This window comes from Lepisosteus oculatus, unplaced genomic scaffold (genome assembly GCF_040954835.1).
Source record: "Lepisosteus oculatus isolate fLepOcu1 unplaced genomic scaffold, fLepOcu1.hap2 HAP2_SCAFFOLD_61, whole genome shotgun sequence".
In the NCBI taxonomy this organism is placed as follows: Eukaryota; Metazoa; Chordata; class Actinopteri; order Semionotiformes; family Lepisosteidae; genus Lepisosteus; species Lepisosteus oculatus.
Genome location: NW_027168160.1, coordinates 469,005 through 613,183, shown reverse-complemented (window position 1 = coordinate 613,183; position 144,179 = coordinate 469,005).

Sequence of the window (144,179 nt, the reverse complement as noted above, 5' to 3'; positions counted from 1 at the left end):
GACATCTCATAGAACAACTGAATCTCTACCAAGGGTGAATGTGTCCTTCCTCTTAATGTCTAAAAGAAAAGGTTAAAATTCATTGAAGCAAAATGCAACAACCCAAAATGTTGGGGAGGTCGTTTCCACAGTTATTTCATATGACAGTGCTTGGAGTGAAACTACATGACCATGGTGAAGAAGAAAAAACACTTTACCTTGTTCCTCCTGACTGATGTCCTTATGCGTGTTTTGCACAGTTGAGTGTTTTGTGTCTTGTCGTCTGTGTAGGCAACAGCCCTCTTCCCTGGGATAGAACTAGATGATATTTAGACACGTTAATTTGACTTCTCCATTGCTCACATTGATGTGGATATGATTATAATGCTCTGTTTTGTGGGCTTCCCAAGAAAACAATAAATCCCTTACTACTTGTTCGAAATGCAGTAGCACAGATCCTAACCAATACAAGAAAGAGAATATCATTCCTATTTTGAAAAAACTTCACTTTTCACCTGTATTATCTAGGATAAATTTGAAAGTTATTTTACTTGATTTTTAAGCTTTAAGCGACGTAGCACGTCTGTACCTTCCTGAATGTCTGTCTTCCTATGTTCCTATACGTGACCTGAGATCTGCACATACTGGCCTACTGCAAATACCACATGTGAAATGCAGAAAGAGTGGAGAGGCTGCTTTTTGTTTTTATGCTTCTAAATTATGAAACTCACTTCCACTTTTTATTAGGCAGTCAAGCTCGGTACATTGTTTTAAAAAACATTTGAAAATGTTGCTTTTAGTTAAAGTGGTTCTTTGTTCTTTCTATTTCTGTTTCTTTTTTTAGTTCTCTTTAATTGTTCTTATTTTATTACGACTTTCCTAATTTTTATTTATTTAGTTGACATGTATGTTGCTTTACTGTATTGCTGTATTTTCCTTGACAACTGAAAGTATATCTCTCAATTTTAATATTTTACTTTTACGCTTGGTTTTTAAAGCACCAAAGCACTATTTGTATGAAAGGTGCTCTATAAATAAAGTTTATTATTATTATTTTTAATATTATTATTATACTTTGTTACATTTTTGGTTAGGACAAAGATTCTAGTAGAGGTGACCTCTTTTACCCCGTTCCAAAAAATTGGAAAACTACCTTCAGAATACACTGACCATGACCATCTACTGTCTCCTTTAACTGTGTATTGTCATCATGCATATCTTGTGTATTATTTATTGTAGTTGGTTTTGTCATTCTGTAAAGAAGCCACCTTTCAAGGCACTATATAAAATAATGTTTGTTATTATTATTTACATTTTTCATCGTAAAATCTGGCGAAGAGTCTTAAGAGAATAACAAAGAACACGTTGCTCTTACCTTTCCATTCCAAGAAATGCCCTCAGCTCGGATTGCAGAGATTGACCTCTCTGTCTCAAATTCTGAGAAACATAGACTCGATTGAAAAATGACCATTTCCTAAGATTCACATAACATCACCAGTCAACATTTGCCACTTGACATCAATAGAAACCATAGAGTACATGACATTTCCAATCAGTTTTCTTTCAAGGTACAATACCAATCGCCTTGCCAGAAGAGTTATACTGCGGTAGATAAATATTACAAATGTCAGATACACGCAGAGTTGTTTGGATTACTATGAAAAGATTGGCAAATATATTTATGTTCATTATATTTCTTGGAGTGACCGAGCTAAAGAGAAAAAAATACTTACCTTTATCTCTGCAGACAGGATCGCAAGGGATTCCCTTATACTGGGTTCCTATATAACAAATAATACATTATTCAAAAAACATGATATTTCTCTGTCCATTGGCAGCATGATTGTTTATCATTACAGTTTTAGTTAGCTTTAATTTTGTAAACCCCAAGTAAACATAGTTTGTGCCTTTCTCTGAACTTTTTGGCTTTTCAATTCAGTTGTTTGTAAGCTTATTTTACAGTTGCTAGGTTGATGAAGTTCCTGAACTGTGCAGTATTTCTTTTGGGTTTGGTGCGAATCATATTCTAGTGGTTGGGGGAAAAAAGCACAGGTGCCATCCCACCATTTAACCCTGAAACTTACCTTAGCCGATTCTTCAACTAAACCAGACATGTTAACTAAGTGTTACAGTATGTTTCAAAGTGTGTATTTTAGCAAACACAACTGAAGTTCTTTTGTCTCCTTGGAGACACCTGGAACTGGTGTGATGCTGGTTCTATGACATCATTCGTTCTAAATGTAAATGCAGGTATTGGCACAACATAGTAAATTGGTGTAAAGTTATGGATCCATTTATGATTTTCACTCAGTTTGAAAGAGTTCCTGTCGTGTAGTTAAACTTTGTGTTACGTAGGGTTAACTGGGGTTCTGGCTACTAGTTAGGCTTGGTCATTCAGTCATCTGGTTCATGAAATAGGAAGCTAAGAGATCTGTGTTTTAGTTTTACTGTTTGTTTTTGTTCCATAGAATAAGAAATGTTTCATTAATATTAGTAATAGAGTAGCTGTTTCTCTAAACAGTGTGTGTCAGTTTGCACTGCAGGTGTGCCAGGTAGAGACCATTTAAGAACCCAAAAATATGCTGTCATTTACTGCCGTGGCTAATTTCTGTTAACCTTGTCTCTCACTCACTTTGATGAGCAAAATGTTCATACATAAAGCATACATTTCTGATTGGTCAGAAGAAGCTTCTTAACATATAAGGTATAAACAAAGTCAGAAAGTTAGGCACTTAGGTCAGCCTTAGGCAGTTAACCAAGACCATAATCCGATAAGAAGCTATTCCCTTTCATGTTGCTAAATCACATGTAGGATACATGAGTTACACCTCCACTTAAGAGACCTTAAAGAGACCTTGGCCAGCCAGGAGTGTAGAAAACCGTAAAACAGTTCTTGAGGACCTAATTGTTAACTCTTAACAGGCAAAGGTTCCTTCAGTCCTATGAGAAATATTTTAGAATTGAACTAAAGTGTGTTTCCGATACAGGAGCATATGTCTGTCAGGGCCTGTTGGAGAGGCCCTGGATGAGAACCCCTGGCTGCAGTTCCACATCCCCCTGAAAGTAAATAGAGCCATAAGCACGGAGCTAAGGACACTGCTCCAGGACATGCTGGCTGTCGATCCTGACCAGCGACCAGAAGCCATCCAGCTGAAGAAGCAAGTCAGGCAAGCCATGGCACGAGAGAAAACATCTTTGTAGTGACTGATAGCAAGATGTCCGTGACCAAGGGCAAATCGTCTGAGTAAAGTCTGATTTCATTTTTATGTCCCGAAAGGCCACTGCCTTTGTGCTGTAGATTTCTGATTTAGACGGGCATTTCTATGGACAACTTTGACTTTTCTGTGGGTCCAATGAAAATAAGTTTTTTAACTTATTCTTTGTTACAATTTTCGAAAGTTTAAAGACATTCACTGAGTTGACGATAAAGGAAAAGTTTCATCTTTCACCTCTTGGAAGGTAGGCCGGTCAGAGGTACAATATATGTCTTCATCCTCCATGTTTGTAACTACAGGTTTCACAGTGTTGAGCTAAGACACAAAAACACCTACAAATGGCAGTTCCAAATGTATCAAATGTATAAACCTGGGCTGAAAAAGTGTGTACAGTATATACTCTGTGTAGGTCTGATAAAAGTATTCGAGTCAAAGTGTCATATGGATACAAATTCTCATGATTTTGTATTGTGTGTTTTTTCTCTGTTCTGCTTTATTGAAAGAAATCAGATGCTCTTCCTGAAACTTACCTTAGCTGATTCTTCAGCTAAACCAGGCAGACTTCTGAAATTCTCAAATATTATCAAATCTTGTTGGTTCAGAGGTGGTGGAGCCCATTACCAACAGACTCACAGCTGAAATTGCTGTGAAAAGGGCTTCTACCAAATATTAACATGTGGGTGAAAATGTATACAATTGTAATATTTCCTTTTTTCCCTTTGAAAGTATAACATATGTGGTGTGAGAAAGAGGTCCTCATTTAATTGCATGAAACTCTGGCACTGGCGCAACAAACTGAACAAAGTTCAAGGGGGTATACGCTTTCTGTAGACACTTTATTTCCTCTTTTTCCATACTCTAAGAAATGATTTGGGAAACCTGTGGGACACTGGAGGTCATTATACATGAGCCTCTTTCTGCACCTTTTAAGCCATTGAAACCTAGTTGCCTTGTTACAAGGTCTAATATTACAGTAGGTGTGGTTTCCGTCTCCTAATTTCTGAGAATGATCAAATTGGGGAATAAGTTGTAGGGAATACCACTCTTGCACTTCTAAGAAAAGACTATCTCAAATGAAACTCGCTATAGAAAGACATCTTGTTGAAAAATTCTTTATTTTTTGTCATTTCTAAAGAAAAAACATTCATCAAGTCCTTCACAAATGTTTTGTTTGTGACTTTCTCTGTTGTTCCCTTTCACACTCAACTGAACTATGTGTTATGTCTTGTAAACGTAATCAAACATTTCACTTAGGTGTGTGGGTTAACACAAACCCATATTGTATGAAACATTCAGTTTTTCATTCAAGTTTTTTCTAACAATTGCATCCATGCTAGGACTACAGTAAACAACACTTTTTACTAAAGTAAATGAAATTGTTCATTAAACAAGACACATTGTTTTAAATGTATGCAATACGACGACACTAAAAACAACACTGAAACTTTTCATTGAAATACTGGACGAGATTGTGCATATTCAATGGATTTCTCCTGGTGCTTTTTTTCATCAGTCTTTTCATGTTCTTGTTCTCTACTCAGGTGTCTCCTGTTCCTTTGGTGATGTCTGCTGTACACACATGGTATCATACACTTGAGCAAAGTGTGATACCACCATTTGTTCTTCTCCTAAAATAAAGATGAACATTGACAAAAGTCAGAAGCACTCTTTTCTTTGACAGACGAACAAAACAATGCAAGAATAACCATACTCTCTGTTCCTTACTCATTTCTACCTACCTGTTTGACCACTTTGTCTGCTTCAGTCAGGACAGGGTGCTGGGGCTGACTCTGAGCAATCTGAGAAGAGCTCTCTGTGACCTTCTCCCCTACAGTGGCTACATTGTACTCTGTTTGAAATCCAGGTATCGCCTCCGGTAAGTTCCTCGGTCCTTTTTGGGACTTGAAAGGGCAGAATCATTTTGTGACTACATTTCCTTGTCATGCACTGATATGTTCTGGTTTGTGTTCGATTACTGCAGGCGTTCAAGTACTTTCTTTTTGTTCTAGATTGGCAGTGCTTGAGATGGTAGGAACTTGTCATATTCTCAACTCTGAATGCTCTGTAAACATACTATTTTAGCAATTCTTAGAAATCTGAAAGCAGTGTTACCTGTATCATTTTTTGTCTTGGTAGTAGTATTGCAGCTCCAACATCAGCACTTAAATAATGGTTTGTGATGTTACTTGTCCTTGGAGTTAGTATACTCCTGAGAAGTCAAGAGAAATCTTACGTAAGCATTAATTATGTTTCACTTTTGAAAGCAAAGTACGTGTCAAGTACTTTGAAGGCATTTGTTGATACTTTTAAGCACTTTCGTTGATTATTATTATCCTTCAATTAGTTATTACAAGTCCAACATTCTCTACATGATCTCACTCCATATTCAGATGTGGGAATACAATTGTTTTAAGGAAATGCCACTGAATAGATAGTAGCTGCACTCTACAAAGATGAATTTGCTAATTAATCAGTCAGGGACACAGCTTATACTTCAGTAGTCTTAGATCATGTAATGATGATTATTGTACTTTATAACTAGCAAAATCCCCATATCCTGTTCATTGCCCCTTTTTCAGTTATGTGGATTGACTTATCCCTGAAGTGGTTAATTCTCACCTTGACATCTCATAGAACAACTGAATCTCTACCAAGGGTGAATGTGTCCTTCCTCTTAATGTCTAAAAGAAAAGGTTAAAATTCATTGAAGCAAAATGCAACAACCCAAAATGTTGGGGAGGTCGTTTCCACAGTTATTTCATATGACAGTGCTTGGAGTGAAACTACATTACCATGGTGAAGAAGAAAAAACACTTTACCTTGTTCCTCCTGACTGATGTCCTTATGCGTGTTTTGCACAGTTGAGTGTTTTGTGTCTTGTCGTCTGTGTAGGCAACAGCCCTCTTCCCTGGGATAGAACTAGATGATATTTAGACACGTTAATTTGACTTCTCCATTGCTCACATTGATGTGGATATGATTATAATGCTCTGTTTTGTGGGCTTCCCAAGAAAACAATAAATCCCTTACTACTTGTTCGAAATGCAGTAGCACAGATCCTAACCAATACAAGAAAGAGAATATCATTCCTATTTTGAAAAAACTTCACTTTTCACCTGTATTATCTAGGATAAATTTGAAAGTTATTTTACTTGATTTTTAAGCTTTAAGCGACCTAGCACGTCTGTACCTTCCTGAATGTCTGTCTTCCTATGTTCCTATACGTGACCTGAGATCTGCACATACTGGCCTACTGCAAATACCACATGTGAAATGCAGAAAGAGTGGAGAGGCTGCTTTTTGTTTTTATGCTTCTAAATTATGAAACTCACTTCCACTTTTTATTAGGCAGTCAAGCTCGGTACATTGTTTTAAAAAACATTTGAAAATGTTGCTTTTAGTTAAAGTGGTTCTTTGTTCTTTCTATTTCTGTTTCTTTTTTTAATTCTCTTTAATTGTTCTTATTTTATTACGACTTTCCTAATTTTTATTTATTTAATTGACATGTATGTTGCTTTACTGGATTGCTGTATTTTCCTTTACAACTGAAAGTATATCTCTCAGTTTTAATATTTTATTTTTACGCTTGGTTTTTAAAGCACCAAAGCACTATTTGTATGAAAGGTGCTCTATAGATAAAGTTTATTATTATTATTTTTAATATTATTATTATACTTTGTTACATTTTTGGTTAGGACAAAGATTCTAGTAGAGGTGGCCTCTTTTACCCCGTTCCAAAAAATTGGAAAACTACCTTCAGAATACACTGACAATGACCATCTACTGTCTCCTTTAACTGTGTATTGTCATCATGCATATCTTGTGTGTTATTTATTGTAGTTGGTTTTGTCATTCTGTAAAGAAGCCACCTTTCAAGGCACTATATAAAATAATGTTTGTTATTATTATTTACATTTTTCATCGTTAAATCTGGCGAAGAGTCTTAAGAGAATATCAAAGAACAAGTTGCTCTTACCTTTCCATTCCAAGAAATGCCCTCAGCTCGGATTGCAGAGATTGACCTCTCTGTCTCAAATTCTGAGAAACATAGACTCGATTGAAAAATGACCATTTCCTAAGATTCACATAACATCACCAGTCAACATTTGCCACTTGACATCAATAGCAACCATAGAGTACATGACATGTCCAATCAGTTTTCTTTCAAGGTACAATACCAATCGCCTTGCCAGAAGAGTTATACTGCGGTAGATAAATATTACAAATGTCAGATACACGCAGAGTTGTTTGGATTACTATGAAAAGATTGGCAAATATATTTATGTTCATTATATTTCTTGGAGTGACAGAGCTAAAGAGAAAACAATACTTACCTTTATCTCTGCAGACAGGATCGCGAGGGATTCCCTTATACTGGGTTCCTATGTAACAAATAATACATTATTCAAAAAACATGATATTTCTCTGTCCATTGGCAGCATGATTGTTTATCATTACAGTTTTAGTTAGCTTTAATTTTGTAAACCCCAAGTAAACATAGTTTGTGCCTTTCTCTGAACTTTTTGGCATTTCAATTCAGTTGTTTGTAAGCTTATTTTACAGTTGCTAGGTTGATGAAGTTCCTGAACTGTGCAGTATTTCTTTTGGGTTTGGTGCGAATCATATTCTAGCGGTTGGGGGAAAAAAGCACAGGTGCCATCCCACCATTAACCCTGAAACTTACCTTAGCCGATTCTTCAACTAAACCAGACATGTTAACTAAGTGTTACAGTATGTTTCAAAGTGTGTATTTTAGCAAACACAACTGAAGTTCTGTTGTCTCCTTGGAGACACCTGGAACTGGTGTGATGCTGGTTCTATGACATCATTCGTTCTAAGTGTAAATGCAGGTATTGGCACAACATAGTAAATTGATGTAAAGTTATGGATCCATTTATGATTTTCACTCAGTTTGAAAGATTTCCTGTCGTGTGGTTAAACTTTGTGTTTGTGTTACGGAGGGTTAACTGGGGTTCTGGCTACTAGTTAGGCTTGGTCATTCAGTCATCTGGTTCATGAAATAGGAAGCTAAGAGATCTGTGTTTTAGTTTTACTGTTTGTTTTTGTTCCATAGAATCAGAAATGTTTAATTAATATTAGTAATAGAGTAGCTGTTTCTCTAAACAGTGTGTGTCAGTTTGCACTGCAGGTGTGCCAGGTAGAGACCATTTAAGAACCCAAAAATATGCTGTCATTTACTGCCGTGGCTAATTTCTGTTAACCTTGTCTCTCACTCACTTTGATGAGCAAAATGTTCATACATAAAGCATACATTTCTGATTGGTCAGAAGAAGCTTCTTAACATATAAGGTATAAAGAAAGTCAGAAAGTTAGGCACTTAGGTCAGCCTTAGGCAGTTAACCAAGACCATAATCCGATAAGAAGCTATTCCCTTTCATGTTGCTAAATCACATGTAGGATAAATGAGTTACACCTCCACTTAAGAGACCTTAAAGAGACCTTGGCCAGCCAGGAGTTGAGAAAACTGTAAAACAGTTCTTGAGGACCTAATTGTTAACTCTTAACAGGCAAAGGTTCCTTCAGTCCTATGAGAAATATTTTAGAATTGAACTAAAGTGTGTTTCCGTTACAGGAGCATATGTCTGTCAGGGCCTGTTGGAGAGGCCCTGGATGAGAACCCCTGGCTGCAGTTCCACATCCCCCTGAAAGTAAATAGAGCCATAAGCATGGAGCTAAGGACACTGCTCCAGGACATGCTGGCTGTCGATCCTGACCAGCGACCAGAAGCCATCCAGCAGAAGAAGCAAGTCAGGCAAGCCATGGCACGAGAGAAAACATCTTTGTAGTGACTGATAGCAAGATGTCCGTGACCAAGGGCAAATCGTCTGAGTAAAGTCTGATTTCATTTTTATGTCCCGAAAGGCCACTGCCTTTGTGCTGTAGATTTCTGATTTAGACGGGCATTTCTATGGACAACTTTGACTTTTCTGTGGGTCCAATGAAAATAAGTTTTTTAACTTATTCTTTGTTACAGTTTTCGAAAGTTTAAAGACATTCACTGAGTTGACGATAAAGGAAAAGTTTCATCTTTCACCTCTTGGAAGGTAGGCCGGTCAGAGGTACAATATATGTCTTCATGTCTCCATCCTCCATGTTTGTAACTACAGGTTTCACAGTGTTGAGCTAAGACACAAAAACACCTACAAATGGCAGTTCCAAATGTATCAAATGTATAAACCTGGGCTGAAAAAGTGTGTACAGTATATACTCTGTGTAGGTCTGATAAAAGTATTCGAGTCAAAGTGTCATATGGATACAAATTCTCATGATTTTGTATTGTGTGTTTTTTCTCTGTTCTGCTTTATTGAAAGAAATCAGATGCTCTTCCTGAAACTTACCTTAGCTGATTCTTCAGCTAAACCAGACAGACTTCTGAAATTCTCAAATATTATCAAATCTTGTTGGTTCAGAGGTGGTGGAGCCCATTACCAACAGACTCACAGCTGAAATTGCTGTGAAAAGGGCTTCTACCAAATATTAACATGTGGGTGAAAATGTATACAATTGTAATATTTCCTTTTTTCCCTTTGAAAGTATAACATATGTGGTGTGAGAAAGAGGTCCTCATTTAATTGCATGAAACTCTGGCACTTGCGCAACAAACTGAACAAAGTTCAAGGGGGTATACGCTTTCTGTAGACACTTTATTTCCTCTTTTTCCATACTCTAAGAAATGATTTGGGAAACCTGTGGGACACTGGAGGTCATTATACATGAGCCTCTTTCTGCACCTTTTAAGCCATTGAAACCTAGTTGCCTTGTTACAAGGTCTAATATTACAGTAGGTGTGGTTTCCGTCTCCTAATTTCTGAGAATGATCAAATTGGGGAATAAGTTGTAGGGAATACCACTCTTGCACTTCTAAGAAAAGACTATCTCAAATGAAACTCGCTATAGAAAGACATCTTGTTGAAAAATTCTTTATTTTTTGTCATTTCTAAAGAAAAAACATTCATCAAGTCCTTCACAAATGTTTTGTTTGTGACTTTCTCTGTTGTTCCCTTTCACACTCAACTGAACTATGTGTTATGTCTTGTAAACGTAATCAAACATTTCACTTAGGTGTGTGGGTTAACACAAACCCATATTGTATGAAACATTCAGTTTTTCATTCAAGTTTTTTCTAACAATTGCATCCATGCTAGGACTACAGTAAACAACACTTTTTACTAAAGTAAATGAAATTGTTCATTAAACAAGACACATTGTTTTAAATGTATGCAATACGACGACACTAAAAACAACACTGAAACTTTTCATTGAAATACTGGACGAGATTGTGCATATTCAATGGATTTCTCCTGGTGCTTTTTTTCATCAGTCTTTTCATGTTCTTGTTCTCTACTCAGGTGTCTCCTGTTCCTTTGGTGATGTCTGCTGTACACACATGGTATCATACACTTGAGCAAAGTGTGATACCACCGTTTGTTCTTCTCCTAAAATAAAGATGAACATTGACAAAAGTCAGAAGCACTCTTTTCTTTGACAGACGAACAAAACAATGCAAGAATAACCATACTCTCTGTTCCTTACTCATTTCTACCTACCTGTTTGACCACTTTGTCTGCTTCAGTCAGGACAGGGTGCTGGGGCTGACTCTGAGCAATCTGAGAAGAGCTCTCTGTGATCTTCTCCCCTACAGTGGCTACATTGTACTCTGTTTGAAATCCAGGTATCGCCTCCGGTAAGTTCCTCGGTCCTTTTTGGGACTTGAAAGGGCAGAATCATTTTGTGACTACATTTCCTTGTCATGCACTGATATGTTCTGGTTTGTGTTCGATTACTGCAGGCGTTCAAGTACTTTCTTTTTGTTCTAGATTGGCAGTGCTTGAGATGGTAGGAACTTGTCATATTCTCAACTCTGAATGCTCTGTAAACATACTATTTTAGCAATTCTTAGAAATCTGAAAGCAGTGTTACCTGTATCATTTTTTGTCTTGGTAGTAGTATTGCAGCTCCAACATCAGCACTTAAATAATGGTTTGTGATGTTACTTGTCCTTGGAGTTAGTATACTCCTGAGAAGTCAAGAGAAATCTTACGTAAGCATTAATTATGTTTCACTTTTGAAAGCAAAGTACGTGTCAAGTACTTTGAAGGCATTTGTTGATACTTTTAAGCACTTTCGTTGATTATTATTATCCTTCAATTAGTTATTACAAGTCCAACATTCTCTACATGATCTCACTCCATATTCCGAATGTGGGAATACAGTTGTTTTAAGGAAATGCCACTGAATAGATAGTAGCTGCACTCTACAAAGATGAATTTGCTAATTAATCAGTCAGGGACACAGCTTATACTTCAGTAGTCTTAGATCATGTAATGATGATTATTGTACTTTATAACTAGCAAAATCCCCATATCCTGTTCATTGCCCCTTTTTCAGTTATGTGGATTGACTTATCCCTGAAGTGGTTAATTCTCACCTTGACATCTCATAGAACAACTGAATCTCTACCAAGGGTGAATGTGTCCTTCCTCTTAATGTCTAAAAGAAAAGGTTAAAATTCATTGAAGCAAAATGCAACAACCCAAAATGTTGGGGAGGTCGTTTCCACAGTTATTTCATATGACAGTGCTTGGAGTGAAACTACATGACCATGGTGAAGAAGAAAAAACACTTTACCTTGTTCCTCCTGACTGATGTCCTTATGCGTGTTTTGCACAGTTGAGTGTTTTGTGTCTTGTCGTCTGTGTAGGCAACAGCCCTCTTCCCTGGGATAGAACTAGATGATATTTAGACACGTTAATTTGACTTCTCCATTGCTCACATTGATGTGGATATGATTATAATGCTCTGTTTTGTGGGCTTCCCAAGAAAACAATAAATCCCTTACTACTTGTTCGAAATGCAGTAGCACAGATCCTAACCAATACAAGAAAGAGAATATCATTCCTATTTTGAAAAAACTTCACTTTTCACCTGTATTATCTAGGATAAATTTGAAAGTTATTTTACTTGATTTTTAAGCTTTAAGCGACCTAGCACGTCTGTACCTTCCTGAATGTCTGTCTTCCTATGTTCCTATACGTGACCTGAGATCTGCACATACTGGCCTACTGCAAATACCACATGTGAAATGCAGAAAGAGTGGAGAGGCTGCTTTTTGTTTTTATGCTTCTAAATTATGAAACTCACTTCCACTTTTTATTAGGCAGTCAAGCTCGGTACATTGTTTTAAAAAACATTTGAAAATGTTGCTTTTAGTTAAAGTGGTTCTTTGTTCTTTCTATTTCTGTTTCTTTTTTTAGTTCTCTTTAATTGTTCTTATTTTATTACGACTTTCCTAATTTTTATTTATTTAGTTGACATGTATGTTGCTTTACTGTATTGCTGTATTTTCCTTGACAACTGAAAGTATATCTCTCAATTTTAATATTTTACTTTTACGCTTGGTTTTTAAAGCACCAAAGCACTATTTGTATGAAAGGTGCTCTATAAATAAAGTTTATTATTATTATTTTTAATATTATTATTATACTTTGTTACATTTTTGGTTAGGACAAAGATTCTAGTAGAGGTGACCTCTTTTACCCCGTTCCAAAAAATTGGAAAACTACCTTCAGAATACACTGACCATGACCATCTACTGTCTCCTTTAACTGTGTATTGTCATCATGCATATCTTGTGTATTATTTATTGTAGTTGGTTTTGTCATTCTGTAAAGAAGCCACCTTTCAAGGCACTATATAAAATAATGTTTGTTATTATTATTTACATTTTTCATCGTAAAATCTGGCGAAGAGTCTTAAGAGAATAACAAAGAACACGTTGCTCTTACCTTTCCATTCCAAGAAATGCCCTCAGCTCGGATTGCAGAGATTGACCTCTCTGTCTCAAATTCTGAGAAACATAGACTCGATTGAAAAACAACCATTTCCTAAGATTCACATAACATCACCAGTCAACATTTGCCACTTGACATCAATAGAAACCATAGAGTACATGACATTTCCAATCAGTTTTCTTTCAAGGTACAATACCAATCGCCTTGCCAGAAGAGTTATACTGCGGTAGATAAATATTACAAATGTCAGATACACGCAGAGTTGTTTGGATTACTATGAAAAGATTGGCAAATATATTTATGTTCATTATATTTCTTGGAGTGACAGAGCTAAAGAGAAAAAAATACTTACCTTTATCTCTGCAGACAGGATCGCAAGGGATTCCCTTATACTGGGTTCCTATATAACAAATAATACATTATTCAAAAAACATGATATTTCTCTGTCCATTGGCAGCATGATTGTTTATCATTACAGTTTTAGTTAGCTTTAATTTTGTAAACCCCAAGTAAACATAGTTTGTGCCTTTCTCTGAACTTTTTGGCATTTCAATTCAGTTGTTTGTAAGCTTATTTTACAGTTGCTAGGTTGATGAAGTTCCTGAACTGTGCAGTATTTCTTTTGGGTTTGGTGCGAATCATATTCTAGTGGTTGGGGGAAAAAAGCACAGTTGCCATCCCACCATTTAACCCTGAAACTTACCTTAGCCGATTCTTCAACTAAACCAGACATGTTAACTAAGTGTTACAGTATGTTTCAAAGTGTGTATTTTAGCAAACACAACTGAAGTTCTTTTGTCTCCTTGGAGACACCTGGAACTGGTGTGATGCTGGTTCTATGACATCATTTGTTCTAAATGTAAATGCAGGTATTGGCACAACATAGTAAATTGGTGTAAAGTTATGGATCCATTTATGATTTTCACTCAGTTTGAAAGAGTTCCTGTCGTGTAGTTAAACTTTGTGTTACGGAGGGTTAACTGGGGTTCTGGCTACTAGTTAGGCTTGGTCATTCAGTCATCTGGTTCATGAAATAGGAAGCTAAGAGATCTGTGTTTTAGTTTTACTGTTTGTTTTTGTTCCATAGAATAAGAAATGTTTCATTAATATTAGTAATAGAGTAGCTGTTTCTCTAAACAGTGTGTGTCAGTTTGCACTGCAGGTGTGCCAGGTAGAGACCATTTAAGAACCCAAAAATATGCTGTCATTTACTGCCGTGGCTAATTTCTGTTAACCTTGTCTCTCACTCACTTTGATGAGCAAAATGTTCATACATAAAGCATCCATTTCTGATTGGTCAGAAGAAGCTTCTTAACATATAAGGTATAAACAAAGTCAGAAAGTTAGGCACTTAGGTCAGCCTTAGGCAGTTAACCAAGACCATAATCCGATAAGAAGCTATTCCCTTTCATGTTGCTAAATCACATGTAGGATACATGAGTTACACCTCCACTTAAGAGACCTTAAAGAGACCTTGGCCAGCCAGGAGTGTAGAAAACCGTAAAACAGTTCTTGAGGACCTAATTGTTAACTCTTAACAGGCAAAGGTTCCTTCAGTCCTATGAGAAATATTTTAGAATTGAACTAAAGTGTGTTTCCGATACAGGAGCATATGTCTGTCAGGGCCTGTTGGAGAGGCCCTGCATGAGAACCCCTGGCTGCAGTTCCACATCCCCCTGAAAGTAAATAGAGCCATAAGCACGGAGCTAAGGACACTGCTCCAGGACATGCTGGCTGTCGATCCTGACCAGCGACCAGAAGCCATCCAGCTGAAGAAGCAAGTCAGGCAAGCCATGGCACGAGAGAAAACATCTTTGTAGTGACTGTTAGCAAGATGTCCGTGACCAAGGGCAAATCGTCTGAGTAAAGTCTGATTTCATTTTTATGTCCCGAAAGGCCACTGCCTTTGTGCTGTAGATTTCTGATTTAGACGGGCATTTCTATGGACAACTTTGACTTTTCTGTGGGTCCAATGAAAATACGTTTTTTAACTTATTCTTTGTTACAGTTTTCGAAAGTTTAAAGACATTCACTGAGTTGACGATAAAGGAAAAGTTTCATCTTTCACCTCTTGGAAGGTAGGCCGGTCAGAGGTACAATATATGTCTTCATGTCTTCATCCTCCATGTTTGTAACTACAGGTTTCACAGTGTTGAGCTAAGACACAAAAACACCTACAAATGGCAGTTCCAAATGTATCAAATGTATAAACCTGGGCTGAAAAAGTGTGTACAGTATATACTCTGTGTAGGTCTGATAAAAGTATTCGAGTCAAAGTGTCATATGGATACAAACTCTCATGATTTTGTATTGTGTGTTTTTTCTATGTTCTGCTTTATTGAAAGAAATCAGATGCTCTTCCTGAAACTTACCTTAGCTGATTCTTCAGCTAAACCAGACAGACTTCTGAAATTCTCAAATATTATCAAATCTTGTTGGTGCAGAGGTGGTGGAGCCCATTACCAACAGATTCACAGCTGAAATTGCTGTGAAAAGGGCTTCTACCAAATATTACCATGTGGGTGAAAATGTATACAATTGTAATATTTCCTTTATTCCCATTGAAAGTATAACATATGTGGTGTGAGAAAGAGGTCCTCATTTAATTGCATGAAACTCTGGCACTGGCGCAACAAACTGAACAAAGTTCAAGGGGGTATACGCTTTCTGTAGACACTTTATTTCCTCTTTTTCCATACTCTAAGAAATGATTTGGGAAACCTGTGGGACACTGGAGGTCATTATACATGAGCCTCTTTCTGCACCTTTTAAGCCATTGAAACCTAGTTGCCTTGTTACAAGGTCTAATATTACAGTAGGTGTGGTTTCCGTCTCCTAATTTCTGAGAATGATCAAATTGGGGAATAAGTTGTAGGGAATACCACTCTTGCACTTCTAAGAAAAGACTATCTCAAATGAAACTCGTTATAGAAAGACATCTTGTTGAAAAATTCTTTATTTTTTGTCATTTCTAAAGAAAAAACATTCATCAAGTCCTTCACAAATGTTTTGTTTGTGACTTTCTCTGTTGATCCCTTTCACACTCAACTGAACTATGTGTTATGTCTTGTAAACGTAATCAAACATTTCACTTAGGTGTGTGGGTTAACACAAACCCATATTGTATGAAACATTCAGTTTTTCATTCAAGTTTTTTCTAACAATTGCATCCATGCTAGGACTACAGTAAACAACACTTTTTACTAAAGTAAATGAAATTGTTCATTTAACAAGACACATTGTTTTAAATGTATGCAATACGACGACACTAAAAACAACACTGAAACTTTTCATTGAAATACTGGACGAGATTGTGCATATTCAATGGATTTCTCCTGGTGCTTTTTTTCATCAGTCTTTTCATATTCTTGTTCTCTACTCAGGTGTCTCCTGTTCCTTTGGTGATGTCTGCTGTATACACATGGTATCATACACTTGAGCAAAGTGTGATACCACCGTTTGTTCTTCTCCTAAAATAAAGATGAACATTGACAAAAGTCAGAAGCACTCTTTTCTTTGACAGATGAACAAAACAATGCAAGAATAACCATACTCTCTGTTCCTTACTCATTTCTACCTACCTGTTTGACCACTTTGTCTGCTTCAGTCAGGAAAGGGTGCTGGGGCTGACTCTGAGCAATCTGAGAAGAGCTCTCTGTGATCTTCTCCCCTACAGTGGCTACATTGTACTCTGTTTGAAATCCAGGTATCGCCTCCGGTAAGTTCCCCGGTCCTTTTTGGGACTTGAAAGGGTAGAATCATTTTGTGACTACATTTCCTTGTCATGCACTGATATGTTCTGGTTTGTGTTCGATTACTGCAGGCGTTCAAGTACTTTCTTTTTGTTCTAGATTGGCAGTGTTTGAGATGGTAGGAACTTGTCATATTCTCAACTCTGAATGCTCTGTAAACATACTATTTTAGCAATTCTTAGAAATCTGAAAGCAGTGTTACCTGTATCATTTTTTGTCTTGGTAGTAGTATTGCAGCTCCAACATCAGCACTTAAATAATGGTTTGTGATGTTACTTGTCCTTGGAGTTAGTATACTCCTGAGAAGTCAAGAGAAATCTTACGTAAGCATTAATTATGTTTCACTTTTGAAAGCAAAGTACGTGTCAAGTACTTTGAAGGCATTTGTTGATACTTTTAAGCACTTTCGTTGATTATTATTATCCTTCAATTAGTTATTACAAGTCCAACATTCTCTACATGATCTCACTCCATATTCAGAATGTGGGAATACAGTTGTTTTAAGGAAATGCCACTGAATAGATAGTAGCTGCACTCTACAAAGATGAATTTGCTAATTAATCAGTCAGGGACACAGCTTATACTTCAGTAGTCTTAGATCATGTAATGATGATTATTGTACTTTATAACTAGCAAAATCCCCATATCCTGTTCATTGCCCCCTTTTCAGTTATGTGGATTGACTTATCCCTGAAGTGGTTAATTCTCACCTTGACATCTCATAGAACAACTGAATCTCTACCAAGGGTGAATGTGTCCTTCCTCTTAATGTCTAAAAGAAAAGGTTAAAATTCATTGAAGCAAAATGCAACAACCCAAAATGTTGGGGAGGTCGTTTCCACAGTTATTTCATATGACAGTGCTTGGAGTGAAACTACATGACCATGGTGAAGAAGAAAAAACACTTTACCTTGTTCCTCCTGACTGATGTCCTTATGCGTGTTTTGCACAGTTGAGCGTTTTGTGTCTTGTCGTCTGTGTAGGCAACAGCCCTCTTCCCTGGGATAGAACTAGATGATATTTAGACACGTTAATTTGACTTCTCCATTGCTCACATTGATGTGGATATGATTATAATGCTCTGTTTTGTGGGCTTCCCAAGAAAACAATAAATCCCTTACTACTTGTTCGAAATGCAGTAGCACAGATCCTAACAAATACAAGAAAGAGAATATCATTCCTGTTTTGAAAAAACTTCACTGGTCACCTGTATTATCTAAGATAAATTTGAAAGTTCTTTTACTTGTTTTTAAAGCTTTAAGCGACCTAGCACGTCTGTACCTTAATGAATGTCTGTCTTCATATGTTCCTATACGTGACCTGAGATCTGCACATACTGGCCTATTGCAAATACCACATGTGAAATGCAGAAAGAGTGGAGAGGCTGCTTTTTGTTTTTATGCTTCTAAATTATGAAACTCACTTCAACTTTTTATTAGGCAGTCAAGCTCGGTACATTGTTTTAAAAAACATTTGAAAATGTTGCTTTTAGTTAAAATGGTTCTTTGTTCTTTCTATTTCTGTTTCTTTTTTTAATTCTCTTTAATTGTTCTTATTTTATTACGACTTTCCTAATTTTTATTTATTTAGTTGACATGTATGTTGCTTTACTGTATTGCTGTATTTTCCTTGACAACTGAAAGTATATCTCTCAATTTTAATATTTTACTTTTACGCTTGGTTTTTAAAGCACCAAAGCACTATTTGTATGAAAGGTGCTCTATAAATAAAGTTTATTATTATTATTTTTAATATTATTATTATACTTTGTTACATTTTTGGTTAGGACAAAGATTCTAGTAGAGGTGACCTCTTTTACCCCTTTCCAAAAAATTGGAAAACTACCTTCAGAATACACTGACCATGACCATCTACTGTCTCCTTTAACTGTGTATTGTCATCATGCATATCTTGTGTATTATTTATTGTAGTTGGTTTTGTCATTCTGTAAAGAAGCCACCTTTCAAGGCACTATATAAATAATGTTTGTTATTATTATTTACATTTTTCATCATAAAATCTGGCGAAGAGTCTTAAGAGAATAACAAAGAACACGTTGCTCTTACCTTTCCATTCCAAGAAATGCCCTCAGCTCGGATTGCAGAGATTGACCTCTCTGTCTCAAATTCTGAGAAACATAGACTCGATTGAAAAATGACCATTTCCTAAGATTCACATAACATCACCAGTCAACATTTGCCACTTGACATCAATAGAAACCATAGAGTACATGACATTTCCAATCAGTTTTCTTTCAAGGTACAATACCAATCGCCTTGCCAGAAGAGTTATACTGCGGTAGATAAATATTACAAATGTCAGATACACGCAGAGTTGTTTGGATTACTATGAAAAGATTGGCAAATATATTTATGTTCATTATATTTCTTGGAGTGACAGAGCTAAAGAGAAAAAAATACTTACCTTTATCTCTGCAGACAGGATCGCAAGGGATTCCCTTATACTGGGTTCCTATATAACAAATAATACATTATTCAAAAAACATGATATTTCTCTGTCCATTGGCAGCATGATTGTTTATCATTACAGTTTTAGTTAGCTTTAATTTTGTAAACCCCAAGTAAACATAGTTTGTGCCTTTCTCTGAACTTTTTGGCATTTCAATTCAGTTGTTTGTAAGCTTATTTTACAGTTGCTAGGTTGATGAAGTTCCTGAACTGTGCAGTATTTCTTTTGGGTTTGGTGCGAATCATATTCTAGTGGTTGGGGGAAAAAAGCACAGGTGCCATCCCACCATTTAACCCTGAAACTTACCTTAGCCGATTCTTCAACTAAACCAGACATGTTAACTAAGTGTTACAGTATGTTTCAAAGTGTGTATTTTAGCAAACACAACTGAAGTTCTTTTGTCTCCTTGGAGACACCTGGAACTGGTGTGATGCTGGTTCTATGACATCATTCGTTCTAAATGTAAATGCAGGTATTGGCACAACATAGTAAATTGGTGTAAAGTTATGGATCCATTTATGATTTTCACTCAGTTTGAAAGAGTTCCTGTCGTGTAGTTAAACTTTGTGTTACGGAGGGTTAACTGGGGTTCTGGCTACTAGTTAGGCTTGGTCATTCAGTCATCTGGTTCATGAAATAGGAAGCTAAGAGATCTGTGTTTTAGTTTTACTGTTTGTTTTTGTTCCATAGAATCAGAAATGTTTCATTAATATTAGTAATAGAGTAGCTGTTTCTCTAAACAGTGTGTGTCAGTTTGCACTGCAGGTGTGCCAGGTAGAGACCATTTAAGAACCCAAAAATATGCTGTCATTTACTGCCGTGGCTAATTTCTGTTAACCTTGTCTCTCACTCACTTTGATGAGCAAAATGTTCATACATAAAGCATACATTTCTGATTGGTCAGAAGAAGCTTCTTAACATATAAGGTATAAACAAAGTCAGAAAGTTAGGCACTTAGGTCAGCCTTAGGCAGTTAACCAAGACCATAATCCGATAAGAAGCTATTCCCTTTCATGTTGCTAAATCACATGTAGGATACATGAGTTACACCTCCACTTAAGAGACCTTAAAGAGACCTTGGCCAGCCAGGAGTGTAGAAAACCGTAAAACAGTTCTTGAGCACCTAATTGTTAACTCTTAACAGGCAAAGGTTCCTTCAGTCCTATGAGAAATATTTTAGAATTGAACTAAAGTGTGTTTCCGATACAGGAGCATATGTCTGTCAGGGCCTGTTGGAGAGGCCCTGCATGAGAACCCCTGGCTGCAGTTCCACATCCCCCTGAAAGTAAATAGAGCCATAAGCACGGAGCTAAGGACACTGCTCCAAGACATGCTGGCTGTCGATCCTGACCAGCGACCAGAAGCCATCCAGCTGAAGAATTAAGTCAGGCAAGCCATGGCACGAGAGAAAACATCTTTGTAGTGACTGTTAGCAAGATGTCCGTGACCAAGGGCAAATCGTCTGAGTAAAGTCTGATTTCATTTTTATGTCCCGAAAGGCCACTGCCTTTGTGCTGTAGATTTCTGATTTAGACGGGCATTTCTATGGACAACTTTGACTTTTCTGTGGGTCCAATGAAAATACGTTTTTTAACTTATTCTTTGTTACAGTTTTCGAAAGTTTAAAGACATTCACTGAGTTGACGATAAAGGAAAAGTTTCATCTTTCACCTCTTGGAAGGTAGGCCGGTCAGAGGTACAATATATGTCTTCATGTCTTCATCCTCCATGTTTGTAACTACAGGTTTCACAGTGTTGAGCTAAGACACAAAAACACCTACAAATGGCAGTTCCAAATGTATCAAATGTATAAACCTGGGCTGAAAAAGTGTGTACAGTATATACTCTGTGTAGGTCTGATAAAAGTATTCGAGTCAAAGTGTCATATGGATACAAACTCTCATGATTTTGTATTGTGTGTTTTTTCTATGTTCTGCTTTATTGAAAGAAATCAGATGCTCTTCCTGAAACTTACCTTAGCTGATTCTTCAGCTAAACCAGACAGACTTCTGAAATTCTCAAATATTATCAAATCTTGTTGGTGCAGAGGTGGTGGAGCCCATTACCAACAGATTCACAGCTGAAATTGCTGTGAAAAGGGCTTCTACCAAATATTACCATGTGGGTGAAAATGTATACAATTGTAATATTTCCTTTATTCCCATTGAAAGTATAACATATGTGGTGTGAGAAAGAGGTCCTCATTTAATTGCATGAAACTCTGGCACTGGCGCAACAAACTGAACAAAGTTCAAGGGGGTATACGCTTTCTGTAGACACTTTATTTCCTCTTTTTCCATACTCTAAGAAATGATTTGGGAAACCTGTGGGACACTGGAGGTCATTATACATGAGCCTCTTTCTGCACCTTTTAAGCCATTGAAACCTAGTTGCCTTGTTACAAGGTCTAATATTACAGTAGGTGTGGTTTCCGTCTCCTAATTTCTGAGAATGATCAAATTGGGGAATAAGTTGTAGGGAATACCACTCTTGCACTTCTAAGAAAAGACTATCTCAAATGAAACTCGTTATAGAAAGACATCTTGTTGAAAAATTCTTTATTTTTTGTCATTTCTAAAGAAAAAACATTCATCAAGTCCTTCACAAATGTTTTGTTTGTGACTTTCTCTGTTGATCCCTTTCACACTCAACTGAACTATGTGTTATGTCTTGTAAACGTAATCAAACATTTCACTTAGGTGTGTGGGTTAACACAAACCCATATTGTATGAAACATTCAGTTTTTCATTCAAGTTTTTTCTAACAATTGCATCCATGCTAGGACTACAGTAAACAACACTTTTTACTAAAGTAAATGAAATTGTTCATTTAACAAGACACATTGTTTTAAATGTATGCAATACGACGACACTAAAAACAACACTGAAACTTTTCATTGAAATACTGGACGAGATTGTGCATATTCAATGGATTTCTCCTGGTGCTTTTTTTCATCAGTCTTTTCATATTCTTGTTCTCTACTCAGGTGTCTCCTGTTCCTTTGGTGATGTCTGCTGTATACACATGGTATCATACACTTGAGCAAAGTGTGATACCACCGTTTGTTCTTCTCCTAAAATAAAGATGAACATTGACAAAAGTCAGAAGCACTCTTTTCTTTGACAGATGAACAAAACAATGCAAGAATAACCATACTCTCTGTTCCTTACTCATTTCTACCTACCTGTTTGACCACTTTGTCTGCTTCAGTCAGGAAAGGGTGCTGGGGCTGACTCTGAGCAATCTGAGAAGAGCTCTCTGTGATCTTCTCCCCTACAGTGGCTACATTGTACTCTGTTTGAAATCCAGGTATCGCCTCCGGTAAGTTCCCCGGTCCTTTTTGGGACTTGAAAGGGTAGAATCATTTTGTGACTACATTTCCTTGTCATGCACTGATATGTTCTGGTTTGTGTTCGATTACTGCAGGCGTTCAAGTACTTTCTTTTTGTTCTAGATTGGCAGTGTTTGAGATGGTAGGAACTTGTCATATTCTCAACTCTGAATGCTCTGTAAACATACTATTTTAGCAATTCTTAGAAATCTGAAAGCAGTGTTACCTGTATCATTTTTTGTCTTGGTAGTAGTATTGCAGCTCCAACATCAGCACTTAAATAATGGTTTGTGATGTTACTTGTCCTTGGAGTTAGTATACTCCTGAGAAGTCAAGAGAAATCTTACGTAAGCATTAATTATGTTTCACTTTTGAAAGCAAAGTACGTGTCAAGTACTTTGAAGGCATTTGTTGATACTTTTAAGCACTTTCGTTGATTATTATTATCCTTCAATTAGTTATTACAAGTCCAACATTCTCTACATGATCTCACTCCATATTCAGAATGTGGGAATACAGTTGTTTTAAGGAAATGCCACTGAATAGATAGTAGCTGCACTCTACAAAGATGAATTTGCTAATTAATCAGTCAGGGACACAGCTTATACTTCAGTAGTCTTAGATCATGTAATGATGATTATTGTACTTTATAACTAGCAAAATCCCCATATCCTGTTCATTGCCCCCTTTTCAGTTATGTGGATTGACTTATCCCTGAAGTGGTTAATTCTCACCTTGACATCTCATAGAACAACTGAATCTCTACCAAGGGTGAATGTGTCCTTCCTCTTAATGTCTAAAAGAAAAGGTTAAAATTCATTGAAGCAAAATGCAACAACCCAAAATGTTGGGGAGGTCGTTTCCACAGTTATTTCATATGACAGTGCTTGGAGTGAAACTACATGACCATGGTGAAGAAGAAAAAACACTTTACCTTGTTCCTCCTGACTGATGTCCTTATGCGTGTTTTGCACAGTTGAGCGTTTTGTGTCTTGTCGTCTGTGTAGGCAACAGCCCTCTTCCCTGGGATAGAACTAGATGATATTTAGACACGTTAATTTGACTTCTCCATTGCTCACATTGATGTGGATATGATTATAATGCTCTGTTTTGTGGGCTTCCCAAGAAAACAATAAATCCCTTACTACTTGTTCGAAATGCAGTAGCACAGATCCTAACAAATACAAGAAAGAGAATATCATTCCTGTTTTGAAAAAACTTCACTGGTCACCTGTATTATCTAAGATAAATTTGAAAGTTCTTTTACTTGTTTTTAAAGCTTTAAGCGACCTAGCACGTCTGTACCTTAATGAATGTCTGTCTTCATATGTTCCTATACGTGACCTGAGATCTGCACATACTGGCCTATTGCAAATACCACATGTGAAATGCAGAAAGAGTGGAGAGGCTGCTTTTTGTTTTTATGCTTCTAAATTATGAAACTCACTTCAACTTTTTATTAGGCAGTCAAGCTCGGTACATTGTTTTAAAAAACATTTGAAAATGTTGCTTTTAGTTAAAATGGTTCTTTGTTCTTTCTATTTCTGTTTCTTTTTTTAGTTCTCTTTAATTGTTCTTATTTTATTACGACTTTCCTAATTTTTATTTATTTAGTTGACATGTATGTTGCTTTACTGTATTGCTGTATTTTCCTTGACAACTGAAAGTATATCTCTCAATTTTAATATTTTACTTTTACGCTTGGTTTTTAAAGCACCAAAGCACTATTTGTATGAAAGGTGCTCTATAAATAAAGTTTATTATTATTATTTTTAATATTATTATTATACTTTGTTACATTTTTGGTTAGGACAAAGATTCTAGTAGAGGTGACCTCTTTTACCCCGTTCCAAAAAATTGGAAAACTACCTTCAGAATACACTGACCATGACCATCTACTGTCTCCTTTAACTGTGTATTGTCATCATGCATATCTTGTGTATTATTTATTGTAGTTGGTTTTGTCATTCTGTAAAGAAGCCACCTTTCAAGGCACTATATAAATAATGTTTGTTATTATTATTTACATTTTTCATCATAAAATCTGGCGAAGAGTCTTCAGAGAATAACAAAGAACACGTTGCTCTTACCTTTCCATTCCAAGAAATGCCCTCAGCTCGGATTGCAGAGATTGACCTCTCTGTCTCAAATTCTGAGAAACATAGACTCGATTGAAAAATGACCATTTCCTAAGATTCACATAACATCACCAGTCAACATTTGCCACTTGACATCAATAGAAACCATAGAGTACATGACATTTCCAATCAGTTTTCTTTCAAGGTACAATACCAATCGCCTTGCCAGAAGAGTTATACTGCGGTAGATAAATATTACAAATGTCAGATACACGCAGAGTTGTTTGGATTACTATGAAAAGATTGGCAAATATATTTATGTTCATTATATTTCTTGGAGTGACAGAGCTAAAGAGAAAAAAATACTTACCTTTATCTCTGCAGACAGGATCGCAAGGGATTCCCTTATACTGGGTTCCTATATAACAAATAATACATTATTCAAAAAACATGATATTTCTCTGTCCATTGGCAGCATGATTGTTTATCATTACAGTTTTAGTTAGCTTTAATTTTGTAAACCCCAAGTAAACATAGTTTGTGCCTTTCTCTGAACTTTTTGGCATTTCAATTCAGTTGTTTGTAAGCTTATTTTACAGTTGCTAGGTTGATGAAGTTCCTGAACTGTGCAGTATTTCTTTTGGGTTTGGTGCGAATCATATTCTAGTGGTTGGGGGAAAAAAGCACAGGTGCCATCCCACCATTTAACCCTGAAACTTACCTTAGCCGATTCTTCAACTAAACCAGACATGTTAACTAAGTGTTACAGTATGTTTCAAAGTGTGTATTTTAGCAAACACAACTGAAGTTCTTTTGTCTCCTTGGAGACACCTGGAACTGGTGTGATGCTGGTTCTATGACATCATTCGTTCTAAATGTAAATGCAGGTATTGGCACAACATAGTAAATTGGTGTAAAGTTATGGATCCATTTATGATTTTCACTCAGTTTGAAAGAGTTCCTGTCGTGTAGTTAAACTTTGTGTTACGGAGGGTTAACTGGGGTTCTGGCTACTAGTTAGGCTTGGTCATTCAGTCATCTGGTTCATGAAATAGGAAGCTAAGAGATCTGTGTTTTAGTTTTACTGTTTGTTTTTGTTCCATAGAATCAGAAATGTTTCATTAATATTAGTAATAGAGTAGCTGTTTCTCTAAACAGTGTGTGTCAGTTTGCACTGCAGGTGTGCCAGGTAGAGACCATTTAAGAACCCAAAAATATGCTGTCATTTACTGCCGTGGCTAATTTCTGTTAACCTTGTCTCTCACTCACTTTGATGAGCAAAATGTTCATACATAAAGCATACATTTCTGATTGGTCAGAAGAAGCTTCTTAACATATAAGGTATAAACAAAGTCAGAAAGTTAGGCACTTAGGTCAGCCTTAGGCAGTTAACCAAGACCATAATCCGATAAGAAGCTATTCCCTTTCATGTTGCTAAATCACATGTAGGATACATGAGTTACACCTCCACTTAAGAGACCTTAAAGAGACCTTGGCCAGCCAGGAGTGTAGAAAACCGTAAAACAGTTCTTGAGGACCTAATTGTTAACTCTTAACAGGCAAAGGTTCCTTCAGTCCTATGAGAAATATTTTAGAATTGAACTAAAGTGTGTTTCCGATACAGGAGCATATGTCTGTCAGGGCCTGTTGGAGAGGCCCTGCATGAGAACCCCTGGCTGCAGTTCCACATCCCCCTGAAAGTAAATAGAGCCATAAGCACGGAGCTAAGGACACTGCTCCAGGACATGCTGGCTGTCGATCCTGACCAGCGACCAGAAGCCATCCAGCTGTTCTTATTTCTTATTTTATTACGACTTTCCTAATTTTTATTTCTTTAATTGACATGTATGTTGCTTTACTGTATTGCTGTATTTTCCTTTACAACTGAAAGTATATCTCTCAATTTTAATATTGTATTTTTACGCTTGGTTTTTAAAGCACCAAAGCACTATTTGTATGAAAGGTGCTCTATAAATAAAGTTTATTATTATTCTTTTTAATATTATTATTATACTTTGTTACATTTTTGGTTAGGACAAAAATTCTAGTAGAGGTGGCCTCTTTTACCCCGTTCCAAAAAATTGGAAAACTACCTTCAGGATACACTGACAATGACCATCTACTATCTCCTCTAACTGTGTATTGTCATCATGCATATCTTGTGTATTATTTATTGTAGTTGGTTTTGTCATTCTGTAAAGAAGCCACCTTTCAAGGCACTATATCAAATAATGTTTGTTATTATTATTTACATTTTTCATCGTAAAATCTGGCGAAGAGTCTTAAGAGAATAACAAAGAACTCTTACCAAAGTTGCTCTTACCTTTCCATTCCAAGAAATGCCCTCAGCTCGGATTGCAGAGATTGACCTCTCTGTCTCAAATTCTGAGAAACATAGACTCGATTGAAAAATGACCATTTCCTAAGATTCACATAACATCACCATTCAACATTTGCCACTTGACATTGAAGAATGATGTGAAGACGGGGGTTTGAATTTAATCCTTTCTGTAGGGGGTTTAGACTTCTAAGTCACAAGCTGGGGTTTATGGCATGAAAGGGGATTAACTGATAAGAACTGCAGATGCAAGCTAGGAACCCCCCTGGGTGTAATCTTAAACTGACCATTTGTCCAGAACATCGTAAACTGGCCCCCTCTTTACCATCAGACCGAGTGACGTCAGAAACGGAGAAGAAAACACTATATAACCCAAAAGTTTGTAACAGTACGGCGAACAATACTTCGGTTTTGTTGTTTCTTGCGGGAAACAAGACTTCGGCTTTATTGTTCCTTGCATGCAATAAACTCATTTGTTTTACTTCATCTCGGGATCAAGAACCTTATCTCTTCTGTTACACCAGTCCCCTACAAGTCTGATGTGCCCTACCGCTGATCAATTTCCATATGAGAATAGCCAGAGTGGAAACCGTCAGCTGGTGCCCTGTGAACTGTGTGACAGGAAGTTTGCTGTAGAGAGGCTGGAGAAACACAGCAAGATCTGCAAGAAGCTTCAGAATTCAAAGAGGAAGGTTTTTGACTCTTTCAAGCACAGGGCCAAGGGAACAGAACTGGAGACATACATCCATAAGAAGAAGGTTAGACCGCCAATCGTGGTAAGGGCTATCCTTAAACTCTTTCCAAGCTTCCCTTGTTTTCTCCTAGAGTCAGGCTCAGCTTATAAATCAATGTAAACAATAAATAAGTGTTTTATGAAGTACTCTTCTGAAAAACTGCCGCAAAGGCACATTTGCCAGACAGAATAAATGGGTCTTAGTGACTTCTGAATTCTGTTCAACCTGGAACGTACAATTAGCAGGCAATAGAACAGGTCACATTGGCCTTGGAACTATCAAAAAGTAGTATTCACACATTCTCTGCATCAATTTTCCTTTAAAACAACTGAAAAAGCAAGGTAAAGTGTGATTGATTTTTTTAATTAAAGTTATTTGATTTAATTTATTTAATTTTCATAATATTTGAAATATGTTGGGATTAATGTGACTCAATATTATCTGCAGCTCTTACACTCCAGACACCTGATAAAGTGGAACGCAGTGTCTTTGCCTTACATGGCGCTCAGCTCTTCCTCAATCCCAGCAGAAGCAGCAGCCTCCGGGTCCTGCCTCATGCACAGCTTAAAATGCAACACCGAGTAATACAACAAACAACAGGGAAAACCATTCACGATCAGACACATCCGTTGATTGCTGGCTCTCAGTAAAGGGACATTGCTGTGGTCCACGCATGAATCTGTTTTCTAAGTGCCTTATCCAATACAGTGTTGAGGCCAGTTTTCCCAGAAGCCATCTAAAGGGGAACACACAATAACTTGTAAAACCTCCAATTTACATCACAAAATAGACTACATTTCAAGGTTAAAGAATTACCATGTTCTGCGATTCAGAACGAGGCAGCAAAACTTCCTGTAATCTGATATGGCCCTGTGACATTGTAAAGGAGCAGGCTTGTGAATACATCTCGTTTAATCCAATGGAAATATTGCTCTCAACTTTTTTACGTTTTTGCCAATAAATAATATTACATTGTTAACTCTGCATAAAGAACCTTGGAATGGAACGTTTTTTGCAGTGAAATGTTTGCTGCATAACCTATACCTTTTCTCTCCTACATCACATTGCATTAGTCATTACAGTGATTAGTGAGCAGGAAGGGCTGCATCACATCGCAATTTGTGTGGAACTTGAATGCGAATTTGTTACAACATGGCGTAACTTACAGTACTTTCACAAAATTCATGATTTTGTGCTCAATTTTGAGTTTGTAAAGTTTTTCTATAATGTCAATGATTTTATTTTGTGACTGAAATTAAATACTTTTGTGTCTGCAAAATTGGGACTGTAGTTTCACCTTAACCTACTAGTACTGTATGTCTTTGGACTGTGGGAAGAAACTGGAGCACCTGGAAGAAATCCACACAAATGAAGGGAGAACATACAATTCCATCCAGACTGCACCCCAGGAATTGAACCCAGGACCCCAGCTCTGTGAACCACAGTGCCACCTCATTGCTATAGTCACTATAATTAATGTCAAAACACATTTCCAAATGAGCAGCCTGGGATCCAAAAGGATCAAGACAAGGATCCAAACAAAGCACTATCCCAAAGCTTGGCTTTGTACAGTATATCATACAGGGCTTGATGCAGAAGGCAGATAAGTCCATGCAATAATTGCTAAGGGAAAGTGACTTTGTGTTTTTGGAGGGAAGTCACTCAACATGGAGCTGTGTTAGTGAAATGATTGTTCTGATGTACGGCTGATGTCCAAACACTGAAAACATGATTGTGTATGCAATCGCACTCCCGAGCTCCATTGGGTATGGTTAAAATAACTTTTAATAGTTCATCACATTCAAAGTGTGTGTACTTGATGAAAGTGTAACACGCATTTGGAGGAGTTATTCAGGATTTTCTTTCATTCAACTATTTCAAGACCCATTATTTTCAGATGTTGTAGTATACGTGAATAATGAAAGGCCTTCATATTACACAATGAAGGAATGACTTCGCAGGTGTGAAGAATAAAAGATTAATTCAGCTCACTTTGGGGAGTTTCACAATGGCCCTCCTTATAGAAATGTGGGTTTGATTAAAGGAGTGAAGAAAAAGCACTGAATAATATTTGCTTCTGTAAACGTAATCATCTCAAAATATGGTTGAAGAAATTGAAGAAGGTTAAACATAATCCAAAACGTATAAGGTCAATTTAAGTACAACCAGAATTCTAGTGTTTATGCAATGCATCTGTGGGTTGATATGAAATACGGCCGTACTTAAACTAAACGAGGTTATCGAGAGCATATTCCGAATACGGCTTTGGCCAGTTGTACCGTGAACTGCGAGGACCGTATCTTATCCTGAACGGGCTGTGCGAATACCGTCCTCTGCTGGCAGAAGGAATAGATTACAACGGCACTGTATTGGCGATTAGTCCTATTGCTAGAATATTGAAACAACAAGGAGTCCGCGGAGTCAAGCAATGCTGAATAAACAAGTACCTGAAATTCAATAGGATTTTGTGTATTGATTACAAATAGGTGTGGAATTCTCATGTACAGTGGTATTCATGGATTCCTTACACAAGCAGCCGTTGTTATGATACTTTCGTAATCTGAATATAAATCTGTTATCTACTTAAAACTGTAATTATTGAATAGATTAATGTCTTTGAAATGCTTCATTAACTGGGCAGTTTCCATGTTTGGAAATGTTTTTATTTTGATTGCTGATTGCTAGATACTGTATGTTTAATAGGCATGCTGTTAATATTTTCTACAAGAGCCAAATAAGACAGTTATGCTGTAGTAAGTTATACATAAGTTATATAACATAAGTTATACAGTTTTTTGTTCTGAGGTCAATTTGAATCTCATACTAAATTACTGGTGTCCTTTTATCTGAGAAACACTACCTGATTGATCACCTGATGCCTAGAAATTAGCATGCACAGTAGCCCAGCGTTTAGCATTGCTAGCTCACAGTGCTGAGGCCCTGGGTACACTTCTGGACCTGGGGTGCTATCTGTATGGAGCTTGTATGTTCTCCCCATGTTTGCATGAGTTTGCTTTGGGTGCTCCGGCTTCCTCCCACACTTCAAAGAACTACTGGTAGGTTAATTGGCTTCTGGGATAATTGGTGAGTGTCTGTGTCTTCCCTGCATTGGACTACCATCCAGTCCCAGGTATCTCCTGCTTATTACTTTCTGAGGCTCTGGCTCCCCCGTGCCCCGCGACCCCCTGACCCCCTGACCCTGAATTGGATGAAGCGGTTAGAAAATGGGTGGTTTCTGTTATGCTCTGGTCATGCTCTGCCATAGCAACAACTTGTAAAAAATGCAGATGCTAGGATTTAACTCAAAGAAGGAGCTCAGATCACTGTGTTGGCATCGCTGTACAGGTGTCCGGTTTGTTTTAGAACATGTGCTAAAATCTTATTTACTCACTTCTAGACTTTTTACCCCCCATATCAGTCTGCAGGTGCACAGTGGTCTGTGGACACCCTCCTTGCTCTGTCGTAAAACAGGAAATAAAAAGCAACTGGTTTTGACTTTAATGCACTGAGACTGTGGAACTCACAGAACTCTCTTGTCAGAAAGGCAGCTTCTAACAGCTTTTAAGTGAAGACTAAGAACACTTTTCTATTTTATTCAAATAGATTATATATATTTTGTTTAAATATATGTTATAAATGTTAAAATGACAGCTCGTATAAGCTTGTATTTTTACCTTTCGATCATTTTTATAATTGCTTTGAGTTGCTTTTACCACGATTAACAGTACAAAATATGAGGTGTTGAACTTGTCAAAAGTTTTAAAGCGCTTTATGACGTAAAGTGTGATGACAGTCCTTGGCGGTCTATGTAACAATTCTTCTTGAAGTAGGTCATCGGGCCAACAGTATATAAACATTACAGCTCAAGTGCTTTTGTATCTGAACGCTTTTAGGTAAGTAATTTAGCAGCTGCGGTATTAATAATGATTTTAATGGCAAATTCAATTGCAGGTAAAATAAAAATGGCGGATAACTTTCTTTCTAGCTTCGTGAAGCGGTCGCTCTATATTATACATATATACCATAATAAGAAACATAATATGTACAGTAGAATTTTTCACTTTAAGCTGGCATTATCCAGAACCGGGTCAGGGCCCGGACCCGGACCGTGCAGTGTGGTCCGTCGGCCTTCTAAAGATGTTTAGGAGATGGAGGCGCCCTTGGATTTGATTAGAAACTTGCATAATTTCTTAACTTGACCCCATTATCTTAAAAAAAAAACGGCCAGGCCAAGACCAAAGCATGAAGGCTGCGAGGATCGGGGGACTCTCATTTTTGGTCACAGCGTACAGTAGTAGATCAGTAACCTCTGTTTATCGTGATAACCTTTAATTATTTTCCAGTACTTTTTTAAATGATAAAACACATTGTCTCGCCAGTTTTGCTAAAGATACGGTTTTAGTGTTTACTCATAAATTTGTAAGCCGTAGGTTTAAATCTCGTGGTCTTATTTTCTGCATTTTCATCGTAAGGGAAGGCGCTCGTTTGCGATTTACGCGCTGAACATTGTAAGCAGAGGAGCCTTAAGGCACAGCCTCGCCTTGACACCATCGTTTGCATTGTCATTGTCATCCAGAAAAGCAGTCGTAAGAAAATGAATCTGTGGCGGCTCCGAACATTAAAAAAACTATATCTAGACTGCAAATACATCCCAATCTTACTATCAACACGTTTTAAGAGCCCTCTCCTTTCCACCGGTATACAAGCTAAGAGAGAAATATTGGAAATCCCATCTGAAGTAGCCCTCGTCTCACCTTCGGAGCTGTGAGCGATGGGGATCATAATTAAAAGGGGTACAGTTACTTTGAAAATGTGTATGTGATACTTAAATTTAAATAAAATAAAAAGATAAATTATATAACACAGACTGCTATCTATGTCCATGTGTTTAAGACGTATGAATCGGTTTTAAAACAGGCACACCCCTTTACTTCTCACAAATCCAACTGGAGTCTCAGTCCGTCGTCGCGATGAATTAGGAGCTCAGATGTAGGCTAAGTGATTGCAATTTACTTATTTAATCGAACCACTTCAAATCAAAAGGGAGCCATTTTGTAATGGTAGTTATCGTATTATACAGTATACGTAATTGTAGATATACAGTACATAAAGGGTATGAATAGGTGTGAGCTTTTACTGTATATTTAATATTTTATCTGACCCACTTGTAGAAACCGCCTACTCAGATTTAGTTAAGTGGTCTGCCACCATAAAGACAGAAAAATATAATGACACCCTGTTACATTAACTGTAAAATAAACGCCGTAACTGCGGCCATATGAAAATTTGGATACAAATTATACAAACATCCTAAGGAGCTCTATGACATATGAGCGTCGTAATAATGGTTGGTGACCTGACGTAACAGTGCTCCCTGAATTACATGATCTGTATATACCCAAATACAGATATATCACTCAACACGGAACTGTGTTAGTGAAATGATTGTTCTGATGTACGGCTGATGTCCAAACACTGAAAACATGATTGTGTATGCAATCGCACTCCCGAGCTCCATTGGGTATGGTTAAAATAACTTTTTATAGTTCATCACATTCAAAGTGTGTGTACTTGATGAAAGTGTAACACGCATTTGGAGGAGTTATTCAGGATTTTCTTTCATTCAACTATTTCAAGACCCATTATTTTCAGATGTTGTAGTATACGTGAATAATGAAAGGCCTTCATATTACACAATGAAGGAATGACTTCGCAGGTGTGAAGAATAAAAGATTAATTCAGCTCACTTTGGGGAGTTTCACAATGGCCCTCCTTATAGAAATGTGGGTTTGATTAAAGGAGTGAAGAAAAAGCACTGAATAATATTTGCTTCTGTAAACGTAATCATCTCAAAATATGGTTGAAGAAATTGAAGAAGGTTAAACATAATCCAAAACGTATAAGGTCAATTTAAGTACAACCAGAATTCTAGTGTTTATGCAATGCATCTGTGGGTTGATATGAAATACGGCCGTACTTAAACTAAACGAGGTTATCGAGAGCATATTCCGAATACGGCTTTGGCCAGTTGTACCGTGAACTGCGAGGACCGTATCTTATCCTGAACGGGCTGTGCGAATACCGTCCTCTGCTGGCAGAAGGAATAGATTACAACGGCACTGTATTGGCGATTAGTCCTATTGCTAGAATATTGAAACAACAAGGAGTCCGCGGAGTCAAGCAATGCTGAATAAACAAGTACCTGAAATTCAATAGGATTTTGTGTATTGATTACAAATAGGTGTGGAATTCTCATGTACAGTGGTATTCATGGATTCCTTACACAAGCAGCCGTTGTTATGATACTTTCGTAATCTGAATATAAATCTGTTATCTACTTAAAACTGTAATTATTGAATAGATTAATGTCTTTGAAATGCTTCATTAACTGGGCAGTTTCCATGTTTGGAAATGTTTTTATTTTGATTGCTGATTGCTAGATACTGTATGTTTAATAGGCATGCTGTTAATATTTTCTACAAGAGCCAAATAAGACAGTTATGCTGTAGTAAGTTATACATAAGTTATATAACATAAGTTATACAGTTTTTTGTTCTGAGGTCAATTTGAATCTCATACTAAATTACTGGTGTCCTTTTATGTGAGAAGGAGATGGAGGCGCCCTTGGATTTGATTAGAAACTTGCATAATTTCTTAACTTGACCCCATTATCTTAAAAAAAAAACGGCCAGGCCAAGACCAAAGCATGAAGGCTGCAAGGATCGGGGGACTCTCATTTTTGGTCACAGCGTACAGTAGTAGATCAGTAACCTCTGTTTATCGTGATAACCTTTAATTATTTTCTAGTACTTTTTTAAATGATAAAACACATTGTCTCGCCAGTTTTGCTAAAGATACGGTTTTAGTGTTTACGCATAAATTTGTAAGCCGTAGGTTTAAATCTCGTGGTCTTATTTTCTGCATTTTCATCGTAAGGGAAGGCGCTCGTTTGCGATTTACGCGCTGAACATTGTAAGCAGAGGAGCCTTAAGGCACAGCCTCGCCTTAACACCATCGTTTGCATTGTCATTGTCATCCAGAAAAGCAGTCGTAAGAAAATGAATCTGTGGCGGCTCCGAACATTAAAAAAACTATATCTAGACTGCAAATACATCCCAATCTTACTATCAACACGTTTTAAGAGCCCTCTCCTTTCCACCGGTATACAAGCTAAGAGAGAAATATTGGAAATCCCATCTGAAGTAGCCCTCGTCTCACCTTCGGAGCTGTGAGCGATGGGGATCATAATTAAAAGGGGTACAGTTACTTTGAAAATGTGTATGTGATACTTAAATTTAAATAAAATAAAAAGATAAATTATATAACACAGACAACTATCTATGTCCATGTGTTTAAGACGTATGAATCGGTTTTAAAACAGGCACACCCCTTTACTTCTCACAAATCCAACTGGAGTCTCAGTCCGTCGTCGCGATGAATTAGGAGCTCAGATGTAGGCTAAGTGATTGCAATTTACTTATTTAAAAGAACCACTTCAAATCAAAAGGGAGCCATTTTGTAATGGTAGTTATCGTATTATACAGTATACGTAATTGTAGATATACAGTACATAAAGGGTATGAATAGGTGTGAGCTTTTACTGTATATTTAATATTTTATCTGACCCATTTGTAGAAACCGCCTACTCAGATTTATTTAAGTGGTCTGCCACCATAAAGACAGAAAAATATAATGACACCCTGTTACATTAACTGTAAAATAAACGCCGTAACTGCGGCCATATGAAAATTTGGATACAAATTATACAAACATCCTAAGGAGCTCTATGACATATGAGCGTCGTAATAATGGTTGGTGACCTGACGTAACAGTGCTCCCTGAATTACATGATCTGTATATACCCAAATACAGATATATCACTCAACACGGAGCTGTGTTAGTGAAATGATTGTTCTGATGTACGGCTGATGTCCAAACACTGAAAACATGATTGTGTATGCAATCGCACTCCCGAGCTCCATTGGGTATGGTTAAAATAACTTTTTATAGTTCATCACATTCAAAGTGTGTGTACTTGATGAAAGTGTAACACGCATTTGGAGGAGTTATTCAGGATTTTCTTTCATTCAACTATTTCAAGACCCATTATTTTCAGATGTTGTAGTATACGTGAATAATGAAAGGCCTTCATATTACACAATGAGGGAATGACTTCGAAGGTGTGAAGAATAAAAGATTAATTCAGCTCACTTTGGGGAGTTTCACAATGGCCCTCCTTATAGAAATGTGGGTTTGATTAAAGGAGTGAAGAAAAAGCACTGAATAATATTTGCTTCTGTAAACGTAATCATCTCAAAATATGGTTGAAGAAATTGAAGAAGGTTAAACATAATCCAAAACGTATAAGGTCAATTTAAGTACAACCAGAATTCTAGTGTTTATGCAATGCATCTGTGGGTTGATATGAAATACGGCCGTACTTAAACTAAACGAGGTTATCGAGAGCATATTCCGAGTACGGCTGTGGCCAGTTGTACTGTGAACTGCGAGGACCGTATCTTATCCTGAACGGGCTGTGCGAATACCGTCCTCTGCTGGCAGAAGGAATAGATTACAACGGCACTGTATTGGCGATTAGTCCTATTGCTAGAATATTGAAACAACAAGGAGTCCGCGGAGTCAAGCAATGCTGAATAAACAAGTACCTGAAATTCAATAGGATTTTGTGTATTGATTACAAATAGGTGTGGAATTCTCATGTACAGTGGTATTCATGGATTCCTTACACAAGCAGCCGTTGTTATGATACTTTCGTAATCTGAATATAAATCTGTTATCTACTTAAAACTGTAATTATTGAATAGATTAATGTCTTTGAAATGCTTCATTAACTGGGCAGTTTCCATGTTTGGAAATGTTTTTATTTTGATTGCTGATTGCTAGATACTGTATGTTTAATAGGCATGCTGTTAATATTTTCTACAAGAGCCAAATAAGACAGTTATGCTGTAGTAAGTTATACATAAGTTATATAACATAAGTTATACAGTTTTTTGTTCTGAGGTCAATTTGAATCTCATACTAAATTACTGGTGTCCTTTTATCTGAGAAACACTACCTGATTGATCACCTGATGCCTAGAAATTAGCATGCACAGTAGCCCAGCGTTTAGCATTGCTAGCTCACAGTGCTGAGGCCCTGGGTACACTTCTGGACCTGGGGTGCTATCTGTATGGAGCTTGTATGTTCTCCCCATGTTTGCATGAGTTTGCTTTGGGTGCTCCGGCTTCCTCCCACAGTTCAAAGAACTACTGGTAGGTTAATTGGCTTCTGGGATAATTGGTGAGTGTCTGTGTCTTCCCTGCATTGGACTACCATCCAGTCCCAGGTATCTCCTGCTTATTACTTTCTGAGGCTCTGGCTCCCCCGTGCCCCGCGACCCCCTGACCCCCTTACCCTGAATTGGATGAAGCGGTTAGAAAATGGGTGGTTTCTGTTATGCTCTGGTCATGCTCTGCCATAGCAACAACTTGTAAAAAATGCAGATGCTAGGATTTAACTCAAAGAAGGAGCTCAGATCACTGTGTTGGCATCGCTGTACAGGTGTCCGGTTTGTTTTAGAACATGTGCTAAAATCTTATTTACTCACTTCTAGACTTTTTACCCCCCATATCAGCCTGCAGGTGCACAGTGGTCTGTGGACACCCTCCTTGCTCTGTCGTAAAACAGGAAATAAAAAGCAACTGGTTTTGACTTTAATGCACTGAGACTGTGGAACTCACAGAAATCTCTTGTCAGAAAGGCAGCTTCTAACAGCTTTTGGGTGAAGACTAAGAACACTTTTCTATTTTATTCAAATAGATTATATATATTTTGTTTAAATATATGTTATAAATGTTAAAATGACAGCTCGTATAAGCTTGTAATTTTACCTTTCGATCATTTTTATAATTGCTTTGAGTTGCTTTTACCACGATAAACAGTACAAAATATGAGGTGTTGAACTTGTCAAAAGTTTTAAAGCGCTTTATGACGTAAAGTGTGATGACAGTCCTTGGCGGTCTATGTAACAATTCTTCTTGAAGTAGGTCATCGGGCCAACAGTATATAAACATTACAGCTCAAGTGCTTTTGTATCTGAACGCTTTTAGGTAAGTAATTTAGCAGCTGCGGTATTAATAATGATTTTAATGGCAAATTCAATTGCAGGTAAAATAAAAATGGCGGATAACTTTCTTTCTAGCTTCGTGAAGCGGTCGCGCTATATTATACATATATACCATAATAAGAAACATAATATGTACAGTAGAATTTTTCACTTTAAGCTGGCATTATTCAGAACCGGGTCAGGGCCCGGACCCGGACCGTGCAGTGTGGTCCGTTGGCCTTCTAAAGATGTTTAGGAGATGGAGGTGCCCTTGGATTTGATTAGAAACTTGCATAATTTCTTAACTTGACCCCATTATCTTAAAAAAAAAACGGCCAGGCCAAGACCAAAGCATGAAGGCTGCGAGGATCGGGGGACTCTCATTTTTGGTCACAGCGTACAGTAGTAGATCAGTAACCTCTGTTTATCGTGATAACCTTTAATTATTTTCCAGTACTTTTTTAAATGATAAAACACATTGTCTCGCCAGTTTTGCTAAAGATACGGTTTTAGTGTTTACGCATAAATTTGTAAGCCGTAGGTTTAAATCTCGTGATCTTATTTTCTGCATTTTCATCGTAAGGGAAGGCGCTCGTTTGCGATTTACGCGCTGAACATTGTAAGCAGAGGAGCCTTAAGGCACAGCATCGTCTTGACACCATCGTTTGCATTGTCATTGTCATCCAGAAAAGCAGTCGTAAGAAAATGAATCTGTGGCGGCCCCGAACATTAAAAAAACTATATCTAGACTGCAAATACATCCCAATCTTACTATCAACACGTTTTAAGAGCCCTCTCCTTTCCACCGGTATACAAGCTAAGAGAGAAATATTGGAAATCCCATCTGAAGTAGCCCTCGTCTCACCTTCGGAGCTGTGAGCGATGGGGATCATAATTAAAAGGGGTACAGTTACTTTGAAAATGTGTATGTGATACTTAAATTTAAATAAAATAAAAAGATAAATTATATAACACAGACTGCTATCTATGTCCATGTGTTTAAGACGTATGAATCGGTTTTAAAACAGGCACACCCCTTTACTTCTCACAAATCCAACTGGAGTCTCAGTCCGTCGTCGCGATGAATTAGGAGCTCAGATGTAGGCTAAGTGATTGCAATTTACTTATTTAAAAGAACCACTTCAAATCAAAAGGGAGCCATTTTGTAATGGTAGTTATCGTATTATACAGTATACGTAATTGTAGATATACAGTACATAAAGGGTATGAATAGGTGTGAGCTTTTACTGTATATTTAATATTTTATCTGACCCACTTGTAGAAACCACCTACTCAGATTTAGTTAAGTGGTCTGCCACCATAAAGACAGAAAAATATAATGACACCCTGTTACATTAACTGTAAAATAAACGCCGTAACTGCGGCCATATGAAAATTTGGATACAAATTATACAAACATCCTAAGGAGCTCTATGACATATGAGCGTCGTAATAATGGTTGGTGACCTGACGTAACAGTGCTCCCTGAATTACATGATCTGTATATACCCAAATACAGATATATCACTCAACACGGAACTGTGTTAGTGAAATGATTGTTCTGATGTACGGCTGATGTCCAAACACTGAAAACATGATTGTGTATGCAATCGCACTCCCGAGCTCCATTGGGTATGGTTAAAATAACTTTTTATAGTTCATCACATTCAAAGTGTGTGTACTTGATGAAAGTGTAACACGCATTTGGAGGAGTTATTCAGGATTTTCTTTCATTCAACTATTTCAAGACCCATTATTTTCAGATGTTGTAGTATACGTGAATAATGAAAGGCCTTCATATTACACAATGAAGGAATGACTTCGCAGGTGTGAAGAATAAAAGATTAATTCAGCTCACTTTGGGGAGTTTCACAATGGCCCTCCTTATAGAAATGTGGGTTTGATTAAAGGAGTGAAGAAAAAGCACTGAATAATATTTGCTTCTGTAAACGTAATCATCTCAAAATATGGTTGAAGAAATTGAAGAAGGTTAAGCATAATCCAAAACGTATAAGGTCAATTTAAGTACAACCAGAATTCTAGTGTTTATGCAATGCATCTGTGGGTTGATATGAAATACGGCCGTACTTAAACTAAACGAGGTTATCGAGAGCATATTCCGAATACGGCTTTGGCCAGTTGTACCGTGAACTGCGAGGACCGTATCTTATCCTGAACGGGCTGTGCGAATACCGTCCTCTGCTGGCAGAAGGAATAGATTACAACGGCACTGTATTGGCGATTAGTCCTATTGCTAGAATATTGAAACAACAAGGAGTCCGCGGAGTCAAGCAATGCTGAATAAACAAGTACCTGAAATTCAATAGGATTTTGTGTATTGATTACAAATAGGTGTGGAATTCTCATGTACATCATCCAGGTGGATGCTGCACATTGGTGGTGGTGGAGGGGAGACCCCATTACCTGTAAAGCGCTTTGAGTGGAGTGTCCAGAAAAGCGCTATATAAGTGTAAGCAATTATTATTATAATTATTATTACAGTGGTATTCATGGATTCCTTACACAAGCAGCCGTTGTTATGATACTTTCGTAATCTGAATATAAATCTGTTATCTACTTAAAACTGTAATTATTGAATAGATTAATGTCTTTGAAATGCTTCATTAACTGGGCAGTTTCCATGTTTGGAAATGTTTTTATTTTGATTGCTGATTGCTAGATACTGTATGTTTAATAGGCATGCTGTTAATATTTTCTACAAGAGCCAAATAAGACAGTTATGCTGTAGTAAGTTATACATAAGTTATATAACATAAGTTATACAGTTTTTTGTTCTGAGGTCAATTTGAATCTCATACTAAATTACTGGTGTCCTTTTATCTGAGAAACACTACCTGATTGATCACCTGATGCCTAGAAATTAGCATGCACAGTAGCCCAGCGTTTAGCATTGCTAGCTCACAGTGCTGAGGCCCTGGGTACACTTCTGGACCTGGGGTGCTATCTGTATGGAGCTTGTATGTTCTCCCCATGTTTGCATGAGTTTGCTTTGGGTGCTCCGGCTTCCTCCCACACTTCAAAGAACTACTGGTAGGTTAATTGGCTTCTGGAATAATTGGTGAGTGTCTGTGTCTTCCCTGCATTGGACTACCATCCAGTCCCAGGTATCTCCTGCTTATTACTTTCTGAGGCTCTGGCTCCCCCGTGCCCCGCGACCCCCTGACCCCCTGACCCTGAATTGGATGAAGCGGTTAGAAAATGGGTGGTTTCTGTTATGCTCTGGTCATGCTCTGCCATAGCAACAACTTGTAAAAAATGCAGATGCTAGGATTTAACTCAAAGAAGGAGCTCAGATCACTGTGTTGGCATCGCTGTACAGGTGTCCGGTTTGTTTTAGAACATGTGCTAAAATCTTATTTACTCACTTCTAGACTTTTTACCCCCCATATCAGCCTGCAGGTGCACAGTGGTCTGTGGACACCCTCCTTGCTCTGTCGTAAAACAGGAAATAAAAAGCAACTGGTTTTGACTTTAATGCACTGAGACTGTGGAACTCACAGAACTCTCTTGTCAGAAAGGCAGCTTCTAACAGCTTTTAAGGGAAGACTAAGAACACTTTTCTATTTTATTAAAATAGATTATATATGTTTTGTTTAAATATATGTTATAAATGTTAAAACGACAGCTCGTATAAGCTTGTATTTTTACCTTTCGATCATTTTTATAATTGCTTTGAGTTGCTTTTACCACGATAAACAGTACAAAATATGAGGTGTTGAACTTGTCAAACGTTTTAAAGCGCTTTATGACGTAAAGTGTGATGACAGTCCTTGGCGGTCTATGTAACAATTCTTCTTGAAGTAGGTCATCGGGCCAACAGTATATAAACATTACAGCTCAAGTGCTTTTGTATCTGAACGCTTTTAGGTAAGTAATTTAGCAGCTGCGGTATTAATAATGATTTTAATGGCAAATTCAATTGCAGGTAAAATAAAAATGGCGGATAACTTTCTTTCTAGCTTCGTGAAGCGGTCGCGCTATATTATACATATATACCATAATAAGAAACATAATATGTACAGTAGAATTTTTCACTTTAAGCTGGCATTATCCAGAACCGGGTCAGGGCCCGGACCCGGACCGTGCAGTGTGGACCGTCGGCCTTCTAAAGATGTTTAGGAGATGGAGGCGCCCTTGGATTTGATTAGAAACTTGCATAATTTCTTAACTTGACCCCATTATCTTAAAAAAAAAAACGGCCAGGCCAAGACCAAAGCATGAAGGCTGCGAGGATCGGGGGACTCTCATTTTTGGTCACAGCGTACAGTAGTAGATCAGTAACCTCTGTTTATCGTGATAACCTTTAATTATTTTCCAGTACTTTTTTAAATGATAAAACACATTGTCTCGCCAGTTTTGCTAAAGATACGGTTTTAGTGTTTACGCATAAATTTGTAAGCCGTAGGTTTAAATCTCGTGGTCTTATTTTCTGCATTTTCATCGTAAGGGAAGGCGCTCGTTTGCGATTTACGCGCTGAACATTGTAAGCAGAGGAGCCTTAAGGCACAGCCTCGCCTTAACACCATCGTTTGCATTGTCATTGTCATCCAGAAAAGCAGTCGTAAGAAAATGAATCTGTGGCGGCTCCGAACATTAAAAAAACTATATCTAGACTGCAAATACATCCCAATCTTACTATCAACACGTTTTAAGAGCCCTCTCCTTTCCACCGGTATACAAGCTAAGAGAGAAATATTGGAAATCCCATCTGAAGTAGCCCTCGTCTCACCTTCGGAGCTGTGAGCGATGGGGATCATAATTAAAAGGGGTACAGTTACTTTGAAAATGTGTATGTGATACTTAAATTTAAATAAAATAAAAAGATAAATTATATAACACAGACTGCTATCTATGTCCATGTGTTTAAGACGTATGAATCGGTTTTAAAACAGGCACACCCCTTTACTTCTCACAAATCCAACTGGAGTCTCAGTCCGTCGTCGCGATGAATTAGGAGCTCAGATGTAGGCTAAGTGATTGCAATTTACTTATTTAAAAGAACCACTTCAAATCAAAAGGGAGCCATTTTGTAATGGTAGTTATCGTATTATACAGTATACGTAATTGTAGATATACAGTACATAAAGGGTATGAATAGGTGTGAGCTTTTACTGTATATTTAATATTTTATCTGACCCACTTGTAGAAACCGCCTACTCAGATTTATTTAAGTGGTCTGCCACCATAAAGACAGAAAAATATAATGACACCCTGTTACATTAACTGTAAAATAAACGCCGTAACTGCGGCCATATGAAAATTTGGATAAAGATTATACAAACATCCTAAGGAGCTCTATGACATATGAGCGTCGTAATAATGGTTGGTGACCTGACGTAACAGTGCTCCCTGAATTACGTGATCTGTATATACCCAAATACAGATATATCACATAGGGAGATGCAGTCAAACATTGCATTGCTATCGTCGTGGTGAACTATTTCTCCGCTGTTTAAAACTTGTTTGGTAAGTGTCATCAAATATGCTTGTCAATTTGTAGCGAAATCGATATACTGTATCATAATCCTTCAGCTATCTATAATGTAGTGAAACGGCTAATTAATATTGATAAATTCCCTTATTCACAGTGACTTTTGCTCAAACCCCTGTTGCATAATGGGTTAATTTTATATAAAAAAACATTTATATCATAGATATAATACAAGCTTTGAAATGAAATAGCACATTTCCAGGTTTCAGTTAAACATTTTTAAAAAAGCTCATGACTTTAAGCATTCTGAACATTGAGAATGTTATTTGGGAAACAAATGTTTATTATAATGTTTATGTTTAGGATCTGTCTCCTACTGAGTCAGCATGCAGCATTCAACACCATTAGGTTTAATATTAAAAAGTTGTGTATTTCCTGAATTGTTTTTTTTTATTCTTTTCTATTAGACCATACTAGACTGTGCAGGATATCATTTATTTGCCAAGATACCTGGGAAACAAAGCTCATATCTCATTTGCCAATGGAGCCCAGTCCTAAGCCTGGTGCTCTGTCCCCCTCCCCGAAGGACACAGACTCGAATCGACCCGCGCCCTTAAGGCAACAGGATCTGATTTCCACGTACTGCCCGCCTCCCAAGATACAGCTTCTGAAGGACACCTTCCAAGAGAAACTGATGCAGGAAAAGGAGAAAAAAATGATCGCCATGTACAATCGGCGGCAGGAGGCAGCTCTACAGAAGATGAGAAAATGTTTCCAATATGTCAAATACGCTGCGGAGAAGAAGATGGGGAACAGCTATCGCTTCCAAGCCCAACAGGGCCCCGAGAAGAACATTGTGGGGTATGATCGGTCTTACCCCCTGAAGCCTATGGGTAACAGGAAAGTCTCCGGCCCTGGTGAGGTTCGGGCTGTGGACCGCCCGGACGCACAGAGTGATTCCTTGTTTGCCCCCACCCCGCCTCAGGATGGTCATGAGAGGCCCTGCGAGAGGCCGGGCAGGAGGGGCTCAAGAGTACGCAAACCTAAGGACAGGACTGTCCTCCCCATGGTGGCGACCCCTCCAGGGCAATGCCCTTCTCATGCCAATGGGAAGGAGCACTTTCAGTTGCAAGAGGAGCTACGAAAAGTGGCCGAGGCAGAGGCCGCGCTGAAGGAGGAGCATCGCCGGAGGGAGGCCAGCCTGCAGGATGAGATGCGCCGGAAGGAGGCCATGATGAAGGACGAGATTCGCCAGAAGGAGGCCATGATGCAGGCGAAGCTCTTCAGAGCTCAGGAGGAGCTGAGGATGGTTCCGAGAGAGATGGAAGACTCCAGAGAGGTGGCCGGAAGGGAAAATAGAGGCGAGGCAGAGCGAGCTTTGCCCCAGAGGACCATGGGCCAACCACCGCTCTAAGGCCGTGCCTCTTCTGACCTGCAGAATGGAGAAGCAAAAAGCCTTCACTCCAAGGAAAGCCCTTCCTATCAGAGGAGACAACCTTGATTATGGTTCTCCAATGGAAGATGGCGGATGCGCAGAATCGCACTTTCCCTCTGCGCTTTCCCATCAGGAGAGACGTCAAGTGAGCCCTTGCAGCCGTGGGCTAGAAGACGTCCCCTGTGGAAGGAGAAAGTATCTCAAGAAAGCAAGGCTCCCTGAAAGCGACGTGTCAGCGGCACAGGCCGCGCAGGGCCACTTCAGAAATAACACCACATGTCTGGATGAACAAACTCTGTCAGTGGAAAACAGATATTTGTCCCCTACAAGTCTGATGTGCCCTACCGCTGAGCAATTTCCATATGAGAATAGCCAGAGTGGAAACCCTCAGCTGGTGCCCTGTGAACTGTGTCACGGGAAGTTTGCTGTAGAGAGGCTGGAGAAACACAGCAAGATCTGCAAGAAGCTTCAGAATTCAAAGAGGAAGGTTTTTGACTCTTTCAAGCACAGGGCCAAGGGAACAGAACTGGAGACATACATCCATAAGAAGAAGGTTAGACCGCCAATCGTGGTAAGGGCTATCCTTAAACTCTTTCCAAGCTTCCCTTGTTTTCTCCTAGAGTCAGACTCAGCTTATAAATCAATGTAGACAATAAATAAGTGTTTTATGAAGTACTCTTCTGAAAAACTGCCGCAAAGGCACATTTGCCAGACAGAATAAATGTGTCTTAGTGACTTCTGAATTCTGTTGTAAAAATCTACATATCAAGCAAATAGCACTCACAGGAAACAAAACCATAACTACGTAAATTGTACTCTCTACCCAATGACCTGAAAGGTGGCCCCAGAAAGCTACGTTATTACTGTATTGATATTTTCTTGCCTTGTGAATGGTTTGCGACCAGACTGTGTACGCAGTGCTGGTCTGGACTTTTTCTGGAAGCTGTTTATTGGTTTCATTTCCTGTTCCCAGCTGAGAAAGAACAACTGGAGGCAGAAGCACGAGGATTTCATTCGGAGCATCAAACAGGCCAGGGAGGTGCAGCAGGTGATCACGCAAGGAGGGAAAGTTGTGAACCTGCCCCAGCCCCCCGCGAATCCAAACCCCGACTACGTGCCCTGCCCTCACTGCGGCCGGCGCTTTGCCCCCAGGCCGGCACAGAGGCACATCCCCAAGTGTCAGCACATCAGGAGCCGCCCTCCTCCTCCTCCTCGCAGATGAAAACTGATGTGAAGAAGAGCAAAAGAGTCATGATCTTGGCTCACGTCTCACGTCCTGCTTTTTCTTTTTAGAAACACATTTAGCACAGTTCATCCGTATGATGATGAAAAAAAAATGTTACCTTATTTTAATTAAATGATTTTTTTTTGGTGGACTGGTGTTTGCGTAGCTGTGGTTATTTCAGTTTTTCTCTTATCATTCATACACCTTGACCTCCTAAAAATAATTTTTCAACCTGGAACGTACAATTAGCAGGCAATAGAACAGGTCACATTGGTCTTGGAACCATCAAAAAGCAGTATTCACACATTCTCGGCATCACTTTTCCTTAAAAACAACTGAAAAAGCAAGGTAAAGAGTGATTGATTTTTTTAATGAAAGTTATTTGATTTAATTTATTTAATTTTCATAATATTTGAAATATGTTGGGATTAATGTGACTCAATATTATCTGCAGCTCTTACACTCCAGGCACCTGATAAAGTGGAACGCAGTGTCTTTGCCTTACATGGCGCTCAGCTCTTCCTCAATCCCAGCAGAAGCACCAGCAGAAGCAGCAGCCTCCGGGTCCTGCCTCATGCACAGCTTAAAATGCAACACCAAGTAATACAACAAACAACAGGGAAAACCATTCACAATCAGACACATCCGTTGATTGCTGGCTCTCAGTAAAGGGACATTGCATCATTACATCACAAAATAGACTACATTTCAAGGTTAAAGAATTACCATGTTCTGCGATTCAGAACGAGGCAGCAAAACTTCCTATAATCTGTTGTGGCCCTGTGACATTGTAAAGGAGCAGGCTTGTGAATACATCTCGTTTAATCCAATGGAAATATTGCTCTCAACTTTTTTACGTTTTTGCCAATAAATAATACTACATTGTTAACTCTGCATAAAGAACCTTGGAATGGAACGTTTTTTGCAGTGAAATGTTTGCTGCATAACCTATACCCTTTCTCTCCTACATCACATTGCATTAGTCATTACAGTGATTAGTGAGCAGGAAGGGCTGCATCACATCACAATTTGTGTGGAACTTGAATGCGAATTTGTTACAACATGGCGTAACTTACAGTCCTTTCACAAAATTCATGATTTTGTGCTCAATTTTGAGTTTGTAAAGTTTTTCTATAATGTCAATGATTTTATTTTGTGACTGAAATTAAATACTTTTGTGTCTGCAAAATTGGGACTGTAGTTCAACCTTAACCTACTAGTACTGTATGTCTTTGGACTGTGGGAAGAAACTGGAGCACCTGGAAGAAATCCACACAAATGAAGGGAGAACATACAATTCCATCCAGACTGCACCCCAGGAATTGAACCCAGGACCCCAGATCTGTGAACCACAGTGCCAGCTCATTGCTATAGTCACTATAATTAATGTCAAAACTCATTTGCAAATGAGCAGCCTGGGATCCAAAAGGATCAAGACAAGGATCCAAACAAAGCACTATCCCAAAGCTTGGCTTTGTACCGTATATAATACAGGGCTTGATGCAGAAGGCAGATAATCAAAGTCCATGCAATAATTGCTAAGGGAAAGTGACTTTGTGTTCTTGGAGGGAAGTCACTCAACACGGAGCTGTGTTAGTGAAATGATTGTTCTGATGTACGGCTGATGTCCAAACACTGAAAACATGATTGTGTATGCAATCGCACTCCTGAGCTCCATTGGGTATGGTTAAAATAACTTTTTATAGTTCATCACATTCAAAGTGTGTGTACCTGATGAAAGTGTAACACGCATTTGGAGGAGTTATTCAGGATTTTCTTTCATTCAACTATTTCAAGACCCATTATTTTCAGATGTTGTAGTATACGTGAATAATGAAAGGCCTTCATATTACACAATGTAGGAATGACTTCGCAGGTGTGAAGAATAAAAGATTAATTCAGCTCACTTTGGGGAGTTTCACAATGGCCCTCCTTATAGAAATGTGGGTTTGATTAAAGGAGTGAAGAAAAAGCACTGAATAATATTTGCTTCTGTAAACGTAATCATCTCAAAATATGGTTGAAGAAATTGAAGAAGGTTAAACATAATCCAAAACGTATAAGGTCAATTTAAGTACAACCAGAATTCTAGTGTTTATGCAATTCATCTGTGGGTTGATATGAAATATGGCCGTACTTAAACTAAACGAGGTTATCGAGAGCATATTCCGAATACGGCTTTGGCCAGTTGTACTGTGAACTGCGAGGACCGTATCTTATCCTGAACTGGCTGTGCGAATACCGTCCTCTGCTGGCAGAAGGAATAGATTACAACGGCACTGTATTGGCGATTAGTCCTATTGCTAGAATATTGAAACAACAAGGAGTCCGCGGAGTCAAGCAATGCTGAATAAACAAGTACCTGAACTTCAATAGGATTTTGTGTATTGATTACAAATAGGTGTGGAATTCTCATGTACAGTGGTATTCATGGATTCCTTACACAAGCAGCAGTTGTTATGATGCTTTCGTAATCTGAATATAAATCTGTTATCTACTTAAAACTGTAATTATTGAATAGATTAATGTCTTTGAAATGCTTCATTAACTGGGCAGTTTCCATGTTTGGAAATGTTTTTATTTTGATTGCTGATTGCTAGATACTGTATGTTTAATAGGCATGCTGTTAATATTTTCTACAAGAGCCAAATAAGACAGTTATGCTGTAGTAAGTTCTATATAAGTTATATAACATAAGTTATATTTTGTTCTGAGGTCAATTTGAATCTCATACTAAATAACTGGTGTCCTTTTATCTGAGAAACACTACCTGATTGATCACCTGATGCCTAGAAATTAGCATGCACAGTACCCCAGCGTTTAGCATTGCTAGCTCACAGTGCTGAGGCCCTGGGTACACTTCTGGACCTGGGGTGCTATCTGTATGGAGCTTGTATGTTCTCCCCATGTTTGCATGAGTTTGCTTTGGGTGCTCCGGCTTCCTCCCACAGTTCAAAGAACTACTGGTAGGTTAATTGGCTTCTGGGATAATTGGTGAGTGTCTGTGTCTTCCCTGCATTGGACTACCATCCAGTCCCAGGTATCTCCTGCTTATTACTTTCTGAGGCTCTGGCTCCCCCGTGCCCCGCGACCCCCTGACCCCCTGACCCTGAATTGGATGAAGCGGTTAGAAAATGGGTGGTTTCTGTTATGCTCTGGTCATGCTCTGCCATAGCAACAACTTGTAAAAAATGCAGATGCTAGGATTTAACTCAAAGAAGGAGCTCAGATCACTGTGTTGGCATCACTGTACAGGTGTCCGGTGTGTTTTAGAACATATGTTAAAATCTTATTTACTAACTTCTAGACTTTTTACCCCCCATATCAGTCTGCAGGTGCACAGTGGTCTGTGGACACCCTCCTTGCTCTGTCGTAAAACAGGAAATAAAAAGCAACTGGTTTTGACTTTAATGCACTGAGACTGTGGAACTCGCAGAACTCTCTTGTCAGAAAGGCAGCTTCTAACAGCTTTTAAGTGAAGACTAAGAACACTTTTCTATTTTATTAAAATAGATTATATATGTTTTGTTTAAATATATGTTATAAATGTTAAAACGACAGCTCGTATAAGCTTGTATTTTTACCTTTCGATCATTTTTAGAATTGCTTTGAGTTGCTTTTACCATGATAAACAGTACAAAATATGAGGTGTTGAACTTGTCTAAAGTTTTAAAGCGCTTTATGACGTAAAGTGTGATGACAGTCCTTGGCGGTCTATGTAACAATTCTTCTTGAAGTAGGTCATCGGGCCAACAGTATACAAACATTACAGCTCAAGTGCTTTTGTATCTGAACGCTTTTAGGTAAGTTATTTAGCAGCTGCGGTATTAATTATGATTTTAATGGCAAATTCAATTGCAGGTAAAATAAAAATGGCGGATAACTTTCTTTCTAGCTTCGTGAAGCGGTCGCGCTATATTATACATATATACCATAATAAGAAACATAATATGTACAGTAGAATTTTTCACTTTAAGCTGGCATTATCCAGAACCGGGTCAGGGCCCGGACCCGGACCGTGCAGTGTGGTCCGTCGGCCTTCTAAAGATGTTTAGGAGATCGGGGCGCCCTTGGATTTGATTAGAAACTTGCATAATTTCTTAACTTGACCCCATTATCTTAAAAAAAACGGCCAGGCCAAGACCAAAGCATGAAGGCTGCGAGGATCGGGGGACTCTCATTTTTGGTCACAGCGTACAGTAGTAGATCAGTAACCTCTGTTTATCGTGATAACCTTTAATTATTTTCCAGTACTTTTTTAAATGATAAAACACATTGTCTCGCCAGTTTTGCTAAAGATACGGTTTTAGTGTTTACGCATAAATTTGTAAGCCGTAGGTTTAAATCTCGTGGTCTTATTTTCTGCATTTTCATCGTAAGGGAAGGCGCTCGTTTGCGATTTACGCGCTGAATATTGTAAGCAGAGGAGCCTTAAGGCACAGCCTCGCCTTAACACCATCGTTTGCATTGTCATTGTCATCCAGAAAAGCAGTCGTAAGAAAATGAATCTGTGGCGGCTCCGAACATTAAAAAAACTATATCTAGACTGCAAATACATCCCAATCTTACTATCAACACGTTTTAAGACCCCTCTCCTTTCCACCGGTATACAAGCTAAGAGAGAAATATTGGAAATCCCATCTGAAGTAGCCCTCGTCTCACCTTCGGAGCTGTGAGCGATGGGGATCATAATTAAAAGGGGTACAGTTACTTTGAAAATGTGTATGTGATACTTAAATTTAAATACAATAAAAAGATAAATTATATAACACAGACTGCTATCTATGTCCATGTGTTTAAGACGTATGAATCGGTTTTAAAACAGGCACACCCCTTCTCACAAATCCGACTGGAGTCTCAGTCCGTCGTCGCGATGAATTAGGAGCTCAGATGTAGGCTAAGTGATTGCAATTTACTTATTTAAAAGAACCACTTCAAATCAAAAGGGAGACATTTTGTAATGGTAGTTATCGTATTATAGTATACGATAACTGTATACGTAGTATACGTAATTGTAGATATACAGTACATAAAGGGTATGAATAGGTGTGAGCTTTTACTGTATATTTAATATTTTATCTGACCCACTTGTAGAAACCGCCTACTCAGATTTATTTAAGTGGTCTGCCACCATAAAGACAGAAAAATATAATGACACCCTGTTACATTAACTGTAAAATAAACGCCGTAACTGCGGCCATATGAAAATTTGGATAAAGATTATACAAACATCCTAAGGAGCTCTATGACATATGAGCGTCGTAATAATGGTTGGTGACCTGACGTAACAGTGCTCCCTGAATTACGTGATCTGTATATACCCAAATACAGATATATCACATAGGGAGATGCAGTCAAACATTGCATTGCTATCGTCGTGGTGAACTATTTCTCCGCTGTTTAAAACTTGTTTGGTAAGTGTCATCAAATATGCTTGTCAATTTGTAGCGAAATCGATATACTGTATCATAATCCTTCAGCTATCTATAATGTAGTGAAACGGCTAATTAATATTGATAAATTCCCTTATTCACAGTGACTTTTGCTCAAACCCCTGTTGCATAATGGGTTAATTTTATATAAAAAAACATTTATATCATAGATATAATACAAGCTTTGAAATGAAATAGCACATTTCCAGGTTTCAGTTAAACATTTTTAAAAAAGCTCATGACTTTAAGCATTCTGAACATTGAGAATGTTATTTGGGAAACAAATGTTTATTATAATGTTTATGTTTAGGATCTGTCTCCTACTGAGTCAGCATGCAGCATTCAACACCATTAGGTTTAATATTAAAAAGTTGTGTATTTCCTGAATTGTTTTTTTTTATTCTTTTCTATTAGACCATACTAGACTGTGCAGGATATCATTTATTTGCCAAGATACCTGGGAAACAAAGCTCATATCTCATTTGCCAATGGAGCCCAGTCCTAAGCCTGGTGCTCTGTCCCCCTCCCCGAAGGACACAGACTCGAATCGACCCGCGCCCTTAAGGCAACAGGATCTGATTTCCACGTACTGCCCGCCTCCCAAGATACAGCTTCTGAAGGACACCTTCCAAGAGAAACTGATGCAGGAAAAGGAGAAAAAAATGATCGCCATGTACAATCGGCGGCAGGAGGCAGCTCTACAGAAGATGAGAAAATGTTTCCAATATGTCAAATACGCTGCGGAGAAGAAGATGGGGAACAGCTATCGCTTCCAAGCCCAACAGGGCCCCGAGAAGAACATTGTGGGGTATGATCGGTCTTACCCCCTGAAGCCTATGGGTAACAGGAAAGTCTCCGGCCCTGGTGAGGTTCGGGCTGTGGACCGCCCGGACGCACAGAGTGATTCCTTGTTTGCCCCCACCCCGCCTCAGGATGGTCATGAGAGGCCCTGCGAGAGGCCGGGCAGGAGGGGCTCAAGAGTACGCAAACCTAAGGACAGGACTGTCCTCCCCATGGTGGCGACCCCTCCAGGGCAATGCCCTTCTCATGCCAATGGGAAGGAGCACTTTCAGTTGCAAGAGGAGCTACGAAAAGTGGCCGAGGCAGAGGCCGCGCTGAAGGAGGAGCATCGCCGGAGGGAGGCCAGCCTGCAGGATGAGATGCGCCGGAAGGAGGCCATGATGAAGGACGAGATTCGCCAGAAGGAGGCCATGATGCAGGCGAAGCTCTTCAGAGCTCAGGAGGAGCTGAGGATGGTTCCGAGAGAGATGGAAGACTCCAGAGAGGTGGCCGGAAGGGAAAATAGAGGCGAGGCAGAGCGAGCTTTGCCCCAGAGGACCATGGGCCAACCACCGCTCTAAGGCCGTGCCTCTTCTGACCTGCAGAATGGAGAAGCAAAAAGCCTTCACTCCAAGGAAAGCCCTTCCTATCAGAGGAGACAACCTTGATTATGGTTCTCCAATGGAAGATGGCGGATGCGCAGAATCGCACTTTCCCTCTGCGCTTTCCCATCAGGAGAGACGTCAAGTGAGCCCTTGCAGCCGTGGGCTAGAAGACGTCCCCTGTGGAAGGAGAAAGTATCTCAAGAAAGCAAGGCTCCCTGAAAGCGACGTGTCAGCGGCACAGGCCGCGCAGGGCCACTTCAGAAATAACACCACATGTCTGGATGAACAAACTCTGTCAGTGGAAAACAGATATTTGTCCCCTACAAGTCTGATGTGCCCTACCGCTGAGCAATTTCCATATGAGAATAGCCAGAGTGGAAACCCTCAGCTGGTGCCCTGTGAACTGTGTCACGGGAAGTTTGCTGTAGAGAGGCTGGAGAAACACAGCAAGATCTGCAAGAAGCTTCAGAATTCAAAGAGGAAGGTTTTTGACTCTTTCAAGCACAGGGCCAAGGGAACAGAACTGGAGACATACATCCATAAGAAGAAGGTTAGACCGCCAATCGTGGTAAGGGCTATCCTTAAACTCTTTCCAAGCTTCCCTTGTTTTCTCCTAGAGTCAGACTCAGCTTATAAATCAATGTAGACAATAAATAAGTGTTTTATGAAGTACTCTTCTGAAAAACTGCCGCAAAGGCACATTTGCCAGACAGAATAAATGTGTCTTAGTGACTTCTGAATTCTGTTGTAAAAATCTACATATCAAGCAAATAGCACTCACAGGAAACAAAACCATAACTACGTAAATTGTACTCTCTACCCAATGACCTGAAAGGTGGCCCCAGAAAGCTACGTTATTACTGTATTGATATTTTCTTGCCTTGTGAATGGTTTGCGACCAGACTGTGTACGCAGTGCTGGTCTGGACTTTTTCTGGAAGCTGTTTATTGGTTTCATTTCCTGTTCCCAGCTGAGAAAGAACAACTGGAGGCAGAAGCACGAGGATTTCATTCGGAGCATCAAACAGGCCAGGGAGGTGCAGCAGGTGATCACGCAAGGAGGGAAAGTTGTGAACCTGCCCCAGCCCCCCGCGAATCCAAACCCCGACTACGTGCCCTGCCCTCACTGCGGCCGGCGCTTTGCCCCCAGGCCGGCACAGAGGCACATCCCCAAGTGTCAGCACATCAGGAGCCGCCCTCCTCCTCCTCCTCGCAGATGAAAACTGATGTGAAGAAGAGCAAAAGAGTCATGATCTTGGCTCACGTCTCACGTCCTGCTTTTTCTTTTTAGAAACACATTTAGCACAGTTCATCCGTATGATGATGAAAAAAAAATGTTACCTTATTTTAATTAAATGATTTTTTTTTGGTGGACTGGTGTTTGCGTAGCTGTGGTTATTTCAGTTTTTCTCTTATCATTCATACACCTTGACCTCCTAAAAATAATTTTTCAACCTGGAACGTACAATTAGCAGGCAATAGAACAGGTCACATTGGTCTTGGAACCATCAAAAAGCAGTATTCACACATTCTCGGCATCACTTTTCCTTAAAAACAACTGAAAAAGCAAGGTAAAGAGTGATTGATTTTTTTAATGAAAGTTATTTGATTTAATTTATTTAATTTTCATAATATTTGAAATATGTTGGGATTAATGTGACTCAATATTATCTGCAGCTCTTACACTCCAGGCACCTGATAAAGTGGAACGCAGTGTCTTTGCCTTACATGGCGCTCAGCTCTTCCTCAATCCCAGCAGAAGCACCAGCAGAAGCAGCAGCCTCCGGGTCCTGCCTCATGCACAGCTTAAAATGCAACACCAAGTAATACAACAAACAACAGGGAAAACCATTCACAATCAGACACATCCGTTGATTGCTGGCTCTCAGTAAAGGGACATTGCATCATTACATCACAAAATAGACTACATTTCAAGGTTAAAGAATTACCATGTTCTGCGATTCAGAACGAGGCAGCAAAACTTCCTATAATCTGTTGTGGCCCTGTGACATTGTAAAGGAGCAGGCTTGTGAATACATCTCGTTTAATCCAATGGAAATATTGCTCTCAACTTTTTTACGTTTTTGCCAATAAATAATACTACATTGTTAACTCTGCATAAAGAACCTTGGAATGGAACGTTTTTTGCAGTGAAATGTTTGCTGCATAACCTATACCCTTTCTCTCCTACATCACATTGCATTAGTCATTACAGTGATTAGTGAGCAGGAAGGGCTGCATCACATCACAATTTGTGTGGAACTTGAATGCGAATTTGTTACAACATGGCGTAACTTACAGTCCTTTCACAAAATTCATGATTTTGTGCTCAATTTTGAGTTTGTAAAGTTTTTCTATAATGTCAATGATTTTATTTTGTGACTGAAATTAAATACTTTTGTGTCTGCAAAATTGGGACTGTAGTTCAACCTTAACCTACTAGTACTGTATGTCTTTGGACTGTGGGAAGAAACTGGAGCACCTGGAAGAAATCCACACAAATGAAGGGAGAACATACAATTCCATCCAGACTGCACCCCAGGAATTGAACCCAGGACCCCAGATCTGTGAACCACAGTGCCAGCTCATTGCTATAGTCACTATAATTAATGTCAAAACTCATTTGCAAATGAGCAGCCTGGGATCCAAAAGGATCAAGACAAGGATCCAAACAAAGCACTATCCCAAAGCTTGGCTTTGTACCGTATATAATACAGGGCTTGATGCAGAAGGCAGATAATCAAAGTCCATGCAATAATTGCTAAGGGAAAGTGACTTTGTGTTCTTGGAGGGAAGTCACTCAACACGGAGCTGTGTTAGTGAAATGATTGTTCTGATGTACGGCTGATGTCCAAACACTGAAAACATGATTGTGTATGCAATCGCACTCCTGAGCTCCATTGGGTATGGTTAAAATAACTTTTTATAGTTCATCACATTCAAAGTGTGTGTACCTGATGAAAGTGTAACACGCATTTGGAGGAGTTATTCAGGATTTTCTTTCATTCAACTATTTCAAGACCCATTATTTTCAGATGTTGTAGTATACGTGAATAATGAAAGGCCTTCATATTACACAATGTAGGAATGACTTCGCAGGTGTGAAGAATAAAAGATTAATTCAGCTCACTTTGGGGAGTTTCACAATGGCCCTCCTTATAGAAATGTGGGTTTGATTAAAGGAGTGAAGAAAAAGCACTGAATAATATTTGCTTCTGTAAACGTAATCATCTCAAAATATGGTTGAAGAAATTGAAGAAGGTTAAACATAATCCAAAACGTATAAGGTCAATTTAAGTACAACCAGAATTCTAGTGTTTATGCAATTCATCTGTGGGTTGATATGAAATATGGCCGTACTTAAACTAAACGAGGTTATCGAGAGCATATTCCGAATACGGCTTTGGCCAGTTGTACTGTGAACTGCGAGGACCGTATCTTATCCTGAACTGGCTGTGCGAATACCGTCCTCTGCTGGCAGAAGGAATAGATTACAACGGCACTGTATTGGCGATTAGTCCTATTGCTAGAATATTGAAACAACAAGGAGTCCGCGGAGTCAAGCAATGCTGAATAAACAAGTACCTGAACTTCAATAGGATTTTGTGTATTGATTACAAATAGGTGTGGAATTCTCATGTACAGTGGTATTCATGGATTCCTTACACAAGCAGCAGTTGTTATGATGCTTTCGTAATCTGAATATAAATCTGTTATCTACTTAAAACTGTAATTATTGAATAGATTAATGTCTTTGAAATGCTTCATTAACTGGGCAGTTTCCATGTTTGGAAATGTTTTTATTTTGATTGCTGATTGCTAGATACTGTATGTTTAATAGGCATGCTGTTAATATTTTCTACAAGAGCCAAATAAGACAGTTATGCTGTAGTAAGTTCTATATAAGTTATATAACATAAGTTATATTTTGTTCTGAGGTCAATTTGAATCTCATACTAAATAACTGGTGTCCTTTTATCTGAGAAACACTACCTGATTGATCACCTGATGCCTAGAAATTAGCATGCACAGTACCCCAGCGTTTAGCATTGCTAGCTCACAGTGCTGAGGCCCTGGGTACACTTCTGGACCTGGGGTGCTATCTGTATGGAGCTTGTATGTTCTCCCCATGTTTGCATGAGTTTGCTTTGGGTGCTCCGGCTTCCTCCCACAGTTCAAAGAACTACTGGTAGGTTAATTGGCTTCTGGGATAATTGGTGAGTGTCTGTGTCTTCCCTGCATTGGACTACCATCCAGTCCCAGGTATCTCCTGCTTATTACTTTCTGAGGCTCTGGCTCCCCCGTGCCCCGCGACCCCCTGACCCCCTGACCCTGAATTGGATGAAGCGGTTAGAAAATGGGTGGTTTCTGTTATGCTCTGGTCATGCTCTGCCATAGCAACAACTTGTAAAAAATGCAGATGCTAGGATTTAACTCAAAGAAGGAGCTCAGATCACTGTGTTGGCATCACTGTACAGGTGTCCGGTGTGTTTTAGAACATATGTTAAAATCTTATTTACTAACTTCTAGACTTTTTACCCCCCATATCAGTCTGCAGGTGCACAGTGGTCTGTGGACACCCTCCTTGCTCTGTCGTAAAACAGGAAATAAAAAGCAACTGGTTTTGACTTTAATGCACTGAGACTGTGGAACTCGCAGAACTCTCTTGTCAGAAAGGCAGCTTCTAACAGCTTTTAAGTGAAGACTAAGAACACTTTTCTATTTTATTAAAATAGATTATATATGTTTTGTTTAAATATATGTTATAAATGTTAAAACGACAGCTCGTATAAGCTTGTATTTTTACCTTTCGATCATTTTTAGAATTGCTTTGAGTTGCTTTTACCATGATAAACAGTACAAAATATGAGGTGTTGAACTTGTCTAAAGTTTTAAAGCGCTTTATGACGTAAAGTGTGATGACAGTCCTTGGCGGTCTATGTAACAATTCTTCTTGAAGTAGGTCATCGGGCCAACAGTATACAAACATTACAGCTCAAGTGCTTTTGTATCTGAACGCTTTTAGGTAAGTTATTTAGCAGCTGCGGTATTAATTATGATTTTAATGGCAAATTCAATTGCAGGTAAAATAAAAATGGCGGATAACTTTCTTTCTAGCTTCGTGAAGCGGTCGCGCTATATTATACATATATACCATAATAAGAAACATAATATGTACAGTAGAATTTTTCACTTTAAGCTGGCATTATCCAGAACCGGGTCAGGGCCCGGACCCGGACCGTGCAGTGTGGTCCGTCGGCCTTCTAAAGATGTTTAGGAGATCGGGGCGCCCTTGGATTTGATTAGAAACTTGCATAATTTCTTAACTTGACCCCATTATCTTAAAAAAAACGGCCAGGCCAAGACCAAAGCATGAAGGCTGCGAGGATCGGGGGACTCTCATTTTTGGTCACAGCGTACAGTAGTAGATCAGTAACCTCTGTTTATCGTGATAACCTTTAATTATTTTCCAGTACTTTTTTAAATGATAAAACACATTGTCTCGCCAGTTTTGCTAAAGATACGGTTTTAGTGTTTACGCATAAATTTGTAAGCCGTAGGTTTAAATCTCGTGGTCTTATTTTCTGCATTTTCATCGTAAGGGAAGGCGCTCGTTTGCGATTTACGCGCTGAATATTGTAAGCAGAGGAGCCTTAAGGCACAGCCTCGCCTTAACACCATCGTTTGCATTGTCATTGTCATCCAGAAAAGCAGTCGTAAGAAAATGAATCTGTGGCGGCTCCGAACATTAAAAAAACTATATCTAGACTGCAAATACATCCCAATCTTACTATCAACACGTTTTAAGACCCCTCTCCTTTCCACCGGTATACAAGCTAAGAGAGAAATATTGGAAATCCCATCTGAAGTAGCCCTCGTCTCACCTTCGGAGCTGTGAGCGATGGGGATCATAATTAAAAGGGGTACAGTTACTTTGAAAATGTGTATGTGATACTTAAATTTAAATACAATAAAAAGATAAATTATATAACACAGACTGCTATCTATGTCCATGTGTTTAAGACGTATGAATCGGTTTTAAAACAGGCACACCCCTTCTCACAAATCCGACTGGAGTCTCAGTCCGTCGTCGCGATGAATTAGGAGCTCAGATGTAGGCTAAGTGATTGCAATTTACTTATTTAAAAGAACCACTTCAAATCAAAAGGGAGACATTTTGTAATGGTAGTTATCGTATTATAGTATACGATAACTGTATACGTAGTATACGTAATTGTAGATATACAGTACATAAAGGGTATGAATAGGTGTGAGCTTTTACTGTATATTTAATATTTTATCTGACCCACTTGTAGAAACCGCCTACTCAGATTTATTTAAGTGGTCTGCCACCATAAAGACAGAAAAATATAATGACACCCTGTTACATTAACTGTAAAATAAACGCCGTAACTGCGGCCATATGAAAATTTGGATAAAGATTATACAAACATCCTAAGGAGCTCTATGACATATGAGCGTCGTAATAATGGTTGGTGACCTGACGTAACAGTGCTCCCTGAATTACGTGATCTGTATATACCCAAATACAGATATATCACATAGGGAGATGCAGTCAAACATTGCATTGCTATCGTCGTGGTGAACTATTTCTCCGCTGTTTAAAACTTGTTTGGTAAGTGTCATCAAATATGCTTGTCAATTTGTAGCGAAATCGATATACTGTATCATAATCCTTCAGCTATCTATAATGTAGTGAAACGGCTAATTAATATTGATCAATTCCCTTATTCACAGTGACTTTTGCTCAAACCCCTGTTGCATAATGGGTTAATTTTATATAAAAAAACATTTATATCATAGATATAATACAAGCTTTGAAATGAAATAGCACATTTCCAGGTTTCAGTTAAACATTTTTAAAAAAGCTCATGACTTTAAGCATTCTGAACATTGAGAATGTTATTTGGGAAACAAATGTTTATTATAATGTTTATGTTTAGGATCTGTCTCCTACTGAGTCAGCATGCAGCATTCAACACCATTAGGTTTAATATTAAAAAGTTGTGTATTTCCTGAATTTTTTTTTTTATTCTTTTCTATTAGACCATACTAGACTGTGCAGGATATCATTTATTTGCCATTTTTGCCTTTTCCAGATACCTGGGAAACAAAGCTCATATCTCATTTGCCAATGGAGCCCAGTCCTAAGCCTGGTGCTCTGTCCCCCTCCCCGAAGGACACAGACTCGAATCGACCCGCGCCCTTAAGGCAACAGGATCTGATCTCCACGTACTGCCCGCCTCCCAAGATACAGCTTCTGAAGGACACCTTCCAAGAGAAACTGATGCAGGAAAAGGAGAAAAAAATGATCGCCATGTACAATCGGCGGCAGGAGGCAGCTCTACAGAAGATGAGAAAATGTTTCCAATATGTCAAATACGCTGCGGAGAAGAAGATGGGGAACAGCTATCGCTTCCAAGCCCAACAGGGCCCCGAGAAGAACATTGTGGGGTATGATCGGTCTTACCCCCTGAAGCCTATGGGTAACAGGAAAGTCTCCGGCCCTGGTGAGGTTCGGGCTGTGGACCGCCCGGACGCACAGAGTGATTCCTTGTTTGCCCCCACCCCGCCTCAGGATGGTCATGAGAGGCCCTGCGAGAGGCCGGGCAGGAGGGGCTCAAGAGTACGCAAACCTAAGGACAGGACTGTCCTCCCCATGGTGGCGACCCCTCCAGGGCAATGCCCTTCTCATGCCAATGGGAAGGAGCACTTTCAGTTGCAAGAGGAGCTACGAAAAGTGGCCGAGGCAGAGGCCGCGCTGAAGGAGGAGCATCGCCGGAGGGAGGCCAGCCTGCAGGATGAGATGCGCCGGAAGGAGGCCATGATGAAGGACGAGATTCGCCAGAAGGAGGCCATGATGCAGGCGAAGCTCTTCAGAGCTCAGGAGGAGCTGAGGATGGTTCCGAGAGAGATGGAAGACTCCAGAGAGGTGGCCGGAAGGGAAAATAGAGGCGAGGCAGAGCGAGCTTTGCCCCAGAGGACCATGGGCCAACCACCGCTCTAAGGCCGTGCCTCTTCTGACCTGCAGAATGGAGAAGCAAAAAGCCTTCACTCCAAGGAAAGCCCTTCCTATCAGAGGAGACAACCTTGATTATGGTTCTCCAATGGAAGATGGCGGATGCGCAGAATCGCACTTTCCCTCTGCGCTTTCCCATCAGGAGAGACGTCAAGTGAGCCCTTGCAGCCGTGGGCTAGAAGACGTCCCCTGTGGAAGGAGAAAGTATCTCAAGAAAGCAAGGCTCCCTGAAAGCGACGTGTCAGCGGCACAGGCCGCACAGGGCCACTTCAGAAATAACACCACATGTCTGGATGAACAAACTCTGTCAGTGGAAAACAGATATTTGTCCCCTACAAGTCTGATGTGCCCTACCGCTGAGCAATTTCCATATGAGAATAGCCAGAGTGGAAACCCTCAGCTGGTGCCCTGTGAACTGTGTCACGGGAAGTTTGCTGTAGAGAGGCTGGAGAAACACAGCAAGATCTGCAAGAAGCTTCAGAATTCAAAGAGGAAGGTTTTTGACTCTTTCAAGCACAGGGCCAAGGGAACAGAACTGGAGACATACATCCATAAGAAGAAGGTTAAACCGCCAATCGTGGTAAGGGCTATCCTTAAACTCTTTCCAAGCTTCCCTTTTTTTCTCCTAGAGTCAGACTCAGCTTATAAATCAATATAAACAATAAATAAGTGTTTTATGAAGTACTCTTCTGAAAAACTGCCGCAAAGGCACATTTGCCAGACAGAATAAATGTGTCTTAGTGACTTCTGAATTCTGTTGTAAAAATCTACATATCAAGCAAATAGCACTCACAGGAAACAAAACCATAACTACGTAAATTGTACTCTCTACCCAATGACCTGAAAGGTGGCCCCAGAAAGCTACGTTATTACTGTATTGATATTTTCTTGCCTTGTGAATGGTTTGTGACCAGACTGTGTACGCAGTGCTAGTCTGGACTTTTTCTGGAAGCTGTTTTATTGGTTTCATTTCCTGTTCCCAGCTGAGAAAGAACAACTGGAGGCAGAAGCACGAGGATTTCATTCGGAGCATCAAACAGGCCAGGGAGGTGCAGCAGGTGATCACGCAAGGAGGGAAAGTTGTGAACCTGCCCCAGCCCCCCGCGAATCCAAACCCCGACTACGTGCCCTGCCCTCACTGCGGCCGGCGCTTTGCCCCCAGGCCGGCACAGAGGCACTTCCCCAAGTGTCAGCACATCAGGAGCCGCCCTCCTCCTCCTCCTCGCAGATGAAAACTGATGTGAAGAAGAGCAAAAGAGTCATGATCTTGGCTCACGACTCACGTCCTGCTTTTTCTTTTTAGAAACACATTTAGCACAGTTCATCCGTATGATGATGAAAAAAAAATGTTACCTTATTTTAATTAAATGATTTTTTTTTGGTGGACTGGTGTTTGCGTAGCTGTGGTTATTTCAGTTTTTCTCTTATCATTCATACACCTTGACCTCCTAAAAATAATTTTTCAACCTGGAACGTACAATTAGCAGGCAATAGAACAGGTCACATTGGTCTTGGAACCATCAAAAAGCAGTATTCACACATTCTCGGCATCAATTTTCCTTAAAAACAACTGAAAAAGCAAGGTAAAGAGTGATTGATTTTTTTAATGAAAGTTATTTGATTTAATTTATTTAATTTTCATAATATTTGAAATATGTTGGGATTAATGTGACTCAATATTATCTGCAGCTCTTACACTCCAGGCACCTGATAAAGTGGAACGCAGTGTCTTTGCCTTACATGGCGCTCAGCTCTTCCTCAATCCCAGCAGAAGCACCAGCAGAAGCAGCAGCCTCCGGGTCCTGCCTCATGCACAGCTTAAAATGCAACACCAAGTAATACAACAAACAACAGGGAAAACCATTCACGATCAGACACATCCGTTGATTGCTGGCTCTCAGTAAAGGGACATTGCATCATTACATCACAAAATAGACTACATTTCAAGGTTAAAGAATTACCATGTTCTGCGATTCAGAACGAGGCAGCAAAACTTCCTATAATCTGTTGTGGCCCTGTGACATTGTAAAGGAGCAGGCTTGTGAATACATCTCGTTTAATCCAATGGAAATATTGCTCTCAACTTTTTTACGTTTTTGCCAATAAATAATACTACATTGTTAACTCTGCATAAAGAACCTTGGAATGGAACGTTTTTTGCAGTGAAATGTTTGCTGCATAACCTATACCCTTTCTCTCCTACATCACATTGCATTAGTCATTACAGTGATTAGTGAGCAGGAAGGGCTGCATCACATCGCAATTTGTGTGGAACTTGAATGCGAATTTGTTACAACATGGCGTAACTTACAGTCCTTTCACAAAATTCATGATTTTGTGCTCAATTTTGAGTTTGTAAAGTTTTTCTATAATGTCAATGATTTTATTTTGTGACTGAAATTAAATAATTTTGTGTCTGCAAAATTGGGACTGTAGTTCCACCTTAACCTACTAGTACTGTATGTCTTTGGACTGTGGGAAGAAACTGGAGCACCTGGAAGAAATCCACACAAATGAAGGGAGAACATACAATTCCATCCAGACTGCACCCCAGGAATTGAACCCAGGACCCCAGCTCTGTGAACCACAGTGCCAGCTCATTGCTATAGTCACTATAATTAATGTCAAAACTCATTTGCAAATGAGCAGCCTGGGATCCAAAAGGATCAAGACAAGGATCCAAACAAAGCACTATCCCAAAGCTTGGCTTTGTACAGTATATAATACAGGGCTTGATGCAGAAGGCAGATAATCAAAGTCCATGCAATAATTGCTAAGGGAAAGTGACTTTGTGTTCTTGGAGGGAAGTCACTCAACATGGAGCTGTGTTAGTGAAATGATTGTTCTGATGTACGGCTGATGTCCAAACACTGAAAACATGATTGTGTATGCAATCGCACTCCTGAGCTCCATTGGGTATGGTTAAAATAACTTTTTATAGTTCATCACATTCAAAGTGTGTGTACTTGATGAAAGTGTAACACGCATTTGGAGGAGTTATTCAGGATTTTCTTTCATTCAACTATTTCAAGACCCATTATTTTCAGATGTTGTAGTATACGTGAATAATGAAAGGCCTTCATATTACACAATGTAGGAATGACTTCGCAGGTGTGAAGAATAAAAGATTAATTCAGCTCACTTTGGGGAGTTTCACAATGGCCCTCCTTATAGAAATGTGGGTTTGATTAAAGGAGTGAAGAAAAAGCACTGAATAATATTTGCTTCTGTAAACGTAATCATCTCAAAATATGGTTGAAGAAATTGAAGAAGGTTAAACATAATCCAAAACGTATAAGGTCAATTTAAGTACAACCAGAATTCTAGTGTTTATGCAATGCATCTGTGGGTTGATATGAAATATGGCCGTACTTAAACTAAACGAGGTTATCGAGAGCATATTCCGAATACGGCTTTGGCCAGTTGTACTGTGAACTGCGAGGACCGTATCTTATCCTGAACTGGCTGTGCGAATACCGTCCTCTGCTGGCAGAAGGAATAGATTACAACGGCACTGTATTGGCGATTAGTCCTATTGCTAGAATATTGAAACAACAAGGAGTCCGCGGAGTCAAGCAATGCTGAATAAACAAGTACCTGAAATTCAATAGGATTTTGTGTATTGATTACAAATAGGTGTGGAATTCTCATGTACAGTGGTATTCATGGATTCTTTACACAAGCAGCCGTTGTTATGATACTTTCGTAATCTGAATATAAATCTGTTATCTACTTAAAACTGTAATTATTGAATAGATTAATGTCTTTGAAATGCTTCATTAACTGGGCAGTTTCCATGGTTGGAAATGTTTTTATTTTGATTGCTGATTGCTAGATACTGTATGTTTAATAGGCATGCTGTTAATATTTTCTACAAGAGCCAAATAAGACAGTTATGCTGTAGTAAGTTCTATATAAGTTATATAACATAAGTTATATTTTGTTCTGAGGTCAATTTGAATCTCATACTAAATAACTGGTGTCCTTTTATCTGAGAAACACTACCTGATTGATCACCTGATGCCTAGAAATTAGCATGCACAGTACCCCAGCGTTTAGCATTGCTAGCTCACAGTGCTGAGGCCCTGGGTACACTTCTGGACCTGGGGTGCTATCTGTATGGAGCTTGTATGTTCTCCCCATGTTTGCATGAGTTTGCTTTGGGTGCTCCGGCTTCCTCCCACAGTTCAAAGAACTACTGGTAGGTTAATTGGCTTCTGGGATAATTGGTGAGTGTCTGTGTCTTCCCTGCATTGGACTACCATCCAGTCCCAGGTATCTCCTGCTTATTACTTTCTGAGGCTCTGGCTCCCCCGTGCCCCGCGACCCCCTGACCACCTGACCCTGAATTGGATGAAGCGGTTAGAAAATGGGTGGTTTCTGTTATGCTCTGGTCATGCTCTGCCATAGCAACAACTTGTAAAAAATGCAGATGCTAGGATTTAACTCAAAGAAGGAGCTCAGATCACTGTGTTGGCATCACTGTACAGGTGTCCGGTGTGTTTTAGAACATATGTTAAAATCTTATTTACTAACTTCTAGACTTTTTACCCCCCATATCAGTCTGCAGGTGCACAGTGGTCTGTGGACACCCTCCTTGCTCTGTCGTAAAACAGGAAATAAAAAGCAACTGGTTTTGACTTTAATGCACTGAGACTGTGGAACTCACAGAACTCTCTTGTCAGAAAGGCAGCTTCTAACAGCTTTTAAGTGAAGACTAAGAACACTTTTCTATTTTATTAAAATAGATTATATATGTTTTGTTTAAATATATGTTATAAATGTTAAAACGACAGCTCGTATAAGCTTGTATTTTTACCTTTCGATCATTTTTAGAATTGCTTTGAGTTGCTTTTACCATGATAAACAGTACAAAATATGAGGTGTTGAACTTGTCTAAAGTTTTAAAGCGCTTTATGACGTAAAGTGTGATGACAGTCCTTGGCGGTCTATGTAACAATTCTTCTTGAAGTAGGTCATCGGGCCAACAGTATACAAACATTACAGCTCAAGTGCTTTTGTATCTGAACGCTTTTAGGTAAGTTATTTAGCAGCTGCGGTATTAATAATGATTTTAATGGCAAATTCAATTGCAGGTAAAATAAAAATGGCGGATAACTTTCTTTCTAGCTTCGTGAAGCGGTCGCGCTATATTATACATATATACCATAATAAGAAACATAATATGTACAGTAGAATTTTTCACTTTAAGCTGGCATTATCCAGAACCGGGTCAGGGCCCGGACCCGGACCGTGCAGTGTGGTCCGTCGGCCTTCTAAAGATGTTTAGGAGATCGAGGCGCCCTTGGATTTGATTAGAAACTTGCATAATTTCTTAACTTGACCCCATTATCTTAAAAAAAACGGCCAGGCCAAGACCAAAGCATGAAGGCTGCGAGGATCGGGGGACTCTCATTTTTGGTCACAGCGTACAGTAGTAGATCAGTAACCTCTGTGATAACCTTTAATTATTTTCCAGTACTTTTTTAAATGATAAAACACATTGTCTCGCCAGTTTTGCTAAAGATACGGTTTTAGTGTTTAAAATAAATTAAATTTATTAGCCGTAAGTTTAAATCTCGTGGTCTTATTTTCTGCATTTTCATCGTAAGGGAAGGCGCTCGTTTGCGATTTACGTGCTGAATATTGTAAGCAGAGGAGCCTTAAGGCACAGCCTCGCCTTAACACCATCGTTTGCATTGTCATTGTCATCCAGAAAAGCAGTCGTAAGAAAATGAATCTGTGGCGGCTCCGAACATTAAAAAAACTATATCTAGACTGCAAATACATCCCAATCTTACTATCAACACGTTTTAAGACCCCTCTCCTTTCCACCGGTATACAAGCTAAGAGAGAAATATTGGAAATCCCATCTGAAGTAGCCCTCGTCTCACCTTCGGAGCTGTGAGCGATGGGGATCATAATTAAAAGGGGTACAGTTACTTTGAAAATGTGTATGTGATACTTAAATTTAAATAAAATAAAAAGATAAATTATATAACACAGACTGCTATCTATGTCCATGTGTTTAAGACGTATGAATCGGTTTTAAAACAGGCACACCCCTTCTCACAAATCCGACTGGAGTCTCAGTCCGTCGTCGCGATGAATTAGGAGCTCAGATGTAGGCTAAGTGATTGCAATTTACTTATTTAAAAGAACCACTTCAAATCAAAAGGGAGACATTTTGTAATGGTAGTTATCGTATTATAGTATACGATAACTGTATACGTAGTATACGTAATTGTAGATATACAGTGCCTTGCGAAAGTATTCTGCCCCCTTGAACTTTTCAACCTTTTGCCACATTTCAGGCTTCAAACATAAAGATATAATTTTTTTATTTTATGTGAAGAATCACCTACAAGTGGGACACAATTGTGAAGTGGAACGAAATCTATTGGATTTTTGAAACTTTTTTAACTAATAAAAAAAATGAAAAGTGGGGCGTGCAAAATTATTCGGCCCCCTTGCGTTAATACTTTGTAGAGCCACCTTTTGCTGCGATTACAGCTGCAAGTCGCTTGGGGTATGTCTCTATCAGTTTTGCACATCGAGAGACTGAAATTCTTGCCCATTCTTCCTTGCAAAACAGCTCGAGCTCAGTGAGTTTGGATGGAGAGCGTTTGTGAACAGCAGTTTTCAGCTCTTTCCACAGATTCTCGATTGGATTCAGGTCTGGACTTTGACTTGGCCATTCAAACACCTGGATACGTTTATTTGTGGACCATTCCTTTGTAGATTTTGCTGTATGTTTGGGATCATTCTCTTGTTGGAAGATAAATCTCCTTCCCAGTTTCAGGTCTTTTGCAGACTCCAACAGGTTTTCATCCAGAATGGTCCTGTATTTGGCTGCATCCATCTTCCCCTCAATTTTAACCATCTTCCCTGTCCCTGCTGAAGAAAAGCAGGCCCAAACCATGATGCTGCCACCACCATGTTTGACAGTGGGGATGGTGTGTTGAGGGTGATGAGCTGTGTTGCTTTTACGCCAAACATATCGTTTTGCATTGTGGCCAAAAAGTTCGATTTTGGTTTCATCTGACCAGAGCACCTTCTTCCACATGTTTGGGGTGTCTCCCAGGTGGCTTGTGGCAAACTTTAGACGAGACTTTTTATGGATATCTTTGAGAAATGGCTTTCTTCTTGCCACTCTTCCATAAAGGCCAGATTTGTGCAGTGTAAGACTGATTGTTGTCCTATGGACAGACTCTCCCACCTCAGCTGTAGTTCTCTGCAGTTCATCCAGAGTGATCATGGGCCTCTTGGCTGCATCTCTGATCAGTCTTCTCCTTGTCTGAGCTGAAAGTTTAGAGGGACGGCCAGGTCTTGGTAGATTTGCAGTGGTCTGATACTCCTTCCATTTCAAGATGATCGCTTGCACAGTGCTCCTTGGGATGTTTGAAGCTTGGGAAATCTTTTTGTATCCAAATCCGGCTTTAAACTTCTCCACAACAGTATTACGGACCTGTCTGGTGTGTTCCTTGGTCTTCATGATGCTCTCTGCGCTTTCAACAGAACCTTGAGACTATCACAGAGCAGGTGCATTTATACAGAGACTTGATTACACACAGGTGGATTCTATTTATCACCATCAGTCATTTAGGACAACATTGGATCATTCAGAGATCCTCGCTGAACTTCTGGAGTGAGTTTGCTGCACTGAAAGTAAAGGGGCCGAATAATTTTGCACGCCCCACTTTTCATTTTTTTATTAGTTTAAAAAGTTTCAAAAATCCAATAGATTTCGTTCCACTTCACAATTGTGCCCCACTTGTTGGTGATTCTTCACATAAAATAAAAAAAATTATATCTTTATGTTTGAAGCCTGAAATGTGGCAAAAGGTTGAAAAGTTCAAGGGGGCCGAATACTTTCGCAAGGCACTGTACAGTACATAAAGGGTATGAATAGGTGTGAGCTTTTACTGTATATTTAATATTTTATCTGACCCACTTGTAGAAACCGCCTACTCAGATTTATTTAAGTGGTCTGCCACCATAAAGACAGAAAAATATAATGACACCCTGTTACATTAACTGTAAAATAAACGCCGTAACTGCGGCCATATGAAAATTTGGATAAAGATTATACAAACATCCTAAGGAGCTCTATGACATATGAGCGTCGTAATAATGGTTGGTGACCTGACGTAACAGTGCTCCCTGAATTACGTGATCTGTATATACCCAAATACAGATATATCACATAGGGAGATGCAGTCAAACATTGCATTGCTATCGTCGTGGTGAACTATTTCTCCGCTGTTTAAAACTTGTTTGGTAAGTGTCATCAAATATGCTTGTCAATTTGTAGCGAAATCGATATACTGTATCATAATCCTTTAGCTATCTATAATGTAGTGAAACGGCTAATTAATATTGATAAATTCCCTTATTCACAGTGACTTTTGCTCAAACCCCTGTTGTATAATGGGTTAATTTTATATAAAAAAACATTTATATCATAGATATAATACAAGCTTTGAAATGAAATAGCACATTTCCAGGTTTCAGTTAAACATTTTTAAAAAAGCTCATGACTTTAAGCATTCTGAACATTGAGAATGTTATTTGGGAAACAAATGTTTATTATAATGTTTATGTTTAGGATCTGTCTCCTACTGAGTCAGCATGCAGCATTCAACACCATTAGGTTTAATATTAAAAAGTTGTGTATTTCCTGAATTGTTTTTTTTTATTCTTTTCTATTAGACCATACTAGACTGTGCAGGATATCATTTATTTGCCATTTTTGCCTTTTCCAGATACCTGGGAAACAAAGCTCATATCTCATTTGCCAATGGAGCCCAGTCCTAAGCCTGGTGCTCTGTCCCCCTCCCCGAAGGACACAGACTCGAATCGACCCGCGCCCTTAAGGCAACAGGATCTGATCTCCACGTACTGCCCGCCTCCCAAGATACAGCTTCTGAAGGACACCTTCCAAGAGAAACTGATGCAGGAAAAGGAGAAAAAAATGATCGCCATGTACAATCAGCGGCAGGAGGCAGCTCTACAGAAGATGAGAAAATGTTTCCAATATGTCAAATACGCTGCGGAGAAGAAGATGGGGAACAGCTATCGCTTCCAAGCCCAACAGGGCCCCGAGAAGAACATTGTGGGGTATGATCGGTCTTACCCCCTGAAGCCTATGGGTAACAGGAAAGTCTCCGGCCCTGGTGAGGTTCGGGCTGTGGACCGCCCGGACGCACAGAGTGATTCCTTGTTTGCCCCCACCCCGCCTCAGGATGGTCATGAGAGGCCCTGCGAGAGGCAGGGCAGGAGGGGCTCAAGAGTACGCAAACCTAAGGACAGGACTGTCCTCCCCATGGTGGGGACCCCTCCAGGGCAATGCCCTTCTCATGCCAATGGGAAGGAGCACTTTCAGTTGCAAGAGGAGCTACGAAAAGTGGCCGAGGCAGAGGCCGCGCTGAAGGAGGAGCATCGCCGGAGGGAGGCCAGCCTGCAGGATGAGATGCGCCGGAAGGAGGCCATGATGAAGGACGAGATTCGCCAGAAGGAGGCCATGATGCAGGCGAAGCTCTTCAGAGCTCAGGAGGAGCTGAGGATGGTTCCGAGAGAGATGGAAGACTCCAGAGAGGTGGCCGGAAGGGAAAATAGAGGCGAGGCAGAGCGAGCTTTGCCCCAGAGGACCATGGGCCAACCACCGCTCTAAGGCCGTGCCTCTTCTGACCTGCAGAATGGAGAAGCAAAAAGCTTTCACTCCAAGGAAAGCCCTTCCTATCAGAGGAGACAACCTTGATTATGGTTCTCCAATGGAAGATGGCGGATGCGCAGAATCGCACTTTCCCTCTGCGCTTTCCCATCAGGAGAGACGTCAAGTGAGCCCTTGCAGCCGTGGGCTAGAAGACGTCCCCTGTGGAAGGAGAAAGTATCTCAAGAAAGCAAGGCTCCCTGAAAGCGACGTGTCAGCGGCACAGGCCGCGCAGGGCCACTTCAGAAATAACACCACATGTCTGGATGAACAAACTCTGTCAGTGGAAAACAGATATTTGTCCCCTACAAGTCTGATGTGCCCTACCGCTGAGCAATTTCCATATGAGAATAGCCAGAGTGGAAACCCTCAGCCGGTGCCCTGTGAACTGTGTCACGGGAAGTTTGCTGTAGAGAGGCTGGAGAAACACAGCAAGATCTGCAAGAAGCTTCAGAATTCAAAGAGGAAGGTTTTTGACTCTTTCAAGCACAGGGCCAAGGGAACAGAACTGGAGACATACATCCATAAGAAGAAGGTTAAACCGCCAATCGTGTTAAGGGCTATCCTTAAACTCTTTCCAAGCTTCCCTTTTTTTCTCCTAGAGTCAGACTCAGCTTATAAATCAATGTAAACAATAAATAAGTGTTTTATGAAGTACTCTTCTGAAAAACTGCCGCAAAGGCACATTTGCCAGACAGAATAAATGTGTCTTAGTGACTTCTGAATTCTGTTGTAAAAATCTACATATCAAGCAAATAGCACTCACAGGAAACAAAACCATAACTACGTAAATTGTACTCTCTACCCAATGACCTGAAAGGTAGCCCCAGAAAGCTACGTTATTACTGTATTGATATTTTCTTGCCTTGTGAATGGTTTGCGACCAGACTGTGTACGCAGTGCTAGTCTGGACTTTTTCTGGAAGCTGTTTTATTGGTTTCATTTCCTGTTCCCAGCTGAGAAAGAACAACTGGAGGCAGAAGCACGAGGATTTCATTCGGAGCATCAAACAGGCCAGGGAGGTGCAGCAGGTGATCACGCAAGGAGGGAAAGTTGTGAACCTGCCCCAGCCCCCCGCGAATCCAAACCCCGACTACGTGCCCTGCCCTCACTGCGGCCGGCGCTTTGCCCCCAGGCCGGCACAGAGGCACTTCCCCAAGTGTCAGCACATCAGGAGCCGCCCTCCTCCTCCTCCTCGCAGATGAAAACTGATGTGAAGAAGAGCAAAAGAGTCATGATCTTGGCTCACGACTCACGTCCTGCTTTTTCTTTTTAGAAACACATTTAGCACAGTTCATCCGTATGATGATGAAAAAAAAATGTTACCTTATTTTAATTAAATGATTTTTTTTTGGTGGACTGGTGTTTGCGTAGCTGTGGTTATTTCAGTTTTTCTCTTATCATTCATACACCTTGACCTCCTAAAAATAATTTTTCAACCTGGAACGTACAATTAGCAGGCAATAGAACAGGTCACATTGGTCTTGGAACCATCAAAAAGCAGTATTCACACATTCTCGGCATCAATTTTCCTTAAAAACAACTGAAAAAGCAAGGTAAAGAGTGATTGATTTTTTTAATGAAAGTTATTTGATTTAATTTATTTAATTTTCATAATATTTGAAATATGTTGGGATTAATGTGAGTCAATATTATCTGCAGCTCTTACACTCCAGGCACCTGATAAAGTGGAACGCAGTGTCTTTGCCTTACATGGCGCTCAGCTCTTCCTCAATCCCAGCAGAAGCACCAGCAGAAGCAGCAGCCTCCGGGTCCTGCCTCATGCACAGCTTAAAATGCAACACCAAGTAATACAACAAACAACAGGGAAAACCATTCACGATCAGACACATCCGTTGATTGCTGGCTCTCAGTAAAGGGAGATTGCATCATTACATCACAAAATAGACTACATTTCAAGGTTAAAGAATTAGCATGTTCTGCGATTCAGAACGAGGCAGCAAAACTTCCTATAATCTGTTGTGGCCCTATGACATTGTAAAGGAGCAGGCTTGTGAATACATCTCGTTTAATCCAATGGAAATATAACTCTCAACTTTTTTACGTTTTTGCCAATAAATAATACTACATTGTTAACTCTGCATAAAGAACCTTGGAATGGAACGTTTTTTGCAGTGAAATGTTTGCTGCATAACCTATACCCTTTCTCTCCTACATCACATTGCATTAGTCATTACAGTGATTAGTGAGCAGGAAGGGCTGCATCACATCGCAATTTGTGTGGAACTTGAATGCGAATTTGTTACAACATGGCGTAACTTACAGTCCTTTCACAAAATTCATGATTTTGTGCTCAATTTTGAGTTTGTAAAGTTTTTCTATAATGTCAATGATTTTATTTTGTGACTGAAATTAAATAATTTTGTGTCTGCAAAATTGGGACTGTAGTTCCACCTTAACCTACTAGTACTGTATGTCTTTGGACTGTGGGAAGAAACTGGAGCACCTGGAAGAAATCCACACAAATGAAGGGAGAACATACAATTCCATCCAGACTGCACCCCAGGAATTGAACCCAGGACCCCAGCTCTGTGAACCACAGTGCCAGCTCATTGCTATAGTCACTATAATTAATGTCAAAACTCATTTGCAAATGAGCAGCCTGGGATCCAAAAGGATCAAGACAAGGATCCAAACAAAGCACTATCCCAAAGCTTGGCTTTGTACCGTATATAATACAGGGCTTGATGCAGAAGGCAGATAATCAAAGTCCATGCAATAATTGCTAAGGGAAAGTGACTTTGTGTTCTTGGAGGGAAGTCACTCAACACGGAGCTGTGTTAGTGAAATGATTGTTCTGATGTACGGCTGATGTCCAAACACTGAAAACATGATTGTGTATGCAATCGCACTCCTGAGCTCCATTGGGTATGGTTAAAATAACTTTTTATAGTTCATCACATTCAAAGTGTGTGTACTTGATGAAAGTGTAACACGCATTTGGAGGAGTTATTCAGGATTTTCTTTCATTCAACTATTTCAAGACCCATTATTTTCAGATGTTGTAGTATACGTGAATAATGAAAGGCCTTCATATTACACAATGTAGGAATGACTTCGCAGGTGTGAAGAATAAAAGATTAATTCAGCTCACTTTGGGGAGTTTCACAATGGCCCTCCTTATAGAAATGTGGGTTTGATTAAAGGAGTGAAGAAAAAGCACTGAATAATATTTGCTTCTGTAAACGTAATCATCTCAAAATATGGTTGAAGAAATTGAAGAAGGTTAAACATAATCCAAAACGTATAAGGTCAATTTAAGTACAACCAGAATTCTAGTGTTTATGCAATGCATCTGTGGGTTGATATGAAATATGGCCGTACTTAAACTAAACGAGGTTATCGAGAGCATATTCCGAATACGGCTTTGGCCAGTTGTACTGTGAACTGCGAGGACCGTATCTTATCCTGAACTGGCTGTGCGAATACCGTCCTCTGCTGGCAGAAGGAATAGATTACAACGGCACTGTATTGGCGATTAGTCCTATTGCTAGAATATTGAAACAACAAGGAGTCCGCGGAGTCAAGCAATGCTGAAAAAACAAGTACCTGAAATTCAATAGGATTTTGTGTATTGATTACAAATAGGTGTGGAATTCTCATGGATTCATGGATTCCTTACACAAGCAGCAGTTGTTATGATGCTTTCGTAATCTGAATATAAATCTGTTATCTACTTAAAACTGTAATTATTGAATAGATTAATGTCTTTGAAATGCTTCATTAACTGGGCAGTTTCCATGTTTGGAAATGTTTTTATTTTGATTGCTGATTGCTAGATACTGTATGTTTAATAGGCATGCTGTTAATATTTTCTACAAGAGCCAAATAAGACAGTTATGCTGTAGTAAGTTCTATATAAGTTATATAACATAAGTTATATTTTGTTCTGAGGTCAATTTGAATCTCATACTAAATAACTGGTGTCCTTTTATCTGAGAAACACTACCTGATTGATCACCTGATGCCTAGAAATTAGCATGCACAGTAGCCCAGCGTTTAGCATTGCTAGCTCACAGTGCTGAGGCCCTGGGTACACTTCTGGACCTGGGGTGCTATCTGTATGGAGCTTGTATGTTCTCCCCATGTTTGCATGAGTTTGCTTTGGGTGCTCCGGCTTCCTCCCACAGTTCAAAGAACTACTGGTAGGTTAATTGGCTTCTGGGATAATTGGTGAGTGTCTGTGTCTTCCCTGCATTGGACTACCATCCAGTCCCAGGTATCTCCTGCTTATTACTTTCTGAGGCTCTGGCTCCCCCGTGCCCCGCGACCCCCTGACCCCCTGACCCTGAATTGGATGAAGCGGTTAGAAAATGGGTGGTTTCTGTTATGCTCTGGTCATGCTCTGCCATAGCAACAACTTGTAAAAAATGCAGATGCTAGGATTTAACTCAAAGAAGGAGCTCAGATCACTGTGTTGGCATCACTGTACAGGTGTCCGGTTTGTTTTAGAACATGTGCTAAAATCTTATTTACTAACTTCTAGACTTTTTACCCCCCATATCAGCCTGCAGGTGCACAGTGGTCTGTGGACACCCTCCTTGCTCTGTCGTAAAACAGGAAATAAAAAGCAACTGGTTTTGACTTTAATGCACTGAGACTGTGGAACTCACAGAACTCTCTTGTCAGAAAGGCAGCTTCTAACAGCTTTTAAGTGAAGACTAAGAACACTTTTCTATTTTATTAAAATAGATTATATATGTTTTGTTTAAATATATGTTATAAATGTTAAAACGACAGCTCGTATAAGCTTGTATTTTTACCTTTCGATCATTTTTATAATTGCTTTGAGTTGCTTTTACCATGATAAACAGTACAAAATATGAGGTGTTGAACTTGTCTAAAGTTTTAAAGCGCTTTATGACGTAAAGTGTGATGACAGTCCTTGGCGGTCTATGTAACAATTCTTCTTGAAGTAGGTCATCGGGCCAACAGTATACAAACATTACAGCTCAAGTGCTTTTGTATCTGAACGCTTTTAGGTAAGTTATTTAGCAGCTGCGGTATTAATAATGATTTTAATGGCAAATTCAATTGCAGGTCAAATAAAAATGGCGGATAACTTTCTTTCTAGCTTCGTGAAGCGGTCGCGCTATATTATACATATATACCATAATAAGAAACATAATATGTACAGTAGAATTTTTCACTTTAAGCTGGCATTATCCAGAACCGGGTCAGGGCCCGGACCCGGACCGTGCAGTGTGGTCCGCCGGCCTTCTAAAGATGTTTAGGAGATCGAGGCGCCCTTGGATTTGATTAGAAACTTGCATAATTTCTTAACTTGACCCCATTATCTTAAAAAAAACGGCCAGGCCAAGACCAAAGCATGAAGGCTGCGAGGATCGGGGGACTCTCATTTTTGGTCACAGCGTACAGTAGTAGATCAGTAACCTCTGTTTATCGTGATAACCTTTAATTATTTTCCAGTACTTTTTTAAATGATAAAACACATTGTCTCGCCAGTTTTGCTAAAGATACGGTTTTAGTGTTTACGCATAAATTTGTAAGCCGTAGGTTTAAATCTCGTGGTCTTATTTTCTGCATTTTCATCGTAAGGGAAGGCGCTCGTTTGCGATTTACGCGCTGAATATTGTAAGCAGAGGAGCCTTAAGGCACAGCCTCGCCTTAACACCATCGTTTGCATTGTCATTGTCATCCAGAAAAGCAGTCGTAAGAAAATGAATCTGTGGCGGCTCCGAACATTAAAAAAACTATATCTAGACTGCAAATACATCCCAATCTTACTATCAACACGTTTTAAGAGCCCTCTCCTTTCCACCGGTATACAAGCTAAGAGAGAAATATTGGAAATCCCATCTGAAGTAGCCCTCGTCTCACCTTCGGAGCTGTGAGCGATGGGGATCATAATTAAAAGGGGTACAGTTACTTTGAAAATGTGTATGTGATACTTAAATTTAAATAAAATAAAAAGATAAATTATATAACACAGACTGCTATCTATGTCCATGTGTTTAAGACGTATGAATCGGTTTTAAAACAGGCACACCCCTTCTCACAAATCCGACTGGAGTCTCAGTCCGTCGTCGCGATGAATTAGGAGCTCAGATGTAGGCTAAGTGATTGCAATTTACTTATTTAAAAGAACCACTTCAAATCAAAAGGGAGACATTTTGTAATGGTAGTTATCGTATTATAGTATACGATAACTGTATACGTAGTATACGTAATTGTAGATATACAGTACATAAAGGGTATGAATAGGTGTGAGCTTTTACTGTATATTTAATATTTTATCTGACCCACTTGTAGAAACCGCCTACTCAGATTTATTTAAGTGGTCTGCCACCATAAAGACAGAAAAATATAATGACACCCTGTTACATTAACTGTAAAATAAACGCCGTAACTGCGGCCATATGAAAATTTGGATAAAGATTATACAAACATCCTAAGGAGCTCTATGACATATGAGCGTCGTAATAATGGTTGGTGACCTGACGTAACAGTGCTCCCTGAATTACGTGATCTGTATATACCCAAATACAGATATATCACATAGGGAGATGCAGTCAAACATTGCATTGCTATCATCGTGGTGAACTATTTCTCCGCTGTTTAAAACTTGTTTGGTAAGTGTCATCAAATATGCTTGTCAATTTGTAGCGAAATCGATATACTGTATCATAATCCTTCAGCTATCTATAATGTAGTGAAATGGCTAATTAATATTGATAAATTCCCTTATTCACAGTGACTTTTGCTCAAACCCCTGTTGCATAATGGGTTAATTTTATATAAAAAAACATTTATATCATAGATATAATACAAGCTTTGAAATGAAATAGCACATTTCCAGGTTTCAGTTAAACATTTTTAAAAAAGCTCATGACTTTAAGCATTCTGAACATTGAGAATGTTATTTGGGAAACAAATGTTTATTATAATGTTTATGTTTAGGATCTGTCTCCTACTGAGTCAGCATGCAGCATTCAACACCATTAGGTTTAATATTAAAAAGTTGTGTATTTCCTGAATTGTTTTTTTTTATTCTTTTCTATTAGACCATACTAGACTGTGCAGGATATCATTTATTTGCCATTTTTGCCTTTTCCAGATACCTGGGAAACAAAGCTCATATCTCATTTGCCAATGGAGCCCAGTCCTAAGCCTGGTGCTCTGTCCCCCTCCCCGAAGGACACAGACTCGAATCGACCCGCGCCCTTAAGGCAACAGGATCTGATCTCCACGTACTGCCCGCCTCCCAAGATACAGCTTCTGAAGGACACCTTCCAAGAGAAACTGATGCAGGAAAAGGAGAAAAAAATGATCGCCATGTACAATCGGCGGCAGGAGGCAGCTCTACAGAAGATGAGAAAATGTTTCCAATATGTCAAATACGCTGCGGAGAAGAAGATGGGGAACAGCTATCGCTTCCAAGCCCAACAGGGCCCCGAGAAGAACATTGTGGGGTATGATCGGTCTTACCCCCTGAAGCCTATGGGTAACAGGAAAGTCTCCGGCCCTGGTGAGGTTCGGGCTGTGGACCGCCCGGACGCACAGAGTGATTCCTTGTTTGCCCCCACCCCGCCTCAGGATGGTCATGAGAGGCCCTGCGAGAGGCCGGGCAGGAGGGGCTCAAGAGTACGCAAACCTAAGGACAGGACTGTCCTCCCCATGGTGGCGACCCCTCCAGGGCAATGCCCTTCTCATGCCAATGGGAAGGAGCACTTTCAGTTGCAAGAGGAGCTACGAAAAGTGGCCGAGGCAGAGGCCGCGCTGAAGGAGGAGCATCGCCGGAGGGAGGCCAGCCTGCAGGATGAGATGCGCCGGAAGGAGGCCATGATGAAGGACGAGATTCGCCAGAAGGAGGCCATGATGCAGGCGAAGCTCTTCAGAGCTCAGGAGGAGCTGAGGATGGTTCCGAGAGAGATGGAAGACTCCAGAGAGGTGGCCGGAAGGGAAAATAGAGGCGAGGCAGAGCGAGCTTTGCCCCAGAGGACCATGGGCCAACCACCGCTCTAAGGCCGTGCCTCTTCTCACCTGCAGAATGGAGAAGCAAAAAGCCTTCACTCCAAGGAAAGCCCTTCCTATCAGAGGAGACAACCTTGATTATGGTTCTCCAATGGAAGATGGCGGATGCGCAGAATCGCACTTTCCCTCTGCGCTTTCCCATCAGGAGAGACGTCAAGTGAGCCCTTGCAGCCGTGGGCTAGAAGACGTCCCCTGTGGAAGGAGAAAGTATCTCAAGAAAGCAAGGCTCCCTGAAAGCGACGTGTCAGCGGCACAGGCCGCGCAGGGCCACTTCAGAAATAACACCACATGTCTGGATGAACAAACTCTGTCAGTGGAAAACAGATATTTGTCCCCTACAAGTCTGATGTGCCCTACCGCTGAGCAATTTCCATATGAGAATAGCCAGAGTGGAAACCCTCAGCTGGTGCCCTGTGAACTGTGTCACGGGAAGTTTGCTGTAGAGAGGCTGGAGAAACACAGCAAGATCTGCAAGAAGCTTCAGAATTCAAAGAGGAAGGTTTTTGACTCTTTCAAGCACAGGGCCAAGGGAACAGAACTGGAGACATACATCCATAAGAAGAAGGTTAAACCGCCAATCGTGGTAAGGGCTATCCTTAAACTCTTTCCAAGCTTCCCTTTTTTTCTCCTAGAGTCAGACTCAGCTTATAAATCAATGTAAACAATAAATAAGTGTTTTATGAAGTACTCTTCTGAAAAACTGCCGCAAAGGCACATTTGCCAGACAGAATAAATGTGTCTTAGTGACTTCTGAATTCTGTTGTAAAAATCTACATATCAAGCAAATAGCACTCACAGGAAACAAAACCATAACTACGTAAATTGTACTCTCTACCCAATGACCTGAAAGGTAGCCCCAGAAAGCTACGTTATTACTGTATTGATATTTTCTTGCCTTGTGAATGGTTTGCGACCAGACTGTGTACGCAGTGCTAGTCTGGACTTTTTCTGGAAGCTGTTTTATTGGTTTCATTTCCTGTTCCCAGCTGAGAAAGAACAACTGGAGGCAGAAGCACGAGGATTTCATTCGGAGCATCAAACAGGCCAGGGAGGTGCAGCAGGTGATCACGCAAGGAGGGAAAGTTGTGAACCTGCCCCAGCCCCCCGCGAATCCAAACCCCGACTACGTGCCCTGCCCTCACTGCGGCCGGCGCTTTGCCCCCAGGCCGGCACAGAGGCACTTCCCCAAGTGTCAGCACATCAGGAGCCGCCCTCCTCCTCCTCCTCGCAGATGAAAACTGATGTGAAGAAGAGCAAAAGAGTCATGATCTTGGCTCACGACTCACGTCCTGCTTTTTCTTTTTAGAAACACATTTAGCACAGTTCATCCGTATGATGATGAAAAAAAAATGTTACCTTATTTTAATTAAATGATTTTTTTTTGGTGGACTGGTGTTTGCGTAGCTGTGGTTATTTCAGTTTTTCTCTTATCATTCATACACCTTGACCTCCTAAAAATAATTTTTCAACCTGGAACGTACAATTAGCAGGCAATAGAACAGGTCACATTGGTCTTGGAACCATCAAAAAGCAGTATTCACACATTCTCGGCATCAATTTTCCTTAAAAACAACTGAAAAAGCAAGGTAAAGAGTGATTGATTTTTTTAATGAAAGTTATTTGATTTAATTTATTTAATTTTCATAATATTTGAAATATGTTGGGATTAATGTGAGTCAATATTATCTGCAGCTCTTACACTCCAGGCACCTGATAAAGTGGAACGCAGTGTCTTTGCCTTACATGGCGCTCAGCTCTTCCTCAATCCCAGCAGAAGCACCAGCAGAAGCAGCAGCCTCCGGGTCCTGCCTCATGCACAGCTTAAAATGCAACACCAAGTAATACAACAAACAACAGGGAAAACCATTCACGATCAGACACATCCGTTGATTGCTGGCTCTCAGTAAAGGGAGATTGCATCATTACATCACAAAATAGACTACATTTCAAGGTTAAAGAATTAGCATGTTCTGCGATTCAGAACGAGGCAGCAAAACTTCCTATAATCTGTTGTGGCCCTATGACATTGTAAAGGAGCAGGCTTGTGAATACATCTCGTTTAATCCAATGGAAATATAACTCTCAACTTTTTTACGTTTTTGCCAATAAATAATACTACATTGTTAACTCTGCATAAAGAACCTTGGAATGGAACGTTTTTTGCAGTGAAATGTTTGCTGCATAACCTATACCCTTTCTCTCCTACATCACATTGCATTAGTCATTACAGTGATTAGTGAGCAGGAAGGGCTGCATCACATCGCAATTTGTGTGGAACTTGAATGCGAATTTGTTACAACATGGCGTAACTTACAGTCCTTTCACAAAATTCATGATTTTGTGCTCAATTTTGAGTTTGTAAAGTTTTTCTATAATGTCAATGATTTTATTTTGTGACTGAAATTAAATAATTTTGTGTCTGCAAAATTGGGACTGTAGTTCCACCTTAACCTACTAGTACTGTATGTCTTTGGACTGTGGGAAGAAACTGGAGCACCTGGAAGAAATCCACACAAATGAAGGGAGAACATACAATTCCATCCAGACTGCACCCCAGGAATTGAACCCAGGACCCCAGCTCTGTGAACCACAGTGCCAGCTCATTGCTATAGTCACTATAATTAATGTCAAAACTCATTTGCAAATGAGCAGCCTGGGATCCAAAAGGATCAAGACAAGGATCCAAACAAAGCACTATCCCAAAGCTTGGCTTTGTACCGTATATAATACAGGGCTTGATGCAGAAGGCAGATAATCAAAGTCCATGCAATAATTGCTAAGGGAAAGTGACTTTGTGTTCTTAGAGGGAAGTCACTCAACACGGAGCTGTGTTAGTGAAATGATTGTTCTGATGTACGGCTGATGTCCAAACACTGAAAACATGATTGTGTATGCAATCGCACTCCTGAGCTCCATTGGGTATGGTTAAAATAACTTTTTATAGTTCATCACATTCAAAGTGTGTGTACTTGATGAAAGTGTAACACGCATTTGGAGGAGTTATTCAGGATTTTCTTTCATTCAACTATTTCAAGACCCATTATTTTCAGATGTTGTAGTATACGTGAATAATGAAAGGCCTTCATATTACACAATGAAGGAATGACTTCACAGGTGTGAAGAATAAAAGATTAATTCAGCTCACTTTGGGGAGTTTCACAATGGCCCTCCTTATAGAAATGTGGGTTTGATTAAAGGAGTGAAGAAAAAGCACTGAATAATATTTGCTTCTGTAAACGTAATCATCTCAAAATATGGTTGAAGAAATTGAAGAAGGTTAAACATAATCCAAAACGTATAAGGTCAATTTAAGTACAACAAGAAATTCTAGTGTTTATGCAATGCATCTGTGGGTTGATATGAAATATGGCCGTACTTAAACTAAACGAGGTTATCAAGAACATATTCCGAATACGGCTTTGGCCAGTTGTACTGTGAACTGCGAGGACCGTATCTTATCCTGAACTGACTGTGCGAATACCGTCCTCTGCTGGCAGAAGGAATAGATTACAACGGCACTGTATTGGCGATTAGTCCTATTGCTAGAATATTGAAACAACAAGGAGTCCGCGGAGTCAAGCAATGCTGAATAAACAAGTACCTGAAATTCAATAGGATTTTGTGTATTGATTACAAATAGGTGTGGAATTCTCATGTACAGTGGTATTCATGGATTCCTTACACAAGCAGCAGTTGTTATGATGCTTTCGTAATCTGAATATAAATCTGTTATCTACTTAAAACTGTAATTATTGAATAGATTAATGTCTTTGAAATGCTTCATTAACTGGGCAGTTTCCATGTTTGGAAATGTTTTTATTTTGATTGCTGATTGCTAGATACTGTATGTTTAATAGGCATGCTGTTAATATTTTCTACAAGAGCCAAATAAGACAGTTATGCTGTAGTAAGTTCTATATAAGTTATATAACATAAGTTATATTTTGTTCTGAGGTCAATTTGAATCTCATACTAAATAACTGGTGTCCTTTTATCTGAGAAACACTACCTGATTGATCACCTGATGCCTAGAAATTAGCATGCACAGTAGCCCAGCGTTTAGCATTGCTAGCTCACAGTGCTGAGGCCCTGGGTACACTTCTGGACCTGGGGTGCTATCTGTATGGAGCTTGTATGTTCTCCCCATGTTTGCATGAGTTTGCTTTGGGTGCTCCGGCTTCCTCCCACAGTTCAAAGAACTACTGGTAGGTTAATTGGCTTCTGGGATAATTGGTGAGTGTCTGTGTCTTCCCTGCATTGGACTACCATCCAGTCCCAGGTATCTCCTGCTTATTACTTTCTGAGGCTCTGGCTCCCCCGTGCCCCCCGACCCCCTGACCCCCTGACCCTGAATTGGATGAAGCGGTTAGAAAATGGGTGCGTTCTGTTATGCTCTGGTCATGCTCTGCCATAGCAACAACTTGTAAAAAATGCAGATGCTAGGATTTAACTCAAAGAAGGAGCTCAGAGCACTGTGTTGGCATCACTGTACAGGTGTCCGGTGTGTTTTAGAACATGTGCTAAAATCTTATTTACTAACTTCTAGACTTTTTACCCCCCATATCAGTCTGCAGGTGCACAGTGGTCTGTGGACACCCTCCTTGCTCTGTCGTAAAAGAGGAAATAAAAAGCAACTGGTTTTGACTTTAATGCACTGAGACTGTGGAACTCACAGAACTCTCTTGTCAGAAAGGCAGCTTCTAACAGCTTTTAAGTGAAGACTAAGAACACTTTTCTATTTTATTAAAATAGATTATATATGTTTTGTTTAAATATATGTTATAAATGTTAAAACGACAGCTCGTATAAGCTTGTATTTTTACCTTTCGATCATTTTTATAATTGCTTTGAGTTGCTTTTACCATGATAAACAGTACAAAATATGAGGTGTTGAACTTGTCAAAAGTTTTAAAGCGCTTTATGACGTAAAGTGTGATGACAGTCCTTGGCGGTCTATGTAACAATTCTTCTTGAAGTAGGTCATCGGGCCAACAGTATACAACCATTACAGCTCAAGTGCTTTTGTATCTGAACGCTTTTAGGTAAGTTATTTAGCAGCTGCGGTATTAATAATGATTTTAATGGCAAATTCAATTGCAGGTAAAATAAAAATGGCGGATAACTTTCTTTCTAGCTTCGTGAAGCGGTCGCGCTATATTATACATATATACCATAATAAGAAACATAATATGTACAGTAGAATTTTTCACTTTAAGCTGGCATTATCCAGAACCGGGTCAGGGCCCGGACCCGGGCCGTGCAGTGTGGTCCGTCGGCCTTCTAAAGATGTTTAGGAGATCGAGGCGCCCTTGGATTTGATTAGAAACTTGCATAATTTCTTAACTTGACCCCATTATCTTAAAAAAAACGGCCAGGCCAAGACCAAAGCATGAAGGCTGCGAGGATCGGGGGACTCTCATTTTTGGTCACAGCGTACAGTAGTAGATCAGTAACCTCTGTTTATCGTGATAACCTTTAATTATTTTCCAGTACTTTTTTAAATGATAAAACACATTGTCTCGCCAGTTTTGCTAAAGATACGGTTTTAGTGTTTACGCATAAATTTGTAAGCCGTAGGTTTAAATCTCGTGGTCTTATTTTCTGCATTTTCATCGTAAGGGAAGGCGCTCGTTTGCGATTTACGCGCTGAATATTGTAAGCAGAGGAGCCTTAAGGCACAGCCTCGCCTTAACACCATCGTTTGCATTGTCATTGTCATCCAGAAAAGCAGTCGTAAGAAAATGAATCTGTGGCGGCTCCGAACATTAAAAAAACTATATCTAGACTGCAAATACATCCCAATCTTACTATCAACACGTTTTAAGACCCCTCTCCTTTCCACCGGTATACAAGCTAAGAGAGAAATATTGGAAATCCCATCTGAAGTAGCCCTCGTCTCACCTTCGGAGCTGTGAGCGATGGGGATCATAATTAAAAGGGGTACAGTTACTTTGAAAATGTGTATGTGATACTTAAATTTAAATAAAATAAAAAGATAAATTATATAACACAGACTGCTATCTATGTCCATGTGTTTAAGACGTATGAATCGGTTTTAAAACAGGCACACCCCTTCTCACAAATCCGACTGGAGTCTCAGTCCGTCGTCGCGATGAATTAGGAGCTCAGATGTAGGCTAAGTGATTGCAATTTACTTATTTAAAGAACCACTTCAAATCAAAAGGGAGACATTTTGTAATGGTAGTTATCGTATTATAGTATACGATAACTGTATACGTAGTATACGTAATTGTAGATATACAGTACATAAAGGGTATGAATAGGTGTGAGCTTTTACTGTATATTTAATATTTTATCTGACCCACTTGTAGAAACCGCCTACTCAGATTTATTTAAGTGGTCTGCCACCATAAAGACAGAAAAATATAATGACACCCTGTTACATTAACTGTAAAATAAACGCCGTAACTGCGGCCATATGAAAATTTGGATAAAGATTATACAAACATCCTAAGGAGCTCTATGACATATGAGCGTCGTAATAATGGTTGGTGACCTGACGTAACAGTGCTCCCTGAATTACGTGATCTGTATATACCCAAATACAGATATATCACATAGGGAGATGCAGTCAAACATTGCATTGCTATCGTCGTGGTGAACTATTTCTCCGCTGTTTAAAACTTGTTTGGTAAGTGTCATCAAATATGCTTGTCAATTTGTAGCGAAATCGATATACTGTATCATAATCCTTCAGCTATCTATAATGTAGTGAAACGGCTAATTAATATTGATAAATTCCCTTATTCACAGTGACTTTTGCTCAAACCCCTGTTGCATAATGGGTTAATTTTATATAAAAAAAACATTTATATCATAGATATAATACAAGCTTTGAAATGAAATAGCACATTTCCAGGTTTCAGTTAAACATTTTTAAAAAAGCTCATGACTTTAAGCATTCTGAACATTGAGAATGTTATTTGGGAAACAAATGTTTATTATAATGTTTATGTTTAGGATCTGTCTCCTACTGAGTCAGCATGCAGCATTCAACACCATTAGGTTTAATATTAAAAAGTTGTGTATTTCCTGAATTGTTTTTTTTTATTCTTTTCTATTAGACCATACTAGACTGTGCAGGATATCATTTATTTGCCATTTTTGCCTTTTCCAGATACCTGGGAAACAAAGCTCATATCTCATTTGCCAATGGAGCCCAGTCCTAAGCCTGGTGCTCTGTCCCCCTCCCCGAAGGACACAGACTCGAATCGACCCGTGCCCTTAAGGCAACAGGATCTGATCTCCACGTACTGCCCGCCTCCCAAGATACAGCTTCTGAAGGACACCTTCCAAGAGAAACTGATGCAGGAAAAGGAGAAAAAAATGATCGCCATGTACAATCGGCGGCAGGAGGCAGCTCTACAGAAGATGAGAAAATGTTTCCAATATGTCAAATACGCTGCGGAGAAGAAGATGGGGAACAGCTATCGCTTCCAAGCCCAACAGGGCCCCGAGAAGAACATTGTGGGGTATGATCGGTCTTACCCCCTGAAGCCTATGGGTAACAGGAAAGTCTCCGGCCCTGGTGAGGTTCGGGCTGTGGACCGCCCGGACGCACAGAGTGATTCCTTGTTTGCCCCCACCCCGCCTCAGGATGGTCATGAGAGGCCCTGCGAGAGGCCGGGCAGGAGGGGCTCAAGAGTACGCAAACCTAAGGACAGGACTGTCCTCCCCATGGTGGCGACCCCTCCAGGGCAATGCCCTTCTCATGCCAATGGGAAGGAGCACTTTCAGTTGCAAGAGGAGCTACGAAAAGTGGCCGAGGCAGAGGCCGCGCTGAAGGAGGAGCATCGCCGGAGGGAGGCCAGCCTGCAGGATGAGATGCGCCGGAAGGAGGCCATGATGAAGGACAAGATTCGCCAGAAGGAGGCCATGATGCAGGCGAAGCTCTTCAGAGCTCAGGAGGAGCTGAGGATGGTTCCGAGAGAGATGGAAGACTCCAGAGAGGTGGCCGGAAGGGAAAATAGAGGTGAGGCAGAGCGAGCTTTGCCCCAGAGGACCATGGGCCAACCACCGCTCTAAGGCCGTGCCTCTTCTGACCTGCAGAATGGAGAAGCAAAAAGCCTTCACTCCAAGGAAAGCCCTTCCTATCAGAGGAGACAACCTTGATTATGGTTCTCCAATGGAAGATGGCGGATGCGCAGAATCGCACTTTCCCTCTGCGCTTTCCCATCAGGAGAGACGTCAAGTGAGCCCTTGCAGCCGTGGGCTAGAAGACGTCCCCTGTGGAAGGAGAAAGTATCTCAAGAAAGCAAGGCTCCCTGAAAGCGACGTGTCAGCGGCACAGGCCGCGCAGGGCCACTTCAGAAATAACACCACATGTCTGGATGAACAAACTCTGTCAGTGGAAAACAGATATTTGTCCCCTGCAAGTCTGATGTGCCCTACCGCTGAGCAATTTCCATATGAGAATAGCCAGAGTGGAAACCCTCAGCTGGTGCCCTGTGAACTGTGTCACGGGAAGTTTGCTGTAGAGAGGCTGGAGAAACACAGCAAGATCTGCAAGAAGCTTCAGAATTCAAAGAGGAAGGTTTTTGACTCTTTCAAGCACAGGGCCAAGGGAACAGAACTGGAGACATACATCCATAAGAAGAAGGTTAAACCGCCAATCGTGGTAAGGGCTATCCTTAAACTCTTTCCAAGCTTCCCTTTTTTTCTCCTAGAGTCAGACTCAGCTTATAAATCAATGTAAACAATAAATAAGTGTTTTATGAAGTACTCTTCTGAAAAACTGCCGCAAAGGCACATTTGCCAGACAGAATAAATGTGTCTTAGTGACTTCTGAATTCTGTTGTAAAAATCTACATATCAAGCAAATAGCACTCACAGGAAACAAAACCATAACTACGTAAATTGTACTCTCTACCCAATGACCTGAAAGGTAGCCCCAGAAAGCTACGTTATTACTGTATTGATATTTTCTTGCCTTGTGAATGGTTTGCGACCAGACTGTGTACGCAGTGCTAGTCTGGACTTTTTCTGGAAGCTGTTTTATTGGTTTCATTTCCTGTTCCCAGCTGAGAAAGAACAACTGGAGGCAGAAGCACGAGGATTTCATTCGGAGCATCAAACAGGCCAGGGAGGTGCAGCAGGTGATCACGCAAGGAGGGAAAGTTGTGAACCTGCCCCAGCCCCCCGCGAATCCAAACCCCGACTACGTGCCCTGCCCTCACTGCGGCCGGCGCTTTGCCCCCAGGCCGGCACAGAGGCACTTCCCCAAGTGTCAGCACATCAGGAGCCTCCCTCCTCCTCCTCCTCGCAGATGAAAACTGATGTGAAGAAGAGCAAAAGAGTCATGATCTTGGCTCACGACTCACGTCCTGCTTTTTCTTTTTAGAAACACATTTAGCACAGTTCATCCGTATGATGATGAAAAAAAAATGTTACCTTATTTTAATTAAATGATTTTTTTTTGGTGGACTGGTGTTTGCGTAGCTGTGGTTATTTCAGTTTTTCTCTTATCATTCATACACCTTGACCTCCTAAAAATAATTTTTCAACCTGGAACGTACAATTAGCAGGCAATAGAACAGGTCACATTGGTCTTGGAACCATCAAAAAGCAGTATTCACACATTCTCGGCATCAATTTTCCTTAAAAACAACTGAAAAAGCAAGGTAAAGAGTGATTGATTTTTTTAATGAAAGTTATTTGATTTAATTTATTTAATTTTCATAATATTTGAAATATGTTGGGATTAATGTGACTCAATATTATCTGCAGCTCTTACACTCCAGGCACCTGATAAAGTGGAACGCAGTGTCTTTACCTTACATGGCGCTCAGCTCTTCCTCAATCCCAGCAGAAGCACCAGCAGAAGCAGCAGCCTCCGGGTCCTGCCTCATGCACAGCTTAAAATGCAACACCAAGTAATACAACAAACAACAGGGAAAACCATTCACGATCAGACACATTCGTTGATTTCTGGCTCTAAGTAAAGGGACATTGCATCATTACATCACAAAATAGACTACATTTCAAGGTTAAAGAATTACCATGTTCTGCGATTCAGAACGAGGCAGCAAAACTTCCTATAATCTGTTGTGGCCCTATGACATTGTAAAGGAGCAGGCTTGTGAATACATCTCGTTTAATCCAATGGAAATATAACTCTCAACTTTTTTAAGTTTTTGCCAATAAATAATACTACATTGTTAACTCTGCATAAAGAACCTTGGAATGGAACGTTTTTTGCAGTGAAATGTTTGCTGCATAACCTATACCCTTTCTCTCCTACATCACATTGCATTAGTCATTACAGTGATTAGTGAGCAGGAAGGGCTGCATCACATCGCAATTTGTGTGGAACTTGAATGCGAATTTGTTACAACATGGCGTAACTTACAGTCCTTTCACAAAATTCATGATTTTGTGCTCAATTTTGAGTTTGTAAAGTTTTTCTATAATGTCAATGATTTTATTTTGTGACTGAAATTAAATAATTTTGTGTCTGCAAAATTGGGACTGTAGTTCCACCTTAACCTACTAGTACTGTATGTCTTTGGACTGTGGGAAGAAACTGGAGCACCTGGAAGAAATCCACACAAATGAAGGGAGAACATACAATTCCATCCAGACTGCACCCCAGGAATTGAACCCAGGACCCCATTTCTGTGAACCACAGTGCCAGCTCATTGCTATAGTCACTATAATTAATGTCAAAACTCATTTGCAAATGAGCAGCCTGGGATCCAAAAGGATCAAGACAAGGATCCAAACAAAGCACTATCCCAAAGCTTGGCTTTGTACCGTATATAATACAGGGCTTGATGCAGAAGGCAGATAATCAAAGTCCATGTAATAATTGCTAAGGGAAAGTGACTTTGTGTTCTTGGAGGGAAGTCACTCAACACGGAGCTGTGTTAGTGAAATGATTGTTCTGATGTACGGCTGATGTCCAAACACTGAAAACATGATTGTGTATGCAATCGCACTCCTGAGCTCCATTGGGTATGGTTAAAATAACTTTTTATAGTTCATCACATTCAAAGTGTGTGTACTTGATGAAAGTGTAACACGCATTTGGAGGAGTTATTCAGGATTTTCTTTCATTCAACTATTTCAAGAGCCATTATTTTCAGATGTTGTAGTATACGTGAATAATGAAAGGCCTTCATATTACACAATGTAGGAATGACTTCACAGGTGTGAAGAATAAAAGATTAATTCAGCTCACTTTGGGGAGTTTCACAATGGCCCTCCTTATAGAAATGTGGGTTTGATTAAAGGAGTGAAGAAAAAGCACTGAATAATATTTGCTTCTGTAAACGTAATCATCTCAAAATATGGTTGAAGAAATTGAAGAAGGTTAAACATAATCCAAAACGTATAAGGTCAATTTAAGTACAACCAGAATTCTAGTGTTTATGCAATGCATCTGTGGGTTGATATGAAATATGGCCGTACTTAAACTAAACGAGGTTATCGAGAGCATATTCCGAATACGGCTTTGGCCAGTTGTACTGTGAACTGCGAGGACCGTATCTTATCCTGAACTGGCTGTGCGAATACCGTCCTCTGCTGGCAGAAGGAATAGATTACAACGGCACTGTATTGGCGATTAGTCCTATTGCTAGAATATTGAAACAACAAGGAGTCCGCGGAGTCAAGCAATGCTGAATAAACAAGTACCTGAAATTCAATAGGATTTTGTGTATTGATTACAAATAGGTGTGGAATTCTCATGTACAGTGGTATTCATGGATTCCTTACACAAGCAGCAGTTGTTATGATGCTTTCGTAATCTGAATATAAATCTGTTATCTACTTAAAACTGTAATTATTGAATAGATTAATGTCTTTGAAATGCTTCATTAACTGGGCAGTTTCCATGTTTGGAAATGTTTTTATTTTGATTGCTGATTGCTAGATACTGTATGTTTAATAGGCATGCTGTTAATATTTTCTACAAGAGCCAAATAAGACAGTTATGCTGTAGTAAGTTCTATATAAGTTATATAACATAAGTTATATTTTGTTCTGAGGTCAATTTGAATCTCATACTAAATAACTGGTGTCCTTTTATCTGAGAAACACTACCTGATTGATCACCTGATGCCTAGAAATTAGCATGCACAGTAGCCCAGCGTTTAGCATTGCTAGCTCACAGTGCTGAGGCCCTGGGTACACTTCTGGACCTGGGGTGCTATCTGTATGGAGCTTGTATGTTCTCCCCATGTTTGCATGAGTTTGCTTTGGGTGCTCCGGCTTCCTCCCACAGTTCAAAGAACTACTGGTAGGTTAATTGGCTACTGGGATAATTGGTGAGTGTCTGTGTCTTCCCTGCATTGGACTACCATCCAGTCCCAGGTATCTCCTGCTTATTACTTTCTGAGGCTCTGGCTCCCCCGTGACCCCCCGACCCCCTGACCACCTGACCCTGAATTGGATGAAGCGGTTAGAAAATGGGTGGTTTCTGTTATGCTCTGGTCATGCTCTGCCATAGCAACAACTTGTAAAAAATGCAGATGCTAGGATTTAACTCAAAGAAGGAGCTCAGATCACTGTGTTGGCATCACTGTACAGGTGTCCGGTGTGTTTTAGAACATATGTTAAAATCTTATTTACTAACTTCTAGACTTTTTACCCCCCATATCAGTCTGCAGGTGCACAGTGGTCTGTGGACACCCTCCTTGCTCTGTCGTAAAACAGGAAATAAAAAGCAACTGGTTTTGACTTTAATGCACTGAGACTGTGGAACTCACAGAACTCTCTTGTCAGAAAGGCAGCTTCTAACAGCTTTTAAGTGAAGACTAAGAACACTTTTCTATTTTATTAAAATAGATTATATATGTTTTGTTTAAATATATGTTATAAATGTTAAAACGACAGCTCGTATAAGCTTGTATTTTTACCTTTCGATCATTTTTATAATTGCTTTGAGTTGCTTTTACCATGATAAACAGTACAAAATATGAGGTGTTGAACTTGTCTAAAGTTTTAAAGCGCTTTATGACGTAAAGTGTGATGACAGTCCTTGGCGGTCTATGTAACAATTCTTCTTGAAGTAGGTCATCGGGCCAACAGTATACAAACATTACAGCTCAAGTGCTTTTGTATCTGAACGCTTTTAGGTAAGTTATTTAGCAGCTGCGGTATTAATAATGATTTTAATGGCAAATTCAATTGCAGGTAAAATAAAAATGGCGGATAACTTTCTTTCTAGCTTCGTGAAGCGGTCGCGCTATATTATACATATATACCATAATAAGAAACATAATATGTACAGTAGAATTTTTCACTTTAAGCTGGCATTATCCAGAACCGGGTCAGGGCCCGGACCCGGACCGTGCAGTGTGGTCCGCCGGCCTTCTAAAGATGTTTAGGAGATCGAGGCGCCCTTGGATTTGATTAGAAACTTGCATAATTTCTTAACTTGACCCCATTATCTTAAAAAAAACGGCCAGGCCAAGACCAAAGCATGAAGGCTGCGAGGATCGGGGGACTCTCATTTTTGGTCACAGCGTACAGTAGTAGATCAGTAACCTCTGTTTATCGTGATAACCTTTAATTATTTTCCAGTACTTTTTTAAATGATAAAACACATTGTCTCGCCAGTTTTGCTAAAGATACGGTTTTAGTGTTTACGCATAAATTTGTAAGCCGTAGGTTTAAATCTCGTGGTCTTATTTTCTGCATTTTCATCGTAAGGGAAGGCGCTCGTTTGCGATTTACGCGCTGAATATTGTAAGCAGAGGAGCCTTAAGGCACAGTCTCGCCTTAACACCATCGTTTGCATTGTCATTGTCATCCAGAAAAGCAGTCGTAAGAAAATGAATCTGTGGCGGCTCCGAACATTAAAAAAACTATATCTAGACTGCAAATACATCCCAATCTTACTATCAACACGTTTTAAGACCCCTCTCCTTTCCACCGGTATACAAGCTAAGAGAGAAATATTGGAAATCCCATCTGAAGTAGCCCTCGTCTCACCTTCGGAGCTGTGAGCGATGGGGATCATAATTAAAAGGGGTACAGTTACTTTGAAAATGTGTATGTGATACTTAAATTTAAATAAAATAAAAAGATAAATTATATAACACAGACTGCTATCTATGTCCATGTGTTTAAGACGTATGAAACGGTTTTAAAACAGGCACACCCCTTCTCACAAATCCGACTGGAGTCTCAGTCCGTCGTCGCGATGAATTAGGAGCTCAGATGTAGGCTAAGTGATTGCAATTTACTTATTTAAAAGAACCACTTCAAATCAAAAGGGAGACATTTTGTAATGGTAGTTATCGTATTATAGTATACGATAACTGTATACGTAGTATACGTAATTGTAGATATACAGTACATAAAGGGTATGAATAGGTGTGAGCTTTTACTGTATATTTAATATTTTATCTGACCCACTTGTAGAAACCGCCTACTCAGATTTATTTAAGTGGTCTGCCACCATAAAGACAGAAAAATATAATGACACCCTGTTACATTAACTGTAAAATAAACGCCGTAACTGCGGCCATATGAAAATTTGGATAAAGATTATACAAACATCCTAAGGAGCTCTATGACATATGAGCGTCGTAATAATGGTTGGTGACCTGACGTAACAGTGCTCCCTGAATTACGTGATCTGTATATACCCAAATACAGATATATCACATAGGGAGATGCAGTCAAACATTGCATTGCTATCGTCGTGGTGAACTATTTCTCCGCTGTTTAAAACTTGTTTGGTAAGTGTCATCAAATATGCTTGTCAATTTGTAGCGAAATCGATATACTGTATCATAATCCTTCAGCTATCTATAATGTAGTGAAACGGCTAATTAATATTGATAAATTCCCTTATTCACAGTGACTTTTGCTCAAACCCCTGTTGCATAATGGGTTAATTTTATATAAAAAAACATTTATATCATAGATATAATACAAGCTTTGAAATGAAATAGCACATTTCCAGGTTTCAGTTAAACATTTTTAAAAAAGCTCATGACTTTAAGCATTCTGAACATTGAGAATGTTATTTGGGAAACAAATGTTTATTATAATGTTTATGTTTAGGATCTGTCTCCTACTGAGTCAGCATGCAGCATTCAACACCATTAGGTTTAATATTAAAAAGTTGTGTATTTCCTGAATTGTTTTTTTTTATTCTTTTCTATTAGACCATACTAGACTGTGCAGGATATCATTTATTTGCCATTTTTGCCTTTTCCAGATACCTGGGAAACAAAGCTCATATCTCATTTGCCAATGGAGCCCAGTCCTAAGCCTGGTGCTCTGTCCCCCTCCCCGAAGGACACAGACTCGAATCGACCCGCGCCCTTAAGGCAACAGGATCTGATCTCCACGTACTGCCCGCCTCCCAAGATACAGCTTCTGAAGGACACCTTCCAAGAGAAACTGATGCAGGAAAAGGAGAAAAAAATGATCGCCATGTACAATCGGCGGCAGGAGGCAGCTCTACAGAAGATGAGAAAATGTTTCCAATATGTCAAATACGCTGCGGAGAAGAAGATGGGGAACAGCTATCGCTTCCAAGCCCAACAGGGCCCCGAGAAGAACATTGTGGGGTATGATCGGTCTTACCCCCTGAAGCCTATGGGTAACAGGAAAGTCTCCGGCCCTGGTGAGGTTCGGGCTGTGGACCGCCCGGACGCACAGAGTGATTCCTTGTTTGCCCCCACCCCGCCTCAGGATGGTCATGAGAGGCCCTGCGAGAGGCCGGGCAGGAGGGGCTCAAGAGTACGCAAACCTAAGGACAGGACTGTCCTCCCCATGGTGGCGACCCCTCCAGGGCAATGCCCTTCTCATGCCAATGGGAAGGAGCACTTTCAGTTGCAAGAGGAGCTACGAAAAGTGGCCGAGGCAGAGGCCGCGCTGAAGGAGGAGCATCGCCGGAGGGAGGCCAGCCTGCAGGATGAGATGCGCCGGAAGGAGGCCATGATGAAGGACGAGATTCGCCAGAAGGAGGCCATGATGCAGGCGAAGCTCTTCAGAGCTCAGGAGGAGCTGAGGATGGTTCCGAGAGAGATGGAAGACTCCAGAGAGGTGGCCGGAAGGGAAAATAGAGGTGAGGCAGAGCGAGCTTTGCCCCAGAGGACCATGGGCCAACCACCGCTCTAAGGCCGTGCCTCTTCTGACCTGCAGAATGGAGAAGCAAAAAGCCTTCACTCCAAGGAAAGCCCTTCCTATCAGAGGAGACAACCTTGATTATGGTTCTCCAATGGAAGATGGCGGATGCGCAGAATCGCACTTTCCCTCTGCGCTTTCCCATCAGGAGAGACGTCAAGTGAGCCCTTGCAGCCGTGGGCTAGAAGACGTCCCCTGTGGAAGGAGAAAGTATCTCAAGAAAGCAAGGCTCCCTGAAAGCGACGTGTCAGCGGCACAGGCCGCGCAGGGCCACTTCAGAAATAACACCACATGTCTGGATGAACAAACTCTGTCAGTGGAAAACAGATATTTGTCCCCTGCAAGTCTGATGTGCCCTACCGCTGAGCAATTTCCATATGAGAATAGCCAGAGTGGAAACCCTCAGCTGGTGCCCTGTGATCTGTGTCACGGGAAGTTTGCTGTAGAGAGGCTGGAGAAACACAGCAAGATCTGCAAGAAGCTTCAGAATTCAAAGAGGAAGGTTTTTGACTCTTTCAAGCACAGGGCCAAGGGAACAGAACTGGAGACATACATCCATAAGAAGAAGGTTAAACCGCCAATCGTGGTAAGGGCTATCCTTAAACTCTTTCCAAGCTTCCCTTTTTTTCTCCTAGAGTCAGACTCAGCTTATAAATCAATGTAAACAATAAATAAGTGTTTTATGAAGTACTCTTCTGAAAAACTGCCGCAAAGGCACATTTGCCAGACAGAATAAATGTGTCTTAGTGACTTCTGAATTCTGTTGTAAAAATCTACATATCAAGCAAATAGCACTCACAGGAAACAAAACCATAACTACGTAAATTGTACTCTCTACCCAATGACCTGAAAGGTAGCCCCAGAAAGCTACGTTATTACTGTATTGATATTTTCTTGCCTTGTGAATGGTTTGCGACCAGACTGTGTACGCAGTGCTAGTCTGGACTTTTTCTGGAAGCTGTTTTATTGGTTTCATTTCCTGTTCCCAGCTGAGAAAGAACAACTGGAGGCAGAAGCACGAGGATTTCATTCGGAGCATCAAACAGGCCAGGGAGGTGCAGCAGGTGATCACGCAAGGAGGGAAAGTTGTGAACCTGCCCCAGCCCCCCGCGAATCCAAACCCCGACTACGTGCCCTGCCCTCACTGCGGCCGGCGCTTTGCCCCCAGGCCGGCACAGAGGCACTTCCCCAAGTGTCAGCACATCAGGAGCCGCCCTCCTCCTCCTCCTCGCAGATGAAAACTGATGTGAAGAAGAGCAAAAGAGTCATGATCTTGGCTCACGACTCACGTCCTGCTTTTTCTTTTTAGAAACACATTTAGCACAGTTCATCCGTATGATGATGAAAAAAAAATGTTACCTTATTTTAATTAAATGATTTTTTTTTGGTGGACTGGTGTTTGCGTAGCTGTGGTTATTTCAGTTTTTCTCTTATCATTCATACACCTTGACCTCCTAAAAATAATTTTTCAACCTGGAACGTACAATTAGCAGGCAATAGAACAGGTCACATTGGTCTTGGAACCATCAAAAAGCAGTATTCACACATTCTCGGCATCAATTTTCCTTAAAAACAACTGAAAAAGCAAGGTAAAGAGTGATTGATTTTTTTAATGAAAGTTATTTGATTTAATTTATTTAATTTTCATAATATTTGAAATATGTTGGGATTAATGTGACTCAATATTATCTGCAGCTCTTACACTCCAGGCACCTGATAAAGTGGAACGCAGTGTCTTTACCTTACATGGCGCTCAGCTCTTCCTCAATCCCAGCAGAAGCACCAGCAGAAGCAGCAGCCTCCGGGTCCTGCCTCATGCACAGCTTAAAATGCAACACCAAGTAATACAACAAACAACAGGGAAAACCATTCACGATCAGACACATTCGTTGATTTCTGGCTCTAAGTAAAGGGACATTGCATCATTACATCACAAAATAGACTACATTTCAAGGTTAAAGAATTACCATGTTCTGCGATTCAGAACGAGGCAGCAAAACTTCCTATAATCTGTTGTGGCCCTATGACATTGTAAAGGAGCAGGCTTGTGAATACATCTCGTTTAATCCAATGGAAATATAACTCTCAACTTTTTTAAGTTTTTGCCAATAAATAATACTACATTGTTAACTCTGCATAAAGAACCTTGGAATGGAACGTTTTTTGCAGTGAAATGTTTGCTGCATAACCTATACCCTTTCTCTCTTACATCACATTGCATTAGTCATTACAGTGATTAGTGAGCAGGAAGGGCTGCATCACATCGCAATTTGTGTGGAACTTGAATGCGAATTTGTTACAACATGGCGTAACTTACAGTCCTTTCACAAAATTCATGATTTTGTGCTCAATTTTGAGTTTGTAAAGTTTTTCTATAATGTCAATGATTTTATTTTGTGACTGAAATTAAATAATTTTGTGTCTGCAAAATTGGGACTGTAGTTCCACCTTAACCTACTAGTACTGTATGTCTTTGGACTGTGGGAAGAAACTGGAGCACCTGGAAGAAATCCACACAAATGAAGGGAGAACATACAATTCCATCCAGACTGCACCCCAGGAATTGAACCCAGGACCCCATTTCTGTGAACCACAGTGCCAGCTCATTGCTATAGTCACTATAATTAATGTCAAAACTCATTTGCAAATGAGCAGCCTGGGATCCAAAAGGATCAAGACAAGGATCCAAACAAAGCACTATCCCAAAGCTTGGCTTTGTACCGTATATAATACAGGGCTTGATGCAGAAGGCAGATAATCAAAGTCCATGTAATAATTGCTAAGGGAAAGTGACTTTGTGTTCTTGGAGGGAAGTCACTCAACACGGAGCTGTGTTAGTGAAATGATTGTTCTGATGTACGGCTGATGTCCAAACACTGAAAACATGATTGTGTATGCAATCGCACTCCTGAGCTCCATTGGGTATGGTTAAAATAACTTTTTATAGTTCATCACATTCAAAGTGTGTGTACTTGATGAAAGTGTAACACGCATTTGGAGGAGTTATTCAGGATTTTCTTTCATTCAACTATTTCAAGAGCCATTATTTTCAGATGTTGTAGTATACGTGAATAATGAAAGGCCTTCATATTACACAATGTAGGAATGACTTCACAGGTGTGAAGAATAAAAGATTAATTCAGCTCACTTTGGGGAGTTTCACAATGGCCCTCCTTATAGAAATGTGGGTTTGATTAAAGGAGTGAAGAAAAAGCACTGAATAATATTTGCTTCTGTAAACGTAATCATCTCAAAATATGGTTGAAGAAATTGAAGAAGGTTAAACATAATCCAAAACGTATAAGGTCAATTTAAGTACAACCAGAATTCTAGTGTTTATGCAATGCATCTGTGGGTTGATATGAAATATGGCCGTACTTAAACTAAACGAGGTTATCGAGAGCATATTCCGAATACGGCTTTGGCCAGTTGTACTGTGAACTGCGAGGACCGTATCTTATCCTGAACTGGCTGTGCGAATACCGTCCTCTGCTGGCAGAAGGAATAGATTACAACGGCACTGTATTGGCGATTAGTCCTATTGCTAGAATATTGAAACAACAAGGAGTCCGCGGAGTCAAGCAATGCTGAATAAACAAGTACCTGAAATTCAATAGGATTTTGTGTATTGATTACAAATAGGTGTGGAATTCTCATGTACAGTGGTATTCATGGATTCCTTACACAAGCAGCAGTTGTTATGATGCTTTCGTAATCTGAATATAAATCTGTTATCTACTTAAAACTGTAATTATTGAATAGATTAATGTCTTTGAAATGCTTCATTAACTGGGCAGTTTCCATGTTTGGAAATGTTTTTATTTTGATTGCTGATTGCTAGATACTGTATGTTTAATAGGCATGCTGTTAATATTTTCTACAAGAGCCAAATAAGACAGTTATGCTGTAGTAAGTTCTATATAAGTTATATAACATAAGTTATATTTTGTTCTGAGGTCAATTTGAATCTCATACTAAATAACTGGTGTCCTTTTATCTGAGAAACACTACCTGATTGATCACCTGATGCCTAGAAATTAGCATGCACAGTAGCCCAGCGTTTAGCATTGCTAGCTCACAGTGCTGAGGCCCTGGGTACACTTCTGGACCTGGGGTGCTATCTGTATGGAGCTTGTATGTTCTCCCCATGTTTGCATGAGTTTGCTTTGGGTGCTCCGGCTTCCTCCCACAGTTCAAAGAACTACTGGTAGGTTAATTGGCTACTGGGATAATTGGTGAGTGTCTGTGTCTTCCCTGCATTGGACTACCATCCAGTCCCAGGTATCTCCTGCTTATTACTTTCTGAGGCTCTGGCTCCCCCGTGACCCCCCGACCCCCTGACCACCTGACCCTGAATTGGATGAAGCGGTTAGAAAATGGGTGGTTTCTGTTATGCTCTGGTCATGCTCTGCCATAGCAACAACTTGTAAAAAATGCAGATGCTAGGATTTAACTCAAAGAAGGAGCTCAGATCACTGTGTTGGCATCACTGTACAGGTGTCCGGTGTGTTTTAGAACATATGTTAAAATCTTATTTACTAACTTCTAGACTTTTTACCCCCCATATCAGTCTGCAGGTGCACAGTGGTCTGTGGACACCCTCCTTGCTCTGTCGTAAAACAGGAAATAAAAAGCAACTGGTTTTGACTTTAATGCACTGAGACTGTGGAACTCACAGAACTCTCTTGTCAGAAAGGCAGCTTCTAACAGCTTTTAAGTGAAGACTAAGAACACTTTTCTATTTTATTAAAATAGATTATATATGTTTTGTTTAAATATATGTTATAAATGTTAAAACGACAGCTCGTATAAGCTTGTATTTTTACCTTTCGATCATTTTTATAATTGCTTTGAGTTGCTTTTACCATGATAAACAGTACAAAATATGAGGTGTTGAACTTGTCTAAAGTTTTAAAGCGCTTTATGACGTAAAGTGTGATGACAGTCCTTGGCGGTCTATGTAACAATTCTTCTTGAAGTAGGTCATCGGGCCAACAGTATACAAACATTACAGCTCAAGTGCTTTTGTATCTGAACGCTTTTAGGTAAGTTATTTAGCAGCTGCGGTATTAATAATGATTTTAATGGCAAATTCAATTGCAGGTAAAATAAAAATGGCGGATAACTTTCTTTCTAGCTTCGTGAAGCGGTCGCGCTATATTATACATATATACCATAATAAGAAACATAATATGTACAGTAGAATTTTTCACTTTAAGCTGGCATTATCCAGAACCGGGTCAGGGCCCGGACCCGGACCGTGCAGTGTGGTCCGCCGGCCTTCTAAAGATGTTTAGGAGATCGAGGCGCCCTTGGATTTTATTAGAAACTTGCATAATTTCTTAACTTGACCCCATTATCTTAAAAAAAACGGCCAGGCCAAGACCAAAGCATGAAGGCTGCGAGGATCGGGGGACTCTCATTTTTGGTCACAGCGTACAGTAGTAGATCAGTAACCTCTGTTTATCGTGATAACCTTTAATTATTTTCCAGTACTTTTTTAAATGATAAAACACATTGTCTCGCCAGTTTTGCTAAAGATACGGTTTTAGTGTTTACGCATAAATTTGTAAGCCGTAGGTTTAAATCTCGTGGTCTTATTTTCTGCATTTTCATCGTAAGGGAAGGCGCTCGTTTGCGATTTACGCGCTGAATATTGTAAGCAGAGGAGCCTTAAGGCACAGTCTCGCCTTAACACCATCGTTTGCATTGTCATTGTCATCCAGAAAAGCAGTCGTAAGAAAATGAATCTGTGGCGGCTCCGAACATTAAAAAAACTATATCTAGACTGCAAATACATCCCAATCTTACTATCAACACGTTTTAAGACCCCTCTCCTTTCCACCGGTATACAAGCTAAGAGAGAAATATTGGAAATCCCATCTGAAGTAGCCCTCGTCTCACCTTCGGAGCTGTGAGCGATGGGGATCATAATTAAAAGGGGTACAGTTACTTTGAAAATGTGTATGTGATACTTAAATTTAAATAAAATAAAAAGATAAATTATATAACACAGACTGCTATCTATGTCCATGTGTTTAAGACGTATGAATCGGTTTTAAAACAGGCACACCCCTTTACTTCTCACAAATCCAACTGGAGTCTCAGTCCGTCGTCGCGATGAATTAGGAGCTCAGATGTAGGCTAAGTGATTGCAATTTACTTATTTAAAAGAACCACTTCAAATCAAAAGGGAGACATTTTGTAATGGTAGTTATCGTATTATAGTATACGATAACTGTATACGTAGTATACGTAATTGTAGATATACAGTACATAAAGGGTATTAATAGGTGTGAGCTTTTACTGTATATTTAATATTTTATCTGACCCACTTGTAGAAACCGCCTACTCAGATTTATTTAAGTGGCCTGCCACCATAAAGACAGAAAAATATAATGACACCCTGTTACATTAACTGTAAAATAAACGCCGTAACTGCGGCCATATGAAAATTTGGATAAAGATTATACAAACATCCTAAGGAGCTCTATGACATATGAGCGTCGTAATAATGGTTGGTGACCTGACGTAACAGTGCTCCCTGAATTACGTGATCTGTATATACCCAAATACAGATATATCACATAGGGAGATGCAGTCAAACATTGCATTGCTATCGTCGTGGTGAACTATTTCTCCGCTGTTTAAAACTTGTTTGGTAAGTGTCATCAAATATGCTTGTCAATTTGTAGCGAAATCGATATACTGTATCATAATCCTTCAGCTATCTATAATGTAGTAAAACGGCTAATTAATATTAATAAATTCCCTTATTCACAGTGACTTTTGCTCAAACCCCTGTTGCATAATGGGTTAATTTTATATAAAAAAACATTTATATCATAGATATAATACAAGCTTTGAAATGAAATAGCACATTTCCAGGTTTCAGTTAAACATTTTTAAAAAAGCTCATGACTTTAAGCATTCTGAACATTGAGAATGTTATTTGGGAAACAAATGTTTATTATAATGTTTATGTTTAGGATCTGTCTCCTACTGAGTCAGCATGCAGCATTCAACACCATTAGGTTTAATATTAAAAAGTTGTGTATTTCCTGAATTGTTTTTTTTTATTCTTTTCTATTAGACCATACTAGACTGTGCAGGATATCATTTATTTGCCATTTTTACCTTTTCCAGATACCTGGGAAACAAAGCTCATATCTCATTTGCCAATGGAGCCCAGTCCTAAGCCTGGTGCTCTGTCCCCCTCCCCGAAGGACACAGACTCGAATCAACCCGCGCCCTTAAGGCAACAGGATCTGATTTCCACGTACTGCCCGCCTCCCAAGATACAGCTTCTGAAGGACACCTTCCAAGAGAAACTGATGCAGGAAAAGGAGAAAAAAATGATCGCCATGTACAATCGGCGGCAGGAGGCAGCTCTACAGAAGATGAGAAAATGTTTCCAATATGTCAAATACGCTGCGGAGAAGAAGACGGGGAACAGCTATCGCTTCCAAGCCCAACAGGGCCCCGAGAAGAACATTGTGGGGTATGATCGGTCTTACCCCCTGAAGCCTATGGGTAACAGGAAAGTCTCCGGCCCTGGTGAGGTTCGGGCTGTGGACCGCCCGGAAGCACAGAGTGATTCCTTGTTTGCCCCCACCCCGCCTCAGGATGGTCATGAGAGGCCCTGCGAGAGGCCGGGCAGGAGGGGCTCAAGAGTACGCAAACCTAAGGACAGGACTGTCCTCCCCATGGTGGCGACCCCTCCAGGGCAATGCCCTTCTCATGCCAATGGGAAGGAGCACTTTCAGTTGCAAGAGGAGCTACGAAAAGTGGCCGAGGCAGAGGCCGCGCTGAAGGAGGAGCATCGCCGGAGAGAGGCCAGCCTGCAGGATGAGATGCGCCGGAAGGAGGCCATGATGAAGGACGAGATTCGCCAGAAGGAGGCCATGATGCAGGCGAAGCTCTTCAGAGCTCAGGAGGAGCTGAGGATGGTTCCGAGAGAGATGGAAGACTCCAGAGAGGTGGCCGGAAGGGAAAATAGAGGACTCCTGACCCTAAGGAAGACACTCCAGGCGAGGCAGAGCGAGCTTTGCCCCAGAGGACCATGGGCCAACCACCGCTCTAAGGCCGTGCCTCTTCTGACCTGCAGAATGGAGAAGCAAAAAGCCTTCACTCCAAGGAAAGCCCTTCCTATCAGAGGAGACAACCTTGATTATGGTTCTCCAATGGAAGATGGCGGATGCGCAGAATCGCACTTTCCCTCTTCGCTTTCCCATCAGGAGAGACGTCAAGTGAGCCCTTGCAGCCGTGGGCTAGAAGACGTCCCCTGTGGAAGGAGAAAGTATCTCAAGAACGCAAGGCTCCCTGAAAGCGACGTGTCAGCGGCACAGGCCGCGCAGGCCCACTTCAGAAATAACACCACATGTCTGGATGAACAAACTCTGTAAGTGGAAAACAGATATTTGTCCCCTACAAGTCTGATCTGCCCTACCGCTGAGCAATTTCCATATGAGAATAGCCAGAGTGGAAACCCTCAGCTGGTGCCCTGTGAACTGTGTCACAGGAAGTTTGCTGTAGAGAGGCTGGAGAAACACAGCAAGATCTGCAAGAAGGTTCAGAATTCAAAGAGGAAGGTTTTTGACTCTTTCAAGCACAGGGCCAAGGGAACAGAACTGGAGACATACATCCATAAGAAGAAGGTTAAACCGCCAATCGTGGTAAGGGCTATCCTTAAACTCTTTCCAAGCTTCCCTTTTTTTCTCCTAGAGTCAGACTCAGCTTATAAATCAATGTAGACAATAAATAAGTGTTTTATGAAGTACTCTTCTGAAAAACTGCCGCAAAGGCACATTTGCCAGACAGAATAAATGTGTCTTAGTGACTTCTGAATTCTGTTGTAAAAATCTACATATCAAGCAAATAGCACTCACAGGAAACAAAACCATAACTACGTAAATTGTACTCTCTACCCAATGACCTGAAAGGTAGCCCCAGAAAGCTAAGTTATTACTGTATTGATATTTTCTTGCCTTGTGAATGGTTTGCGACCAGACTGTGTACGCAGTGCTAGTCTGGACTTTTTCTGGAAGCTGTTTTATTGGTTTCATTTCCTGTTCCCAGCTGAGAAAGAACAACTGGAGGCAGAAGCACGAGGATTTCATTCGGAGCATCAAACAGGCCAGGGAGGTGCAGCAGGTGATCACGCAAGGAGGGAAAGTTGTGAACCTGCCCCAGCCCCCCGCGAATCCAAACCCCGACTACGTGCCCTGCCCTCACTGCGGCCGGCGCTTTGCCCCCAGGCCGGCACAGAGGCACATCCCCAAGTGTCAGCACATCAGGAGCCGCCCTCCTCCTCCTCCTCGCAGATGAAAACTGATGTGAAGAAGAGCAAAAGAGTCATGATCTTGGCTCACGACTCACGTCCTGCTTTTTCTTTTTAGAAACACATTTAGCACAGTTCATCCGTATGATGATGAAAAAAAAATGTTACCTTATTTTAATTAAATGATTTTTTTTTTGGTGGACTGGTGTTTGCGTAGCTGTGGTTATTTCAGTTTTTCTCTTATCATTCATACACCTTGACCTCCTAAAAATAATTTTTCAACCTGGAACGTACAATTGGCAGGCAATAGAACAGGTCACATTGGTCTTGGAACCATCAAAAAGTAGTATTCACACATTCTCGGCATCAATTTTCCTTAAAAACAACTGAAAAGGCAAGGTAAAGAGTGATTGATTTTTTTAATGAAAGTTATTTGATTTAATTTATTTAATTTTCATAATATTTGAAATATGTTGGGATTAATGTGACTCAATATTATCTGCAGCTCTTACACTCCAGGCACCTGATAAAGTGGAACGCAGTGTCTTTGCCTTACATGGCGCTCAGCTCTTCCTCAATCCCAGCAGAAGCACCAGCAGAAGCAGCAGCCTCCGGGTCCTGCCTCATGCACAGCTTAAAATGCAACACCAAGTAATACAACAAACAACAGGGAAAACCATTCACGATCAGACACATCCGTTGATTGCTGGCTCTCAGTAAAGGGACATTGCATCATTACATCACAAAATAGACTACATTTCAAGGTTAAAGAATTACCATGTTCTGCGATTCAGAACGAGGCAGCAAAACTTCCTATAATCTGTTGTGGCCCTGTGACATTGTAAAGGAGCAGGTTTGTGAATACATCTCGTTTAATCCAATGGAAATATTGCTCTCAACTTTTTTACGTTTTTGCCAATAAATAATATTACATTGTTAACTCTGCATAAAGAACCTTGGAATGGAACGTTTTTTGCAGTGAAATGTTTGCTGCATAACCTATACCTTTTCTCTCCTACATCACATTGCATTAGTCATTACAGTGATTAGTGAGCAGGAAGGGCTGCATCACATCGCAATTTGTGTGGAACTTGAATGCGAATTTGTTACAACATGGCGTAACTTACAGTCCTTTCACAAAATTCATGATTTTGTGCTCAATTTTGAGTTTGTAAAGTTTTTCTATAATGTCAATGATTTTATTTTGTGACTGAAATTAAATACTTTTGTGTCTGCAAAATTGGGACTGTAGTTCCACCTTAACCTACTAGTACTGTATGTCTTTGGACTGTGGGAAGAAACTGGAGCACCTGGAAGAAATCCACACAAATGAAGGGAGAACATACAATTCCATCCAGACTGCACCCCAGGAATTGAACCCAGGACCCCAGCTCTGTGAACCACAGTGCCACCTCATTGCTATAGTCACTTTAATTAATGTCAAAACTCATTTGCAAATGAGCAGCCTGGGATCCAAAAGGATCAAGACAAGGATCCAAACAAAGCACTATCCCAAAGCTTGGCTTTGTACAGTATATCATACAGGGCTTGATGCAGAAGGCAGATAATCAAAGTCCATGCAATAATTGCTAAGGGAAAGTGACTTTGTGTTTTTGGAGGGAAGTCACTCAACATGGAGCTGTGTTAGTGAAATGATTGTTCTGATGTACGGCTGATGTCCAAACACTGAAAACATGATTGTGTATGCAATCGCACTCCCGAGCTCCATTGGGTATGGTTAAAATAACTTTTTATAGTTCATCACATTCAAAGTGTGTGTACCTGATGAAAGTGTAACACGCATTTGGAGGAGTTATTCAGGATTTTCTTTCATTCAACTATTTCAAGACCGATTATTTTCAGATGTTGTAGTATACGTGAATAATGAAAGACCTTCATATTACACAATGAAGGAATGACTTCGCAGGTGTGAAGAATAAAAGATTAATTCAGCTCACTTTGGGGAGTTTCACAATGGCCCTCCTTAAAGAAATGTGGGTTTGATTAAAGGAGTGAAGAAAAAGCACTGAATAATATTTGCTTCTGTAAACGTAATCATCTCAAAATATGGTTAAAGAAATTGAAGAAGGTTAAACATAATCCAAAACGTATAAGGTCAATTTAAGTACAACCAGAATTCTAGTGTTTATGCAATGCATCTGTGGGTTGATATGAAATACGGCCGTTCTTAAACTAAACGAGGTTATCGAGAGCATATTCCGAGTACGGCTGTGGCCAGTTGTACTGTGAACTGCGAGGACCGTATCTTATCCTGAACTGGCTGTGCGAATACCGTCCTCTGCTGGCAGAAGGAATAGATTACAACGGCACTGTATTGGCGATTAGTCCTATTGCTAGAATATTGAAACAACAAGGAGTCCGCGGAGTCAAGCAATGCTGAATGAACAAGTACCTGAAATTCAATAGGATTTTGTGTATTGATTACAAATAGGTGTGAAATTCTCATGTACAGTGGTATTCATGGATTCCTTACACAAGCAGCCGTTGTTATGATGCTTTCGTAATCTGAATATAAATCTGTTATCTACTTGAAACTGTAATTATTGAATAGATTAATGTCTTTGAAATGCTTCATTAACTGGGCAGTTTCCATGTTTGGAAATGTTTTTATTTTGATTGCTGATTGCTAGATACTGTATGTTTAATAGGCATGCTGTTAATATTTTCTACAAGAGCCAAATAAGACAGTTATGCTGTAGTAAGTTCTATATAAGTTATATAACATAAGTTATATTTTGTTCTGAGGTCAATTTGAATCTCATACTAAATAACTGGTGTCCTTTTATCTGAGAAACACTACCTGATTGATCACCTGATGCCTAGAAATTAGCATGCACAGTAGCCCAGCGTTTAGCATTGCTAGCTCACAGTGCTGAGGCCCTGGGTACACTTCTGGACCTGGGGTGCTATCTGTATGGAGCTTGTATGTTCTCCCCATGTTTGCATGAGTTTGCTTTGGGTGCTCCGGCTTCCTCCCACAGTTCAAAGAACGACTGGTAGGTTAATTGGCTTCTGGGATAATTGGTGAGTGTCTGTGTCTTCCCTGCATTGGACTACCATCCAGTCCCAGGTATCTCCTGCTTATTACTTTCTGAGGCTCTGGCTCCCCCGTGCCCCGCGACCCCCTGACCCCCTGACCCTGAATTGGATGAAGCGGTTAGAAAATGGGTGGTTTCTGTTATGCTCTGGTCATGCTCTGCCATAGCAACAACTTGTAAAAAATGCAGATGCTAGGATTTAACTCAAAGAAGGAGCTCAGATCACTGTGTTGGCATCACTGTACAGGTGTCCGGTGTGTTTTAGAACATATGTTAAAATCTTATTTACTAACTTCTAGACTTTTTACCCCCCATATCAGTCTGCAGGTGCACAGTGGTCTGTGGACACCCTCCTTGCTCTGTCGTAAAACAGGAAATAAAAAGCAACTGGTTTTGACTTTAATGCACTGAGACTGTGGAACTCACAGAACTCTCTTGTCAGAAAGGCAGCTTCTAACAGCTTTTAAGTGAAGACTAAGAACACTTTTCTATTTTATTAAAATAGATTATATATGTTTTGTTTAAATATATGTTATAAATGTTAAAACGACAGCTCGTATAAGCTTGTATTTTTACCTTTCGATCATTTTTAGAATTGCTTTGAGTTGCTTTTACCATGATAAACAGTACAAAATATGAGGTGTTGAACTTGTCTAAAGTTTTAAAGCGCTTTATGACGTAAAGTGTGATGAAAGTCCTTGGCGGTCTATGTAACAATTCTTCTTGAAGTAGGTCATCGGGCCAACAGTATACAAACATTACAGCTCAAGTGCTTTTGTATCTGAACGCTTTTAGGTAAGTTATTTAGCAGCTGCGGTATTAATAATGATTTTAATGGCAAATTCAATTGCAGGTAAAATAAAAATGGCGGATAACTTTCTTTCTAGCTTCGTGAAGCGGTCGCGCTATATTATACATATATACCATAATAAGAAACATAATATGTACAGTAGAATTTTTCACTTTAAGCTGGCATTATCCAGAACCGGGTCAGGGCCCGGACCCGGACCGTGCAGTGTGGTCCGTCGGCCTTCTAAAGATGTTTAGGAGATCGGGGCGCCCTTGGATTTGATTAGAAACTTGCATAATTTCTTAACTTGACCCCATTATCTTAAAAAAAAAACGGCCAGGCCAAGACCAAAGCATGAAGGCTGCGAGGATCGGGGGACTCTCATTTTTGGTCACAGCGTACAGTAGTAGATCAGTAACCTCTGTTTATCGTGATAACCTTTAATTATTTTCCAGTACTTTTTTAAATGATAAAACACATTGTCTCGCCAGTTTTGCTAAAGATACGGTTTTAGTGTTTACGCATAAATTTGTAAGCCGTAGGTTTAAATCTCGTGGTCTTATTTTCTGCATTTTCATCGTAAGGGAAGGCGCTCGTTTGCGATTTACGCGCTGAATATTGTAAGCAGAGGAGCCTTAAGGCACAGCCTCGCCTTAACACCATCGTTTGCATTGTCATTGTCATCCAGAAAAGCAGTCGTAAGAAAATGAATCTGTGGCGGCTCCGAACATTAAAAAAACTATATCTAGACTGCAAATACATCCCAATCTTACTATCAACACGTTTTAAGAGCCCTCTCCTTTCCACCGGTATACAAGCTAAGAGAGAAATATTGGAAATCCCATCTGAAGTAGCCCTCGTCTCACCTTCGGAGCTGTGAGCGATGGGGATCATAATTAAAAGGGGTACAGTTACTTTGAAAATGTGTATGTGATACTTAAATTTAAATACAATAAAAAGATAAATTATATAACACAGACTGCTATCTATGTCCATGTGTTTAAGACGTATGAATCGGTTTTAAAACAGGCACACCCCTTCTCACAAATCCGACTGGAGTCTCAGTCCGTCGTCGCGATGAATTAGGAGCTCAGATGTAGGCTAAGTGATTGCAATTTACTTATTTAAAAGAACCACTTCAAATCAAAAGGGAGACATTTTGTAATGGTAGTTATCGTATTATAGTATACGATAACTGTATACGTAGTATACGTAATTGTAGATATACAGTACATAAAGGGTATGAATAGGTGTGAGCTTTTACTGTATATTTAATATTTTATCTGACCCACTTGTAGAAACCGCCTACTCAGATTTATTTAAGTGGTCTGCCACCATAAAGACAGAAAAATATAATGACACCCTGTTACATTAACTGTAAAATAAACGCCGTAACTGCGGCCATATGAAAATTTGGATAAAGATTATACAAACATCCTAAGGAGCTCTATGACATATGAGCGTCGTAATAATGGTTGGTGACCTGACGTAACAGTGCTCCCTGAATTACGTGATCTGTATATACCCAAATACAGATATATCACATAGGGAGATGCAGTCAAACATTGCATTGCTATCGTCGTGGTGAACTATTTCTCCGCTGTTTAAAACTTGTTTGGTAAGTGTCATCAAATATGCTTGTCAATTTGTAGCGAAATCGATATACTGTATCATAATCCTTCAGCTATCTATAATGTAGTGAAACGGCTAATTAATATTGATCAATTCCCTTATTCACAGTGACTTTTGCTCAAACCCCTGTTGCATAATGGGTTAATTTTATATAAAAAAACATTTATATCATAGATATAATACAAGCTTTGAAATGAAATAGCACATTTCCAGGTTTCAGTTAAACATTTTTAAAAAAGCTCATGACTTTAAGCATTCTGAACATTGAGAATGTTATTTGGGAAACAAATGTTTATTATAATGTTTGTGTTTAGGATCTGTCTCCTACTGAGTCAGCATGCAGCATTCAACACCATTAGGTTTAATATTCAAAAGTTGTGTATTTCCTGAATTGTTTTTTTTTATTCTTTTCTATTAGACCATACTAGACTGTGCAGGATATCATTTATTTGCCAAGATACCTGGGAAACAAAGCTCATATCTCATTTGCCAATGGAGCCCAGTCCTAAGCCTGGTGCTCTGTCCCCCTCCCCGAAGGACACAGACTCGAATCGACCCGCGCCCTTAAGGCAACAGGATCTGATTTCCACGTACTGCCCGCCTCCCAAGATACAGCTTCTGAAGGACACCTTCCAAGAGAAACTGATGCAGGAAAAGGAGAAAAAAATGATCGCCATGTACAATCGGCGGCAGGAGGCAGCTCTACAGAAGATGAGAAAATGTTTCCAATATGTCAAATACGCTGCGGAGAAGAAGATGGGGAACAGCTATCGCTTCCAAGCCCAACAGGGCCCCGAGAAGAACATTGTGGGGTATGATCGGTCTTACCCCCTGAAGCCTATGGGTAACAGGAAAGTCTCCGGCCCTGGTGAGGTTCGGGCTGTGGACCGCCCGGACGCACAGAGTGATTCCTTGTTTGCCCCCACCCCGCCTCAGGATGGTCATGAGAGGCCCTGCGAGAGGCCGGGCAGGAGGGGCTCAAGAGTACGCAAACCTAAGGACAGGACTGTCCTCCCCATGGTGGCGACCCCTCCAGGGCAATGCCCTTCTCATGCCAATGGGAAGGAGCACTTTCAGTTGCAAGAGGAGCTACGAAAAGTGGCCGAGGCAGAGGCCGCGCTGAAGGAGGAGCATCGCCGGAGGGAGGCCAGCCTGCAGGATGAGATGCGCCGGAAGGAGGCCATGATGAAGGACGAGATTCGCCAGAAGGAGGCCATGATGCAGGCGAAGCTCTTCAGAGCTCAGGAGGAGCTGAGGATGGTTCCGAGAGAGATGGAAGACTCCAGAGAGGTGGCCGGAAGGGAAAATAGAGGCGAGGCAGAGCGAGCTTTGCCCCAGAGGACCATGGGCCAACCACCGCTCTAAGGCCGTGCCTCTTCTGACCTGCAGAATGGAGAAGCAAAAAGCCTTCACTCCAAGGAAAGCCCTTCCTATCAGAGGAGACAACCTTGATTATGGTTCTCCAATGGAAGATGGCGGATGCGCAGAATCGCACTTTCCCTCTGCGCTTTCCCATCAGGAGAGACGTCAAGTGAGCCCTTGCAGCCGTGGGCTAGAAGACGTCCCCTGTGGAAGGAGAAAGTATCTCAAGAAAGCAAGGCTCCCTGAAAGCGACGTGTCAGCGGCACAGGCCGCGCAGGGCCACTTCAGAAATAACACCACATGTCTGGATGAACAAACTCTGTCAGTGGAAAACAGATATTTGTCCCCTACAAGTCTGATGTGCCCTACCGCTGAGCAATTTCCATATGAGAATAGCCAGAGTGGAAACCCTCAGCTGGTGCCCTGTGAACTGTGTCACGGGAAGTTTGCTGTAGAGAGGCTGGAGAAACACAGCAAGATCTGCAAGAAGCTTCAGAATTCAAAGAGGAAGGTTTTTGACTCTTTCAAGCACAGGGCCAAGGGAACAGAACTGGAGACATACATCCATAAGAAGAAGGTTAAACCGCCAATCGTGGTAAGGGCTATCCTTAAACTCTTTCCAAGCTTCCCTTTTTTTCTCCTAGAGTCAGACTCAGCTTATAAATCAATGTAAACAATAAATAAGTGTTTTATGAAGTACTCTTCTGAAAAACTGCCGCAAAGGCACATTTGCCAGACAGAATAAATGTGTCTTAGTGACTTCTGAATTCTGTTGTAAAAATCTACATATCAAGCAAATAGCACTCACAGGAAACAAAACCATAACTACGTAAATTGTACTCTCTACCCAATGACCTGAAAGGTGGCCCCAGAAAGCTACGTTATTACTGTATTGATATTTTCTTGCCTTGTGAATGGTTTGCGACCAGACTGTGTACGCAGTGCTAGTCTGGACTTTTTCTGGAAGCTGTTTTATTGGTTTCATTTCCTGTTCCCAGCTGAGAAAGAACAACTGGAGGCAGAAGCACGAGGATTTCATTCGGAGCATCAAACAGGCCAGGGAGGTGCAGCAGGTGATCACGCAAGGAGGGAAAGTTGTGAACCTGCCCCAGCCCCCCGCGAATCCAAACCCCGACTACGTGCCCTGCCCTCACTGCGGCCGGCGCTTTGCCCCCAGGCCGGCACAGAGGCACTTCCCCAAGTGTCAGCACATCAGGAGCCGCCCTCCTCCTCCTCCTCGCAGATGAAAACTGATGTGAAGAAGAGCAAAAGAGTCATGATCTTGGCTCACGACTCACGTCCTGCTTTTTCTTTTTAGAAACACATTTAGCACAGTTCATCCGTATGATGATGAAAAAAAAATGTTACCTTATTTTAATTAAATGATTTTTTTTTGGTGGACTGGTGTTTGCGTAGCTGTGGTTATATCAGTTTTTCTCTTATCATTCATACACCTTGACCTCCTAAAAATAATTTTTCAACCTGGAACGTACAATTAGCAGGCAATAGAACAGGTCACATTGGTCTTGGAACCATCAAAAAGCAGTATTCACACATTCTCGGCATCAATTTTCCTTATAAACAACTGAAAAAGCAAGGTAAAGAGTGATTGATTTTTTTAATGAAAGTTATTTGATTTAATTTATTTAATTTTCATAATATTTGAAATATGTTGGGATTAATGTGACTCAATATTATCTGCAGCTCTTACACTCCAGGCACCTGATAAAGTGGAACGCAGTGTCTTTGCCTTACATGGCGCTCAGCTCTTCCTCAATCCCAGCAGAAGCACCAGCAGAAGCAGCAGCCTCCGGGTCCTGCCTCATGCACAGCTTAAAATGCAACACCAAGTAATACAACAAACAACAGGGAAAACCATTCACGATCAGACACATCCGTTGATTGCTGGCTCTCAGTAAAGGGACATTGCATCATTACATCACAAAATAGACTACATTTCAAGGTTAAAGAATTACCATGTTCTGCGATTCAGAACGAGGCAGCAAAACTTCCTATAATCTGTTGTGGCCCTGTGACATTGTAAAGGAGCAGGCTTGTGAATACATCTCGTTTAATCCAATGGAAATATTGCTCTCAACTTTTTTACGTTTTTGCCAATAAATAATACTACATTGTTAACTCTGCATAAAGAACCTTGGAATGGAACGTTTTTTGCAGTGAAATGTTTGCTGCATAACCTATACCCTTTCTCTCCTACATCACATTGCATTAGTCATTAAAGTGATTAGTGAGCAGGAAGGGCTGCATCACATCGCAATTTGTGTGGAACTTGAATGCGAATTTGTTACAACATGGCGTAACTTACAGTCCTTTCACAAAATTCAGGATTTTGTGCTCAATTTTGAGTTTGTAAAGTTTTTCTATAATGTCAATGATTTTATTTTGTGACTGAAATTGAATAATTTTGTGTCTGCAAAATTGGGACTGTAGTTCCACCTTAACCTACTAGTACTGTATGTCTTTGGACTGTGGGAAGAAACTGGAGCACCTGGAAGAAATCCACACAAATGAAGGGAGAACATACAATTCCATCCAGACTGCACCCCAGGAATTGAACCCAGGACCCCAGCTCTGTGAACCACAGTGCCAGCTCATTGCTATAGTCACTATAATTAATGTCAAAACTCATTTGCAAATGAGCAGCCTGGGATCCAAAAGGATCAAGACAAGGATCCAAACAAAGCACTATCCCCAAGCTTGGCTTTGTACCGTATATAATACAGGGCTTGATGCAGAAGGCAGATAATCAAAGTCCATGCAATAATTGCTAAGGGAAAGTGACTTTGTGTTCTTGGAGGGAAGTCACTCAACATGGAGCTGTGTTAGTGAAATGATTGTTCTGATGTACGGCTGATGTCCAAACACTGAAAACATGATTGTGTATGCAATCGCACTCCTGAGCTCCATTGGGTATGGTTAAAATAACTTTTTATAGTTCATCACATTCAAAGTGTGTGTACTTGATGAAAGTGTAACACGCATTTGGAGGAGTTATTCAGGATTTTCTTTCATTCAACTATTTCAAGACCCATTATTTTCAGATGTTGCAGTATACGTGAATAATGAAAGGCCTTCATATTACACAATGTAGGAATGACTTCGCAGGTGTGAAGAATAAAAGATTAATTCAGCTCACTTTGGGGAGTTTCACAATGGCCCTCCTTATAGAAATGTGGGTTTGATTAAAGGAGTGAAGAAAAAGCACTGAATAATATTTGCTTCTGTAAACGTAATCATCTCAAAATATGGTTGAAGAAATTGAAGAAGGTTAAACATAATCCAAAACGTATAAGGTCAATTTAAGTACAACCAGAATTCTAGTGTTTATGCAATGCATCTGTGGGTTGATATGAAATATGGCCGTACTTAAACTAAACGAGGTTATCGAGAGCATATTCCGAATACGGCTTTGGCCAGTTGTACTGTGAACTGCGAGGAGCGTATCTTATCCTGAACTGGCTGTGCGAATACCGTCCTCTGCTGGCAGAAGGAATAGATTACAACGGCACTGTATTGGCGATTAGTCCTATTGCTAGAATATTGAAACAACAAGGAGTCCGCGGAGTCAAGCAATGCTGAATAAACAAGTACCTGAAATTCAATAGGATTTTGTGTATTGATTACAAATAGGTGTGGAATTCTCATGTACAGTGGTATTCATGGATTCCTTACACAAGCAGCAGTTGTTATGATGCTTTCGTAATCTGAATATAAATCTGTTATCTACTTAAAACTGTAATTATTGAATAGATTAATGTCTTTGAAATGCTTCATTAACTGGGCAGTTTCCATGTTTGGAAATGTTTTTATTTTGATTGCTGATTGCTAGATACTGTATGTTTAATAGGCATGCTGTTAATATTTTCTACAAGAGCCAAATAAGACAGTTATGCTGTAGTAAGTTCTATATAAGTTATATAACATAAGTTATATTTTGTTCTGAGGTCAATTTGAATCTCATACTAAATAACTGGTGTCCTTTTATCTGAGAAACACTACCTGATTGATCACCTGATGCCTAGAAATTAGCATGCACAGTAGCCCAGCGTTTAGCATTGCTAGCTCACAGTGCTGAGGCCCTGGGTACACTTCTGGACCTGGGGTGCTATCTGTATGGAGCTTGTATGTTCTCCCCATGTTTGCATGAGTTTGCTTTGGGTGCTCCGGCTTCCTCCCACACTTCAAAGAACTACTGGTAGGTTAATTGGCTTCTGGGATAATTGGTGAGTGTCTGTGTCTTCCCTGCATTGGACTACCATCCAGTCCCAGGTATCTCCTGCTTATTACTTTCTGAGGCTCTGGCTCCCCCGTGCCCCGCGACCCCCTGACCCCCTGACCCTGAATTGGATGAAGCGGTTAGAAAATGGGTGGTTTCTGTTATGCTCTGGTCATGCTCTGCCATAGCAACAACTTGTAAAAAATGCAGATGCTAGGATTTAACTCAAAGAAGGAGCTCAGATCACTGTGTTGGCATCACTGTACAGGTGTCCGGTTTGTTTTAGAACATGTGCTAAAATCTTATTTACTAACTTCTAGACTTTTTACCCCCCATATCAGCCTGCAGGTGCACAGTGGTCTGTGGACACCCTCCTTGCTCTGTCGTAAAAGAGGAAATAAAAAGCAACTGGTTTTGACTTTAATGCACTGAGACTGTGGAACTCACAGAACTCTCTTGTCAGAAAGGCAGCTTCTAACAGCTTTTAAGTGAAGACTAAGAACACTTTTCTATTTTATTAAAATAGATTATATATGTTTTGTTTAAATATATGTTATAAATGTTAAAACGACAGCTCGTATAAGCTTGTATTTTTACCTTTCGATCATTTTTAGAATTGCTTTGAGTTGCTTTTACCATGATAAACAGTACAAAATATGAGGTGTTGAACTTGTCTAAAGTTTTAAAGCGCTTTATGACGTAAAGTGTGATGACAGTCCTTGGCGGTCTATGTAACAATTCTTCTTGAAGTAGGTCATCGGGCCAACAGTATACAAACATTACAGCTCAAGTGCTTTTGTATCTGAACGCTTTTAGGTAAGTTATTTAGCAGCTGCGGTATTAATAATGATTTTAATGGCAAATTCAATTGCAGGTAAAATAAAAATGGCGGATAACTTTCTTTCTAGCTTCGTGAAGCGGTCGCGCTATATTATACATATATACCATAATAAGAAACATAATATGTACAGTAGAATTTTTCACTTTAAGCTGGCATTATCCAGAACCGGGTCAGGGAACGGACCCGGACCGTGCAGTGTGGTCCGTCGGCCTTCTAAAGATGTTTAGGAGATCGAGGCGCCCTTGGATTTGATTAGAAACTTGCATAATTTCTTAACTTGACCCCATTATCTTAAAAAAAACGGCCAGGCCAAGACCAAAGCATGAAGGCTGCGAGGATCGGGGGACTCTCATTTTTGGTCACAGCGTACAGTAGTAGATCAGTAACCTCTGTTTATCGTGATAACCTTTAATTATTTTCCAGTACTTTTTTAAATGATAAAACACATTGTCTCGCCAGTTTTGCTAAAGATACGGTTTTAGTGTTTACGCATAAATTTGTAAGCCGTAGGTTTAAATCTCGTGGTCTTATTTTCTGCATTTTCATCGTAAGGGAAGGCGCTCGTTTGCGATTTACGCGCTGAACATTGTAAGCAGAGGAGCCTTAAGGCACAGCCTCGCCTTAACACCATCGTTTGCATTGTCATTGTCATCCAGAAAAGCAGTCGTAAGAAAATGAATCTGTGGCGGCTCCGAACATTAAAAAAACTATATCTAGACTGCAAATACATCCCAATCTTACTATCAACACGTTTTAAGACCCCTCTCCTTTCCACCGGTATACAAGCTAAGAGAGAAATATTGGAAATCCCATCTGAAGTAGCCCTCGTCTCACCTTCGGAGCTGTGAGCGATGGGGATCATAATTAAAAGGGGTACAGTTACTTTGAAAATGTGTATGTGATACTTAAATTTAAATAAAATAAAAAGATAAATTATATAACACAGACTGCTATCTATGTCCATGTGTTTAAGACGTATGAATCGGTTTTAAAACAGGCACACCCCTTCTCACAAATCCGACTGGAGTCTCAGTCCGTCGTCGCGATGAATTAGGAGCTCAGATGTAGGCTAAGTGATTGCAATTTACTTATTTAAAAGAACCACTTCAAATCAAAAGGGAGACATTTTGTAATGGTAGTTATCGTATTATAGTATACGATAACTGTATACGTAGTATACGTAATTGTAGATATACAGTACATAAAGGGTATGAATAGGTGTGAGCTTTTACTGTATATTTAATATTTTATCTGACCCACTTGTAGAAACCGCCTACTCAGATTTATTTAAGTGGTCTGCCACCATAAAGACAGAAAAATATAATGACACCCTGTTACATTAACTGTAAAATAAACGCCGTAACTGCGGCCATATGAAAATTTGGATAAAGATTATACAAACATCCTAAGGAGCTCTATGACATATGAGCGTCGTAATAATGGTTGGTGACCTGACGTAACAGTGCTCCCTGAATTACGTGATCTGTATATACCCAAATACAGATATATCACATAGGGAGATGCAGTCAAACATTGCATTGCTATCGTCGTGGTGAACTATTTCTCCGCTGTTTAAAACTTGTTTGGTAAGTGTCATCAAATATGCTTGTCAATTTGTAGCGAAATCGATATACTGTATCATAATCCTTCAGCTATCTATAATGTAGTGAAACGGCTAATTAATATTGATAAATTCCCTTATTCACAGTGACTTTTGCTCAAACCCCTGTTGCATAATGGGTTAATTTTATATAAAAAAACATTTATATCATAGATATAATACAAGCTTTGAAATGAAATAGCACATTTCCAGGTTTCAGTTAAACATTTTTAAAAAAGCTCATGACTTTAAGCATTCTGAACACTGAGAATGTTATTTGGGAAACAAATGTTTATTATAATGTTTATGTTTAGGATCTGTCTCCTAATGAGTCAGCATGCAGCATTCAACACCATTAGGTTTAATATTAAAAAGTTGTGTATTTCCTGAATTGTTTTTTTTTTATTCTTTTCTATTAGACCATACTAGACTGTGCAGGATATCATTTATTTGCCATTTTTGCCTTTTCCAGATACCTGGGAAACAAAGCTCATATCTCATTTGCCAATGGAGCCCAGTCCTAAGCCTGGTGCTCTGTCCCCCTCCCCGAAGGACACAGACTCGAATCGACCCGCGCCCTTAAGGCAACAGGATCTGATTTCCACGTACTGCCCGCCTCCCAAGATACAGCTTCTGAAGGACACCTTCCAAGAGAAACTGATGCAGGAAAAGGAGAAAAAAATGATCGCCATGTACAATCGGCGGCAGGAGGCAGCTCTACAGAAGATGAGAAAATGTTTCCAATATGTCAAATACGCTGCGGAGAAGAAGACGGGGAACAGCTATCGCTTCCAAGCCCAACAGGGCCCCGAGAAGAACATTGTGGGGTATGATCGGTCTTACCCCCTGAAGCCTATGGGTAACAGGAAAGTCTCCGGCCCTGGTGAGGTTCGGGCTGTGGACCGCCCGGACGCACAGAGTGATTCCTTGTTTGCCCCCACCCCGCCTCAGGATGGTCATGAGAGGCCCTGCGAGAGGCCGGGCAGGAGGGGCTCAAGAGTACGCAAACCTAAGGACAGGACTGTCCTCCCCATGGTGGCGACCCCTCCAGGGCAATGCCCTTCTCATGCCAATGGGAAGGAGCACTTTCAGTTGCAAGAGGAGCTACGAAAAGTGGCCGAGGCAGAGGCCGCGCTGAAGGAGGAGCATCGCCGGAGGGAGGCCAGCCTGCAGGATGAGATGCGCCGGAAGGAGGCCATGATGAAGGACGAGATTCGCCAGAAGGAGGCCATGATGCAGGCGAAGCTCTTCAGAGCTCAGGAGGAGCTGAGGATGGTTCCGAGAGAGATGGAAGACTCCAGAGAGGTGGCCGGAAGGGAAAATAGAGGCGAGGCAGAGCGAGCTTTGCCCCAGAGGACCATGGGCCAACCACCGCTCTAAGGCCGTGCCTCTTCTGACCTGCAGAATGGAGAAGCAAAAAGCCTTCACTCCAAGGAAAGCCCTTCCTATCAGAGGAGACAACCTTGATTATGGTTCTCCAATGGAAGATGGCGGATGCGCAGAATCGCACTTTCCCTCTGCGCTTTCCCATCAGGAGAGACGTCAAGTGAGCCCTTGCAGCCGTGGGCTAGAAGACGTCCCCTGTGGAAGGAGAAAGTATCTCAAGAAAGCAAGGCTCCCTGAAAGCGACGTGTCAGTGGCACAGGCCGCGCAGGGCCACTTCAGAAATAACACCACATGTCTGGATGAACAAACTCTGTCAGTGGAAAACAGATATTTGTCCCCTACAAGTCTGATCTGCCCTACCGCTGAGCAATTTCCATATGAGAATAGCCAGAGTGGAAACCCTCAGCTGGTGCCCTGTGAACTGTGTCACGGGAAGTTTGCTGTAGAGAGGCTGGAGAAACGCAGCAAGATCTGCAAGAAGCTTCAGAATTCAAAGAGGAAGGTTTTTGACTCTTTCAAGCACAGGGCCAAGGGAACAGAACTGGAGACATACATCCATAAGAAGAAGGTTAAACCGCCAATCGTGGTAAGGGCTATCCTTAAACTCTTTCCAAGCTTCCCTTTTTTTCTCCTAGAGTCAGACTCAGCTTATAAATCAATGTAGACAATAAATAAGTGTTTTATGAAGTACTCTTCTGAAAAACTGCCGCAAAGGCACATTTGCCAGACAGAATAAATGTGTCTTAGTGACTTCTGAATTCTGTTGTAAAAATCTACATATCAAGCAAATAGCACTCACAGGAAACAAAACCATAACTACGTAAATTGTACTCTCTACCCAATAAACTGAAAGGTGGCCCCAGAAAGCTACGTTATTACTGTATTGATATTTTCTTGCCTTGTGAATGGTTTGCGACCAGACTGTGTACGCAGTGCTAGTCTGGACTTTTTCTGGAAGCTGTTTTATTGGTTTCATTTCCTGTTCCCAGCTGAGAAAGAACAACTGGAGGCAGAAGCACGAGGATTTCATTCGGAGCATCAAACAGGCCAGGGAGGTGCAGCAGGTGATCACGCAAGGAGGGAAAGTTGTGAACCTGCCCCAGCCCCCCGCGAATCCAAACCCCGACTACGTGCCCTGCCCTCACTGCGGCCGGCGCTTTGCCCCCAGGCCGGCACAGAGGCACATCCCCAAGTGTCAGCACATCAGGAGCCGCCCTCCTCCTCCTCCTCGCAGATGAAAACTGATGTGAAGAAGAGCAAAAGAGTCATGATCTTGGCTCACGACTCACGTCCTGCTTTTTCTTTTTAGAAACACATTTAGCACAGTTCATCCGTATGATGATGAAAAAAAAATGTTACCTTATTTTAATTAAATGATTTTTTTTTGGTGGACTGGTGTTTGCGTAGCTGTGGTTATTTCAGTTTTTCTCTTATCATTCATACACCTTGACCTCCTAAAAATAATTTTTCAACCTGGAACGTACAATTAGCAGGCAATAGAACAGGTCACATTGGTCTTGGAACCATCAAAAAGCAGTATTCACACATTCTCGGCATCAATTTTCCTTAAAAACAACTGAAAAAGCAAGGTAAAGAGTGATTGATTTTTTTAATGAAAGTTATTTGATTTAATTTATTTAATTTTCATAATATTTGAAATATGTTGGGATTAATGTGACTCAATATTATCTGCAGCTCTTACACTCCAGGCACCTGATAAAGTGGAACGCAGTGTCTTTGCCTTACATGGCGCTCAGCTCTTCCTCAATCCCAGCAGAAGCACCAGCAGAAGCAGCAGCCTCCGGGTCCTGCCTCATGCACAGCTTAAAATGCAACACCAAGTAATACAACAAACAACAGGGAAAACCATTCACGATCAGACACATCCGTTGATTGCTGGCTCTCAGTAAAGGGACATTGCATCATTACATCACAAAATAGACTACATTTCAAGGTTAAAGAATTACCATGTTCTGCGATTCAGAACGAGGCAGCAAAACTTCCTATAATCTGTTGTGGCCCTGTGACATTGTAAAGGAGCAGGCTTGTGAATACATCTCGTTTAATCCAATGGAAATATAACTCTCAACTTTTTTACGTTTTTGCCAATAAATAATACTACATTGTTAACTCTGCATAAAGAACCTTGGAATGGAACGTTTTTTGCAGTGAAATGTTTGCTGCATAACCTATACCCTTTCTCTCCTACATCACATTGCATTAGTCATTACAGTGATTAGTGAGCAGGAAGGGCTGCATCACATCGCAATTTGTGTGGAACTTGAATGCGAATTTGTTACAACATGGCGTAACTTACAGTCCTTTCACAAAATTCATGATTTTGTGCTCAATTTTGAGTTTGTAAAGTTTTTCTATACTGTCAATGATTTTATTTTGTGACTGAAATTAAATAATTTTGTGTCTGCAAAATTGGGACTGTAGTTCCACCTTAACCTACTAGTACTGTATGTCTTTGGACTGTGGGAAGAAACTGGAGCACCTGGAAGAAATCCACACAAATGAAGGGAGAACATACAATTCCATCCAGACTGCACCCCAGGAATTGAACCCAGGACCCCAGATCTGTGAACCACAGTGCCAGCTCATTGCTATAGTCACTATAATTAATGTCAAAACTCATTTGCAAATGAGCAGCCTGGGATCCAAAAGGATCAAGACAAGGATCCAAACAAAGCACTATCCCAAAGCTTGGCTTTGTACCGTATATAATACAGGGCTTGATGCAGAAGGCAGATAATCAAAGTCCATGCAATAATTGCTAAGGGAAAGTGACTTTGTGTTCTTGGAGGGAAGTCACTCAACTGTGTTAGTGAAATGATTGTTCTGATGTACGGCTGATGTCCAAACACTGAAAACATGATTGTGTATGCAATCGCACTCCCGAGCTCCATTGGGTATGGTTAAAATAACTTTTTATAGTTCATCACATTCAAAGTGTGTGTACCTGATGAAAGTGTAACACGCATTTGGAGGAGTTATTCAGGATTTTCTTTCATTCAACTATTTCAAGACCCATTATTTTCAGATGTTGTAGTATACGTGAATAATGAAAGGCCTTCATATTACACAATGAAGGAATGACTTCGCAGGTGTGAAGAATAAAAGATTAATTCAGCTCACTTTGGGGAGTTTCACAATGGCCCTCCTTAAAGAAATGTGGGTTTGATTAAAGGAGTGAAGAAAAAGCACTGAATAATATTTGCTTCTGTAAACATAATCATCTCAAAATATGGTTAAAGAAATTGAAGAAGGTTAAACATAATCCAAAACGTATAAGGTCAATTTAAATACAACCAGAATTCTAGTGTTTATGCAATGCATCTGTGGGTTGATATGAAATACGGCCGTTCTTAAACTAAACGAGGTTATCGAGAGCATATTCCGAGTACGGCTGTGGCCAGTTGTACTGTGAACTGCGAGGACCGTATCTTATCCTGAACTGACTGTGCGAATACCGTCCTCTGCTGGCAGAAGGAATAGATTACAACGGCACTGTATTGGCGATTAGTCCTATTGCTAGAATATTGAAACAACAAGGAGTCCGCGGAGTCAAGCAATGCTGAATAAACAAGTACCTGAAATTCAATAGGATTTTGTGTATTGATTACAAATAGGTGTGAATTTCTCATGTACAGTGGTATTCATGAATTCCTTACACAAGCAGCCGTTGTTATGATACTTTCGTAATCTGAATATAAATCTGTTATCTACTTGAAACTGTAATTATTGAATAGATTAATGTCTTTGAAATGCTTCATTAACTGGGCAGTTTCCATGTTTGGAAATGTTTTTATTTTGATTGCTGATTGCTAGATACTGTATGTTTAATAGGCATGCTGTTAATATTTTCTACAAATAAGACAGTTATGCTGTAGTAAATTCTATATAAGTTATATAACAATTTGAATCTCATACTAAATTACTGGTGTCCTTTTATCTGAGAAACACTACCTGATTGATCACCTGATGCCTAGAAATTAGCATGCACAGTAGCCCAGCGTTTAGCATTGCTAGCTCACAGTGCTGAGGCCCTGGGTACACTTCTGGACCTGGGGTGCTATCTGTATGGAGCTTGTATGTTCTCCCCATGTTTGCATGAGTTTGCTTTGGGTGCTCCGGCTTCCTCCCACAGTTCAAAGAACTACTGGTAGGTTAATTGGCTTCTGGGATAATTGGTGAGTGTCTGTGTCTTCCCTGCATTGGACTACCATCCAGTCCCAGGTATCTCCTGCTTATTACTTTCTGAGGCTCTGGCTCCCCCGTGCCCCGCGACCCCCTGACCCCCTGACCCTGAATTGGATGAAGCGGTTAGAAAATGGGTGGTTTCTGTTATGCTCTGGTCATGCTCTGCCATAGCAACAACTTGTAAAAAATGCAGATGCTAGGATTTAACTCAAAGAAGGAGCTCAGATCACTGTGTTGGCATCACTGTACAGGTGTCCGGTTTGTTTTAGAACATGTGCTAAAATCTTATTTACTAACTTCTAGACTTTTTACCCCCCATATCAGTCTGCAGGTGCACAGTGGTCTGTGGACACCCTCCTTGCTCTGTCGTAAAAGAGGAAATAAAAAGCAACTGGTTTTGACTTTAATGCACTGAGACTGTGGAACTCACAGAACTCTCTTGTCAGAAAGGCAGCTTCTAACAGCTTTTAAGTGAAGACTAAGAACACTTTTCTATTTTATTAAAATAGATTATATATGTTTTGTTTAAATATATGTTATAAATGTTAAAACGACAGCTCGTATAAGCTTGTATTTTTACCTTTCGATCATTTTTAGAATTGCTTTGAGTTGCTTTTACCATGATAAACAGTACAAAATATGAGGTGTTGAACTTGTCAAAAGTTTTAAAGCGCTTTATGACGTAAAGTGTGATGACAGTCCTTGGCGGTCTATGTAACAATTCTTCTTGAAGTAGGTCATCGGGCCAACAGTATACAAACATTACAGCTCAAGTGCTTTTGTATCTGAACGCTTTTAGGTAAGTTATTTAGCAGCTGCGGTATTAATAATGATTTTAATGGCAAATTCAATTGCAGGCAAAATAAAAATGGCGGATAACTTTCTTTCTAGCTTCGTGAAGCGGTCGCGCTATATTAAACATATATACCATAATAAGAAACATAATATGTACAGTAGAATTTTTCACTTTAAGCTGGCATTATCCAGAACCGGGTCAGGGCCCGGACCCGGACCGTGCAGTGTGGTCCGTCGGCCTTCTAAAGATGTTTAGGAGATCGAGGCGCCCTTGGATTTGATTAGAAACTTGCATAATTTCTTAACTTGACCCCATTATCTTAAAAAAAACGGCCAGGCCAAGACCAAAGCATGAAGGCTGCGAGGGTCGGGGGACTCTCATTTTTGGTCACAGCGTACAGTAGTAGATCAGTAACCTCTGTTTATCGTGATAACCTTTAATTATTTTCCAGTACTTTTTTAAATGATAAAACACATTGTCTCGCCAGTTTTGCTAAAGATACGGTTTTAGTGTTTACGCATAAATTTGTAAGCCGTAGGTTTAAATCTCGTGGTCTTATTTTCTGCATTTTCATCGTAAGGGAAGGCGCTCGTTTGCGATTTACGCGCTGAATATTGTAAGCAGAGGAGCCTTAAGGCACAGCCTCGCCTTAACACCATCGTTTGCATTGTCATTGTCATCCAGAAAAGCAGTCGTAAGAAAATGAATCTGTGGCGGCTCCGAACATTAAAAAAACTATATCTAGACTGCAAATACATCCCAATCTTACTATCAACACGTTTTAAGACCCCTCTCCTTTCCACCGGTATACAAGCTAAGAGAGAAATATTGGAAATCCCATCTGAAGTAGCCCTCGTCTCACCTTCGGAGCTGTGAGCGATGGGGATCATAATTAAAAGGGGTACAGTTACTTTGAAAATGTGTATGTGATACTTAAATTTAAATAAAATAAAAAGATAAATTATATAACACAGACTGCTATCTATGTCCATGTGTTTAAGACGTATGAATCGGTTTTAAAACAGGCACACCCCTTTACTTCTCACAAATCCGACTGGAGTCTCAGTCCGTCGTCGCGATGAATTAGGAGCTCAGATGTAGGCTAAGTGATTGCAATTTACTTATTTAAAAGAACCACTTCAAATCAAAAGGGAGACATTTTGTAATGGTAGTTATCGTATTATACAGTATACGTAATTGTAGATATACAGTACATAAAGGGTATGAATAGGTGTGAGCTTTTACTGTATATTTAATATTTTATCTGACCCATTTGTAGAAACCGCCTACTCAGATTTAGTTAAGTGGTCTGCCACCATAAAGACAGAAAAATATAATGACATCCTGTTACATTAACTGTAAAATAAACGCCGTAACTGCGGCCATATGAAAATTTGGATAAAGATTATACAAACATCCTAAGGAGCTCTATGACATATGAGCGTCGTAATAATTGTTGGTGACCTGACGTAACAGTGCTCCCTGAATTACGTGATCTGTATTTACCCAAATACAGATATATCACATAGGGAGATGCAGTCAAACATTGCATTGCTATCGTCGTGGTGAACTATTTCTCCGCTGTTTGAGACTTGTTTGGTAAGTGTCATCAAATATTCTTGTGAATTTGTAGCGAAATCGATATACTGTATCATAATCCTTCAGCTATCTATAATGTAGTGAAACGGCTAATTAATATTGATAAATTCCCTTATTCACAGTGACTTTTGCTCAAACCCCTGTTGCATAATGGGTTAATTTTATATAAAAACATTTATATCATAGATATAATACAAGCTTTGAAATGAAATAGTACATTTCCAGGTTTCAGTTAAACATTTTTAAAAAAGCTCATGACTTTAAGCATTCTGAACATTGAGAATGTTATTTGGGAAACAAATGTTTATTATAATGTTTATGTTTAGGATCTGTCTCCTACTGAGTCAGCATGCAGCATTCAACACCATTAGGTTTAATATGAAAAAGTTGTGTATTTCCTGAATTGTTTTTTTATTCTTTTCTATGAGACCATACTAGACTGTGCAGGATATCATTTATTTGCCATTTTTGCCTTTTCCAGATACCTGGGAAACAAAGCTCATATCTCATTTGCCAATGGAGCCCAGTCCTAAGCCTGGTGCTCTATCCCCCTCCCCGAAGGACACAGACTCGAATCGACCCGCGCCCTTAAGGCGACAGGATCTGATCTCCACGTACTGCCCGCCTCCCAAGATACAGCTTCTGAAGGACACCTTCCAAGAGAAACTGATGCAGGAAAAGGAGAAAAAAATGATCGCCATATACAATCGACGGCAGGAGGCGGCTCTACAGAAGATGAGAAAATCTTTCCAATATGTCAAATACGCTGCGGAGAAGAAGATGGGGAACAGCTATCGCTTCCAAACCCAACAGGGCCCCGAGAAGAACATTGTGGGGTATGATCGGTCTTACCCCCTGAAGCCTATGGGTAACAGGAAAGTCTCCGGCCCTGGTGAGGTTCGGGCTGTGGACCGCCCGGAAGCACAGAGTGATTCCTTGTTTGCCCCCACCCCGCCTCAGGATGGTCATGAGAGGCCCTGCGAGAGGCCGGGCAGGAGGGGCTCAAGAGTACGCAAACCTAAGGACAGGACTGTCCTCCCCATGGTGGCGACCCCTCCAGGGCAATGCCCTTCTCATGCCAATGGGAAGGAGCACTTTCAGTTGCAAGAGGAGCTACGAAAAGTGGCCGAGGCAGAGGCCGCGCTGAAGGAGGAGCATCGCCGGAGGGAGGCCAGTCTGCAGGATGTGATGCGCCGGAAGCAGGCCATGATGAAGGACGAGATTCGCCAGAAGGAAGCCATGATTCAGGCGAAGCTCTTTAGAGCTCAGGAGGAGCTGAGGATGGTTCAGAGAGAGATGGAAGACTCCAGAGAGGTGGCCGGAAGGGAAAATAGAGGACTCCTGACCCGAAGGAAGACACTCCAGGCGAGGCAGAGCGAGCTTCGCCCCAGAGGACCGTGGGCCAACCACTGCTCTAAGGCCGTGCCTCTTCTGACCTGCAGAATGGAGAAGCAAAAAGCCTTCACTCCAAAGAAAGCCCTTCCTTTCAAAGGAGACAACCTTGATTATGGTTCTCCAATGGAAGACGGCGGATGCGCAGAATCGCACTTTCCCTCTGCGCTTTCCCATCAGGAGAGACGTCAAGTGAGCCCTTGCAGCCGTGGGCTAGAAGATGTCCCCTGTGGAAGGAGAAAGTACCTCAAGAAAGCAAGGCTCCCTGAAAGTGACGTGTCAGCGGCACAGGCCGCGCAGGCCCACTTCAGAAATAACACCGCATGTCTGGATGAACAAACTCTGTCAGTGGAAAACAGATATTTGTCCCCTACAAGTCTGATGTGCCCTATCGCTGAGCAATTTCCATATGAGAATAGCCAGAGTGGAAACCCTCAGCTGGTGCCCTGTGAACTGTGTCACAGGAAGTTTGCTGTAGAGAGGTTGGAGAAACACAGCAAGATCTGCAAGAAGCTTCAGAATTCAAAGAGGAAGGTTTTTGACTCTTTCAAGCACAGGGCCAAGGGAACAGAACTGGAGACATACATCCATAAGAAGAAGGTTAGACCGCCAATCGTGGTAAGGGCTATCCTTAAACTCTTTCCAAGCTTCCCTTGTTTTCTCCTAGAGTCAGACTCAGCTTATAAATCAATGTAAACAATAAATAAGTGTTTTATGAAGTACTCTTCTGAAAAACTGCCGCAAAGGCACATTTGCCAGACAGAATTAATGGGTCTTAGTGACTTCTGAATTCTGTTGTAAAAATCTACATGAGATATCAAGCAAATAGCACTCACGGGAAACAAAACCATAACTAAATTGTACTCTCTACCCAATGACATGAAAGGTAGGCCCAGAAAGCTAAGTTATTACTGTATTGATATTTTCTTGCCTTGTGAATGGTTTGCGACCAGACTGTGTACGCAGTGCTAGTCTGGACTTTTTCTGGAAGCTGTTTCATTGGTTTCATTTCCATGTTCCCAGCTGAGAAAGAACAACTGGAGGCAGAAGCACGAGGATTTCATTCAGAGCATCAAATAGGCCAGGGAGGTGCAGCAGGTGATCACGCAAGGAGGGAAGGTTGTGAACCTGCCCCAGCCCCCCGCGAATCCAAACCCCGACTACGTGCCCTGCCCTCACTGCGGCCGGCGCTTTGCCCCCAGGCCGGCACAGAGGCACATCCCCAAGTGTCAGCACATCAGGAGCCGCCCTCCTCCTCCTCCTCACAGATGAAAACTGATGTGAAGAAGAGTAAAAGAGTCATGATCTTGGCTCACGACTCATGTCCTGCTTTTTCTTTTTAGAAATATATTTAGCACAGTTCATCCGTATGATGATAAAAAAAATGTTACCTTGTTTTAATAAAATGATTTTTTTTTGGTGGACTGGTGTTTGCGTAACTGTGGTTATTTCAGTTTTTTTCCCTTGCGAAAATGTGTGTCGACCGTGAAAATAAATTTCAAGCTGTTCTTATCATTCATACACCTTGACCTCCTAAAAATAATTGTTCAACCTAGAACGTACAATTAGCAGGCAATAGAACAGGTCACATTGGCCTTGGAACCATCAAAAAGTAGTATTCACACATTCTCTGCATCAATTTTCCTTTAAAACAACTGAAAAAGCAAGGTAAAGTGTGATTGATTTTTTTAAATTAAAGTTATTTGATTTAATTTATTTAATTTTCATAATATTTTAAATATGTTGGAATTAATGTGACTCAATATTATCTGCAGCTCTTACACTCCAGGCACCAGATAAAGTGGAACGCAGTGTCTTTGCCTTACATGGCGCTCAGCTCTTCCTCAATCCCAGCAGAAGCAGCAGCCTCCGGGTCCTGCCTCATGCACAGCTTAAAATGCAACACCGAGTAATACAACAAACAACAGGGAAAACCATTCACGATCAGACACATCCGTTGATTGCTGGCTCTCAGTAAAGGGACATTGCTGTGGTCCACGCATGAATCTGTTTTCTAAGTGCCTTATCCAATACAGTGTTGAGGCCAGTTTTCCCAGAAGCCATCTAAAGGAGAACACACAATAACTTGTACAACCTCCAATTTACATCACAAAATAGACTACATTTCAAGGTTAAAGAATTATCATGTTCTGCGATTCAGAACGAGGGAGCAAAACTTCCTGTGATCTGATGTGGCCCTGTGACATTGTAAAGGAGCAGGCTTGTGAATACATCTCGTTTAATCCAATGGAAATATTGCTCTCAACTTTTTTACGTTTTTGCCAAAAAATAATATTACATTGTTAACTCTGCATAAAGAACCTTGGAATGGAACGTTTTTTGCAGTGAAATGTTTGCTGCATAACCTATACCCTTTCTCTCCTACATCACATTGCATTAGTCATTACAGTGATTAGTGAGCAGGAAGGGCTGCATCACATCGCAATTTGTGTGGAACTTGAATGCGAATTTGTTACAACATGGCGTAACTTACAGTACTTTCACAAAATTCATGATTTTGTGCTCAATTTTGAGTTTGTAAAGTTTTTCTATAATGTCAATGATTTTATTTTGTGACTGAAATTAAATACTTTTGTGTCTGCAAAATTGGGACTGTAGTTCCACCTTAACCTACTAGTACTGTATGTCTTTGGACTGTGGGAAGAAACTGGAGCACCTGGAAGAAATCCATACAAATGAAGGGAGAACATACAATTCCATCCAGACTGCACCCCAGGAATTGAACCCAGGACCCCAGCTCTGTGAACCACAGTGCCACCTCATTGCTATAGTCACTTTAATTAATGTCAAAACTCATTTGCAAATGAGCAGCCTGGGATCCAAAAGGATCAAGACAAGGATCCAAACAAAGCACTATCCCAAAGCTTGGCTTTGTACAGTATATCATACAGGGCTTGATGCAGAAGGCAGATAATCTAAGTCCATGCAATAATTGCTAAGGGAAAGTGACTTTGTGTTTTTGGAGGGAAGTCACTCAACATGGAGCTGTGTTAGTGAAATGATTGTTCTTATGTACGGCTGATGTCCAAACACTGAAAACATGATTGTGTATGCAATCGCACTCCCGAGCTCCATTGGGTATGGTTAAAATAACTTTTTATAGTTCATCACATTCAAAGTGTGTGTACCTGATGAAAGTGTAACACGCATTTGGAGGAGTTATTCAGGATTTTCTTTCATTCAACTATTTCAAGACCCATTATTTTCAGATGTTGTAGTATACGTGAATAATGAAAGGCCTTCATATTACACAATGAAGGAATGACTTCGCAGGTGTGAAGAATAAAAGATTAATTCAGCTCACTTTGGCGAGTTTCACAATGGCCCTCCTTAAAGAAATGTGGGTTTGATTAAAGGAGTGAAGAAAAAGCACTGAATAATATTTGCTTCTGTAAACGTAATCATCTCAAAATATGGTTAAAGAAATTGAAGAAGGTTAAACATAATCCAAAACGTATAAGGTCAATTTAAATACAACCAGAATTCTAGTGTTTATGCAATGCATCTGTGGGTTGATATGAAATACGGCCGTTCTTAAACTAAACGAGGTTATCGAGAGCATATTCCGAGTACGGCTGTGGCCAGTTGTACTGTGAACTGCGAGGACCGTATCTTATCCTGAACTGACTGTGCGAATACCGTCCTCTGCTGGCAGAAGGAATAGATTACAACGGCACTGTATTGGCGATTAGTCCTATTGCTAGAATATTGAAACAACAAGGAGTCCGCGGAGTCAAGCAATGCTGAATAAACAAGTACCTGAAATTCAATAGGATTTTGTGTATTGATTACAAATAGGTGTGAATTTCTCATGTACAGTGGTATTCATGGATTCCTTACACAAGCAGCCGTTGTTATGATACTTTCGTAATCTGAATATAAATCTGTTATCTACTTGAAACTGTAATTATTGAATAGATTAATGTCTTTGAAATGCTTCATTAACTGGGCAGTTTCCATGTTTGGAAATGTTTTTATTTTGATTGCTGATTGCTAGATACTGTATGTTTAATAGGCATGCTGTTAATATTTTCTACAAATAAGACAGTTATGCTGTAGTAAGTTCTATATAAGTTATATAACATAAGTTATATTTTGTTCTGAGGTCAATTTGAATCTCATACTAAATTACTGGTGTCCTTTTATCTGAGAAACACTACCTGATTGATCACCTGATGCCTAGAAATTAGCATGCACAGTAGCCCAGTGTTTAGCATTGCTAGCTCACAGTGCTGAGGCCCTGGGTACACTTCTGGACCTGGGGTGCTATCTGTATGGAGCTTGTATGTTCTCCCCATGTTTGCATGAGTTTGCTTTGGGTGCTCCGGCTTCCTCCCACAGTTCAAAGAACTACTGGTAGGTTAATTGGCTTCTGGGATAATTGGTGAGTGTCTGTGTCTTCCCTGCATTGGACTACCATCCAGTCCCAGGTATCTCCTGCTTATTACTTTCTGAGGCTCTGGCTCCCCCGTGCCCCGCGACCCCCTGACCCCCTGACCCTGAATTGGATGAAGCGGTTAGAAAATGGGTGGTTTCTGTTATGCTCTGGTCATGCTCTGCCATAGCAACAACTTGTAAAAAATGCAGATGCTAGGATTTAACTCAAAGAAGGAGCTCAGATCACTGTGTTGGCATCACTGTACAGGTGTCCGGTTTGTTTTAGAACATGTGCTAAAATCTTATTTACTAACTTCTAGACTTTTTACCCCCCATATCAGTCTGCAGGTGCACAGTGGTCTGTGGACACCCTCCTTGCTCTGTCGTAAAAGAGGAAATAAAAAGCAACTGGTTTTGACTTTAATGCACTGAGACTGTGGAACTCACAGAACTCTCTTGTCAGAAAGGCAGCTTCTAACAGCTTTTAAGTGAAGACTAAGAACACTTTTCTATTTTATTAAAATAGATTATATATGTTTTGTTTAAATATATGTTATAAATGTTAAAACGACAGCTCGTATAAGCTTGTATTTTTACCTTTCGATCATTTTTAGAATTGCTTTGAGTTGCTTTTACCATGATAAACAGTACAAAATATGAGGTGTTGAACTTGTCAAAAGTTTTAAAGCGCTTTATGACGTAAAGTGTGATGACAGTCCTTGGCGGTCTATGTAACAATTCTTCTTGAAGTAGGTCATCGGGCCAACAGTATACAAACATTACAGCTCAAGTGCTTTTGTATCTGAACGCTTTTAGGTAAGTTATTTAGCAGCTGCGGTATTAATAATGATTTTAATGGCAAATTCAATTGCAGGCAAAATAAAAATGGCGGATAACTTTCTTTCTAGCTTCGTGAAGCGGTCGCGCTATATTATACATATATACCATAATAAGAAACATAATATGTACAGTAGAATTTTTCACTTTAAGCTGGCATTATCCAGAACCGGGTCAGGGCCCGGACCCGGACCGTGCAGTGTGGTCCGTCGGCCTTCTAAAGATGTTTAGGAGATCGAGGCGCCCTTGGATTTGATTAGAAACTTGCATAATTTCTTAACTTGACCCCATTATCTTAAAAAAAACGGCCAGGCCAAGACCAAAGCATGAAGGCTGCGAGGATCGGGGGACTCTCATTTTTGGTCACAGCGTACAGTAGTAGATCAGTAACCTCTGTTTATCGTGATAACCTTTAATTATTTTCCAGTACTTTTTTAAATGATAAAACACATTGTCTCGCCAGTTTTGCTAAAGATACGGTTTTAGTGTTTACGCATAAATTTGTAAGCCGTAGGTTTAAATCTCGTGGTCTTATTTTCTGCATTTTCATCGTAAGGGAAGGCGCTCGTTTGCGATTTACGCGCTGAATATTGTAAGCAGAGGAGCCTTAAGGCACAGCCTCGCCTTAACACCATCGTTTGCATTGTCATTGTCATCCAGAAAAGCAGTCGTAAGAAAATGAATCTGTGGCGGCTCCGAACATTAAAAAAACTATATCTAGACTGCAAATACATCCCAATCTTACTATCAACACGTTTTAAGACCCCTCTCCTTTCCACCGGTATACAAGCTAAGAGAGAAATATTGGAAATCCCATCTGAAGTAGCCCTCGTCTCACCTTCGGAGCTGTGAGCGATGGGGATCATAATTAAAAGGGGTACAGTTACTTTGAAAATGTGTATGTGATACTTAAATTTAAATAAAATAAAAAGATAAATTATATAACACAGACTGCTATCTATGTCCATGTGTTTAAGACGTATGAATCGGTTTTAAAACAGGCACACCCCTTTACTTCTCACAAATCCAACTGGAGTCTCAGTCCGTCGTCGCGATGAATTAGGAGCTCAGATGTAGGCTAAGTGATTGCAATTTACTTATTTAAAAGAACCACTTCAAATCAAAAGGGAGACATTTTGTAATGGTAGTTATCGTATTATAGTATACGATAACTGTATACGTAGTATACGTAATTGTAGATATACAGTACATAAAGGGTATGAATAGGTGTGAGCTTTTACTGTATATTTAATATTTTATCTGACCCACTTGTAGAAACCGCCTACTCAGATTTATTTAAGTGGTCTGCCACCATAAAGACAGAAAAATATAATGACACCCTGTTACATTAACTGTAAAATAAACGCCGTAACTGCGGTCATATGAAAATTTGGATAAAGATTATACAAACATCCTAAGGAGCTCTATGACATATGAGCGTCGTAATAATGGTTGGTGACCTGACGTAACAGTGCTCCCTGAATTACGTGATCTGTATATACCCAAATACAGATATATCACATAGGGAGATGCAGTCAAACATTGCATTGCTATCGTCGTGGTGAACTATTTCTCCGCTGTTTAAAACTTGTTTGGTAAGTGTCATCAAATATGCTTGTCAATTTGTAGCGAAATCGATATACTGTATCATAATCCTTCAGCTATCTATAATGTAGTGAAACGGCTAATTAATATTGATAAATTCCCTTATTCACAGTGACTTTTGCTCAAACCCCTGTTGCATAATGGGTTAATTTTATATAAAAAAACATTTATATCATAGATATAATACAAGCTTTGAAATGAAATAGCACATTTCCAGGTTTCAGTTAAACATTTTTAAAAAAGCTCATGACTTTAAGCATTCTGAACATTGAGAATGTTATTTGGGAAACAAATGTTTATTATAATGTTTATGTTTAGGATCTGTCTCCTACTGAGTCAGCATGCAGCATTCAACACCATTAGGTTTAATATTAAAAAGTTGTGTATTTCCTGAATTGTTTTTTTTATTCTTTTCTATTAGACCATACTAGACTGTGCAGGATATCATTTATTTGCCATTTTTGCCTTTTCCAGATACCTGGGAAACAAAGCTCATATCTCATTTGCCAATGGAGCCCAGTCCTAAGCCTGGTGCTCTGTCCCCCTCCCCGAAGGACACAGACTCGAATCGACCCGCGCCCTTAAGGCAACAGGATCTGATCTCCACGTACTGCCCGCCTCCCAAGATACAGCTTCTGAAGGACACCTTCCAAGAGAAACTGATGCAGGAAAAGGAGAAAAAAATGATCGCCATGTACAATCGGCGGCAGGAGGCAGCTCTACAGAAGATGAGAAAATGTTTCCAATATGTCAAATACGCTGCGGAGAAGAAGATGGGGAACAGCTATCGCTTCCAAGCCCAACAGGGCCCCGAGAAGAACATTGTGGGGTATGATCGGTCTTACCCCCTGAAGCCTATGGGTAACAGGAAAGTCTCCGGCCCTGGTGAGGTTCGGGCTGTGGACCGCCCGGACGCACAGAGTGATTCCTTGTTTGCCCCCACCCCGCCTCAGGATGGTCATGAGAGGCCCTGCGAGAGGCCGGGCAGGAGGGGCTCAAGAGTACGCAAACCTAAGGACAGGACTGTCCTCCCCATGGTGGCGACCCCTCCAGGGCAATGCCCTTCTCATGCCAATGGGAAGGAGCACTTTCAGTTGCAAGAGGAGCTACGAAAAGTGGCCGAGGCAGAGGCCGCGCTGAAGGAGGAGCATCGCCGGAGGGAGGCCAGCCTGCAGGATGAGATGCGCCGGAAGGAGGCCATGATGAAGGACGAGATTCGCCAGAAGGAGGCCATGATGCAGGCGAAGCTCTTCAGAGCTCAGGAGGAGCTGAGGATGGTTCCGAGAGAGATGGAAGACTCCAGAGAGGTGGCCGGAAGGGAAAATAGAGGCGAGGCAGAGCGAGCTTTGCCCCAGAGGACCATGGGCCAACCACCGCTCTAAGGCCGTGCCTCTTCTGACCTGCAGAATGGAGAAGCAAAAAGCCTTCACTCCAAGGAAAGCCCTTCCTATCAGAGGAGACAACCTTGATTATGGTTCTCCAATGGAAGATGGCGGATGCGCAGAATCGCACTTTCCCTCTGCGCTTTCCCATCAGGAGAGACGTCAAGTGAGCCCTTGCAGCCGTGGGCTAGAAGACGTCCCCTGTGGAAGGAGAAAGTATCTCAAGAAAGCAAGGCTCCCTGAAAGCGACGTGTCAGCGGCACAGGCCGCGCAGGGCCACTTCAGAAATAACACCACATGTCTGGATGAACAAACTCTGTCAGTGGAAAACAGATATTTGTCCCCTACAAGTCTGATGTGCCCTACCGCTGAGCAATTTCCATATGAGAATAGCCAGAGTGGAAACCCTCAGCTGGTGCCCTGTGAACTGTGTCACGGGAAGTTTGCTGTAGAGAGGCTGGAGAAACACAGCAAGATCTGCAAGAAGCTTCAGAATTCAAAGAGGAAGGTTTTTGACTCTTTCAAGCACAGGGCCAAGGGAACAGAACTGGAGACATACATCCATAAGAAGAAGGTTAAACCGCCAATCGTGGTAAGGGCTATCCTTAAACTCTTTCCAAGCTTCCCTTTTTTTCTCCTAGAGTCAGACTCAGCTTATAAATCAATGTAAACAATAAATAAGTGTTTTATGAAGTACTCTTCTGAAAAACTGCCGCAAAGGCACATTTGCCAGACAGAATAAATGTGTCTTAGTGACTTCTGAATTCTGTTGTAAAAATCTACATATCAAGCAAATAGCACTCACAGGAAACAAAACCATAACTACGTAAATTGTACTCTCTACCCAATGACCTGAAAGGTGGCCCCAGAAAGCTACGTTATTACTGTATTGATATTTTCTTGCCTTGTGAATGGTTTGCGACCAGACTGTGTACGCAGTGCTAGTCTGGACTTTTTCTGGAAGCTGTTTTATTGGTTTCATTTCCTGTTCCCAGCTGAGAAAGAACAACTGGAGGCAGAAGCACGAGGATTTCATTCGGAGCATCAAACAGACCAGGGAGGTGCAGCAGGTGATCACGCAAGGAGGGAAAGTTGTGAACCTGCCCCAGCCCCCCGCGAATCCAAACCCCGACTACGTGCCCTGCCCTCACTGCGGCCGGCGCTTTGCCCCCAGGCCGGCACAGAGGCACTTCCCCAAGTGTCAGCACATCAGGAGCCGCCCTCCTCCTCCTCCTCGCAGATGAAAACTGATGTGAAGAAGAGCAAAAGAGTCATGATCTTGGCTCACGACTCACGTCCTGCTTTTTCTTTTTAGAAACACATTTAGCACAGTTCATCCGTATGATGATGAAAAAAAAATGTTACCTTATTTTAATTAAATGATTTTTTTTTGGTGGACTGGTGTTTGCGTAGCTGTGGTTATTTCAGTTTTTCTCTTATCATTCATACACCTTGACCTCCTAAAAATAATTTTTCAACCTGGAACGTACAATTAGCAGGCAATAGAACAGGTCACATTGGTCTTGGAACCATCAAAAAGCAGTATTCACACATTCTCGGCATCAATTTTCCTTAAAAACAACTGAAAAAGCAAGGTAAAGAGTGATTGATTTTTTTAATGAAAGTTATTTGATTTAATTTATTTAATTTTCATAATATTTGAAATATGTTGGGATTAATGTGACTCAATATTATCTGCAGCTCTTACACTCCAGGCACCTGATAAAGTGGAACGCAGTGTCTTTGCCTTACATGGCGCTCAGCTCTTCCTCAATCCCAGCAGAAGCACCAGCAGAAGCAGCAGCCTCCGGGTCCTGCCTCATGCACAGCTTAAAATGCAACACCAAGTAATACAACAAACAACAGGGAAAACCATTCACGATCAGACACATCCGTTGATTGCTGGCTCTCAGTAAAGGGACATTGCATCATTACATCACAAAATAGACTACATTTCAAGGTTAAAGAATTACCATGTTCTGCGATTCAGAACGAGGCAGCAAAACTTCCTATAATCTGTTGTGGCCCTGTGACATTGTAAAGGAGCAGGCTTGTGAATACATCTCGTTTAATCCAATGGAAATATTGCTCTCAACTTTTTTACGTTTTTGCCAATAAATAATACTACATTGTTAACTCTGCATAAAGAACCTTGGAATGGAACGTTTTTTGCAGTGAAATGTTTGCTGCATAACCTATACCCTTTCTCTCCTACATCACATTGCATTAGTCATTACAGTGATTAGTGAGCAGGAAGGGCTGCATCACATCGCAATTTGTGTGGAACTTGAATGCGAATTTGTTACAACATGGCGTAACTTACAGTCCTTTCACAAAATTCATGATTTTGTGCTCAATTTTGAGTTTGTAAAGTTTTTCTATAATGTCAATGATTTTATTTTGTGACTGAAATTAAATACTTTTGTGTCTGCAAAATTGGGACTGTAGTTCCACCTTAACCTACTAGTACTGTATGTCTTTGGACTGTGGGAAGAAACTGGACCACCTGGAAGAAATCCACACAAATGAAGGGAGAACATACAATTCCATCCAGACTGCACCCCAGGAATTGAACCCAGGACCCCAGCTCTGTGAACCACAGTGCCACCTCATTGCTATAGTCACTATAATTAATGTCAAAACTCATTTGCAAATGAGCAGCCTGGGATCCAAAAGGATCAAGACAAGGATCCAAACAAAGCACTATCCCAAAGCTTGGCTTTGTACCGTATATAATACAGGGCTTGATGCAGAAGGCAGATAATCAAAGTCCATGCAATAATTGCTAAGGGAAAGTGACTTTGTGTTCTTGGAGGGAAGTCACTCAACATGGAGCTGTGTTAGTGAAATGATTGTTCTGATGTACGGCTGATGTCCAAACACTGAAAACATGATTGTGTATGCAATCGCACTCCCGAGCTCCATTGGGTATGGTTAAAATAACTTTTTATAGTTCATCACATTCAAAGTGTGTGTACTTGATGAAAGTGTAACACGCATTTGGAGGAGTTATTCAGGATTTTCTTTCATTCAACTATTTCAAGACCCATTATTTTCAGATGTTGTAGTATACGTGAATAATGAAAGGCCTTCATATTACACAATGTAGGAATGACTTCGCAGGTGTGAAGAATAAAAGATTAATTCAGCTCACTTTGGGGAGTTTCACAATGGCCCTCCTTATAGAAATGTGGGTTTGATTAAAGGAGTGAAGAAAAAGCACTGAATAATATTTGCTTATGTAAACGTAATCATCTCAAAATATGGTTGAAGAAATTGAAGAAGGTTAAACATAATCCAAAACGTATAAGGTCAATTTAAGTACAACCAGAATTCTAGTGTTTATGCAATGCATCTGTGGGTTGATATGAAATATGGCCGTACTTAAACTAAACGAGGTTATCGAGAGCATATTCCGAATACGGCTTTGGCCAGTTGTACTGTGAACTGCGAGGACCGTATCTTATCCTGAACTGGCTGTGCGAATACCGTCCTCTGCTGGCAGAAGGAATAGATTACAACGGCACTGTATTGGCGATTAGTCCTATTGCTAGAATATTGAAACAACAAGGAGTCCGCGGAGTCAAGCAATGCTGAATAAACAAGCACCTGAAATTCAATAGGATTTTGTGTATTGATTACAAATAGGTGTGGAATTCTCATGTACAGTGGTATTCATGGATTCCTTACACAAGCAGCAGTTGTTATGATGCTTTCGTAATCTGAATATAAATCTGTTATCTACTTAAAACTGTAATTATTGAATAGATTAATGTCTTTGAAATGCTTCATTAACTGGGCAGTTTCCATGTTTGGAAATGTTTTTATTTTGATTGCTGATTGCTAGATACTGTATGTTTAATAGGCATGCTGTTAATATTTTCTACAAGAGCCAAATAAGACAGTTATGCTGTAGTAAGTTCTATATAAGTTATATAACATAAGTTATATTTTGTTCTGAGGTCAATTTGAATCTCATACTAAATAACTGGTGTCCTTTTATCTGAGAAACACTACCTGATTGATCACCTGATGCCTAGAAATTAGCATGCACAGTAGCCCAGCGTTTAGCATTGCTAGCTCACAGTGCTGAGGCCCTGGGTACACTTCTGGACCTGGGGTGCTATCTGTATGGAGCTTGTATGTTCTTCCCATGTTTGCATGAGTTTGCTTTGGGTGCTCCGGCTTCCTCCCACAGTTCAAAGAACTACTGGTAGGTTAATTGGCTTCTGGGATAATTGGTGAGTGTCTGTGTCTTCCCTGCATTGGACTACCATCCAGTCCCAGGTATCTCCTGCTTATTACTTTCTGAGGCTCTGGCTCCCCCGTGCCCCGCGACCCCCTGACCCCCTGACCCTGAATTGGATGAAGCGGTTAGAAAATGGGTGGTTTCTGTTATGCTCTGGTCATGCTCTGCCATAGCAACAACTTGTAAAAAATGCAGATGCTAGGATTTAACTCAAAGAAGGAGCTCAGATCACTGTGTTGGCATCACTGTACAGGTGTCCGGTTTGTTTTAGAACATGTGCTAAAATCTTATTTACTAACTTCTAGACTTTTTACCCCCCATATCAGTCTGCAGGTGCACAGTGGTCTGTGGACACCCTCCTTGCTCTGTCGTAAAAGAGGAAATAAAAAGCAACTGGTTTTGACTTTAATGCACTGAGACTGTGGAACTCACAGAACTCTCTTGTCAGAAAGGCAGCTTCTAACAGCTTTTAAGTGAAGACTAAGAACACTTTTCTATTTTATTAAAATAGATTATATATGTTTTGTTTAAATATATGTTATAAATGTTAAAACGACAGCTCGTATAAGCTTGTATTTTTACCTTTCGATCATTTTTAGAATTGCTTTGAGTTGCTTTTACCATGATAAACAGTACAAAATATGAGGTGTTGAACTTGTCAAAAGTTTTAAAGCGCTTTATGACGTAAAGTGTGATGACAGTCCTTGGCGGTCTATGTAACAATTCTTCTTGAAGTAGGTCATCGGGCCAACAGTATACAAACATTACAGCTCAAGTGCTTTTGTATCTGAACGCTTTTAGGTAAGTTATTTAGCAGCTGCGGTATTAATAATGATTTTAATGGCAAATTCAATTGCAGGTAAAATAAAAATGGCGGATAACTTTCTTTCTAGCTTCGTGAAGCGGTCGCGCTATATTATACATATATACCATAATAAGAAACATAATATGTACAGTAGAATTTTTCACTTTAAGCTGGCATTATCCAGAACCGGGTCAGGGCCCGGACCCGGACCGTGCAGTGTGGTCCGTCGGCCTTCTAAAGATGTTTAGGAGATCGAGGCGCCCTTGGATTTGATTAGAAACTTGCATAATTTCTTAACTTGACCCCATTATCTTAAAAAAAACGGCCAGGCCAAGACCAAAGCATGAAGGCTGCGAGGATCGGGGGACTCTCATTTTTGGTCACAGCGTACAGTAGTAGATCAGTAACCTCTGTTTATCGTGATAACCTTTAATTATTTTCCAGTACTTTTTTAAATGATAAAACACATTGTCTCGCCAGTTTTGCTAAAGATACGGTTTTAGTGTTTACGCATAAATTTGTAAGCCGTAGGTTTAAATCTCGTGGTCTTATTTTCTGCATTTTCATCGTAAGGGAAGGCGCTCGTTTGCGATTTACGCGCTGAATATTGTAAGCAGAGGAGCCTTAAGGCACAGCCTCGCCTTAACACCATCGTTTGCATTGTCATTGTCATCCAGAAAAGCAGTCGTAAGAAAATGAATCTGTGGCGGCTCCGAACATTAAAAAAACTATATCTAGACTGCAAATACATCCCAATCTTACTATCAACACGTTTTAAGACCCCTCTCCTTTCCACCGGTATACAAGCTAAGAGAGAAATATTGGAAATCCCATCTGAAGTAGCCCTCGTCTCACCTTCGGAGCTGTGAGCGATGGGGATCATAATTAAAAGGGGTACAGTTACTTTGAAAATGTGTATGTGATACTTAAATTTAAATAAAATAAAAAGATAAATTATATAACACAGACTGCTATCTATGTCCATGTGTTTAAGACGTATGAATCGGTTTTAAAACAGGCACACCCCTTTACTTCTCACAAATCCAACTGGAGTCTCAGTCCGTCGTCGCGATGAATTAGGAGCTCAGATGTAGGCTAAGTGATTGCAATTTACTTATTTAAAAGAACCACTTCAAATCAAAAGGGAGACATTTTGTAATGGTAGTTATCGTATTATAGTATACGATAACTGTATACGTAGTATACGTAATTGTAGATATACAGTACATAAAGGGTATGAATAGGTGTGAGCTTTTACTGTATATTTAATATTTTATCTGACCCACTTGTAGAAACCGCCTACTCAGATTTATTTAAGTGGTCTGCCACCATAAAGACAGAAAAATATAATGACACCCTGTTACATTAACTGTAAAATAAACGCCGTAACTGCGGCCATATGAAAATTTGGATAAAGATTATACAAACATCCTAAGGAGCTCTATGACATATGAGCGTCGTAATAATGGTTGGTGACCTGACGTAACAGTGCTCCCTGAATTACGTGATCTGTATATACCCAAATACAGATATATCACATAGGGAGATGCAGTCAAACATTGCATTGCTATCGTCGTGGTGAACTATTTCTCCGCTGTTTAAAACTTGTTTGGTAAGTGTCATCAAATATGCTTGTCAATTTGTAGCGAAATCGATATACTGTATCATAATCCTTCAGCTATCTATAATGTAGTGAAACGGCTAATTAATATTGATAAATTCCCTTATTCACGGTGACTTTTGCTCAAACCCCTGTTGCATAATGGGTTAATTTTATATAAAAAAACATTTATATCATAGATATAATACAAGCTTTGAAATGAAATAGCACATTTCCAGGTTTCAGTTAAACATTTTTAAAAAAGCTCATGACTTTAAGCATTCTGAACATTGAGAATGTTATTTGGGAAACAAATGTTTATTATAATGTTTATGTTTAGGATCTGTCTCCTACTGAGTCAGCATGCAGCATTCAACACCATTAGGTTTAATATTAAAAAGTTGTGTATTTCCTGAATTGTTTTTTTTTATTCTTTTCTATTAGACCATACTAGACTGTGCAGGATATCATTTATTTGCCATTTTTGCCTTTTCCAGATACCTGGGAAACAAAGCTCATATCTCATTTGCCAATGGAGCCCAGTCCTAAGCCTGGTGCTCTGTCCCCCTCCCCGAAGGACACAGACTCGAATCGACCCGCGCCCTTAAGGCAACAGGATCTGATCTCCACGTACTGCCCGCCTCCCAAGATACAGCTTCTGAAGGACACCTTCCAAGAGAAACTGATGCAGGAAAAGGAGAAAAAAATGATCGCCATGTACAATCGGCGGCAGGAGGCAGCTCTACAGAAGATGAGAAAATGTTTCCAATATGTCAAATACGCTGCGGAGAAGAAGATGGGGAACAGCTATCGCTTCCAAGCCCAACAGGGCCCCGAGAAGAACATTGTGGGGTATGATCGGTCTTACCCCCTGAAGCCTATGGGTAACAGGAAAGTCTCCGGCCCTGGTGAGGTTCGGGCTGTGGACCGCCCGGACGCACAGAGTGATTCCTTGTTTGCCCCCACCCCGCCTCAGGATGGTCATGAGAGGCCCTGCGAGAGGCCGGGCAGGAGGGGCTCAAGAGTACGCAAACCTAAGGACAGGACTGTCCTCCCCATGGTGGCGACCCCTCCAGGGCAATGCCCTTCTCATGCCAATGGGAAGGAGCACTTTCAGTTGCAAGAGGAGCTACGAAAAGTGGCCGAGGCAGAGGCCGCGCTGAAGGAGGAGCATCGCCGGAGGGAGGCCAGCCTGCAGGATGAGATGCGCCGGAAGGAGGCCATGATGAAGGACGAGATTCGCCAGAAGGAGGCCATGATGCAGGCGAAGCTCTTCAGAGCTCAGGAGGAGCTGAGGATGGTTCCGAGAGAGATGGAAGACTCCAGAGAGGTGGCCGGAAGGGAAAATAGAGGCGAGGCAGAGCGAGCTTTGCCCCAGAGGACCATGGGCCAACCACCGCTCTAAGGCCGTGCCTCTTCTGACCTGCAGAATGGAGAAGCAAAAAGCCTTCACTCCAAGGAAAGCCCTTCCTATCAGAGGAGACAACCTTGATTATGGTTCTCCAATGGAAGATGGCGGATGCGCAGAATCGCACTTTCCCTTCTGCGCTTTCCCATCAGGAGAGACGTCAAGTGAGCCCTTGCAGCCGTGGGCTAGAAGACGTCCCCTGTGGAAGGAGAAAGTATCTCAAGAAAGCAAGGCTCCCTGAAAGCGACGTGTCAGCGGCACAGGCCGCGCAGGGCCACTTCAGAAATAACACCACATGTCTGGATGAACAAACTCTGTCAGTGGAAAACAGATATTTGTCCCCTACAAGTCTGATGTGCCCTACCGCTGAGCAATTTCCATATGAGAATAGCCAGAGTGGAAACCCTCAGCTGGTGCCCTGTGAACTGTGTCACAGGAAGTTTGCTGTAGAGAGGCTGGAGAAACACAGCAAGATCTGCAAGAAGCTTCAGAATTCAAAGAGGAAGGTTTTTGACTCTTTCAAGCACAGGGCCAAGGGAACAGAACTGGAGACATACATCCATAAGAAGAAGGTTAAACCGCCAATCGTGGTAAGGGCTATCCTTAAACTCTTTCCAAGCTTCCCTTTTTTTCTCCTAGAGTCAGACTCAGCTTATAAATCAATGTAAACAATAAATAAGTGTTTTATGAAGTACTCTTCTGAAAAACTGCCGCAAAGGCACATTTGCCAGACAGAATAAATGTGTCTTAGTGACTTCTGAATTCTGTTGTAAAAATCTACATATCAAGCAAATAGCACTCACAGGAAACAAAACCATAACTACGTAAATTGTACTCTCTACCCAATGACCTGAAAGGTAGCCCCAGAAAGCTACGTTATTACTGTATTGATATTTTCTTGCCTTGTGAATGGTTTGCGACCAGACTGTGTACGCAGTGCTAGTCTGGACTTTTTCTGGAAGCTGTTTTATTGGTTTCATTTCCTGTTCCCAGCTGAGAAAGAACAACTGGAGGCAGAAGCACGAGGATTTCATTCGGAGCATCAAACAGGCCAGGGAGGTGCAGCAGGTGATCACGCAAGGAGGGAAAGTTGTG